The sequence below is a fragment of the Mirounga leonina genome, unplaced genomic scaffold, assembly GCF_011800145.1.
Source record: "Mirounga leonina isolate KUSES-001 unplaced genomic scaffold, KU_Mleo_1.0 Mir_94, whole genome shotgun sequence".
Lineage (NCBI taxonomy): Eukaryota > Metazoa > Chordata > Mammalia > Carnivora > Phocidae > Mirounga > Mirounga leonina.
This window is the reverse complement of record NW_023270855.1, coordinates 38,758,738-38,886,486: the sequence shown is the minus strand read 5'-3', so window position 1 is coordinate 38,886,486 and position 127,749 is coordinate 38,758,738. Positions and strand designations below refer to the sequence as shown.

The 127,749-nt window shown below is 51.1% G+C and overlaps 5 protein-coding genes and 1 pseudogene across 23 annotated transcripts; 4 read left to right on the top strand and 2 right to left on the bottom strand.

The window, feature by feature from the left end:
• Positions 1 to 19,328: 19,328 nt before the first annotated feature.
• ALAS1 (5'-aminolevulinate synthase 1) lies at positions 19,329 to 33,617 on the top strand. The gene is made up of 11 exons (XM_034996633.1): positions 19,329 to 19,461; positions 20,415 to 20,634; positions 23,373 to 23,600; positions 24,398 to 24,547; positions 24,969 to 25,191; positions 26,823 to 27,007; positions 27,775 to 27,954; positions 28,330 to 28,494; positions 30,545 to 30,813; positions 31,481 to 31,643; positions 33,309 to 33,617. The coding sequence occupies exons 2-11, from the start codon at positions 20,436 to 20,438 to the stop codon at positions 33,467 to 33,469; spliced, it is 1,923 nt and encodes a 640-aa protein (XP_034852524.1). The 5' UTR covers positions 19,329 to 19,461; positions 20,415 to 20,435; the 3' UTR covers positions 33,470 to 33,617.
• A 3,242-nt stretch (positions 33,618 to 36,859) lies between these two features.
• On the bottom strand, positions 36,860 to 57,223 carry LOC118004942 (twinfilin-2). Of its 3 annotated transcripts, none has more exons than XM_034996501.1 (9): positions 57,036 to 57,223; positions 53,486 to 53,563; positions 51,055 to 51,233; positions 50,578 to 50,673; positions 50,264 to 50,368; positions 50,008 to 50,133; positions 48,727 to 48,877; positions 48,477 to 48,598; positions 38,563 to 43,164 (listed from the first exon to the last, which is right to left on the bottom strand). In XM_034996501.1, the coding sequence occupies exons 1-9, from the start codon at positions 57,058 to 57,060 to the stop codon at positions 40,051 to 40,053; spliced, it is 3,996 nt and encodes a 1,331-aa protein (XP_034852392.1). In that variant the 5' UTR covers positions 57,061 to 57,223; the 3' UTR covers positions 38,563 to 40,050. The 3 variants fall into 3 exon arrangements, with proteins under 3 accessions (XP_034852390.1, XP_034852392.1, XP_034852391.1); XM_034996500.1 differs by lacking the exon at positions 38,563 to 43,164 and adding an exon at positions 47,473 to 48,081 and having other exon boundaries at positions 57,036 to 57,185; XM_034996499.1 differs by lacking the exons at positions 48,477 to 48,598; positions 48,727 to 48,877; positions 50,008 to 50,133; ... (3 more) ...; positions 53,486 to 53,563; positions 57,036 to 57,223 and adding an exon at positions 44,248 to 45,423 and having other exon boundaries at positions 36,860 to 43,164.
• An 8,096-nt stretch (positions 57,224 to 65,319) lies between these two features.
• Positions 65,320 to 70,040, top strand: PPM1M (protein phosphatase, Mg2+/Mn2+ dependent 1M). Of its 5 annotated transcripts, XM_034997803.1 has the most exons (10): positions 65,320 to 65,564; positions 66,214 to 66,337; positions 66,479 to 66,733; positions 67,180 to 67,292; positions 67,640 to 67,724; positions 67,831 to 67,949; positions 68,112 to 68,175; positions 68,406 to 68,513; positions 68,623 to 68,771; positions 69,136 to 70,040. In XM_034997803.1, exons 1-10 carry the CDS (start codon positions 65,341 to 65,343, stop codon positions 69,278 to 69,280), a joined length of 1,386 nt encoding a protein of 461 aa, XP_034853694.1. In that variant the 5' UTR covers positions 65,320 to 65,340; the 3' UTR covers positions 69,281 to 70,040. The 5 variants fall into 5 exon arrangements, with proteins under 5 accessions (XP_034853694.1, XP_034853696.1, XP_034853695.1 ...); XM_034997805.1 differs by lacking the exon at positions 68,112 to 68,175; XM_034997804.1 differs by lacking the exon at positions 68,112 to 68,175 and having other exon boundaries at positions 68,610 to 68,771.
• Positions 70,041 to 71,996: 1,956 nt separating this feature from the next.
• On the bottom strand, positions 71,997 to 91,516 carry WDR82 (WD repeat domain 82). Its single transcript, XM_034997820.1, has 9 exons — positions 91,076 to 91,516; positions 86,714 to 86,811; positions 83,718 to 83,784; positions 79,054 to 79,153; positions 78,275 to 78,391; positions 77,666 to 77,821; positions 77,173 to 77,242; positions 76,251 to 76,393; positions 71,997 to 74,852 (listed from the first exon to the last, which is right to left on the bottom strand). The coding sequence occupies exons 1-9, from the start codon at positions 91,234 to 91,236 to the stop codon at positions 74,823 to 74,825; spliced, it is 942 nt and encodes a 313-aa protein (XP_034853711.1). The 5' UTR covers positions 91,237 to 91,516; the 3' UTR covers positions 71,997 to 74,822.
• LOC118005423 lies at positions 80,461 to 80,934 on the top strand (annotated as a pseudogene).
• On the top strand, positions 90,622 to 123,952 carry GLYCTK (glycerate kinase). 13 transcript variants are annotated; one of them, XM_034997814.1, is made up of 8 exons: positions 90,656 to 90,674; positions 110,674 to 110,710; positions 114,058 to 114,324; positions 118,408 to 118,639; positions 120,765 to 121,180; positions 121,422 to 121,573; positions 122,192 to 122,367; positions 122,709 to 123,952. In XM_034997814.1, exons 5-8 carry the CDS (start codon positions 120,804 to 120,806, stop codon positions 123,573 to 123,575), a joined length of 1,572 nt encoding a protein of 523 aa, XP_034853705.1. In that variant the 5' UTR covers positions 90,656 to 90,674; positions 110,674 to 110,710; positions 114,058 to 114,324; positions 118,408 to 118,639; positions 120,765 to 120,803; the 3' UTR covers positions 123,576 to 123,952. The 13 variants fall into 13 exon arrangements, with proteins under 13 accessions (XP_034853706.1, XP_034853705.1, XP_034853704.1 ...); XM_034997813.1 differs by lacking the exon at positions 90,656 to 90,674 and adding an exon at positions 91,660 to 91,825; XM_034997812.1 differs by lacking the exon at positions 90,656 to 90,674 and adding an exon at positions 91,660 to 91,868.
• The last annotated feature ends 3,797 nt before the right edge of the window (positions 123,953 to 127,749 follow it).

Here is a 127,749-nt window from a genome sequence, read left to right as displayed (position 1 = left end):
GGACTCGATCCAGGGACTCCAGGATCATGACCTGAGCCGAAGGCAGTCGCTTAACCAACTGAGCCACCCAGGCGCCCAAGAACTGAATTTTAAATTGCATTTAATTTTCATTAATTTAAACGTAAAAGCCATATGTGCCTAGTGGCCATCGTATTGAACAGCACAGCCCTAGACTATAAATTGGCTCTGTGGTCTTAGGCAAGTCACTGGGACTCTTGGACTTCAGTCTTCTGGTGAGGCCGTGAGGAATATAGGCCCAGTCCACAGTAGCCAAGGTAACTCTCTGTCCCTATGCCCCATTGCCCAGCTGCGGGGGAGAAGGAGGAGAAGCCGGCAGGGTGGTTGGAGACACCAGCCCAACCCCAGGGACAAGGAGCAAGGCGGTAAGATGCAGGCCATAGCCCCTCGGGCCCCACAGCAGGACTTTGCTGGCTGGCCCCAGAGCATTTGGAGTGAGAAGACGGGGCCAGGGGCCTGAGAATCAGAGGATAATTGGATTTCCCTCCTCCAGGGAATCCTGAATTGTGGTGCAGTGAACCGGCCTAGAAGGGGGTCAGCAACAAAGTAACTGACAACTTTAGTTTACCACAGAGTCACTCTACACCAAATGTCACATGAAGTCTTAGCCCCGAACCCAGGAGCGATGCAGCATTTTGCCCATTTTATTGATGGAAAAACTGAGGCACAGAGTTAGTAAGTGGGGAGCCGGGATTAGAACCCAAGAACTAAGAACCCTTAAATAGTTCAGGCCCCAGTAGAACTAAAAAGGGCCTCAAGACTTTCACCCCCAGGGCGCCTGGGTGGCTCAATCGGATGTGTCTGACTTGATTTCGGCTCAGGTCAGAATGTCAGGGTTGTGAGACCGAACCCCGCGTCAGGCTCCGTGCTGGGCATGAGTCGGCTTGAGAGTCTCTCCATCTCCCTCTGCCCTTCCTTCTCTCCCTCTCTGGGGGAAAAAAAAAAAGACTTTTACTCCCAACAGCAGAGATGGGACCCAGAGTAGCCCAAAGTGGCCAACCCCACACTAGAAAGTCCTTTGTTGTCTTATGTTTCATCTTAAATAGGCAAGTAAGTTTAGCATCTACTTCTCTTTTAATAACTTTTTAATATAAAATTAATGTTTTGATGACGGACCAGTTAACTCCAAGTCGTGCTGGTACTCAGGACCACGCCCCAGTGTGCCCTGCGGTTTCATGTCCCCCCTCCACCACACATCAGGGTGAGAAGCAGGCTGTAGAAGAGTCTCTCAGCTGGTCGTCCAATGAGGTAAGCCTGCTCCTAGGGCCTAGGGCTCAGGGCTTCCAGAATCCAGGGTGCAGCTGGTTTAAATGCCTATTTCTAGGTCAGCTATAGACCCTGACTCCATGGGTCTGGGTGACTCTTATGTGATGGTCCTCATACCTCGCCAAGAAGCCCCGGGCACAGTGGGGGCCTGGACAGCCCTGCCCTGCCCTCAGTGGGAGCTCTTACCCATCTCTGATGCTCTGGCCAGGGACCCAAGACTAGACAAGTCTCAACTCTGACCCTAACTTGCTCTGTGGTCCCATCTTGGGCCTCAGTTTTCCCATTGTCCAAGAAGGACATCCATAGGGGAGTTCAAAAGCCCTTTTGGTCTCAATGGGTGTATGTGGTTCGGCAGACTTCCTGAGGCAAGGGGCTGGAGGCACACCTAGTGAGGCCTCCTTTGTTTCCTCTTCCTCATTGTGCCACTCTGGCCTCCCACACTCCAAGCTCAGGCCCTCCTGGGCCTTTGCACTGGCTGTTTCCTCCGCCTGACCTGCCCTTTCCTGAGATCATGGCTTGCCCCAGGCCTGGACCTTCAGGCCTCAGCCTGAACATTACCTCCTCAGAGACACCTCTACAGGCTTTCGCCTGCCTCCATCCTCCTCATGGTTATATGCCATTGCTTTCTCATGCACCTTCCCTGGACTATGAGCTCCAGGAGAGCAGGAAACCACGCCCCCCTTCTGGTCACATTGGGGGGTGCTGGGCACTCATCCCTGGCCTGACACAGGGAAACGTCACCCAGACTTTGACAGTTCAGTCCCGGGAGTCACAGGACCTGAGGAACACGAGGAACTCCCTTCAAGGGCCCCAGTGATGCTCGGACTCAGGGAGGGGCTTTCTATCAGGTTGGGAAGCAGGCAATTCAATCCTACAAGCATCTGCAAAGTCCCTGCTATGTGCCTAGCCCTATTCTGGCACCTCCGCCTTACGGAGAGTCAGAGGTATAGCAGCCCCCGTGCCTGGCTCCTCCGGGGAGGAGGAGCTCCATGAGTGTCCTCCTAGGGGTTCCAGCTCAGCACTGGGGTGTCCCTCTGTTGACAAGATGGGGGGGCTTCCAGGAGGAGGCAAGTGGGGAAGGGGACTTGAAGAACAAGCAGGTCTTCCACAGAGAAATGGCATCCCAGGCCCCAGAAGGGGAAGGTATGGGTTGGAAGAAATACACCGCTCCTCCAGGCCAAGGTGGGCAGTGACAGGTCTGCGTGTTGTGGACTCACCTCCACCGCCTAGCTGACCACCGACTGCTCCCGTGCTCCTTGAGGAGCTCCCATCCCAGCTGCCAGGAGCCAAGAGGTTCATCCAGGTGACAAAGATCTCCTGTGGTGAGTCATCCTTGGGTCCCAGGTAGGTTCACCGCCCCCCCCCCCCCCCCCCCCCCCCAGATTACTCACATGCTCAGGGCCAGAACAGCCACCCTGTGCAGGGGAGACACTGAGTTCCAGAGAGGATAGGGCTTGTCTTCTGTTCCTGGTGGCGGGGGAGAAGGGGTTTGGCGTAGATGTGGGACCATTGCACTTGTCAGTCAGTATTCCCTGGGGCTTGCCTTGTGGTCCCTCACTTAAAACCCTTCCATGGCTCCCCACTCTCAGAAGAAGGCCAGGTTCCCCATAGCCCCTCTGCCGTCCCCTCCTCCAGGCTTGCCTCACACCCCACCCCACCCCATAGGCCAGACCTTCCCACCCTTGTGCCTGGTCTACACTGTTCCCTCTGCCTGGGAGGCCCCTGCATTCGGCCCCTCAAGGAAATCCTATCCTCTACCCTTGGTTCAAATGCCCCCAACCGCCATGAGCAGAATGAACGGCTGCCTCTCCTCAGGCCTCCGCAGGGCTCAGGCTGCTGAGACTCCCTTAGGCCAGACCCTCCACTTCTTTGGCTCCTGGAAGGAGGGTCTTGTCAGTTGATGCTGGCCCCCTCTTTGGCACACCTGGAAACAGGTGTGTGCGTGGCTGTGTGTGCACGTGTCTGCATTGTGGTTGAGGATGCATGCGTGTGTCTGTGTGTGTGAGCGCGTCTGCGTATGGCTGACCCTGTGTGCCTGGCTGTGTCACCGGGCCTGACGGAGTGTGGTGGCACGTGTCTGTTGCTTGTGTGTGTGCCTGCGTATCTTAGTGTAGGTTCTTCCAGAAACTGACCCTGAGAACAGATTCAGGGCTAACTCATTTATTTGGGAGGTGATTCTGGAAAACAGCCGTAGGGAGAAGGAAAGAGAGACAGAGAAGGGAGGGCAGCCAGTGAAGGGTGTGTTATGAAGCATGTGACCACTGTGGGTGACTGGGGCCCAGTCACACTGGAGCACTTGGGGACACAACACAGAACAGGCCTCGGGGCCGTCCCTCCTGAGGATCAGGGAGAGGGGGTTTATCCACACGTTTCTGACAGCCATGGTGGAGGCCTGGTGCTTCCAGGCTCTCCTAGGCCAGGCCTAGGGCCTTCTGGGGGGAAAAAGCCCTCAGCACGGGGTCTTGGGTGCCAGCAAGGAAGTCAGGCTTGTGTGCGTGACAGGGGTCAGTGTGGGGGGACCAGGGAACGCGCCCACACAAACTGCTACACCATGTTTGTGCTGGTGGCCTGTTATGCCACATAGAGGGACTCCAATCACCTCTCTGTGCAAACTTCTGCGGGTTCAGGAGAGGTCAGCACATTGGGCAACAACTGGCCTTTCCCTCCTTCCCTCTCCCAGCTGGTCGGCTCAGAATTTGCCAGATCATGCCAGGGCTGTGCCTAATGTGGCCAAACAGACCCGCACTTGCTTTGGGCAGTGGCAATTTCTACCCTTGGGCCATGGTGGGGAAGGGAAGTTGGTGCCCACGGGAGCCTGGACAGTAGCGGGAAAGGCCACGAAGGCCACACAGGGGAACTTGGCCTCCATCCTATAGGCAGTGGGGAGTACTAGAGCCTTGGTGCGCCAGCAAGAGATACAGTCGGTGTTCCCCTTCAGGAGGATCACTCTGTGAGCCTGGAAGCCCGAGCACTCAGAGGAGGTGCTTAACTGGGCAGATTGGACAAAGCCCCAAGTATGACAGGTGACTGGGCCAGGGCTCAAGGGAATGTGGATGGGGTGATACTGGCCAGCAGGCTGCTCCTCTTTGGGGAGGGCTGGTATCCAGTTACTGTCTCAGCAAAGACAGTTACTGTCTCAGCAAAGTTTAGGAATTCAGGGGCTGCAGGACAGAGCTGGGGTTAGGGGGCCATGGGAATGGGGAAAGGGGAACTACCCAGTCTCATCGGCTTGGTCTGATGGCCATCGGTGAGGACCTGTGGGGTAAGACAGGAGTCTGAGTGACCCAGGGGAATGGTCCTTGGCAAAGAGAGAGCATGGAGGTCCCAGCAGGAACAGGCCCAAAGAAGCCCCTTCAGAAAAGGGAGCGATCGGGGAACAGAGAAGCCTGGGTCATTCAGACCTAGGGAGCAGCAGGAGTAAGGGGTCCAGCTGCAGGGAGATGGGGACAGCACAGGGGTGCAGCAGGAAGAGCAGTGGGGTGCTGGGCTGTGGGGCAACCAGAATTCCCACATGGGCTGAGGCCATTGTGGGGCCCAGGGGATAGGGAGGTATGCCCCTGAGGCCTGCTGGGGAAGAGAAGGAGAGAGATAGGGCTGGAGCTTGGGGAAGCCAGGACACTGGAACAGTCTAGGAGCTAGCGAGGAAGATGGGAGGCCACCAGCAGGGAGGGCATGGGACCTCCCCGGGGGCTGGGGGGTGGTGTGCTTTAGTGGGTCAGGGGATGGAGGCAAGGCAGAAGGTGACAGTTCTGGGGTCCATAAGGGAAAGGCTGGAGCTGTGCAGATCTGGGTTCTAATCCCAGGTATAACACTGACTTGCTGTGTAACTGTGAGTAAGAGCTTAACCGCTCTGAGCCTTGTTTCCTCATGTAATGGAGATCCCGTGGAGATCATAACAGAAACTAGGTGAACCAGGTTCCTAGGGCTTCCATAACAAAGTACTACAAATTGGGTGGTTTAAAACAACAAAAATTGATTCTGTCATAGTTCAGGAGGCCTGAAGTCAGAAGCTGAGGCACTGACATGGTCATTCTCCTTCTGAAGACTCTAGCAGAAGACATTCTCTGGCCCCGTCTCGCTTCTGGTAGCCCCTGAGTTCCTCAGTGTAGGGCGACATGACTCCACTCTCTGTCTCCTTCTTCAAATGGCTGTCTTCTCTTTGTGTCCAAATTTCCCTCTCCTTGTAAGGACACCAGTCATGGGATTAGGGCCCATCCTCATCCGGTATGATCTCATTTCAACGTGATTATATTTGCAAAGACCCTATTTCCAAATAAAGTCACATTCACAGGTACAAGGGGGGAGGGGATGGTTAGGACTTCAACATATCCCTTTGGGGGGGCGCCTGGGTGGATCAGTTGGCTAAGCGACTGCCTTCGGCTCAGGTCATGATCCTGGAGTCCCTGGATCGAGTCCCACATCGGGCTCCCTGCTCAGCGGGGAGTCTGCTTCTCTCTCTGACCCTCCCCCCTCTCATGCTCTCTCTCTCTATCTCATTCTCTCTCTCAAATAAATAAATAAAATCTTTAAAAAAAAAAAATATCCCTTTGGGGAACACAACCCTAGGGCATAGGTTTGCCGTAAGGGTTAAACTACAGACCTGGCACACAGTAGGCTCTCAATAAATGGTGGTTTTAAAAAAGCAGGGTGGGGCGGGAGGATTATGGGAGCTCAGACTGGCAGACTTTCCCCGCGGGTACCTATGTACTCACACATGAACACTTGTGGGTGCCTGAGCAGATACGAGTGCACAGGAAGCAAAACACTGCTCGGGGAGTGACACCCAGCCAGGAAGGCCAGGACAGGTGGCCCTGGGACCTCAGCCCTCAGTCTACCCACCCCGCAGAGCCATTCAGGGCAAGGCTCGGGGCCTAATGTCATCTCACTGGGCAGGAGGCCCAAAGCCAAAGCCTTGTTTGTCAGAAAATTCCTTGGGAATCCTGAACAAGGCCACCACTGACATCATGTACAAGTTCACACTGTCCCTGTGGGGGGCTACTCAAGGCTACCCAAACACAGCCTTGGCATGATGGCGGTGGGCCATAGGGGTAGTGCCAGCAGAGCTTTTTGTGGGGGGGACACAGAATCAGACCGGCCCCAGGGACCCCAGTGAAAATGCTGGGCAGCCACCCCCCACCCTACACCCTACACCCCCCATCCAAGAGGAGGTGAGAGGAGAGTCTACCGCTCCCCCACCCCCTCCCCACAACTCCTCTGCACCTGTCAGACAGGCCTGGCTAACCCTCCTTCCCCCAGCTGGGGTCGCCAGAGCTAGTGGAGGGTGCAGTGGGGAGAGCACCTGGCCCCAGTTCCTCAGAACCTTCTGGTCTCTGCCATCGGACACCCTCTGAGCTCATCAGGATCACTGCGGGCAACACAGTTCATCAGCACTGCCATGACCTCTGGGGAGAAGCACCAGGAACACCGAGTACTCCAAGGATAGGCATTGATAAGGCTCATTGAGCCAGGGACAGAGCCTGGCTGCCACAGGGCCACTCCCCACCGCCTCAGCCTGGACACCTCTGTCTTCCTCCCTAGCCCCTCCCAGGGCACCAGACCTGACCTCAGACCAGAGAGCCCCATGCAAAGTCCACCTGTGAGAGAGTTCCCAGCTGCTCAGGCCTGCCTGGCCTGGGAGGCCCAAGCTTTAGCCCTGCTGGGGCTCTGGGCTGCTCTGGCTCCATTCACTTAACAGTCCTCCCCCTCCCCCACGCCTCCCGCCCCCAACCTTTGCTGAGCACTGTGCTTGGTGCTGGGACCAGTCATGAGACAGCACGGCCTGGCTTCATGGAGCCAACACGCAGGGCTATGGAAACTGCCGTGGTCCCCAGGGGGCCTCTTGGAAGGCCAGGGGTACAAGGCTGGGTCGGGGGGTGAGAATGAAGGGGTGGGGGGAGGGTTGCCCCCAGCAAGATCTGGGGAAGGAGCATCACAGGGCACAAGGAACAACCACGGCAAAGGCCGCATGCAGGGACTTGTTGGGTAGGGTTAAGGGACAGAGAAACAAGTAGAGGGAGGGTGTCAGTGAGGTGGGTGGGCCTTATAGACGCCATGAGGACTTGGCTTCTCCTGAGCGAGAGGGAGCCACAGGAGAGCTTTGAGCAGAGGAGGTCCTCTGGGGTTTTGCTTTAAAAAGATCCCTCTGGCTGCTCTGAGAGAAGATCAGTGGTTTTCCCGGTGATGTCCTGACAGAACTTGCAGAAATGCAGATTCCCTGGCGCCCTGCTGAATCTGGAATCCTCGTGCCCCTCAAGCAGCATTGCTCAAGGTCTCCCACCCCACCAGAGGCTTGGAGAAGAGCGCAGGGCGGGAAAGGAGACCCATGCCATCTCCCCACCCACTCCCTGAAAACCCTGTGTGGCACACAGCCTGACAGAGGCTCTGCCAAAACCCACAAGCACGAAACCAGTTTGCCTTTGTTCAGCCCAGCTGAATTATATAATAGGCTTTTCTAACTTACTTGACCACAGAATTTTTTTTTCCCCCCAGAGAACACTGTTAAACGTCCTGCACCAATGCTCCGGATGCACTTTGATTTATTTTCTCTGGGTTCCTGCACTGTACCTGGTACACGGTGCCCACTCAACAACTGCCCTTTGGAAAGTACGCAAATCTCTCCATGGTGACCCTGACTAGACTTGGGTGATTTACAAACCCACTGACCTTTCCCGAGCTCCGGGGAGACATACTGACTTCTGTGTTGCCCTGGAATCCCGGGGATCTGAGAAGATCAGGAACAAGAAGGGGAAGAGGGAGGGGTTGCCACCTGGCCCTTCCAGAACAATGACCCGTCTCTGGTGCTGAGACACCCTGCCTGAGCTCGTGGCTGAGTTACACGGCAGCTTTTCTAGAAGGTTCTTTTTGCCAACGTGTTGCTCGTAGAAGGCTTGCGTGAGTCCCCACAGGTCAGTCTTGCTGGCCCCCTAGCTCCAAGCTGGGCGCCTCCTCCTCAGGCCCTGGCAGACAGCCAGGTGTCAGGCTTGCGTGAGGGGCCCCTTTGAGTCCTCAAGCATAGCCGGCCTCTCCTTTGTTTCCAAGGAAACTTCACTAGGGGCCCATTCATTAGTGAGAGGCATCTGCCTTAAAGTTCGAGTAGAGACTCGGGAGCCAGATGGTTCCAAGGAGTGCACGGCGAAATGCCAGAGGGGCCATAGGATCATAGCTGTCCCTAGCACGAGTGCCGGAAAAGACCTGGAGCCTCCAGGTCCATGCCCCTGTTAAACAGGTGAAGAAATTGAGGCCCCAAAAGAAGAAACCATTATTGTCACCCAGCTTGACTGTGATGCCCCAGGGAGCTCCCTGAGGCCCCACAGGTTAGTTGGGGACTTCTCAGAGTTGTGCAGGGCCATCTGGGCATCCATGAGTAGGAGGGCCACCGAAAAGGCAGGCTGAGGGAGGGACAGTCAGGGCTCATGATAGCTTTGAGCTCATCAGGGATGTGGGTGGGGGAAGGGATGGTGATGCCCCATCCCAGGGAACTAGTGAGCACTTGTGGGGGTTGGATAGAGGCAGGAGGAAGGGGTGAAGCAGTGTGCACCACCCCGTGACTCTGCACGACCCCATGCATGACAATGTCACAGCAGTGGTGTATTGTGGCTGCCTGGGTATTTGCCTGTAACAGTGTGACTTCGCAGCTGCGGATGGCTGTGAGCACCGGTCTGCCATCCCTCTAATCAGAGTGGCTGGGCCTGTGGCCAGGCAGAGGGGTGTTGGTGACTCTGGCGCCTGTGGGCCTGGGACCACTGGAGAGATATCCAGTATGTGCACCTCTGAATGTGACTAGCGGGTTGCTCCGGCAGAACCTTGGCCCTAAGAACTCACAAACCTGATTTGTCACTTCAGAGCTATCAGCAAAGACACGGGCCGACTGTGGAAAGCCTATTTTGTAAATGTAGCTCCCCGGGGGTAAAGGGAGAGCCTTCCTGCTGCACGGCCAGGGCCATCCTCTGACGTGCTGGCCACAGAAGGCAGCGGGAGAAAGACCAAGAGAAGGGGTGAAGGCCTGGGATGGGGAAGACTGGCCACCTGCCCTGTGGTCTGTCCTGCAATCCCCACCCCAGCTCTGCTCCATGGGGCTCAGGGGGCTCCTGGCCACACACACAGTCCACAGACCGGGCCCAGGATCAGAGATGACCTGACCCAGGACGAGCACCGAGAGAGGCGTGGAGGAGGACTGCGTGGACACCTGCGAGGGCCCATGTGTGCTTGTATCTGGATGAGAGGAGGTGTGGTGGCAGGATGTTCAGGACGTGGACACTCACAGATCTCCCCAGGGCAGGCTCCTGCAAATGCCCAAGCAAGCAGGTGCCTGGCCAATGACCTTGCAAATTCCCCTGCCCATCTCTGGGCTATCTCCTGACCAGCCATCTGCTTCTTGCTTTCCACACTTGCCTCTTTGCTGACACAACCTGCCCACAAACTGCCCCATCTCTGGGTCCTGAGAACCCACCCACACACATGCATTCACACACAGTCCACAGGGAATCCTCGTTTATTTACCCATTCGATTTATTCATTCATGCATGCATTTGTTCGTCCATCCATCCATCCATTCAACAAATGCTCATTGAGGAGCTCTTGTGAGCCACCAGCACTGCTGACCACCTCAAGTTCCCTCCCCCCCCCCCCCGCCCAAGTCACAGCAGTGAAGGCAAAATCCCAACGAACTTCAGTGTGAGTAGCTCAGAAAAGAGGAACCTCGGGGCTAGATACCATGGCGGCCGTTAGCTGGAGGGAAGCACTGAGCTGGTGTCAAAACCCAGCGGCTACATCAAGCCGGATGGGCTCTGGAGGTTGGGCAAATGTCATGGGGTGGCCTCCTCCCATGCCAGGCCCCCCTAGCTGGGTCCTGCCACTCTGCCTGAAGCCCAGGGTCTGTCTCAGCTGAGATTGAGCCCCAAGGCTTCAGAGCTGTCCCTCAATCCCAAACCCCACACAAGGCTCATCTCTAGGCTGGCTCTCAGGGCCCCTCCATTGGGCCCAGGCGGCCTTGGCTGCCCTTCAGGCCCCTTCCCACCAGCTGCACCAGCCTCCGCGCCTTCAGGGAGGGTTCAGAGGACGTGGAGGCCTCCCAGCTTCTCCCTACTCTCCCTCCTCAGGGTCCTCAAAGGTCTAGAGAGCCCATCTGAGTGCTACCCACCTCCCCCAGACTTCTCGCCCATGCCTCCTTGCTCACATCTTTGACATAACAGTAGTAATATAATGAAACATACCCCCACCTCCTTGGTCCAGGGCATGATGGCTGGTGTTCCCAACTTCCCATGTTATAAAGCGCACTGGCCAGAGCTGGAGGTGCCAAGAGCATGGATTCCCCAGCCTGGCCTGCTCCACCCCTAGTCATCACCAGGTTGGCTCCTTCCCATCCATTAGGACTCACTTTGAACATCCCCTTCTCAGAGAGGCCTCTTCAAGCCCCCAAATAAAGCAGACTCTGTCCTTGTCACTCAGACCACCCATGGGAACACTCACTCTGTGATCACGTTTGCATGGGCTCATATTTAATACACACACACACACACACACACACACAGTCTCCCCCACTAGACCATCCATCACATGAGAATAGGACTACATCTGCCTTGTTCTGTCTTAAAACCTAGGGGGTGCACAGTAAATATTTGCTGAATAAATAAACCTATTTATCCATTTCGTGAAAGCTACCTCACTTCATCAAGGGTCTGAGGCTGCTTATTACAAGAACACATACAATTCAATAGGAGAGGAAAAAACAATGTTGGAATCAAAGATTTTGACCTGTGACCTAGTGATTTCCTTTCTAAATAGCCCACATCCCAGTGGAAGGAAGCATGTGATTTCCTTTCTAAATAGCCCACATCCCCATAAGGAAGCATGTTCAAGAATTTGTAGGGGAAACCTACTGGAAACCACCAAAGGACTGGTGAGGAGCTAGGCCAGTGAACTAGGAACTTCAGTGCCGTGGAGTACTATGTAGCCATAAAAAGGCTCTCTGCTCACAATGGGGCCCTCTCCAAGCTATAGTGTTAAAAACAAAAAGCATGGAACAAAGAGGAATATGTTTTATACATGGAGTTCATTTATAATAGGCAATCAACTGATAAATGTTGAATGAATGAGCAGGATCTTTCTGGAAGGACCCACGAGAACTTGGGAACAGTAGCTGTGTCTGGGGACAGACCTGGATGAGGGAAATTTCTTTGTTTACCATGTCATGCTATTTGCATTTTAGCCATACGCAAATATTATCTACCCAAATAAGGGTGAGCATTGTGAATTGTGTAAGACTGTTGAATCACAGACCTATACCTCTGAAACAAATAATATATCATATGTTAAAAAAAAAAAAGAAGATAGCAGGAGGGGAAGAATGAAGGGGGGGAGATCAGAGGGTGAGATGAACCATGAGAGACTATGGAGACTATGGACTCTGAGAAACAAACAGGGTTTTAGAGGGGAGGAGGGTGGGGGGATGGGTTAGCCCGGTGATGGGTGTTAAAGAGGGCACGTTCTGCATGGAGCACTGGGTGTTATACACAAACAATGAATCATGGAACACTTCATCTAAAATTAATGATGTAATGTATGGGGATTCACATAACATAATAATAAAAAATATGTATATAAGAATTCCAGGGGCGCCTGGGTGGCTCAGTTGGTTAAGCGACTGCCTTCGGCTCAGGTCATGATCCTGGAGTCCTGGGATCGAGCCCCGCGTCGGGCTCCCTGCTCAGCGGGGAGTCTGCTTCTCCCTCTCCCTCTGCCTGCCTCTCTGCCTACTTGTGCTCTCTATCTGTCAAATAAATGAATAAAATCTTAAAAAAAAAAAAAAAAAAGAATTCCAAGTGCTCACATAAAAGTCTGGATGTGAGGTTTTTCTTGAGAAAGGGGAAGAAGGCCTGGCCACACCAGGCTGTGTTCCCCGGGGATGACAGTGAGCAAGGCTGAGATGTAGGAGGGCCCAGGGTGCCCACTGCCCTCTCCCAGCCCCTGTGGGCCCCTGTGTGCAAACCCCAGGTGCATATATGCAAAGGAACTAGCTTGCTAGGTCTGCAGGGTGGAAGCAGGGCTGAGAAGACTTCCGCAAAGCAAAGGGGTGGTTATTTGGCCATCACTCCTGGGCTGATCTCATTCCAACACTCCAAAGGCCACCGCAGGGCCACCGCAGTTCAGGGGCTGGTGAATGTCAGCCTGTCACAAGCCTGCTAGTCTGGCACAAGAACCTGTTAACTCAGTCCCAGCCAGGCCCCAACAGTGCCTCTGGTCTTACCTCCCCCACCAGGGCCTGAGGGCTTTCGTTCAACCCCAAGGGAACCCCTGGAGAGAGGGAGCCACAAGTGGCCCCTTGGGCACCTCCCCCCGAGGTTTTTGGCAAGGAGGAGGGTGACAGGGCAAAGACACAATGAGAGAGGTGGGAAGGCAGGACTGGCTCGAATACTGACTCCAGCTCTGACACTTGGGACAAGTCGCTTTTCCAAGCCTCAGTTCCCTCATCTGTAGCCAGCAGTTAATACGAACTGCGTGCTGTTGCAGGGGCTGATCCCTGCCCCCCAGCGCAGAGGCCCCTGCCCCCCAGCGCAGAGGCCGTGTCCCAGTGAACCCCTGTGTCAACCTTGCATGCAGGAGCTGTATCAGTCAGGCTTCTCCAGAGAGACAGAGCCCGTAGATAGATAGAGCTACATGAAGAGAGAAATTTATTTCATTTTAAGGAATTGGCTCACATGACGCGGAGGCTTGCAAATCTGAAATATGCAGGGCAGGCCGGCAAGCCAGAAACTCAGGTAGGCTTCTTATGTCATAGCCCGCAGCAAAGGCCCTTCTCCAGGAAACCTCGGTTGTTGTTCTTTAAGACCTTCAGCTGATTCTATGAGGCCTACCTACGTTATCATGGCCTGGTGAAGGGGACACATAATATTCAACCATCACAGAAAGTACCACTGGAACAGAAGCTCAGAGAGGCTGTGCCATCTGCTGAGGGCCAGGGAGAACACAGAGAACGGAGCTGGGAGCCGAACACCAGCAGGAGCCTGCCTCCACTCCCTAAGAATGGGGCTGCTCATTGCCTCTTCGAGGGCACGTGTGGGAATCAGATGCCAAGACACGCACAGGGGCCAGGCAGAGAGGCAGAACTCAACAAGGCAGGAGCTGTTCTTAGGGATTGCTGTTAGCACTGAAGAAGGTTGGAGGGGCTGAGGGAGGTCTGGGGGAGGAGGCAGAAAGGAGGTGAGTTCTGGAGTATGGGACAGAAAACCTGTAGGCAGGGCCCCCTTTCCTGCTTCCAGGCACCCCAAGGAGAGAGGAGGGCAGGAGGAGGCCTCTGCCAGGCTGTGAGCCCCGGTGCAATGCTCTGGGCCCAGAGCCACTCACCCAGGTGCAGGGTATAGAGAGTGAATGCAGTGTCCACGAGGGTGTGGGTTCTGGAAGGACCCTGAGGCCGTGGCTGGCTGCCCAGAGGCCCCTGAAAATAGGTGACTCCCACGAAGAGTCAGGCTGGCTGGCTCCCTGGCGGGGCACTCCCATCTGCCTACCCAAACTAGACCTATGTCCTGGAAGTAGAGAAGAGCTTCCACTCAGACCTTGACCCTTGACACAGCCCCAGTCTCCTCCCAGCCTCCTCATCCTCCTCGGGGTGGAGCACTAGATCAGAAAGCACAAGGCCAACAGGTGAGCCATGCTCTCCACTTGCTGCCTGTGTGAACTTGGGCAGGCTACTTAACCATTCTAGGCTTCTGCCCCGTGTATGGGGCTCATCATTCCACTGACCTATAGGGTTCTCCAAGGGGACCTGAGGTTGTGCATATCATCATGGCACCAGGCCAAAACGTTGAATAGAGCTGTCCTTGCTGCCATACTTGTTCACCGTATTGTTATCTTCCCTGGCCTTCTCCCAGTTACCCTTGCCCACCCAGTACCACTTCTCTGGGCCTCACTCACTCTTTCCCATTCCTCCTCTGTTCCAGCTCCTCAACATCTGGACAGAAGTGGTGCGGGGCAGGCCTTTAAATGCCTCCAGGGCCAGTGAGAAATTAAGGGCCTTGCCTGGGTTGATCGTCGCATTGTTGATAACAGGGGGATCCTGGTAGTAGTTGGTTGGGACTCCATTCTCCCCCCAACCTCCACCACACACCTCCTCCTTCTCCTGCTGAGCCCCGGCCTCCCTGGCCTCCTGATGTCCCTCCTCCATACTAGCCTCCTTGAGCCTTCACTGGGCACCGCTCAGCCTAGCTGCCTGTCCGAGGAGGCATCTCTTTGACACCAGTCTCCAGCTTTGAGGTGGGTCCTCCCTCCCTGCCATTCTCTGTCCCAGCACCCTTGCTCACACTGGTCATGGCCTTGAAAATAGCACTTTCTTAGCATCTGTCTCTGCAGCAGCCCAGGAGGGCAGGGAAGGAGGCTCCTCCATGCTGCGCATCCAACATGGGCCAGAGGGGCGGGGGCTCAGTCTGCTCTATTCAACACCAGCCCATCACCTCACGGGGCCTGCCCTGGCCTGATCCACATGCAGGAGCTGAGGGTGGGGCATGAAGGAGGACAAGCACCAGGGAACCCACCTCTTGGTCAGTCCCTTCCAGAAAGCCCCTTACAGCCAGCTTGATCTTTCCTCTAAGCCCCTGCCTCAGACCGTCCCCTAGAGGCTGTGAGGGCAGAAGAGCCTAGCGTGTGGCCTAGAAAGCAGGACACCTGTGTCCCCTCACAGCCCAAACCTCACTTGCTACGTGATCTTGAGTCTTCTCCCCTCTCCAGGTCTTAATCACCCTAGCTCTAAAATGGGTTAGGGCTGCAGACACACACTCAGGTGCCTAGAGAGCAAACATATGTCATTGCTTAGACATCACAAATCCTTAGGGTTGGGGACCCACTGACGGGAGGGCTGGTAGAGAACTGGAGAGAACACATCCTGCCTGGGCCGGCTCAGGGGCTCCAGGCCTGCTGATCCCTCAAGAGAAGTTGGAAATCTTTCAATTTAACAATCTCCTGACTGTTGAATGTTGACAACTAATTCACATTTTTAAAAAGTCATGTGTGGGTCAAAGAGAACATGTCTGGACCACAGTCTGTGGGTTCTATCTTGGAGGACTAGGTTCAGGGGTCCTCTGGGGCTTTCTGGGAGAACAGTGTTTGCTCTTTGCGGGGTGATGTTATTTCCTGTGTACAATACGCCCACCCCTGACACACACACCTGGAGCATTTGATGGCTTTGCCCCAACCCAGCCCCTCTCTTCCCTAGCTGGTCAGAACCTACCCCTTGCTCCAAAGCTGGCTTTACAAACCCAGGCACAGGCCTGTCCCTGGTGGGCTAGAGCCTAAGGAAGGGCCAGCACAAGGCAGGTGTTGGGGACTTCAGGACCCTCCTATCCTGCCCAACCCTTAAATTCCATTTCCTATGGTAATTCTTGGACCCTATTACTGTAAATCCTGGAGCTCACATTTCCAACCCTCCAGGGCAGAACTGAGCTGTTTCCAGAATCTCTAGCCATTTTGCAAGGCTGGTCTCCCGCTCATTGCCAGCAGCCCCAAGGAGAACAGCTGACTCACAGCCAGGGCTATACGGAGCGAAGCAGCACCAGGCTGGAGGTTTTGCCCATCTTCCAAACTGTCCAGGGGAGGCTGGGTGGCTCAGTCAGTTAAGCCGTTAAGCGTCTGCCCTGGGCTCTGCTCAGGTCATGGTCTCATGATCTCGGGGTCCTGGGATCCAGCCCCACCCAGCACCCAGAGGGACAGGCTCCCTGCTCAGCGGGGAGCCCGCTTCTCCCTCTGCCTCTGCGCCACCCCCCTCCCCGCCCCGCTCGCTGGTGCACGCTTTCTCTCTCTCAAATGGATAAATAAAATCTTTAAAAAATATTTTTAAAATTAAAAACAAAAAAAACCCTGTCCCATGTCCATGTGGATCTCCTTGGGGTGGGGGGCCAGAGGGATTTTTTGCCTGACAGATGGAGGTTGAAACCGAGGCCCAGGGGAAAGCAGTAAGCTTGTCTAAGGCCCCTCATCGGCTCCTTGACCTTCACAGAGGGGCACTACTACAGGTAGCTTCTGGGGCCCAGAGTGGAGAAGGCTGAGTTCTGGGGCTGGGGTTGACATTCTCCTTCCGCCTTGGCTGCTGGATGAATGCTGTGTGTAGCAGCCCCTGACCGTGACTGTGACAACAATGATGATGACGCACACTGGGGTGGAGGGAAGAAATGGGGGAGGCCAGGCCCCAGCACGGGGTCTGACCTTGCCTGAACTCCAGCAGCCTGGGCTCCGCTGCCCAGAAGCAGGGCGATGAGGTGAATCTGTACTGCAGCTCTGAGGGAGGCAAGCCAGCAGTGAGGAAGAAAAGGGAGGGAGGAGCGGAGGGAAGAAAGGAAAAAGAAGGGGGGAGGGAGAGGAGAGGAAGAAGGCTGAACCCAGGAGAGGGGTCACAACTCTGCCAGAATGGGGCCCACCCAGACTCCTCAGGGAGGCAGGTGGGCTACTTTCACTTCCCAGATGCAAAACCTGAGGTTGAGGGCAGAGCCAGGATTAGAAATCGTGGCTTTAGCACTTGCCCTTCAAAGTCTCAAACTGGAAACCACTCGGCAAGCATTTCCCAAAACGTGGCCCTAAGATATGCCACCCCCCACATTACCAAGAGAGAGGCCTGGTGAAAATGTAGATTCCTGGGCCAGGATCAAAGGGGCATTGCCTGGGAATCTGCACTTTGACCAGTGCCCTGGGCGGAGGTTCTTGAGCCCTGACACCAGAATCTCTGTGGCGCTTTTGTGGCCTCTGTCTGACCTCCTGACCTCACATTCTGGCTGCATCCCTGAAGCCCAGCTATTCGGGCTGACTCATATTACCCACCCCAGGACAGGCCTGGGACCTTCTCACTCAAGGCTTCACTTATCAGTCTCCCGGTCCCATGTAGACCCACCCTTCCGGCTGGCACCTCTTTTCCGGAAGCCTTCCTGGTGGTTGGGATCCCCCCTCCTTCAGCGTCTGGGGAGTAATAGCCTGCTCCATCTGGAATTGTTTACAACATTCTATTTCACTTTCCATGTGAGTTTCTTTGTTTCTTAAGCTTTCCCTCTACTAAACAGGAAACTCCCAGAGAGCTGGAGACTTGCTGGTTTAAACAATAAGCCTCTGAAATCCATGACTTCACCTGACCCTCCTGCCAACCACAAGTGGCAGGGCTGACAGAGCTTTACAATGAGGACAACGAGCCTCAGAGAGATTGTGACCTGCCCAAAGCCAAGTAAGATTCAGAGCCAGGGTTGGAACCCATAATTAGTTCCAACATCCAGTTCTTTCTGCTTCTGTTTTGCCTCTGGCCACTCAAACAGATCTGTGAGGCAGGTAGAACAGAGATTATGATCCCATTGCCCAGATAAGGAAAGTGAGGCTCGAGATGGGCAAACCACCCAACACCATCTTTACTATGCTTTCACTTCTAGCTGCACTTGGGTCTGAGTCCAAGTGCTGACCTTTCCTCATGCCTCCTCTTGGGCTAATGGGCACTTCCCAGGGCCCCTCAGCAGGATGCGGCAGAGCTGGGCCCCAGGCTCCCAGGCCAGAGCCCTCTTCCCGGGCCCTGGACTGGTCCCAGTGCCAATCTGGACCCAGCTGCCTCCTCAGCATGTGGAGACTCACCTTACTTCCCTCTCAGCTGGCTGGAGAATCGAAGGGAATTGAGAAGTAACTGTCCCTTTTATTAATGCCCAGCTGGGGAAGAAGCAACCTGGATGGCCCCTTCTTCAAGAGTGGAGGAGGGTAGCTCTGAGCCTAGCACAGGCCCAGGCCAACCCAGCTTAGGTTAAGGTGGGAAGGGTGTGGAGCAAGGAGGCCAGACAGGCATTCCTGAGAGGGGTTTGCCTAACCCTACCATGCAGGTGTGGACTGGGGGAGACCCAAAGGAGGCATGGCCCAACTCTGAACTTTGGGTTGGAGTCCCGAGCCACCCAGTTGGTGCCCAGGGTGGCCAGCAAGGGATCTTGGACAGCCAGCAATGGAAAATAAAAATAATAGTGGTGTGGTTTTGGAATATAGGTGAGGTTCAGGGGGGTGGAGTCCAGAGCCGACAACCAAGAAAGAATTCTTGAGATGTCTTTGGTGCAAAATGGTGGTTTTATTAAAGCACGGGGACAGGACCTGTGGGCAGAAAGAGCTGCTGCACCCGGGTCTTGTGGAGTGGTGTTTGTATACTCGGGGAGTTGGGGGGAAGTAATGAAAAGGGAGGTTTCAAAAGAACGTTCATATGCTAAAGAGGACCGACCTACAAGATACAGGAGGCCTTGCCATCCTCAAGTTAAGGTTGTTGTCCCCTCTAGCAAGTTATTAACATTAAGATACTTAGGAGATTCCTGGAAGAATGTCACACTCGTCCCACCCAGGAGCGGGGGAGTGGAGGGAGGTTGCCGGGTGTCAGCTTATGCTTTGTCTTCAGCTAACCTTCTGCTCCCTCTTCAATAGTATGTGTCAAACCCTAACCCTGTGTCAGGTTCTCAGAGCTGTGTGGTCCACAGGTTCCATCCTGCCCCTTCTCTGCCTCAGGTTAAGTCCCTTCATCTCAGACCAAAAGCGCCACAGGTGGGTTTCCTTCCGCTTCTGCGCCTCCTCACTCCAAGAACTCCCCCTTCGGCTGCCCCCCAGCCCCACCACTCCCAGAACCACTCCATCCTTGGGTAACTACACATCCGGGAAGCCCTTAGTCACAGACGGGGCGAATCCTGCTTTAGACCATGGCCCAGAACCCCCTTCTTTACTCTCCTTCGTCTATATCCGAGGGACCTGTTTCTACAGCCCCGTAACCCTCGAGTTGTCTCCAGTGGCACTTGCCCTCTGACTCTGCCCTTTTATGCCCTACACGGAGGCATACGTAGGGCTCTAAAGCATAGGGCAGTTAGTAGGGAGGCGAGAAGGGCGGGGTGGGTGGGATGAAGTCGTTGATCAACCGCCGTTCCCCCACTCCCCCCGGCAGGCGCTCGGGAAAGCCCTGGTCCCACACTCCCCGCCCTGCCCTTCCTTCTCTGGGAGCGCGACGCAGGGCGCCTGCGTGAAGGAAGCCCGCGCCCACCGCGCATGCGCAGCGCTCCCTCCGGCTGTATATTAGGAAGACGGCGCTCGCGGCCTGAGGCTCCTCGCCGAAAAGGGCAAGGGGTTGGTTCGAGTTGTCTTGGGTGCCTGTCGCCGCCGCCGCCGCCGCCGCCGCCGCCGCCGCCTCCTCCGCAGTCCCCCGCGCAGGTGAGGGCCCGCGCTCTGGGTGCGGCGCCGGCCAGGGAAGCCCCCGCGTGTCCTGCCAGCGCGCGCCCCGCTTGCCCCGCTTGCCCCCCATCCCCCACTGCTCCCGTCACTCGCCTCTTTGGGGTCAGCGTTCATCTCCAGACCCTGAGCCCACTGGGTTGCCTCAGTTTCCCCCATTCGGCCCTCTTCCTACATTCCCTTTTAACTGGCCGCTTCTTTAGAATTCCTTTTTCCCCGTTATTCTTGAGCCCTCGACCCCGGATGACCTCTGACCTTCCCCTGTCCAGGGCCACCACCTAACTGCAGACCTAACGCCCTCGATTTTATAGCTCCTGCCTCTCCCCAGTTAGCCCCAGCCGCGTCCCCTCCTACCCCTGCCTTTATGTCTCCTCCTCTCTCAGTTATGTCCTGTTGGAGCTGTGGGGGATGACCTCAGGGAAATCCTTGCCTCAGGGACCCAGAGCCCAGCTGGGTGCCTTCCTCAGGTTTGGGGATGTGAGGACCAGGAGAAGTTCAGGATCCCTGGGAGTCCTCTCTGCTTGGATGGATGACAGTGGCTTCTTCCCTAGCCTCACTTCACTCGGGTGTATGCCAAGGTGTCTTATCTGCACTGTGCATTTCCCTGTCCTCCCAAACCTGTTCCCGACTTGTCTGTCCTTCGTTGCTCCAGCCCCTTGGTTGTTAATCATCGGCATTTACTTCACTTGGTAAAGTTGCTTTGCAGGTGCTTTTGTGTAGAGCTGGGGAATGAAAGAAGTTGGTGACGTGGGTCGAGTATGGTTACCACTCCTTAGTTGAGTCCCACTTGAGTGCGGTCCTTAGACATTTTTGAGTGAGACTTGTTATAAGGGTACCCTTGCTATAAACTGCAGGTGACACCTGAACCCAGTGACCTTGCGTGGTATTTGCCTGATTATTAACAAGTGTTGATGTCACTCATTGTCTTTCTATAGGATCAGTGTACCCTCTCGGACATGGAGACTGTTGTTCGCCGCTGCCCATTCTTATCCCGAGTGCCTCAGGCCTTTCTGCAGAAGGCAGGAAAATCTCTGTTGTTCTATGCCCAAAACTGCCCTAAGATGATGGAAGTTGGGGGCAAGCCAGCCCCTCGGGCCCTGTCCACTTCCGCAGTACACTGTCAGCAGGTCAAAGAAACCCCTCCAGCTAATGAGAGTAAGTGTCATTGGCAATAACGTAGGAGGTGGCAGTGTTTGCATTTATCACTAGACTAGAAGCATTTCTAGTCCACAGCGGTGACGAGGGGCACAGTAACTGAGGGCGTTACTCTGTGCCAGGCTTGGTTCTTTGCATGGAGTATCTCATACTTGTCATCCTAACCCCGCAAGTGGGCACTTTTAGTTTTCCCATCCTTAAAAGTGAGATGGTGGCCAGTGTGTACCTTATAGGTTTCTGGATTGCATGTTGGTGTCTTTTGGAGTTTTAGTGTTCATCAGTACCTCATTTGTGTAAATATAAAGTTGGAATGTTCTGAGGCGCCTGGGTGGCTCAGTCGGTGAAGCGTCCGACTCTTGATTTCAGCTCAGGTCTTGATCTCAGGGTCATGAGTTCAAGCCCCACATCGGGCTCCACACTACTTAAAAAAAAAAGTTGGAATGTTCTGTTTCAACCTCTCCTTCATTAAATATTTGGCCCTTTGGCTTTTTTTTTTTTTAATAGACTTTACCTTCTGGAGCAGTCTTAGGTTTGCAGCAAAATTGAGTGGAAGCTTTTGGCTTTTAAAGCTCTGACTTAAAAAAAAGTTGTGACTTTTTTCTCCTTAAAATTATTTTTTTTATTGTGGTAAAATGCACCTAACATAAAACTTACCATCTCTTACCAATTGTACAGTTCAGTGGTATTAAGTACATTCATATTATTGCGCAACTGTCACCACCATCCAATTTCCAGAGCCCAACATCCCAAAGTGAAACTCTGCTCCTTCAACTCTAACTTCCCCTCCCCCGCCCCCTGGCAAGCACCATTCTACTTTCTGTCTCTGAATTTGACTGCTGTAGGAACCTCAATAAATGGAATCATACAGAATTTGTTAGTGATTTTTTTTTAACACATGTATCTTTATTTTATATGTGAATTTTTAAATTTTGTTTTTAATAAAGAGATCAGAGTTGGCTTTTGTTTTGGTCTGGCTCTACCAGGAGAGAATGAGGCTTTTCAGGTTTCACTTAATCCTAGAGAATAATTTACCTTACAGGCTCTTTTAGGTATATTCTCTGGATGTGTTCCTTGTAAGAAAGGAGTGTTTTGTTTTGTTTTGTTTTGTTTTTTTCTGTAAGCAGAAGGGATTTAATCCTTTATAGGATTTCTTTTCCTCTTTTAGGAGTTATGTTTTTTTTACTCAACAATCAAAATACTCTTTTACAATTCTGTCCCTGCTATAGAGGATGTTGAGTAGAACATGATTTGTTCACTTTGTAGACTCTCAGGAAACCATTGCAAATGATATTAACAAACTATTTACTAGCTTAGGCAGATCTTTATAATGGAAAGGGAAAAATAAGCAAGCACATGCAGAATAAGTAAAACTTTTTTTAAACTTGTACATAGGGAAAAAAAGATAATTTACCAAGATGCCTGTAATGGTTATTTTTTGAGAGACGGAACACTATTATTCTAGGTTTCTCACAGTGAATGTATATTACTTTTATAATGAATGAAATGAACTTCAAAGCAGTTTTTTTTGACTTCATAGAAGATTTTAATAAAAACTGTATTGAGACATCTTACCCAAGTTGTAGGCAAGGTTAGCCTGTGACTCACAGTATTCCAGGATGATGCAGAGTAAGACTTTACTAGAAGAAAGGTGAATGAATTTGCTCCAGGGGAGAGGAAAGTCATTGTGACTAAAAGCATAATTACCAACCAGCTTTGTTAAGTCAGTGCATTTCTTTGATGCATTTAGATGAGCAAGTAGACGAAGTGTGTGAATGTGATATTTCTGGGGTTTTTTCTCAGCATACTAGTAATTTGAACTCTATTAGACAACAATCGAAAGACCTCCATTTTAGCCCAATTTCTTTTTTTTTAAAGATTTTATTTATTTGAGAGAGAGCAAGGGAGCATGAGCAGGGGGAGGGGCAGGACAGAGGGAGAAGCAGGCTCCCCACTGAACAGGGAGCCCGATGTGGGACTTGATCCCAGGACCCTGGGATCATGACCTGAGCCGAAGGCAGACGCTCAACAACTGAGCCACCCAGGCGTCCCGCCAATTTCTTTTGTTAAGAAGAAAATCAGTAATTTATATGTTAAGCAACAGCAAGCTTCTTTGTCAAGAATCTGTTTCAAAAATATTAGCAGAGAAAAAATTGTTTAAACGCGTCTATTTATCTTTAAGAGTGTGTCCTCTCATGAAATATGCTATGTGTCCTTCGGGTAGATTTACTGGAAATCCTCCAACTCAAGAATTCTAGGCTATCTGAAACTAGAAAATACTACTTTTTGGTGGATTTATAAGGGAGAAATATGGGTTTAAGAGAGAGCTGGATTGTGCCAGTTAACTCCTCACAGAAACATTGTTTCCATTGAGGCAGATGAGAAAACAGTTCAATTAGCAGAACCTAATAAAAATAAATTTGTGCCTGAAATGTGGGGGTAGAGTAAGTATAAGACCAAGCTGGGGTTGGAACCCAGGTCTCTTGCCAAAACCCAGACATGCCTTCCTAACCATCAGTTTGTCCTGTTTTTTGTTTGGTTTTTAGCAGTTTTCACTTTTCAATATGATCGTTTCTTTGAGAAGAAAATTGATGAGGAAAAAAATGACCATACCTATCGAGTTTTTAAAACCGTGAACCGGAGGGCTCCTATTGTCTTTGAGGCAATAGGAGAAACAAGGGGCTTTCTTGTGTATTGTGCAACTAGATCTGATGCTTCGGTTTTTCCATTTCACCCCACAGAGGACAAAACTGCCAAAGCTGAGGTTGAGCAAGCTGCTGATGGATCCCAGCAGACTCCAGATGGCACGCAGCTTTCGTCTGGACATCCCTCCCTTGCCACGAGCCAGGGCACTGCAAGCAAATGCCCTTTCCTGGCAGCCCAGATGAGCCAGAAGGGCAGCAGTGTCTTCTGCAAAGCCAGTCTCGAGCTTCAGGAGGATGTGCAGGAAATGCATGCCGTGAGGAAAGGTAAACACATGACTGGAACCGTTAGGAAGAACCAAGAGGCCCCTTTGGTTCTTTTGATCCTTCAGATTTATGTATGAGCTATTATTAGGGTAGCATTTGTAAAAAAAACTTCCTCTTTTAGGGCCAAGGAGGAAGGTCATCAAGATAGTCGGTCAGAGGACTGCTTGAGAAAATGTGGGACTTTCTTTCTGGGGTGTGTGGGTAGGATGTGACCACTTTTTATAGTAATTGCTTCATTTCTGAAAATACCCTGCTGGCGTAAGCTGTTATCAACTGCCCTTTGTTTCTTTCCTGCCATCAGTGGGATAAAAGGTAAAATATAGTGTTCCTGCAGTAATTGATGGTCTTAGGACTCCCAAGCTGTGTGTCTTACTGATGGTCATTAAGAGGCAACTTTAATTCCAGTTGTGGCTATAGCCACAGAGCACCAAAAGTCCCCAGAAAACTGCACCAGCAGAAATGATGCATATGGCTGGAATTGTCTTCCATGAAGAAAATTGAGATTAGGGTTGGGTGGAGTGGGAAGGTGGGGAAGACCTGCCAACCAGCTAGAAAGCTTTGGACTCTAATATTCATTAAAGCTGTCTGGTAGCTCTGAAAACAAAACAACACCGGGCATTGGCCAGTAAAATAGAAGGGGAGAAGAAAAGCCTCATACACTCGGTTACTACTAACTTTGGTTATGATCAGCTTTTTTTGGTGAACTAGGCAGTAATTCATTTTTGACAATATTTCTGGAAAGTATTGTGAACTCAGAATAGAATGTTTGTCCTCTTTTCTTGTTACTTTTGTTACAGAGGTTGCCCAAACTTCAGTGAAACCCAGTGTGATTAGTGTGAAGGCCAATGAAGGGGAGACAAGTGGATTGCTGAAGAACTTCCAGGATATCATGCGAAAGCAAAGACCAGAAAGAGTGTCCCATCTTCTTCAAGATAACTTGCCAAAATGTAGGTCTCATTGTTACTTGCCTGATGCATGAGAGGGTTTTTAACTTAAACGTATATTAGATTAAACACAAAATTGCTTGGTGAGTTGAGGATTAAAAGCCATGTCTCTTGCTTGATGCAGGTAGGTGTCCTCGGCCATAGTAAATACAAACCCTGTTGGTAACCTGCCTTCTCTCCCTTAATACCTACCTTTTATGCCCTGGCCCTGTGCTAAACAATTGACATACACAGTCTCATTTGAGACCTTCACGGTCTCAAAATGAGGATGTCCTATAACTGGCTCACATGAGTACTTCATTAATTTGTCCAGAATCACCCTGCTGTTGGATGACCAAGCTGGGGTTGGAACCCAGGTCTCTTGCCAAAACCCAGACATGCCTTCCTAACCATCAGTTTGTCCTGTTTTTTGTTTGGTTTTTAGCTGTTTCCACTTTTCAGTATGATCGTTTCTTTGAGAAGAAAATTGATGAGAAAAAAAATGACCATACCTATCGAGTTTTTAAAACTGTGAACCGGAGGGCTCACATCTTCCCCATGGCAGATGACTATTCCGACTCTTTGATCACCAAAAAGCAGGTGTCAGTCTGGTGTAGCAATGACTACCTAGGAATGAGTCGACACCCACGAGTGTGTGGGGCAGTCATGTAAGTAGCCCTCAGCTTTCAGATACCACTGACTTTATTTGGCAAGACATTGATGATTTAGAGGGATTGGATCTTTTATGGGGGCAATATTCAGCCGCTGAAAGTGTGCCATAACAAATACTATCTTAGCCTTCAAAAATATCTACAGATGGGGCGCCTGGGTGGCTCAGTCGTTGAGCGTCTGCCTTCGGCTCAGGTCATGATCCCGGGGTCCTGGGATCGAGCCCCACATCGGGCTCTCTGCTTGGCGGGAAGCGTGCTTCTCCCTTTCCCACTCCCCCTGCTTGTGTTCCCTCTCTCGCTCTCTCTCTCTGTGTCAAGTAAGTAAATAAAATCTATTTTTTTTTAAGATTTTATTTATTTATTTGACACAGAGAGAGAGACCTCAAGAGAGGAAACACAGCAGGGGGAATGGGAGCGGGAGAAGCAGGCTCCCCACGGAGCAGGGAGCCCGATGCGGGGCTCGATCCCAGGACCCCAGGATCATGACCAAGCCGAAGGCAGACGCTTAACCAACTGAGCCACCCAGGCGCCCAAAGATTTTATTTATTCATTTGATGGAGATAGATACAGCGATAGAGGGACCACAAGGAGGGGGAGTGGGAGAGGGAGAAGCAGGCTTCCGGCCGAGCAGGGAGCCCGATGCGGGACTCGATCCCAGGACCCCAGGATCATGACCAAGCCGAAGGCAGACGCTTAACGACTGAGCCACCCAGGCACCCCAGTAAATAAAATCTTAAAAAGAAAATACCGGGGCGCCTGGGTGGCTCAGTTGGTTAAGCGACTGCCTTCGGCTCAGGCCGTGATCCTGGAGTCCCGGGATCGAGTCCCGCGTCGGGCTCCCTGCTCGGCGGGGGGTCTGCTTCTCCTTCTGACCCTCTTCCCTCTCGTGCTCTCTGTCTCTCATTCTCTCTCTCAAATAAATAAATAAAATGAAAATCTTTAAAAAAAGAAAATACCGACAGGTGACTTTTGGATTGGACTTGACGAGCAGATGTGGAGCCCCTTTGTGCACGAGGGTTCAAGTGTATGGGCTCATTGACCACTCGTGCCCGTTCACCTCCCACCGCTCCCAGTGGTAGGCCACTTTGCACAGGCAGATGGAGAGATACCAATGTAGCAGCACTGGAGGAAGGACATTAACAAGGGTGGTAGATCCCCTCATTCATGTGCTTCAGGAGGCTGGCCATGGCTAGAGACACTTGAGAGAGTTGCTTGCCAAAACCTGTAGGGAGGCTTGCTAAAGAGAGTCCAGTCTGAGGTGTAGTAGTAGATCTCTCCTAACATTATGTGACTGGTAGAGACTGAGGTTGTGTTTGGAGAGAAGGATGTTTGTCAGAGAAAAGACGCCTTAGTAAGTTAACTCAGCTAATACTAAGTACCTAGTGACAGACACTTGTTTTTGATGATCCCTAGAGGTCTTCAGGATACCCTCACCCTGCTGTTGACACCTGCCACCTAGTCTAAAGATGAAGGCAGTTGAAACTTCTGGCCCCTGGTTTCACCGTGAGAGACTTGCTAGATGAACATAAGATTCAGTGTCCCAGCTCCTGGGGAGAGGAATGATTCACAGAGTATCTGGAACCATGAGATTTATTTTCTGTCTGCCTTCTTTTTTTTTTTAATAAAAGGGACACTTTGAAACAGCATGGTGCTGGAGCTGGTGGTACCAGAAATATTTCTGGAACTAGTAAATTCCATGTGGACCTGGAGCAGGAGCTGGCTGATTTACATGGGAAGGATGCAGCACTCTTGTTTTCCTCGTGCTTTGTGGCCAACGACTCAACCCTCTTCACTCTGGCTAGGATGATGCCGGGTAGGTTAAGGAAGCCTGTCCTGGTGCCTTAGAGTTTTTTGGGTTTCTTAGGAATAGCAGGGATAGTGACAACACAGAGGGCTTACCAGAAACAGTTATGAGCAATGAAAGTATCTGGGAGCATTTTTTCTTCCTTTTTTTGTTTTGTTTTGCTTTTAAAGATTTTATTTATTTTTTGACAGAGAGACGGCGAGAGAGGGAACACAAGCAGGGGGAGTGGGAGAGGGAGAAGCAAGCTTCCCGCCGAGCAGGGAGCCCGATGCGGGACTCGATCCCAGGACCCTGGGATCATGACCTGAGCCGAAGGCAGACGCCTAACGACTGAGCCACCCAGGCGTCCCGGGAGCATTTTTTTCTTGAATTGAAACATGAAGTGCTCACTGCACATGAGAAGATGCAGTAGCAAAAGATACTAATTAAGGGCTTGTCCTTAAACTAATTGCTTCAAACGTGCTTTGTATTCGAGGCAAATCCTTCGGAGAATTCTCTTAATCATTCGTAGTTATCTTTTGATGGAGCTTGGAATGAGGTGGCCGGATGCAAAAGCAGATTGGTTGTCTCCCATTGGGTTATTCTACACCTATGGGCCTTCTCAAAGGAGAAGCACTAGCTCGCGATTTTCCCAGGAAGAAACTGGCCAGGAGTGTCTTTCCTACTGGGCAAAGCAGCACTTTCAGGGCAAAGTCTGTTGTCCCTGTCTAGGAAATAATTTGTCTTTGGTGCAGATGGCAGTAAGTAGTGTTTTGTTTTTGTTTTTATCATGTTAGGCTGTGAGATTTACTCCGATTCTGGGAACCATGCCTCCATGATCCAGGGGATTCGGAACAGCCGCGTGCCAAAGTACATCTTCCGCCACAATGACGTCAGCCACCTCAGAGAACTGCTGCAAAGATCTGACCCTTCGGTCCCCAAGATTGTCGCGTTTGAAACCGTCCACTCAATGGATGGTAAGTCTGAGTAGAGGCCAGTCTGAAACCTTAGATGAAAAACTAGCAGGTTTGAAAAGTGTGGTGTTTATTTTGTTTCTGCAATTTCTTCTTTGAAAAAGTGTGGTGTTTATTTTGTTTCTGCAATTTCTTCTTACTCTGCTAGCATTTTGTATTTGGTGGACATTGTGGAGGTTTGGGTGAATGTAGATTTTCTATTCTGGCTCTTACTAGGCTCTGAGACCCCAAGATGACCTAGAAACTGGGGGAAGTTCATTATTTTTCCCAATATTAAAATAATACCTTTAGAACAGAAGTTATTTTGTTCTGACTCTTACCAAAACAGAAATTTGTGAAGTAGCAAGCTCTTCAGAGGAGTCTGTGCTCTTTCTTCAGGAGCAGTGTGCCCACTGGAAGAGCTGTGTGATGTGGCGCATGAGTTTGGAGCAATCACCTTCGTGGATGAGGTCCACGCAGTGGGACTGTACGGGGCTCAAGGTGGAGGGATTGGTGATCGGGATGGAGTTATGCCTAAAATGGACATCATTTCTGGAACGCTTGGTACGTATACTCCTGCACATTCTGCAATCTGCACTAAAATTCTATTCTAACAAGGCCAAGGACTAGCTGGGATCGGGTGAGGAGACAGGGTGGTGGCCTATAAAGCCTGGGCCACTTTCTGGATGAGTTTGTATCTGCTCAGTGGTGGTACAGCTTAGCAGAATCCCTTCAATCAGAGAGGCATGGCTCCCAGAACCAAAGGAAATCTCACAGCCTCACGTGACAGAAATACTCTTTGTTGCCATTCGGGCTCATTGCAAGTGTAGTTGTGGTTCTAGCTACACGCCATGGTGACAGCCTTTACTCTCTCTACTTCAGATTGTTCTGTTATATTAAAAAAAAAAAAAAAAGATGGAGTGCTGTTCTCCCAGAGCATTCGTGAGGACCTGTGGGTTCAGGTGGCGTGAAGCACTGAGCTCTACTTTGTATTTGCTGCTCCTGGGTGAGAAGCATCGTGTCACGGAGCTGGGCGCTGTCGCCATGCTGCCTGCTGGCTGTGAATCCTGGCTGCCTGACTCCTGCCTCTGTGACCTTGGGCTGGTAGTTCATCTCTCTGCCCCTCCGCTTCCTCACCAATATAGGTTTCCCCACGACCCAGAAGCGGAGTGTTCCTTTGAAACCTCTCGTCAGCCAAAATGGCGTAAAGCAGAGACACAGGTGCTCACAGACCGAGGTCAAAGCTGTGGCGGCCTGCTGCTGGGGTGCCGAGTGGTTCCCGGAGCCGGGGCTCAGTGGGGCCACTCTGGCTGCTTGGGGCGCACGCTGCCTCTCTCATGGCTCGCTGCCACACACCAAAGGCTATTTTCGCTTTTCACCTTTCATCGTAAAAGTGAAAGTCCTCTTCAGATTTCTTCCGGTTAGCGAAAACAAGTGTAATGTAGGTCTCTCGTAAAAGTGAGGGGGCATAACAACTTTCGGAAAGTAGGGACGCTTATGTGATGGAGATAACAGACCCTACCTCAGTTTTTGTGGAGAAGATAAATGAATTGTGTGCAGACAGTTACCGTAGACATTCTCTTTGCCTGTGAGGACTCCAGAGAGATGAAAACATGAATTAAACAAATGTGAGGATTTCAAAGTTAGTAAGGCAGTTGGAGACCCAGGTAGCACTTAGCTAAAATGCCAGTTCACAGCCTGCACTTGGTAAAGGAAGGGCAGGCCAAAAAGCGTGCCCTTCGGCACTGTCGGGGCTGAGGACCTTGGGGAGACCAGGAGAGCGCAGGGTTCGCAGGGCAGAGCCTTGTCAGGAGGAAAGCCCTCGTTCGCGTGTCTTCCTTCCAGCAACACTTTTCTTTCAGCGGGAAAGGTGTAGTCGCTGCACCCTGGGGCGGGCTGCAGAGAGAGACTGGCCGCTGTAAGAGCTCATGCCAGCCCAGCCCCACATGGGGTTCAAGCAGGGGTGTTCGTTACAGAACACAGTGTTGACATCTAGAAGGACCCTTCTGCAGTCCTTAACCCTGAAACTTGAGCTACAGATTATACAAAGGGATTTAAGGAGAATTGAGAAAGGAGGTTGGCCCTAAATCAGCCCTAATAGGTTCTGAGTTTTCATGTTTCTCTGGGCAATGCTGCTCGTCAGAGTTCTGTGTTTACTTTGGAAGGAAATAATACTGGTCACAGCAAAACAGCTCATGTCTTAGCTGGGTTACCTTCTGGCCCCAGGGGGATGCTCATGGTGAGAGGACGCACGCACCAGGCCCGCCGTGGGAGGTGGCACCTTACCTGCTGGCGGAGCAGCGAGTCCGGGTGGGAAAGGCAGGGGGGACGAGAGGCTGCTGCTCGCTGTTGGGGCACACGGGGACAGGTCCCTCAGCGTCAGGACTGGTGTGGAGACCTGTTCTTTGGTCCTCGTCAGACACCAGCTTAGTCCTGTGATTTAGGGGAGGACCCTAACCTCCACTTTCTCCCTTTCAGAAATGGGTGGACATCCCTTGACTTGAGTCTTAGGGCACATAGAGAGGATAAAGACAGAAGGGCTCCGAGGCTCTGTGGCACCCTGCTGGGCACATACAGGGGCCGTTACGGAATAAATGAAGCTTTCTCCTCGCAGGCAAAGCCTTTGGCTGTGTCGGAGGGTACATCGCCAGCACGAGTTCTCTGATCGACACTGTGCGGTCCTATGCGGCCGGCTTCATCTTCACCACCTCCCTGCCGCCCATGCTGCTGGCCGGAGCCCTGGAGTCTGTGCGGATTCTGAAGAGCGCCGAGGGGCAGGCGCTTCGCCGTCAGCACCAGCGCAACGTCAAGCTCATGAGGCAGATGCTCATGGACGCAGGCCTCCCGGTCGTCCACTGCCCCAGTCACATCATCCCTGTCCGGGTAATGACCTGTCCGGGACTGGACTTGCTGGGGCCTGTGCCTCCGCACGTGACCTGGGATGTTCTGGTTCACGCCTTCCTGAAGTTGGGCTGGGACAGGGTGACTGCTGGGGCAGGGGGCTGTAGTCAGTGGCCCTCTGCTCTGTCCCTGCCTTGGGCTGACTTCACAGTGAGAATGAAGCCTTTGAACCCAGCAGGCTAGAGCAGAGGTTCCTTCTCCAGAGCACTAGCCTTAAAAGAGCTTATGTGTAAAAAGTTCTGGAAGCCTCCACATGGCTAGCTTTGAAGTCTAGCTTTTTATTCAGTTAATATCGAAATAGGTCTTGCCCTTTCCACTATAAATGGTAGCCCTGTTGGTGTCACAGTTGAATTAGTAGAATTAATATAGCTAGTATAATCAAAGCTGCTTCATTTCCACGGTTACACACATCCCTGGGTAGGAGGATCAGCTGGAGGCACCTGGAGTTGAAGCCTGGGAGGGAGATCAGTGTGTGACCTTCTAATGTGCTTTCAGTTCTCTGGTCCGTACTAAGCACTCCTGGGCCCTTTAAGTGGCAGCTTGCGTGGCTGCTCGAGCCTGAGCCTCCCTCCTGAGTGCCGTGTTCATTAGAATCACTGCTAAGGGGTGGTCTGTCCTGCGGTGACCTTACCTTCTGTTACAAACTCAGGTTGCAGATGCTGCTAAAAACACCGAAGTCTGTGATGAACTAATGAGCAGGCATAACATCTACGTCCAAGCCATCAACTACCCCACCGTGCCCCGGGGGGAGGAGCTTCTGCGGATCGCCCCCACCCCTCACCACACACCACAGATGATGAACTATTTCCTCGGTGAGTACTGCAGAGCTGCGGTACCTCGCTAGAAATTTGCACCAAGCTGTCCTTGCAGTGTGTGTGATTGGAGCCTTTCGAAGGCATTCAGATCCATTTCTTCTCTCCAAGAAATTAAGAATGCTCTCAGATTCTTTAAAACTGTAAAAGACATTTAGTTGTTGGATTCGCTTTAGGGGGTGCAGACACGACTTAGAAGCTCTGAGGGCTCGTCCCTGCTCATCCATCCACTGTTTCCAGTGTCCCCTTGTCGGGATGACTCAAAGATGCACAGGAATGGCTAGTGCAGGGGAGGAGAGAGAGGCCTCTGAAGGCCTGAGTCATCCCTGGTCCTCTGGAGGTCAGCTCTGTGCTTCTCTCCGGTGTATGGTCCCTGAGGCAACCCCCCACCTAACCTCTTCTCATAAGAGTAATTGTTCAGTGTTTTATAAGGCTTGCAGCTCTGTTCAACCGTCCCAGCACCCTCTGTGTCCAACCTAAAGGCAAAGATGGAGGGACTGCTTTCAGCCACAGGTCGCCTTTGCCTCCTGAGGCCCCCAAGATGGTCTTGCTGCCTTGCGGGCTTTGGGGCCGTTCTGCCAGGAATGTTCAGTTTCAGTGTAGTGGAATGATGTTGGAGCAACTTCTTCCCTGAAGCTGTGTGAAACAAAGCCAGACTTGGGTTTTGTTCCTCGATTTTTGCTTATTTTTATAATAGCTTTATTGACATATAATTCACATATCACAAAATTTCACCCTTTTGGTTTTTCTAGTCATTTAGAGAGCAAGAGAGAGTATGTGAGTGCGGAGAGGGGAAGGGGAACGGGCAGAGGGGGAGAGAGGGAGAGAATCCCAAGCAGACTCCCCACTGAGCACAGAGCCCGATGACATGGGGCTCGATCTTATGACTCTAAGATCACAACCTGAGCTAAAATCAAGAAGAGTCAGCCGCTTACCCAGCTGAGCCACCCAGGCACCCCTAATTTCACCTTTTTTTTTTTTTTAAAGATTTTATTTATTTATTTGACAGCGATACAGCGAGAGAGAGAGAGCACAAGCAGGGGGAGTGGGAGAGGGAGAAGCAGGCTCCCCGCCGGCGGGGAGTGGCCTGCCTGCCGCTCCCCCTGCTTGTGCTCTCTCACGCGCCCTCTCTGTCACGCGCGTGCATGCAAATTAATAAAATCTTTAAAAATTATACATAAAGTATACAGTTCCATGGGTTCTAAGTATGTCGTGATGTTGGGCAACCGTCACCACTATCTGATTCCAGAACGTTTTCATCAGCCCAGAGAGAAACCGCATACTCACGAGCAGCCACTGCGTGTTTCCCCAGCCCCAGCCCCTATCAGCTGCTGATCCCCTTCCTGCCTGTGCCCAGGCTTTACTTTCCATGTAACACTGCATGGGTCCTGTGTGCCTGGCTTCTTGGACAGCACAGTGTTTTCAGGGCCCATCCGCGTTGTAGCACAAATCCTCCCTTTCTTTCTAGTACCAACTAATCTTCTTTGGTGTGGATATACCACACGGTGTTTGTCCATCAGTCTGTGGACATTTAGGTTGTTTCTGCTTTTTGACTGTTAGGAAGATAATAGTGCTGCCAATGTTTGTGTTCGACTTTTTGTGTGGGCCGATGTTTGCATTTCTCTTGGATACATACTCCCTTCAATTTTTAAAAACTCCTCACAGAGAATCTGCTGGCCACATGGAAGCGAGTGGGGCTGGAACTCAAGCCACATTCTTCAGCCGAGTGCAACTTCTGCAGGAGGCCACTGCATTTCGAAGTGATGAGTGAAAGAGAGAAATCCTACTTCTCCGGCATGAGCAAGTTGGTATCTGCCCAGGCCTGAGTGTGTCATGACCTCAGTTACTCACTTAACCCCAGACCATGTCGTATCCAGATAGTCTCCAGAGCTGTCTTTATATGTGAATTAAATTATATTAAATTTTAATCTATAGTAAAAGCACAGTCCTGGAAATAAATTCTTGTGTAAGTGATGGGTCCTCCTGTTATTGGCCACTGAATCAGAGAAATCATTTTCTCCCTCCCTTTCAATGCGGTCTGTGTGGTGGCGCTCTGTGAAGTGATGAGGAACATACACTGGGCCCTCTGCCCCTGCTGCAGCGGCCGGGCTTCCTCCTCGGCTTGAACCCAGCTACCTCTCGGCTGCCCGCCATGCCAGCCACCTGGCGGCGGCCCCGTCACCCGCCTCTGATCGCTGTCGCCCTCCCTGCTGTCCCTCCCCTGCCACCACCTTGGCCTCAGGCTTCCCTCTGCAGGTAGGACAGCAGGAGGGAATGCTTGTCTGTCGCCACCGAGTCCTCCAGGCCATCTGCCCCTGCCACCTGTGATGGTGTCCCTTACAGGGACGGTGCAGGTGTTCGTGCTCCTCTCCGACTCCTTCCGCGTGTATTCTGCGTCCCCTGGTTCCTAGGGCCTTCCTACAACCCTCTCTAACCCTAACCCTAACCCTGCAGCAGGCTTTGTTGTCCACCTTAAAAAGAAACAAGCGCTCCCTCCGCCTAGACCCCCTGCTGGCTGCTACCGCACCCCTCTCTTCTGCCTGTTTTCTGCTTTGCTGCCCCGCTCGCTCCTCATCCTGTTCCCTGTGGAGGCGGCCCTTTTCTTACCACGTCTTGCCTCTACCGCGCCAAATCCAGTGGTTCTGTTTTCCTCTCACTGACCCCCCCAGGGGTCTTTGAGGTGGCTGGCTGTCCTTGGCCTTCATAGCTTCCATGTCACTAACCTCTCCTGAACACGGCCCTCCTACTTCATGAGCTGGTCCTCCTTTGAAGGCCGAGCTCCCCCAGTTTCACAGTACCTGCCCTCGGCGCTCCCCCTCACGCCACACGACCTCCCCCAGCCCTGGGTTCCCGGTGCCAGCTGTTGGCCGCTGACGGCTGGCAGACAGGCCTCTCGAGCCACACAGGCCCGGGGCAGCCGGTCTGCCCGCCTCCCCGGCCTCTACCAGCTTGTGCTGGCCGCCTACGGACAAGTCTGCTCTCTCGCGTCACTTGAGACTCACTTGAGTCCTCTTAGGTTCTACCTGTGAGCTCCATCTCGGGCCAGGCCAATTCTTGTCAGCCCTGCTGCTGTGACCCCGGGGGTGCCACCTTCATCCTGGCATCTGCCCCAGCCTCGACCCCACATGGCAGCCCGAGAGAGCTTTTAAAATTATAAAGCGGATTATGTTCCTCCCCTGCAGAAAACTTTCCTGGGCCTTCCAGGGGCACTCAGGTTAAGTTCTAGCTTCCTCACACAGGCTGACCGCGTTCTCTGAGGTCGGAGCCCATCCCACCTCCCATCTGCTCCCTCTGCTTCATGTGTTGGCGCCCACTCCCGGGCCTCAGCTCCCCCAGGTGCTCCCCGGCTTCCAGGCTTGGTGTTAGCCATTGTTTCTTCCCTGGACTTTGCTACTCTGGATCCTGGCACGGCTGCCTGTCTTTACCCAGGGCAAGGGTCCTGAGGAGACCTTCCCTGAGCCCCCAGGATGAGGCAGCCCAGCCCCTCTGTTCTTCCCATCACTTGACCTCCTCCTGTGCCGCTCTTCAGAGCACTGGTCGCCACCCGCAATGACTTTGCCCCTATTGGTCATCTGCCCCGACTTACCCCTTCTGTATCCCCGGCGGCCAGCACAGCACCTGACACACAGCACGCACTGAGCAAATGTGCGTTGAATGAAGGAGAGGGGGCTTCCTTCACTCGGCTGCCCTAACAAACCACTGCAGACACCAGACACCAGGAGACCTCCATCTCTCACAGTTACGGAGGCCGGGAACGCCAACACCAGGGTGCTGGCAGATTCAGTTCCTGGGGAGAGCCCTCTTCCTGGCTTGCGGACCATTCTCTCCTCGCTATAAATTCACATGACCTTTCCTGAGAACATGGGTGGAGAGAGATCACCGCCTTTTTCTTTCTCCTAAGGCCACTAATCCCATCACAAGGGCCATACCTCCAAACGTCACCACATTGGGGTTAGGGCTTTAATACATGAATTGGGGACGTACGCATTCAGCCCATAACAGGGACCAAGGGAGACATCCAAGTCTACTTCACCGGAAAGCAGAAGTGAGCTGAGGAAACAACAAGCAGCTGGAGGACAGAGAATGCGTGGCCTTGCCCCCCTGCTCTTATCTCTAGAGGGGCGGCTGTGCTCTCTCCTCCCTGGACACCGTTGTCCTGGCACGGCTTCCTGGGGCGCCCCCTTCTCTGGACTGGGTCTGGAGAGAGCGGCCGAGGCCTGGTCCCATCAAAGCCACCCATGTAGGCAGGCCCCTGGGCATGATGCAAGTCCTGTCACCTTGCAACTGCACACGGTTCCTTTCTGCTCGGGAAACACGCCTCACTTGCTTTCCCAGCCCCGGTCCCTCCAGAGCGCTGGCCGGGCTTTCCCATCGTCCCCCGCACTCCTACACCGGGCAGGAACTCCCTCCGCCCCCTTCCTCCCAGGGTGACTTGTTCCCTCTAGTGCAGGTCCTGTTTCTCTCTGAACACTTAGCAAGACCCACCCCCCCTCCTTCTCAAAAGACCCAGAATCTGCTGGGTCAAGGGGGTTGGTCACACTCCTTTTCTCACTGCTACTCATGGTTATGAGAAGACAGGATGATGGACCCGTCTGCAGGAAATGGACAGGATTTGTGAACTGCTTCACAATAAGGAGCTGGGCTTCTAATTGATGTGGTTTTAGAATATAGGTGAGGTTCGGTGGGGTGAAGTCCAGAGCCAATGACCAAGAAAGTATTCTTGAGACATCTTTGGTGCAAAAAGGTGGTTTTATTATTTTTTTTTTAAAGATTTTATTTATTCATTTGAGACACAGAGATACACACAGAGAGAGAGCATGAGCAGGGAGAGAGGCAGAGGGAGAGGGAGAAGCAGGCTCCCCGCCGAGCCAGGAGCCCGATGTGGGGCTCAATCCCAAGACCCTGGGATCATGACCCGAGCCGAAGGCAGACGCTTAACCATCTGAGCCACCCAGGCGCCCCAAAAAGGTGGTTTTATTAAAGCATGGGGACAGAACCGTGGGTGGAAACAGCTGTTCCCCCAGGGGTCTTGAGAAGTGGCTGATTATATCCTCAGCAGTTGGGGGAAGTAAGGAAAAGGGAGGTTTCTTTCTTTTTTTTTTTTTAAGATTTTATTTATTCATTTGACAGAGAGACACAGCGAGAGAGGGAACACAAGCAGGGGGAGCGGGAGAGGGAGAAGCGGGCTTTCCCGCTGAGCGGGGAGCCCGATGCGGGGCTCGATCCCAGGACCCCTTGAGCCCAAGGCAGACAGACGCCCAATGACTGAGCCACCCAGGTGCCCCGGAAAAGGGAAGTTTCAAAAGGATTTTCATATGTTAAAGAAGACCCTCAGGATACTAGAGGCCTGGCTATCATCAAGCTAAGGTTGTTTTTCCCTCTGGCAAGGCATTCAGATAGTTGGGAGATTCCTGGAAGAGTGTCACACCTGTCCTGCCCGGGAGTGGGGGCTGCAGGGAGGTTGCAGGGTGTCAGCTTGTGCTTTGTCTTCAGCTAGCCTTCTGCTCCCTCATCATAATAAGGACTTGAGTATGGAAATGTATGATGTCATCGAAGTTTGCCAAGACTATATAGATGCCCGGGGCATGAAAGTATCCTTGAGGGAAAAGAGAGAGTCGTCGTTTCTAATCTTAGCAGGGAGAATTTTCTTACATTTACGTTTTCCTCCTATCAGGTTTTCCTAAGTCTGTGCCCAGACGTCTGTCTAGTACTGACTGCCCCCACGGCGGCAAAAAGCACAGGAGGCAACCCCAGGGGCCCGCTCGGAGCTTCATGTGCCTCTAATTCAACCACATCTGCCTCTGAGCCCCATTCAGTGCTCTGGGTGAAGGATCAGTCTCTGGGTTACAGAGAGAAAATACTGAAGCCGCATCAGCTAGCTGTCCTCCGCAGAAGCCCCTTAGCTAATAATGATGGCTGAGGGCTGCTAGTTTCTCAGACCTTCACATGCATTAGCACCAAGCCTTCTTAATCGCCGGCAGAGTAACCCTGGCCACCCCCATTTACAGATGAGCAAACTGAGGCTCCAAACAGGAGGTCGCCTGCCCGAGATAATCCAAATGGCAGAGCCAATAGTTAGCCCAGGTAGCCCGACCTGAGTCCCACTCTTCCCCAGCCTTGCGGGGCAAGGTCGCCGCTAGTCTCATGGTCAAGGATGTCCAGCGGCGTGGAGGAGAGGGCCTGGAGTCAACCATGAGCACCCTTCCTGAGCACAGTGCAGCGGCAGCCGCCTCTCCCCCAGCCCCACCTGAGCCTAACACCCCGGATAACGGAGCTCTGCCCCTTCTGATCCTGTAGACAGCAGATCTTTTTTTCTGCAGGTTGAACCAAGGGCCATGAACCCTCAGACTCACTTAAGCCAAGCCAACCGTCCTACCATAACCCCGTGCTTAATTTCGGAAAATGCTCTTCTGAATCTAAAGCCTCAAAAGAACCAGGACTGTGAGCATGAGTGGGTGGGTGGGTACATGAGGATTCTATCTGAGAACTGCCTGAGGGCCGACTGAGAGAGACAGGCAGATGGTGCTCCCCACATGCAAACTGTGGGGCCCTGGATAAGGCCCTGCTTCCTGCTCCTAGACGTGGCCAGATCAGCCCACGAGCCGTGAGGCAGGGGCTTCCCCCCGACTCCAGCCTGGCCGAAAGACAGTTCTTGTTTTCTTTTCTCCCCAGGCACAGGCCAAGGAAGTATGCGGGGCCAGGCCGTGCCTCGGTCCGCTCCTCCAGAAGCTAACAGGCCTTCTCAAGACAGGACAGAGCCCATGTGGGACTTCCAACTGGTGCATCAGACCTTTCTGTCTTTCTTCCTTTTTTTTTAAAGATTCTATTTATTTATTTGTCAGAGAGAGAGAGAGAGTACAAGCAGGGGGAGTGGCAGAGGGAGAAGCAGGCTTCCCGCTGAGCAAGGAGCCTGACGCGGGACTTGATCCCAGGACCCTGGGATCATGACCCGAGTCGAAGGCAGACGCTTAACCGACTGAGCCACCCAGGCGCCCCTCTTTCTGTCAGGCAAGCAGATAACAGGGGCCACCAGCCTACCACAGGAGCCCCTGTGCCCAAGTCAGAAAGAGGAAGTTGGCCTACATTTCTCTCCCAACTATGCTCCCCCTCAAACCCCAGGGCTGCCCACAGTCAGGCTGTGTAAGGTTATAGCCAAGTCTTCGGCCAGCACCCACCTTCCACCGCAGAGACCTGGAGTGGCTGGGCCAGCCCCCAACTGTCCTGAGCCAGCCAAGCTGGTTCCACTCTCCCGCTACCCCAGGCCCCAGCGTCAGCTGTCCGGCTGCACACGTCTCTTCTGCTCCTCAGAGGGCAAGTTCAGTTGTGGGGACAGTGAGGCAGTAGTCCAGGACAAAGCAACCTCCAAGGCTCCAGGCCTGACGTGACCCACAACTCCCTACACACTCGGCTGTCTCCAAACACCGGTCATTGGTGTTCCAAGCAGTGTCTGGAACCCTACACTGGATATGAGAACCAGAAATGTACACACGTACTCCACCCTCATCAGATGTGGCTGTCTCCCACCTAAGGGCAATCCGCGGTGAAACGCAGGGGCCGGGAAAGCAGGCCCCACCTTTGTAGCCAGGTGGGGGCTCACCCAGGTGTCCCTTTGATGTCAGAACAGAGACACCCAGTATCCATTCTAAGTGAAAACAGAAACGGACGGATTGTGAGCCCACTCTAGCATCTTCTGTGGCTCCCAGCTCCCTGCCGCGGGGAGCTACTCAGAGGCTTCTCCCCAGCCCCGGGCCAGTCTCCAGGGCACAGCACAGGCATGACCACCAGAGGGCGCCAACGCCCCCCTGAACTCAGCACAAAGCCTCCCCGCCGCCGGAATGAACACTCCGCAGGGCCGCTGCCTCTCAGGATTTTGCTGGGGGCCAGAAATGAAGCAGGCCTGCCAGTTCTCTGCCCTCAAGGCATTTTCAGGCGTGCGGGTGTGGGAGGCAGATCCTGAGGCCAGTATACGACCCAGCCTGCACTGGGCTGCCTGGAGCGGCCTGGGATGGGGAGGGGAGGGCGTGTGAGGAGGGGCCTGGATGGGACCGGAGACCCCGCCTGCTCTCTGCGACGGACCGAGACCACATTCAGGGACCTTCCCCAGGCTCCCCTGAGAAGATGCTCGTCAACACAACAGCCCTCAGCAGCTTCCCTGCCCTGCAGACCTGCGGTGTCTGGGCCCCCCGTTTTCCTGCTCGGCAATTTCTGCCGAATCACCTCTCGTCCCTCCTCACTGCAGGCAGGAAAGGCCGGCGCAGTCCCCCTTCTGGCCTCCCGCTCACGCCTCCGGTGAGCTCAGGCTTAGCCGCTGGGCCTCCGAGGGGCGCTTGCTCAGCGAGCGCCTGCGGCATGCCGGCTGGGAGCAGGGGAGGCCCGGCGGCGGCGGGGCGGGGCGGGCAGGCCCGGGCTACTCGGCCGTCGTGGGGCCGCGGCAGAAGTTCTGGTTGTAGAAGTGGCGGTTGTCCCTGGTCAGGGCGGTGCCCAGCTGGGCCCAGAAGGCGCGCTGGCCGCGGGGCTGCCGGGGCCACAGGAGGACGCTCTGGCGGCACAGGCGCTGACGCAGGCGCACGTAGCGGGAGCGGTGCGCATCCGCGCGCAGGATCACCAGCACCACCACGTCCTTGCGGTCCTCCAGCAGGCGCTGCTGGGCCAGCAGGAAGCTGGCGCGCAGGAGGCCGCCCAGGCGGTCCGTGTGGGCGAGCACGAACAGCGTCTTGCGGCTGCTGTAGACCGAGGCCCACAGGTTCTCGAAGAGCGTTCTGCCGGGCAGCCAGTCGCGTTCCTCCAGGCACAGGCGCAGCGCCCGGCGCCCGCGGCGCTCCTCCAGCTGCACCCGCAGCTCGTTGTACACCCAGTCGGCCACCGAGCTCTGCGCCTTGTCGAAGACCACGAAGGCGTCGTAGGGCAGGGCGGCGGCGTCCCGCCGTCGGCCGCGCCGCGGCAGCCAGGCCAGGCACAGGTGGAAGCAGTACCAGAGGTCCCAGCCACACAGGCGGTGCAGCGTGGGCACGGCCAGGCTCAGGGCCACGGCCAGCAGCGAGAGGCCGAAGCAGTCCCAGGAGAGGGCCTCGTCCAGGCAGAGGCGCAGGTCCTGCTCGAAGATGCTGCGGCCCTGGAGCTGGCCGGGGCTGCCACAGCGGACGTGGCTGGGCAGCCCGGGCACCGCGGCCTGCACCTCCAGCAAGAAGTCCACGAAGGCCGCCCCACAGGCGCAGTGCAGCGGGTTGGCGGTCACGTCGAGGACTTTCAGGGCGCCTGCCACGGGGCCAAACCAGGAGGGCTCCACCGTCTTGAGGGCGTTGGCGCTGAGGTTGAGCTCTCGCAGCCTCGTGGCCAGGGCGAAAAAGCCGGGGACCACGAAGCCGATGCTGTTGCTGCTGAGGTCCAGCCTCTGGAGCCGGGTGCCGTTCGGCAAGCTGCCGTTGCTCAGGGCCTTCAGCTGGTTCCCCGCCAGGTCCAGGGCCTCCAGCATGGGGAGGAGGGTCAGGCTGGTCCAGTTGAAGAAAGCCAGGTAGTTGTCACGGAGACGCAGCAGCCGCAGGCCCTTGGGGAGCTTGTCCAGGTTGCGGGGCAGGAGGGTGTGCAGGCGATTCTGGGACAGGTCCAGCCGGACCAGGCTCCTCAGGCCTTGGAAGAAGCGCAGGTAGAGGTCCCCCTCGGCCCACATCTGGCTCAGGGCATTGCCGCTGAAGTCCAGGGCCCAGAGCGAGGCGCTGCGGAGCTGCTGGGACACACGGCTGTGGATGGCGTTGTGCGCCAGGCTGAGGAAGCGCAGGGCCGGCAGCTGCGCCACAAAGCTGAGGTTGTGGCCCACGCCGCGCATGCCGAAGGGCTGGCTGTTGTAGCTGAGGTCCAGGGCCTCCAGCCGCGGCAGCTCGGTGAAGGAGCGCCCGTGGTACAGGTCCAGCTTGTTGTGGGACAGGTCCAGCACGCGCAGGCTGCTCAGCGGCGCGAACTGTGAGCCGTTGACCGCCTGAGAGATGCTGTTGTGGCTCAGGCACAGGCACTGTAGGTGCGAGAGCCGGGCGAACATCTCCGGCTGGATCGTCACTACGTTGTTCCGCGACAGGTCCAAGGTGAAGTTGAGAGCCCCGCAGCTTGGCATGAAGTCCTCAGAGCTCGGGGTGCCTGGTGGGCCCGCAGCCAGGTCCCTGGACGGCCGCCAGACTTCCTCCGCCCCGACCGCCTCCCCCGTGGCCCCCGTGGCCCCTGTGGCCCCCGCCACCCGCTCCGCAGCTCCGCTAATGCGGTTGTCCGACAGGTCCACGTAGCGCAGGCCCGGGAAGGCCCCGAAGATGCCGAGCTGGGCCTGGTTGATGAAGTTCAGCTGCAGATGCAGACGCTGGAGCATGGGCAGGTGGGCCAGCGGCCGGAGCGTGGTCTCGCTGAGCGAGCGGAAGAAGATGCCATGCATGTCCAGCTCCCGCAGGGACAGCAGGCTCCCGAAGGAGGGCGCCAGACGCAGGTGGGCGAAGGACACCTTCTTGTGGTAATTGAAGGACAGGTTGAGTCTGCGCAGCCGGACCAGGCCGTGGAAGGCTGTGGTTTTGGTGATGCAGCCGTACAGGAAGTTCTCGCTCAGGTCCAGCACCAGGAGGTTGCCCAGGCCATGGAACCACCTGGGGTCCAGGCTGTGGAGAGAGCTGTCCTTCAACACCAGGCCTTCGAGGCGGCTCAGGTGGCTGAAGGTGTCAGGGTGCAGCTTGGGAAAGCCGTGGGGGCACTCCCTGCAGGGGTTGCGGGCGTGGTCACAGCGGCGACAGTTCCCGCCCACGTCAAGCACGCGCAGGGCGGTCAGATTGGCCAGGTCATCGGGGGCCAGGGTGATGATGTGGTTGTAGGACAAAAGCAGGTACTCCAGGCTGGGGGGCAGGCGGCGGGGCACCACGGTCAGGTTGTTGTACTTGAGCGACAAGTGTGTGAGGTTGCCCAGGCCCAGGAGGGCGCCCGGGGCCACCTGCAGGGCCCGTTGGCAGGGGTTCTTGTAGTAGCAGTTGCCATCCAGGAAGAGGAAGCGCAGGGCGTGCAGGCCTGCGAGGTGGGCAGGGTCCAGCACCAGGATGTTGGTGCGGCTCAGGGACAGGGACACGAGGGAACTGGGCAGGGCGGGCACGGTGGTGATGCTGTTGTAGCTCAGGTTCAGGTCCTCCAGGGTGGGCACGGCCAGGAAGGTATTGGGCTCGATGGTCATGTGGCAGGGGAAGTGCATGGGGCTGAGGCCGGCGGGGGGGCAGTTCCACTTGAGGTTGAGACGCCGCAGGCTGGACAGGTGGACAAAGTCAGAGTTGCGGAGGTGGTGGATGCGGTTGGAGTAGAGGGAGAGGCTGGTGATGTTCCCGCGGGGCGCTGCCGCCGAGAAGCGGGGCACAGACTTGAGGAACAGCCAGTTGCAGTCCACCAGGCCGTTGGGCTGGAGCTCACAGGGCAGGAAGGGAGGCAGGGCGCCCGGGGCCAGGACCACGGCCAGCACGGCGGCCTGCACCAGGAGAGACAGGGGGTGCAGGGCACCATAGCAGGGGCCCTGCGGGCCTGTGAGAGAACAGCCCCAGCCCCGCCCCCACCTGCCCCCACTTCCTGGGGGCTCCCAGCAGGGCTCCCACACCCCTCTCTCCAAGCCCTCCCCGGGGAGGCTCCTGCCTCTGCTCAGCGCCCACCCCCGTCTAAGGCTCACGGAGAACGTAGACTCGGGTCTCAGACCCAGCCTTCAAGTCAGAGCTGCGCCTGAGACCTGGAATCCAGACTCACGATCTAGAACTTTCACTCAAAACCAAACCCCAGGGCGCCTGGGTGGCTCGGTTGGTTAAGCGACTGCCTTCGGCTCAGGTCATGATCCTGGAGTCCCAGGATCGAGTCCCGCATCGGGCTCCCTGCTCGGCAGGGAGTCTGCTTCTCCCTCTTACCCTCCTCCCTCTCATGCTCTCTGTCTCTCATTCTCTCTCTCTCAAATAAATAAATAAAATCTTAAAAAAAAAAAAAAAACCCAGCCAGACAGGAGAGCCAGGTTCTCCCCCACCTTCCCTTTTCCTGCCTCAGGGGCCACTTCTCTTTCCTCCCAAGCCAGGGGACACTTGGCTCCCTTCCACCCAGCTGCCCTGAAAAGCCCTCCATGTCCTCCACCAGCCTCCCCCAACGCCTCCCTCTGCCTCTGGCCAAGTCCCAGGCAGGCACAAGGGTCTTCTGCTGGGGTCTGGGCTGAGTACCACCCAGGGCCCCGGCTGGAGTGGGGTGGGGGGGAGGGGGCACTGCCCAGCTCTCCCAACTCCTCTACCTCTACCAGACCAAGCACCCAAGCCACTGTAGGTCAGAACGGATCAGACAGGGAGGGCAGCACAGGGCCAGACAGCACCTAGTCCCGGGCGTCCACCTGGCTTGTCGCCCCAGCACCACCACTGAGCAAAGCCCCAGGCCTCAGCCTCCCCAGCCACACAATGGGTCTCATTGCTCAGAGAAAGGCTTCTGCTTTGATGTCTTCCGGGTTCAGTGAGTGTCCTTAGGGCCATGTCAGGGACAGCCCTTTCACTGTTGTCTGCAGCCACCAACCGCCCCCCACCACCACTTCCCACTGCCCCCTTCCCTGGGTGGCTGAGGGCAGCTGCTGTCTTACCATGACAGGGAGCGGGGGCTTCTCCAGAGGGTCTGGCTGGCAGACTGGGCAGCGGCTACAGGAAAGGATGCTTAGAGCTCACAGCCCCTTCCCTCATCGGCTCAGAGAACAGAGGAAATGAGAATTAAGAAAAAACCTAGTAGTCCCCTCCCTCGCTCCCTCCAGGCCCGAGCGAAGGTTGGGAGGTGCACTGAGTCAGAAGCCATTTGCATAGGCAGTTGGCAGACAGCCCCTTCAATCCTTCCTCTTTCCATTCCCCCCGCCACCCCCACCCCAGCCTAAAGTGTGCCACTGCCCCAGAGCGCCTCACACCTGTCGTCAGGGACAGTCTGGGGAGGAACAGGCCCAGAGCCCAGGCTCAGGTCAGTGAGGGACTGGGATTGGGGGCAGTACCGGATGTGGGCTGGGCATGCTGACACCCCTGCCAGGGCGCTCCCTGTCCCAAGAGGACTGGCACCCTCACACCTCAGCCCCGTGGCCCCTGCCCCAAAGGGAGCTCTCTGGGGCCAGTGGCTCCCACACCTGCTTGTTCCTGCCCCCTTGGTCCTGTCCCCAGGGCTCCGGGGGGGCCTGGCACACCTGGGGGTAGAGCAGCATGGGCCTCACCTTGGCTGCACCTGCCTCCACCGCAGCCTGCCACTTCCTCCAGGGGCAGGGCCTCCTCTTCCGCGCACCCAGTGTGCCGGGGGGCCCCCGTCAGAGCACCTGCCCCATGGCTGGGCCAGCTGGGACGGCTCTTGCCACGCTCCCTCTGACTGAGCTGATCCTAACAGGTGACTCAGGCCCAAAGCCTCAGGGTGACCTGGGCCCACGGCAAGTCCTGTTGGCTCCAGCTTCAGAATCTGCCCGTTGCCTACCATCTCCACATTCACCAGGCTGGCCTGAGCCGTCCTCATCTCTCGCCTGGATCAGTGCAGTCACCGCCGCCCCACGGATTGCCCTGCTTCTGCGCTCACGCTCCACAGCCTATTCATATTCCGCCCCTAAGTCACACTAGGCCCTTCCTTGGCTCAGACTCCTTCCTGGCCCTTTCTGGAATCCAAGGCACAGTCCACATCATGGCCAACAAGGTCCTATGAGATCTGCCCTCCCATGGCCTCCCTGACCAATCTCCAGCCACACTGGCCTCCTTGGTTGGGGCTTGAATACTTCCAAGCAGTCTCCTGCCCCAGGGCCTTTGGACTTACTGTTTGCTCTGCCTGGAAACTCTTTTCCTATTCACTTGGCCCCCTCCATTGCCTCCTTTATATCTTGGCTCACACATGACCCTCTGGAGGCCTTCCCTGACCTTTTAAACCTCTCACCCTAGATCTGACACTACTCAGCCCCTTTACCTGCTGCTTTTCATTGTCGTAACTTTTTACCTGCTAACATATCATTGACTTTCCATGGTCTATCATATATTGTCCTATTCCCCTGCTGGAATGTCTGCTTCTTTTCTTAAGACTTTTATTTATTCATTTGAGACAGAGAGATACAGAGAGAGAGCACAAGCAGGGAGAGGGGCAGAGGGAGAGGGAGAAGCAGACTCCTCACTGAGCAGGGAGCCTGATGTGGGGCTCGATCCCAGGACTCTGAGATCATGACCTGAGCCGAAGGCAGACACTTAACCGACTGAGCCACCCAGGCGCCCTGCAATTTCTGCTTCTCAATGGCAAGAGTTTTTTGTCTGTATACACACGGTCCAGCACAGTGCCCAGAACATCATAGGTGCTCAATATTTACTGAGTCCATGAGTCTCCAGCACTCAGCTTTGGGCAAAGAGAATGTCTCTGAATGATGGCTGGATGAATGAATGAATGAACAAATAGAGCTTCTGCTGGGAGGAGGCAGGGCTGGACACCTGCTCACCCCTGCTTCTCCATGCCCACTTCTGGGTGGCTGTCATGGCAGGCAGGCTCCAGGCTGCCAGGCATCCAGCTGGTACATAGGCCCAGGGCTTCAGCAGTGTGAGGGGGGCAATGCCACTGTCTTCCTGCCCATCTGGGAACCAGCGTTTGGGGTGGGCAAGGATAGGCCTCCTTCTCTGGGTCCTAGCTAGGGTTCCAGCTCTCCTTTCTATAATTCTAGGGTCTTGAGTAGGGAGTGCGAAAGGCCCCGGGGATGGGACACTCCCCGGAGCCCCAGCCCAAGACATGCTCCCGAGAGAAAGACCGTGCCCACTCAGCAGCTGAATCCCAGCCAATGACCCTTCATGCCCCCACCCCTGCACACCTCCCACCTGGGATAGGAGGGGCCTCTCACCCCCTTCCCAGAGGCATGGGCTGAAGTTCTGGCTCCTGCCGAATCCCTGAGCCTAAAGGAGACTCTCCTAGAGTCCCAGGGACCAGGGAGCCAGACCCTCGGGGGCAGGAACAAAAGTAGCAGAGAGGACCAACGAACTGACAGAGCTCAGGTCTGCACACATACACGCAGATTAGAGGTCCAAGGTCTACACCTCAGCCCCAAAGGGTCCAGGAACCCCAGCGGGCAGAGCAGACCCAGTGTGGCAGGCTAAAGAATGCCCCAAGGAGATCCACGGCCTAATCCCCAAACCTGTGGATACGTTCCTATACAGGACAAAAGGGGCCTTGCAGGTGGGATTAAGTGAAGGATCCTGAGGTGGGGAGAGTATGTGGAAAGTGGGGAAGTGAATATAATCACAAGCATCCTTAGAAGACAGAGGCAGAGGAGGATCTGACTACAGAGGGAGGCCATGTGACCGGGAAGCAGAAGGAAGCAGAAGCACAGAGAAGATGCTACCTCTCCGGCTTTGAAGAGGGAGTCGGGGCCATGAGCAAAGGAATGTGGGCAGCCTTTCAAGCTGGAGAAGGTAAGATAACAGACTCGCCCCTGAGGCCTCCAGAAGGAACAAGTCCTGCCAACAGCTGGATGTCAGCCCTGTCAGACTTTAGCCTTAGATTTACAAGAACTACTAAGACAGTAAATTAGTGTGGGTTTAAGCCGCTATGTTTGGTACTTTGTTACAGCGGCCGTAGGAAATGAATACGCCCAGATGCCCCCTATCATGGCGAAGGTGTGCCTGCCTCTCGGGCTGAGCTCCCATCAACAAGGAGACCCGTGTGAGGCTTGTGTGTACACACTCTCTCTCTCTCTCTCTCCCACATTCCTGTAGCCAGCCACCTAGCAGGCTGACGGGCCCCTTCCGAGTTGAGGGGGGCACTTATATACACAGTTTCCCAATTCCCAGTGCCAGAGGTGATTCCTCAGGGCCAGACTCAGGTGTTGATTTAAAAATATTTTATTCTTTAAAAAATACAGCATTCAACCATCTTATCCTTCAGTGACCCCCTATCCCAGCCCTGACTGAACCCACCCCTGTGGCCAAAGGCTTTGGGGCTGTGCTAGGACCCTAGTCTCAGTTTCCCTGGGGGCCAAGCTCATTCTTTCCGGCTCCCTACCCAGCCCCCTTGAGCCAGCCAGGCGGGGTCCCCAGACCCCTTGGGCACATAGGTGAGAGGCAAGGACAGCAACAGGGGGAAGGTCACAAAATGCGAGCCCGGTGGCCCTTGGAAGCTGCAAGAATGTTCTGTCACCAGCCCTCCTGCCCCATAGGAAGAAACCCCCCCACCCCCGGAGCCCAGGCTGGGAAGGAGGCAGGTGGCCAGGAGTAGTCAGGCGCAGAGCCCCACGGTCCACGTGCCGGCACAGCTCAGGTCCGGCCACCTAGCTGTCATCCCCATTCTCGCTGGGGCCACGGATGAGGCGTTTGTGGCCCCGCTTGCCCCCTGGGCCCTTGGGCTTGGCGAAGGCCTGCTTGAAGGCATGTTGTTTGGGGTGCACCTCGTCGTAGAGGAACTCGGCTGTCAGCTCCGCCCCATCGCCAATCTCAATCTGCATGGGGCAAGGCAGTGGTCTGGTGGGGGACCCCGACACAAACCACCCTGGGTCATCCCCACTCCCGGGGCACCCCCTCGACCTCTCACACTCTAGCCCTGGGGTCTTCTCCCAGATCCCCACCTGGAATGCCACCCCCAGGAACCCAGAGTTGGGTCTGCTGCCCTGCACGCTTTGGTGACCCCCTCCCTGCCTTCAGACCCAGGGAGAGGAGGATCATGGGTGGCCAAGGCTGGGGCTTGTTTACGCCACCAGTCAGCTGGCCCCATGCTCATCCATGTGACACAGAACCAATAACCCCTGCCTCGCCACTGCCTCGGACTCCAGTGCCCCAGCTGGAGGCTGGTGGTACTGGCCCCTGGGCGCTGAGGCTCTGGGGAATGGGCACCCACCTTCTTGGAGATCTCCAGCTGGAAGTCCTGCTCCACAGAGTCGAGGAGGCGACTCTTGCAGCTGGAATAGAGCATGCGCTCCCTGATGCCGCACTTGTATCCCGGCATCGAGTAGATGAACACTGCGGGCGGGGGGGTGGGGGCGGTGAGCTGCGGCTGGGAGACCTGCTGACCCACCCACGCCCCCGGCAGCAAGGCTACCCAGCTCCTGTCCAGACCCAGGCGTGGGAGCCCTGCTGTGGCCACTCACCCACGGACTCGAGGGCGTCACCCTCATGGGTATGCTTGTAGAGGAAGAAGTGGTAGCGGGCAGCATCTCGGGGAACCCTTGAAGGCAACTGGGCCACCTCTGTGGGCTCCGTGTGCACCAGCTCGATCGTCTCCCGCTCCAGGTCCAGCTTCTGCCCAGGGCAAGGGGAGACGAGAACATGAGCGGGGGGAGGGCCTGGGCCACCCTGGCGAACAAGAAGTCCCCGAGGGGACAGGCAGGAGCCGGGGTGGAGGCTGTTTGTGGTCTCCCTCTCTCAGGACTCCCCACCCCAGTGGCCATCCCACCACAGGGGTCCCTATGAAGAGGTCACACGTGGGCTCCGACCTCTGCCCCTTTGAAGCTCCATTAGAGGAGGAAGCCCCACCAAGGGCAGTGGACAGGACAGCGGGGAGAGCCTCGACCTGAGGCAGGCCCCACTGCCAGGCTGGCCCATCCTCAAGGATGAGGCTTCTGGGGGGGGACCCGCCTCAGAAGGAAGGAGCCATTCTGCTTGGCAGGGGGATGCACGGGGCGCCCGGCTGGCTCAGTCAGTGGAGCATGTGACTCTTGATCTGAGGGTCTTGAGTTCAAGCCCCACGTTGGGTGTAGAGCTTACTTTAAAAAAAAAAAAGGAAGAACAAAAGAAAGGGCAGGGGTGCGTTAAGCATCCAACTTCTGATTTCAGCTCAGGTCATGATCTCAGGGTCGTGGGACCGAGCCCCGGGTCAGGCTTCACACTCAGTGGGGAGTCTGCTTGAGATTCTCTCTCTCTCTCTTCCTCTGCCCCTCCCCACCAGCTCATGCTCTCTCTCTAATAAATAAATAAATCTTAAAAAAAAAAAAAGAAAGAAACAAAGAAAGGGGGAAGCCTGGCCACCGGGCCGAGAGGCCCTGCCCAAGGAGAGGGGGCAGCCAGGGGGGCTGCAGAGGGCGTCTCGGACGGACAGGGGCTCAGGTCTGAGGGGTCAGCATGAACTCCAGGGTGAGTGTGTGTGTGCAGTGAGGAGGGCATGGTGAGGGACAGGATCTCACAGATGTCCCTGCATGTGAGCAAGGACTGGGCAAGGCAGGGGAACCCTGTGCGTCCCCTGCACACGGCAAACAGGACCCGGTAAGGATGGGGAGGGGGAGGGGGCGGGGGCCAGTGCGATCCGCGAGTACACGGGGGAGCTGAAGGGCACAGACCGGGGGCCGGGCGCACACCCGTCCCCGGGCCTGAGCAGGAGCAGGGCAGTGGCACAGTGCGCTGGGGCGGGGCGGGGGGGGGACACGGCCACTCACCAGTTGGATGTAGTTGATGGTCTTCTGTCTGAGCTGCTGTAGTGCCCTCTGAGCTGCAGGCTGCAGTGGGAAGGTGAGACCCTGCAGGGTCTGGTGCTTGCTCTCCACACTGATCTCTGTCTTCACCTGGGGGCGGGTGAAGAGTGAGGGAGGCCCTGACCTGCCTGACCAGAGCCCTGGGAGCACAGACCTGGGCCTCATGGGACCCGGAGGGCCTCAGGCCGGGACTTCCGCCCACCCGGTCTGGCGCACCTACCTCATTAATACGGATCTGCTGAAGCTCTCTCTCGGCCGAGGTCAGCGGGGCGGGCGCCGCACAGGACGACAGGTGCTTCTGGTACCCAGCAAAGGAGAGGTCGTCCTGGCCGGTAGATGCAGAAGCATAAATGGGCACCGTGGGGTGGGCTGGCAGAAGCCCACTGAGCACCCCAGCTGGAAGCCCCTGGACTCTCCCAGCCCTCCCCACGCCTCCCCACTCCTGGCACCCACTTCCTGTGGGACCCTGCATAACATCCCACCCTCTGTGGGCCTGTGATTCCGGCCTGGTGGAGTCTGGCCTAGGGGGCCTACCTTCATGGTCCCAAAGAGCTCATCCTTGATGTGGCCGCCCCCAAACTCCTTCTTCACTGTGGCCCGTGTGGCTGCATACAGCATCTTCCGCCGCACCTGGAGGGGAGGAGCTGAGCCGTGAGACCCCTCCAGGCAGGGCTGGCTCTCCAGGAGGAGGCAGGAGGCTCTGGGTGGGGACCGGGCTGTGGCTTTGTGCCCATATACCCAGCAGAGGGCGCAGCACAGGGCCAGGATGCGATGGGGTGGAGCCCTCTCCACCCCGACCTCTCTGCCTCCCAGAACCAGGCTGAGGAGGCTGGCAGGGCCTCTGGGAGAAGCCAGGCTCCAAGCACAGGGCCTTGCCCTCTCTCAGACTCTGGGGCGGGACCTGGTGTCTCTCCCCTCAGAATCCCCAGGGCAGGGCCTTGGTCCCCTGCTCAGACCCAGCTTCCCCTCTCCCCTGATCTGGGGGGCTGGGCAGGGGTCCCCAGGACTCACGGGAGAATTGTCAGGCGACCAGGCGAGGAAGAGCCACTCAAAGCCCTGGGCGTTCTGCGAGTCCAGGCGGTAGAGCAGATAGCAAGGCTCCTGGGCGTCCAGCAGAGGCAGCACGGCCCTGTCGTAGTCCTGGTCCCAGCGGCCCATCAGCTCCCGCGAGGCACCCAGCACGAGCTGCTCTGGGGGCAGAGGCCGGGTGAGCCGAGGAGTAGCCATCTCCTGTCCCCACCTTGGACTGCGGACCTCCTCGGCGGGGGCTCAGATCTGCGGGCCACTCCACCACCTTCCCCGGGAGCTCGCAAGTCCCTGAAGGAGGAGGCGACGTGACTGAATCCATGAGTGAGCCAATGAATGAACGAGGCCACAGCGCCGCCATCTATACGAATGCACGCACACGCACACACGGAAGGGTCCCGAGAAAGCACCCGCAGATGACCGAACACCGGCAAGCACGAGCAGACACGCGGCCGTGTTGCCCACGGCCACCAACAACGTGGTCCCCTCACAAACACCCGCACGCTCAGACCCATCCCGCCAGCTCCTCGGCGCACGGTACCACCTCCTGCGCCTCGTCCCTTAGCCTGAGGCTCCCGCACAAGCCCCAGCCCACCCTTCTCAGAACAACTGTGCTGAGGGAGGTGGGGGGTCCAGCCTCAGGCTACAGGGAGCTGCGGGAGCAAAGAGGGAGAACGGGGGCTCCTCCCAGACACCGTACAAACCGTACCCTGCTGCCACCAGCCAGTTGTAGTCCCCTCCCCAAAAAGTCACAAACCTCTTAGTGCCTGGGGCCGATAGGCTGGCCACCTCCCTGGCTGGTGCGCATTGGCCGAATGGGCCATTGAGGCTGGACATACATTTGACCTATCCACCCACAGGGCCTTAGCGGGGCACCAAACACCAGCCCAGGCGTGCACAGGCATGGGCTGATCACCGCCTGGCCAGGGGGTACCTGACCACCAGGCCCTCCTCATGAGGGCAAGGGGCCCAGCTGTCTGGAGCCCAAGCACATCAGGCCCACCAGCCCAGAAGCTTCTTTGCAGGTCTTGGCCTCCTCACCGATCCTCCCAGAATTCAGATGGGATCAAGGGTGAAAACCAGCAGGCACAGTCGGCCCAACAGCACTACCAACACTGTTTAATTTGTTGCCAACATTTTCAAAATGGGAAGTTTACATAAGAAGTGGGATGGACAGATTCTCTAGAAGGTGCTCAAGCTGCACTCGGTAGGAGGTGGGCAGTGGCCGCCTATCAGGGGGCCTGAACCTTCCTGGGGACACTCAGGTGCCCCAACAACCACAATGCATAACGGAGCTAAGAGCCCACCCCGAGATCCCTCCTGCTAAACACCTGCACGTACGTCCTGTCTGGGAGGCAACAGGGAGGCTGAGGACTAGGGCCAATGAGTCTATCCCTTTGGGGAGCAGGGGGCTTGTGGCCTGTCACCCCAGGAAGCCTCTCCTCTTGACCTACCATAGTGACCCTAACCCAGCCTCTGAAGGCATCTGAACTTGGGGACCCCAGACAAAACCCAGCACAGCTCTGGCACTGAAGCCTGGGGTGAATTCTGGGTCTGGGCAGACCCTGCTTTGCACCAATTCAATGAATCAAAAGTGGGAACCAAGCCCATTTAGGGGGCCCTCCAAAGGGCCCACAACCGCTGGCTACCGAGGACTGGAAGGATTCGTGGGGGGCCCAGCCCACTCCCAGTGTCTCTTCCCCTCACCTCCAGGGACAACGCCTCAGCATGAAGGGAAGGCAGAGGTATTGCCACCAAGCCTCAGTCTAGTCCACTACCTCCTCAAACTCTTCCCCCACTTCAGGCCTCAGCTCAAGCTCACCCACCCGCAACCCCTATATGCTGAGCACCCACCCTCTGCAAGCCTCGGGTTCCCAGCGTCCAGGCCAAGGCCTGGCCAAGCCTGGAATCCCCCAGTCATGCTCTCAAAGCAAGCTGGGCACGAGGCCCCTTGCCCTGTTGCAGGGGCACTTCCCAAGGGCAGGGCCCCGGGCTTCTCCTTGGGACTCCCCCCGGCCAGCAGCCAAGTCAGGCCAGCCTACTGATCACAGAGGGAGGTGAGTGGCACTCACCACATGGGGCAGTGCCTGGCCTCACTGGTCCCCTGCCCCCACGCCCAGCCCAGCATCCCGACTGGGCCTCTGACCCCTACATAGCCTCTAGGGAGCTGGACAGGACCCCCAGGCAGGGCTCTCCTTGCTGTCTCCCCAGCTTGTGACTCCTGTTCTGTGTAACAGGGCCAATGATCATGCCCACCTCCGCTGCTCTCCTACAACGCCCCTCCCGTCCCCAGATGGAGAAAGTGAGGTCCTGAAGGGGCTGGAGGCCAAGGTCCAAGCAGCTCCCAGAGAAACAGCAGGGTCCAGCTGCCGGCCTATGCCCTAGCTCGTCAAAGGGGGTAGTAGGGGGCACTCACCATCCTCAATGACGACTTTGATGAGCCGGACAGAGCCGGCCCGAGCCTTGGCGAAGAATTCCTTCAGCTCCTCGGTGGCTACGAGAACAAGAAACATGGTGAGGGATGAGCGGGAAGCGTGAGCAGGGTGGACTGGGACACGTTCAGGGCCCGCTCCGTCCTGTGGGGTCTGCTGGTGGAGCTGGGAGCCGGGTTAAATAGGGCCCCCCATGTGACTGGGAACCTGACACGGCCCATGAACAGAAGCTCCCAAATTTAGCCAGCAGTGTGGCCTGCTGGCTGAGACAGCTCTGGTGACAGGGGAGGCGGGGATGGGCCAGCCCACTTAAGGAAGGGGGGGCCTCTGGACAGGCCAGGCCCACCAGAGCGAATGGCCCCCACCTGTCCCTTGCCCCCTAGGAAGGCCCAGCACTGAACTGGCCCGTGACACTCTCTGTCATATCCACAAACACAGAAATAGGTGAGCAAATGCCCCCATTGTGCACTGACCACTATGTCCATGAACACACACACACACATGGACACACGTGCATCATCTGTTGTGTATGCCATCGGATACCTACTCAGTCCAGCATGTGTGAATGTAACAAATAAACCTGTATGTGACAGAGTGGAGTAGAAATGCAAATACCCTCACACGTGAAAACCCACTCATTTGGTCAAACATAGTGGACACACACATTTAGATACTCCAACACACACAGACACGGTCCCGGAGTAACAAACACACAGGCCTGTACACCCGGCCCCAGCCCGTCAACCAGGTGCCTCACCCTGAGAGGCCAGGAGCCCAGCCCAAGCCCAGCCCACGCCCAGCCCTGCCAGGGGCAACAAGGCCCCAGCCCTAAGGCCATCCAGAAGGCTTCCAGACGAGGAGTGGCAATCAGGAACTCTTCAGAACAGACCGTCTTGGTCCTCGTGTCACAGAGCTGGAAGGTGACATCCAATGACCCAGGATCCCACGGGCAGAGGTGAGGACCAGGGACGTCACAGATCTAAACCACAGCAGTGGTTCAGACGCAGAAACCAAAGTCCAATTGGGGAAGGGCCCGACTTGGGTCTCTGGGTGTGCAGGGCCAGGCCAGCATGACCTTGAGGCTACCCAGGGGTCAGGAGAATTCTGCAGGAACACAGCTAGAGGACTGAGGTCAGAGAATATTTATAGGGCCCAGACTGGGCAGCTTGGGGGGGTGTGGGGGGGGGATTAGGAAAACAAACTCAGGTCATGTCCTCAGGGGCCCATCAGGCAGGGTGACTCTGAGCCTGAGACCTCAGGCTGTATACCACCCTCCATGGCTGCTGGGCGAGCGGGGTCCCAACCAAGTGACCATGGTATGGAGACAAACCCCACTGGGCCAGGACAGAGCTGCCTATCAGCAGACCCCACAAGCAGGTCGCCGAGGTAAAGCCTGGCCTCTGGGTCTCCATCTTTCCCACAGCTGTGTGTGACCTCTGACCTTGCTGAGCCTCAAACTCATCCATACTGTGGAGCTAATACTCCCAAGCTGTAGAGAGCCATGCTGAGGAGTAAATGGAAAAAAATGCTCAGTAATGGGGCCTCCACGAATAACAATTGTTAAATTTTATTACTTTAATGATGGCACCTTTCCACCTGCTCAGACCTTCTGGGAGGTAAAGCCAAGAAGCTCCCCTAAGGGAGGCTGCCACGCCCCTTCTAGAGTTACTAGGACAGAGTGACACCCCAGTAGTGGAAGAGACATCCCCCTCCATGACTCCTCAGCCACCATCAATAATCCAGAGGCCAGGCCTGGGACACCTGAGCCTCTATCATCAAAGATTCATGCTCTCCCACCTCCCTGCCCCCGCCTCTGCTGCCCTGCCCCCCCCCCCCCCTGGTAAGCCTCAAGTTACAAGTCCCCCCCCCCCCACCCCTTCCCTGCTCTGAGGTCAACAGATCCACACTCATGGCCACCACTGGGCTGGCATCTGGGCATCCAGGGCATTCGATCTCACCTGCCACCTCCCCAGGCCAGAAATGGGAAGGAGTGGGCTGCTCATAGGCAGGAGGGCTGGGGATGGTCCAGTCCCCAGTGATCCCCTAGGCAGGCCTGTCTCACCACATGGGAAATGAAGGTGTGAGGCAGGGCCTTGGCCACAGGACCTGTCAGTCCTGAGCAGGGAGGAGGGGCCCTGACTTCCGATCTACTCTCAGATGGAGGCAGCAGCAGTGACCAGACAAAGGGGAAGGAAGGGGCAGGTCCAGGGGGCATCTGTTCCCTTCTGTGGGGCTGAGTCACGAAGCCGCCCTCCAGCCCCTCCAGCAGAGGCTGGCCCACTGGCAGGAGGCTGGCCCTGACCCAGACCCCTGCCTTCTCTGGTCCTGTGGGGTGGGGCCAGGGAAACCCTCTAGCTGGTCTGGCCACCAAGCAGCCACTACGACCACAAGCCAAGCTGAGATCCAGGCAGTCGGGCTGGTCGATGGTGGTGGTGTCTCCGGGCTGGGGATCCTGGTGTGGTGGGAGGAGTGGCTGATGGCCAAACCACCAGGCTGTCGGCTGTCTGGGCAAGCAGCCTGGGCCTTTCCCACAGGCTAGGCAGTCTTCCCAAGCCAGTGACAGAGGGGGGACACTCAGACCGGGGTAGGGTTAGGACACCTGGCTCCTGGGGAGGGGGTGATGCTCTAGGCTGGAGAAGCTTAGGGTAGGGGGTATTGGCCTGGAGTCTCTAAAGCCAGGACCCTCCCTCACAAACCCCATATGTGGACCCTCTTTTCTTCCTCTATCCTGGAGCTGGGACCTTCCAACCCTGGCTGGAGCAGACTCAGAAGATCAGAGTGGAAAATGGTAGGGAGGTCAGAGGTCAAGGTCAGATTGGCAACTCTCCCGATCTCGCTTTGAGGGCCCTGGCCCCGGTTTTCCCTAGTCTAGCTTGCTCAAATGTGTGAGGGTCCTGGGAGGAGCCAAAGGTCAGGGACCACTCCTCACACGCCCACAAACCCACAGAAGCCAAACACAGACACATCTGACACATGCATCCGTGGTAACAAATGCACACTGAGATGTACCCAAACTGTGCACACACACACAGACACCCACAGACATGTGCACATAGTCACAAAACACTTATGCCTGAAGATGGTTCCATGCGACAGTGGTCATTCAATCAGCTATTAGAGCATGTGCATGAATGACCCTAGACATACACAAGCAGTCACATCCACATGTGCAAACACAGGACTGTACACACAAGTGCACATGCGTGCACACTCCCCCAGATGTGCACATCCAGTACCCCCACCCCCAGAAAGGAACAAAAATATATAGATGGGTACACGCAGGCACATCCACCCCCAGATGGGCACACAGATATTTCCACTCCAGCTGTGTACCTATATGTACACCCACTCCTAACCATGCACAGTAAGTCGCACGCCCCCAGATGTGCCCACCCCAGTCGACCCGCGACTGCAAAAGAGAACAGGAAGCTTCCCCAGGCTGGTGCCAGGGAGGAGAGGGGCTGAGCGCCAGGGAGGGGGCGCAGCCGCGAGCGGAGACCCTCGGTCCCCTGCCCGCCCACCATCCGCTCTCACCGTGGATGCCCGTCTGGTGCGCCATGGCTCCGTGCCCCGCTCCGCCCGCGCCCTTGGAGCCCTCGGCTCAGCCCTGGACCCGCTCCGCTCGCCCGGCCGGGGAGGAGGAGGAGGAGGAGGATGTGGCGGCGACCGCCCAGCCTCGCGCAGCTTCCCGGGCGGTGCCGCAGGACCCGGCCCAGCGCGCCCCGCCCCCGACGGGCGAGGCCGGGAGGGGGCGGGATCTCGGGGCCGCGCGTGCGCGCACCGTGCGCCTTGTTCCGGGTGGGCCTATCGCCGGGAGTTGATCGGTGTGTCCGCGCGCTTGCGCGCGCCTGTTTGTGGCGGAGAACAGGGCCTGCGTGTGGTCGAGCGTGCGTGGGCGCACGCGGGCGTGTGTGTCTGGGCGCCCTGAGCCGAAGGGTCTGTGGCTGGGGTGCGTCCGGGAGTGCGCGCGCGAGTCTGTGCGCCCCAGGATAGGCGGGTTTCCAAGTGGGGTGGGATCCGCGCCCCATTTATGGCCATTTATGGCCGGGAAGAGGGTTCGTGTGCGGATGTGCGCGTGTGTGTTTGTGCCGCATCCCTTTTCCCAGAGGCGTTTCCTGAGCGCCTCCTGCGAAACACTGGCCCCTCGAGGCTGGCCTGGCTGCAGGCCCTATCCTGAGAGTAGGAGTCAGACTCACAGACCAGGTGGTTAGCAGATGAACCTGTGGCAGTGAGGGCCCAGCCCCGAGAGCAGCGGCCACCGAGAGGTGAAGTTTGGGTGGAGACCTGGAGGTCAGCCTAGTAGAACAGAGGGAAAAGTTTTCTGAGAAGAGGAAACTACATGTGCAAAGGCCCGGAGGTTGATGGAGGGCCAGAGCTTGGCGAGTGAGGAACTTCCCAACTCCTAATCAACTTCTGGCTCCATACCCATTGGCTTTGCCTTCTCTGACATCAGCCCTGCTGTGACTGGCCCATCAACAGAACGTATCTTCCAGGCCCCGGTGAGTCTGGCGTGAACACGTGACCCAGTCAGTCCAATCAGAGCCTGTCCCAGACTTTGGCTGGGAAGATGGGGAGGGAGGCCACGTTTTGGGGCTGGGGTTGCTGAGAATTAATGATGGAGTGGGGGCCTGCCTGCCGTCTGGCCCTAGCTTGAGCTCCCTGCTCACTGTCCTACTGGGCAGTGGTCCTCGCGCCCTCCATCAGTATCTCATACCTCAGTGATGAGGGTTTGACCAGGGAAGGAAACTCCTTGGGAGGTGGGTTCGAGCCCAGTCGTGCTCAGCTTCACAGCCTGGGATGCAGGCAAGGAGCCCAAGGGCCAGCAGAGTGCCCAGACCCCACGCTGAGCAAGGAGCATTGCGCCCTCCTCTGTGTGCCCCAAGCCCTGGGTCTCTCATTTCCTGAGAGTCCAGCAGACACAAAACTGAAGGATTTTCTTTTCTCTTCTCTTCTTCTTTTTTTTTTTTAAGAGAGAGAGGGAGCGTGGGGTGGGGGGATGGGAAGAGAGGGAGAGAGAGAATCTTAAGCAGTATCACCGCCCAGTGCAGAGCCCAACGCCAGGCTTGATTCCACAACCCTGAGATCATGACCTGCTCGGAAATCAGGACTTGGTTGCTTAACCCACTGAGCCACCCAGGCGGCCTGAAGAATTTTCTTTTTCTTTTTCTTTTTTTTTTTTTAAGATTTTCTTTATTTGAGAGGGAGAAGCAGACTTGCTGCTGAGCGGAGAGTCGGATGTGGGGCGGGATCCCAGAACCCCGAGATCACCACCTGAGCCACCCAGGCTACCCCTGAAGGATTTTCTTCTTTATCTTCCTGTGCACACCCTGAGGACTGAACCTGTGTCGTGTGCTCACTTTGGCCACCTCAGAACTCACAATGGAAGATAAAGACTGAGGCCTCATGGCCTGCCCTTGAAAGAATAGTTCATAGGCAAGTCCCCAACTGAGCCCTGCCACATCGCAGATGGGACGAGCCACACAGAGCGAACAGTTACATCAGCTCTCAGACCTGGCCACCTCCATGGGAGCACTTGGCACCAAGAGCCTCAAGTTCTTGGAAATGGGAATTAGCCAAGAAAACAGGTTCATGAAATAATAATGTATGTTCTCTGTAGAAATGTCCATCACTGGATGAACTGTGAGTACCTTAACTGCATGGTCTTCCCTGTTGCCTGACTAACCCCTGCCTGCATCACTCTGTTTTTATTGCTGCCTGATACCTATATTTACCTGCTTACTTATTTTCCCTCTACCGGTAGTTAAGTTTTTGCCCCTGCCGCATCCCCAACACCTAGGACAGTGCCCAGCATTGGTAAGTGTTCAGTAATATTTGCCAAATAAACAAATGAATGAACAATTAGAGTCTTGGGGCACTTGGCTGGCTCAGTCAGTAGAGCACGAGACTCTGGATCTCAGGGTCTTGAGTTTGAGCCCCATGTTGGGTGTAGTGTTTACTTAAGAAAACAAAACAAAATCAAATTAGAGTCTTTCTGTTGCATGCTTACTATGTACTGGGCACATTTATTTAATCCTCATGACAACCCTATGAGGGAGGTGATACTGTATTTTACAGTTGAAGAATCTGAGGTTTGGAGAGATGAAGTGATTTGATGCAGGTTATGAGGTAGTGAGTGTCCCCAGGAACTTAGTTCCTTCACTCAAGACAATGGAACAATCAAAGGATGAGAAATCCTACTGGGCAGTGGTCCTCGTGCCCTCCATCAGTATCTCACACTGGGAGGTGGGTTCGAGCCCAGTCGTGCTCAGCTTCACAGCCTGGGATGCAGGCAAGGAGCCCAAGGGCCAGCAGAGTGCCCAGACTCCATCCCTGGCTGAGATCTGGTTTCAGGTGGAAAGATGAGAAAGCTGCACACAGCTCCTCACATGAGTCCAGGATGAACACAGTATCCAGGAACAGGTTGATTGCTCCTTTCTGATGTTTCTCAGTACAGACTCAGCCATTGAAATTATTAGAACATACTGTTTTTTTCAGGTGGATCCAAAGTTTAATTAAATGTTTCAGAAAAAAAAAATGAGCTATAAAAATACTGAAGAAACAAAGGGAAAATTTTGTAGAATCTTGGAATGAAGGAGGCCTTCTGAGTATGTCACCAAACTCAGCAACCATAAAAGAAAAAAAAATCGATAAATTCATTTACATTAAAAATTGAAAGCCTGTGTGGAAAAAGCCACCATCAAAGCCAAAACACAAACAACAAACTGTAATTGGCTACAAACAACATACTTGTAACTCACTTCAAAATAAAGAGCTCTAGGGCACCTGAGTGGCTCAGTCAGTTTAGGTGTCCAACTCTTGATTTTGGCTCAGGTCATGGTCTCGGGGTCAGGGGTCAAGTCCCGAGGTGGGCTCCCTGCTCAGTGGGGAGTCTGCTGGAGATTCTCTCTCTCCCTCTCTCTTTCTCTCTCTCTCAATAAATAAATAAATCTTAATAAATAAATAAAGAGCTCTCAAATCAATAAGAAAAAGCCCAATGGCTCACTAAGAAACTGGGCAGATACAGACTATCCACAGAAAAAGAAATACAAATAGGTCTCTCAGAACTATAGAAAATTGATTATCCTTTCTTACTAAGTTAAATGGAAATCAAACTAGACTTGCATATCTTTATAGGGAAGATTAAAAACTTTAATGAAAAACTATGATGGGAAAATAGGCTGATGGGAGAGTAAATCAGTGCAACCTTCATGTAGGACAATATCTACAAATTGTAAATGTGTATGCTCCCCTCCTTTTATGAATTAAGGTGAAATTCACATTACATAAAATTAACCGGGGCGCCTGTGCGGCCCAGTCAGTTGAGCATCTGCTCAGGTCATGATCCCAGGATCCTGGGATGGAGCCCCATGTCCAGCTCCCTGCTCAATGGGGAGCCTGCTTCTCCCTCTCCCTTTCCCTCTCCCCCTGCTTGTGCGCTCTCTGTCAAATAAATAAATAAAATCTTAAAAAAAAAATTAACCATCTTAAGGTGATCAAGTGAGTGTATTCACTATGTTGTGCAACCACCATCTCTAGTTCTAAAACATTTTCATCACTCCGAAAGAAAACTGTACTCGTTAAGCAGTTATTCCCCATTCGTCCCTCCTCCAGCCCCTGGCCACCTGCAGTCTGCTTTCCGTTTCCATGGATTGACCTATTCTGGATATTTCATATGAATGGAAGCATAAAACGTGTGACCTTTTATATCTGACTTTTTTCACTTAGCAAAATGCTTTGGAGGCTCATCCACATTGTGGCATGTGACAGTACTTCTCTTTTTATGGCTGAAGAATATTCCATTGCACATGTATACTACAATTTGTTTATCCATTCATCCAGATGATGGACATTTGTGTCATTTCCACCTTTGGGCTATGGTGAATAGGGCTGCTATGAGAACAATAAGTGCCTTTGCCCCAAAAGTTCCATTACTAGGAACTGATCCTACCAATACGCCTCCACAAAAAACTGTAAAGCCGATAACTGAAAACAAGCTAAATGTCCATCACTGAGAGGCTAGCTACATAAAATCTGCATTTTTGCGGAAACTACTCTGTAGCCTTAACAATAAGGCAGCTCTTCAAGGACTAATACTAAAAGATAGAGGTATCTTCTATGAAAACGTCAGGTGTAGGCTATGGCATAGAGTATGCTATCGTTCGTGTAAAGAAAAGGAGGAGAGGAGGAAAGATTTTACATATATTTTTTAAATTATTTAAACTGAGATATAGACACATCACATTGTATCAATTTTAGGTGTACAACATGGTTTATTATTTGTATATTTTGTGAAACGACCATGATAAGTTAACATCCATCACCACATAGCTACAATGATTTTTCTTGTGATGAGAACTTTTAAGTTCTACTCTCTTAGCAACTTTCAAATGTGCAATACATCAGGTTAATATAGTTACCATGTTAGAGATTACATCCCAGAACTTACTTACCTTATAACTGGGAGTTCATACCTTTTGACCAACTTCCCCTCATTTTGCCCAACCCTACCCCCCACCTCTGACAACCAGCAATCTGTTCTCTGTGTCTACGAATTTGAGATTTGTTTGTTTAGATTCCACATATAAGTGAGATCATACAGTGTTTAATCTTTCTCTTATTTCATTTAGCTTAATGCACTCAAGGTCTATTTGAGTTGTTGCAAATGGCAGAATTTCCTTCTTTTTTATGGCCGAGTAATATTCGTGTGTGTGTGTGTGTGTGTGTGTGTGTACCACGCTGTCTTCATCCATTCATCTGTCAGTGGACACTTTGGTTGTTTCCATGTCTTAGCTATTGTAAATAATGCTGCAGTGAACATGAGGGTGCACATGCTTTCGAGATGTTGATTTCACTTTCTTCAGATAGATACGCAGAAGTGGAATTGCTGGATCATATGGTGGTTCTATTTTTAATTTTTGAGGAACCTCCATACTGTTTTCCACAGCAGCTGCAACCCATTTACAGTCCTACCAACAGTGCACAAGAGTTTCCTTTTCCCCACATCCTTGCCAACACTCATTATTTCTTGTCTTATAGGTAATTTTTTTTTTTTTTTTTTTTTTTTTTTGCTTGAATTTGCACAGAATACCTGGCATCTCTGGAAGGATCTGCAAGAAAGTAGTAATATTGGATATCTCCAGGGAGAGGAACTGCGTGGCCAGGGAGGGGATGGAGTTGGTGGGTGGAGACTTGTTACTAAATATACTTTTACACCTTTTGAATTTGGGGTTTTTTAAAAGGCTTCTTTTTGTTTTTTTGTTTTTTTTTAAGTAATCTCTCTGCCCAACGTGGGGCTTGAACTCATGACCCCGAGATCAAGTTTTGCATGTTCTACTGACTGAGCCAGTCAGGCACCCCACCTTTGAAATTTTGAGCCATGGGACTCAACAATAGCTATTCTCATTGTGAGTGAAAAAAATGTAGCATAAAAATCTTTTTTTTTTTTTTTAAACTGCTCCTCCCCACCCCCATCCCTCACACGCTGGCTGAGTTAGCTGAGGAGAGGTGTCTGGCCAGGAGGGGGGCAAGCTTGGGTTCATTTGAACAGCCGGGAGAAGGGTGTCACTGGAGGGTGGGGAGTGCATGGCCCCCAGGGAGGGCTCAGCCCAGAAATGAAAAGAGACCAACCCCAAGGAAACTCACCTACAATTTCAGACAACAGAGACGGAAGTGCCTGGAAACTTCTGGAGAAAGAAAAAGGCAAATGGCCAATCCAAAGGTCTGGGAATGAAAGGGGCACTGGATTGCAGAAGCAGCAATAGTCAAAAGACAATGAACAGAGAAGGCAGAATTCTGAACCAAAATATCAGGCAAAAGCAAAGGCTTTTGCCCCATGTTGGGTGTAGAGCTTACTTTGGTGGGGGCAGGGGGGCGGGTGGCTTTTGAGAAAAACCCTTTCAGACTTGCAAGGACCCAGGGAATTACCTTCCAGTCATCCTTCCTTGAAGAGTTGTTAGAGGATGTGTTTCAGCAAAATGAGATAGAAAACTAAGAGAGTCGGGCTTGGGATCCAAATAAGAGTGGAGGCTCCCAGGAATCTAGAGGCCAGAGGAGCCTCTGTGGCATTGAAGGAACACTCAGGCTGCCTTGGGACAGGGAGGATGGGGCTGCCATAGGGCTCCACAGCTACGCTGAGCAACAGACCACCCGTGACACCTCAGGAGCTTCTCTGAATAGACTTTATAGGACAGGAGTCATCCCACCCAGGGGAGTGCAAGACAGTGGGTTGGAGGAATAGACTGTGTGTTGTTTCCTCTCATTTTAGACTTTAAAACCCTCTGAGCCATTGGCTGGTAGGGATGAGGAGGTGACCCCACAGACTGAATTGGGTCTGCCTCACCCTGGGTCCCTGGTCCATTTCTGTCCCAATGACAGGGCACAGCTCAGGGAGGGGTCCTTTAGGAAGCTTTTTCTGACTTAGCCCCCACCCCCTTGCCAGCTGGATCCAGCACCGTCCACCAGGACTTCACCCATCCCCATTAGAGAAGCGAAGCGGCTCGCCCGCTGTGCTCCTGTCCCCAGTGTGGGGCCTGGCGCACACAGTGGGGTCAGTAAGTTAGCCCCCAGGCTGCTCCGGACTGGAGTCATCTGAGGGAGCGGACCTGGGGCACACCTTCCCATCTCAAGAACAATCCTCCCGGGGCAGGGGGACCTCCCAATGGGGCAGGGCTGGCAGCCCAGAGGAAGTCGGGTCTTGTGAGCACGTGCTAGGCTTGGGCAGTGGAGGCAAACTCCTCCTGCATCTCTCCCCGGGGACCCTGGGCTAAGGGCCTTTGAGTTGGCAAGCCTGCATTTTTGGAGGCGGAAAAGGGAAGAGAAATCCCCGGGGGGGGGCGGTCTGAGTCAGCTGAACTGTCATAATGGAAACAGCTCACCCTGGGCAGCAGGACACTTCCCCTCTGTGGGCCTCGGAGACCCCCTTAGGGGGCAGAAAGAACACTCCTGCACCAGGAGTTGGGCTTAAGTGACAGAAGGGTGACAAAGCAGATACGAGGGGAGACACTGTGGCGGACCCCACTGCGACAGCTGGTCGGGGTGAAGACACTGCAACACCCCGCTTCCAGCGAAGATCAAAGTCTTTCACTTCCCTTAGTTCCAGGTCTGAACTCTGGTTGGAGCCTTTTGGGGACCATGAATTCCTCTTGTCCACCAGGCACAAACACTCTAGTGAAGATCCTGCGGTCTATCCAGAGAGGCCATCAAGGGGTCGTTTGGGAGGTTGTCCCCGAAATGGGGAGCGGCCTCCCACGATGAGGACGACCGGGGTGACCACCAAGCCCCGTCTGGGGGCGGAGGGTGACAGACTGCGGGGGTGGGGAATGAAGGCCACCTGGGGGAACCCCCTGCCCTGAGACTCTTACTCAACGCGTCAGCCTGACACCTCCAAGCACATCCTGTTCTCATCTTCGCCTTGCGCAAGGCTGGGGCCCAGCAGGAGGAGGCCGGGGGCTCTGCGGCGGACGGGGGGTGCCCAGCCTCCGAACGACCCCGTCACCTCGCTGGGGGGCCGGGGGGGCCTTTTCCCTCGCCCAGGCCGGAGCTCCCCCCCCCCCCCCCCCGCGTGTGCAGGAGCACCCGGCCTGCTCGGGCGGCTGCGTGACGCGGGCGAGCCGCTTCGCTTCTCGAGGCCTCAGTTTTCTTGCCTGCGAAGTGGGCTCGACAACAGCCTCGGCCTCTCGCGGTCGTGACGAGGCTCGGCAGGCCCGAGGGCGCCCAGCCGCGGGCGCACTCCTCGCGGGAGGCCGGGTTTGGGGCCGTCGCCGCCCCGCCCCGGCCCCGCCCCCCGGCCCGCTTCCTCCTCCCGCCCGGCGCCCCGCGGGCAGCCCCCTGCCGCCGCGCCATGTCCGCCGGCTGGTTCCGGCGCCGCTTCCTGCCGGGGGGTCCGCTCCCCGCGCCGCGGCCCCCCCGGCCGCGCGCCAGCCCCGTGCCCTACCGGCGGCCCCGCTTCCTGCGCGGCTCGGGCTCGGGCCCCGGCACCGCCGACGCCCCGCGCCGCCCGGACGCCCGGCCCGTGCGCAGCCCGGCGCGGGGCCGCGCGCTGCCCTGGAACGCAGGCTACGCCGAGTGAGTGCCCCCCTCCCCGGGTTCCCCCGCTCCCGGCCCTGCTGGGCCGGCCCCGGCGCCGGGACCAACCTGGAAAACAGCCCAAGCTGAGCGAGTGCCCCCGCCCCCCAGCCTTGTGGATATGCCTCCCTCCGGTCCTCAGCTGGGACTCTGACAGCCTCCCCGCGACTCCCAGTCCCACCGCGGCCTTTTCTTGGGGACTCCAGCCTCCCTCAGAGAGGCTTGCGAGTTGGGAAGGACCTGCACCTCTGGGGCTTCCAAGATGGGGCAGGGACACTGGGTAGAGTTCCCGCGTCGCGGGCCTTGGGGCCACCCTCCATCCCCGCACGCGCGCATCTCACCCTGGGTTGTGGCCTGTGCTGTATGGGACAGGAAATCTGGCTGAGATGGGATGGCGGATAGGCAAAGGAGCCCAGATCTCCCCAGGCAGCCCCACCCTCCCCTCCCAGCCTAGGTCAGCGGGTAGGCTCCGGGGGGGCTGCCCCCCGAGTTTTGCCTTAGCCTGAGGTTTGTCCAGATGTGTGTCAGGGGCAGCATGGGGGCTGCTGCCTCAGAGGTAGGGCTCCTCCTTCTGTGTGCCAGCTCTGGTCTCTGCCCGTGGGGACATGGGTGTGTCCCTGAAGGGTCACTGACCACTTACCGGTTTCAGGATCATCAATGCAGAGAAGTCTGAGTTCAATGAGGATCAGGCGGCCTGTGGGCAGCTGTGCATACGGAGATGTGAGTTTGGGGCTGAAGAGGACCAGGAGTGGCTGACCTTGTGCCCAGAGGAGGTGAGCACAGCTGGGTCCGAGCCCGGCTTTCAGGCTGGGAGCAGGACTGCAGGTTGAGGTTCTTGCTCTAGTGTCCCACTTCGGGCCAGGGGACAGCTGGGGGAGCCAGGCAGAGCCTGACGCCAAGCCCTTCCTGCACAGTTCCTGACAGGTCATTACTGGGCCCTGTTCGATGGGCACGGCGGTCCGGCTGCAGCCATTCTGGCCGCCAACACCCTGCACTCCTGCCTGCGCCGGCAGTTGGAGGCCGTGGTAGAGGGCATGGTGGCCACTCGGCCCCCCATGCACCTCAGCGGCCATTGCGTCTGCCCCAGTGATCCCCAGTTTGTGGAAGAAAAGGGCATTAGGGCAGAAGACTTGGTGATCGGGGCTCTGGAGAGTGCCTTCCAGGAATGTGTGAGTGTGGCCTTTGGTTGGGGAAGGGACCAGGGACTTGAGTGGCACCCCTGCCCACAGCGGTGGAGTCTCCTTGGATCTTTGCATGGGGAGGACAGGATGGGGTTGGCTTGTTAGTGACGGTCATCGTTGTCATCATAAGCCCTCCTGTTTACCGGGTGCCTGGTACACCCCAGGTGCTTTTCCAAGCCGCCGCGTACCTCGTGCGCCCTGCTGGTCCCCGGGGCGGGGGCTGCTTTCCCTTCCTCAGTTCTGGTTAGGACTTCCCTCCCTCCCAGGGGATACGCCTAGATCCTCTGACCACAGGGATCCTGGAGTCAGAACTAGACTCTGGGTGGGGACCGCCAGGCTGGCTGGTGGGGAAGTGAACGGTGGGCTGGGGACGGGGGACAGAGTGGCGTGGTCGTGCTACCGGCAGCAGCTCAGGTGGCTTCGGTTTACCCCAGGATGAGGTGATCGGGCGGGAGCTGGAGGCCTCAGGCCAGGTGGGCGGCTGCACAGCCCTGGTGGCTGTGTCCCTGCAGGGCAAGCTGTATGTGGCCAATGCTGGGGACAGCAGGTAAGAGCTGGAGGGTAGGTGTGGTGGTGCGGGCCGGCGGGCACCAGGGGCAGGGGGACAGTGAAAGGGGGCTGGAAGTGGAGGGATGGAAATGGGGATTGACTGGCTGGGTGGAGCTGGCGTGTCAGGTGTGAGTGGGCAGCAGATGCCAGGGAGGGCAGACACCTCGAGCGCCAGGCCCAAGGGCTGAGCCTTTACTCTGCAGGCTGTAGGTAGTCACGGGGGTGGGGTGGGGGGGGCAGAGCTGGTCCCCTGGTGGCTGGAGGAGGGGCCGACAGGAGGGAGGCCATGAACGAGGGCGGAATCTGCCCCACAGACCTCTCCCTCTCTTCGGCAACCCCGTCCAGGGCCATATTGGTTCGGAAAGATGAGGTTCGGCCCCTGAGCTCCGAGTTCACCCCGGAGACTGAGCGGCAGCGGATCCAGCAGCTGGTAGGTGCCTTTGGCAGAGGGAGGCTGTGGAGCCCCAACTTGTGAGTCCAGAGTCACCAGAGGCCACCAGAGAGAGCCTGATCTGTGCCTGTCCTCCCTACCCCAGGCCTTCGTCTACCCCGAGCTTCTGGCAGGTGAGTTCACCCGACTGGAGTTCCCTCGGCGACTGAAGGGGGATGACTTGGGGCAGAAGGTTTTGTTCCGGGATCACCACATGAGAGGCTGGTGAGTGAGGTGGGGTTGGAGACAGTGGGGAGAGCCCTGGTGTCCAGGCCCAGTGTGTGGCCTTGGGGCCGTCCTCCTCCACCTGGGCGGGGTGGGCTCCCTGGTGCGGGGAGGTGAGGGGCTGGGTGGGGCCTGGGTTGATGCTGGGTCTGCTCCTGGTAGGAGCTACAAGTGCGTGGAGAAGTCGGATCTCAAGTACCCACTGATCCATGGGCAGGGTAGGCAGGTCAGTGAATGGCCCCCTCGAAGAGCCCCTCTTAAATCGCCCCCTGCAGAGGTGGGAGCTCCTTTCTTCCTTGTTGGGGGCTGTGGCCTGGGTCTCGGGGTTTCCTCCAAGGCTACAGGATGTTTGTCCCTCAACCCAGGGCCCCTGAGGGCCACAGTACGCTTCTGTGTGCTTTATTTGCACATTGGCTGGGGCTGTTTGCTGTCACCTCACGTCTCCCTTGTCCCCAGGCTCGGTTACTGGGAACACTGGCTGTCTCCCGGGGCCTGGGAGACCATCAGCTCAGAGTCCTGGACACAAACATTCAGCTCAAGCCCTTCTTGCTCTCTGTCCCACAGGTGAGCGGGCAACAGCCCACACCAGCTTCCATCTGCCCAGAAAAGCAGATGATGAGGCTGGCGGGAGCCGGGAAGGGAGTGCTGAGGGATCCTCAGGCTTAACTTGCAGGTCACTGTACTGGATGTGGACCAGCTGGAGCTGCAGGAGGAGGATGTGGTTGTCATGGCAACTGATGGTCTCTGGGATGTCCTGTCCAATGAGCAGGTGGCACGGCTAGTACGGAGCTTCCTCCCTGGCAACCGAGAGGACCCACACAGGTACTGTAGCTTCTGGGGACCTGCCTGGTACCAGCAGCGACACCAGGATGTGGTTGTGGCTAAGCGGACAGTGCTGATGATGAGCCCGGCTCGGGGCATGTGGTCAGGAGTGGAGCTGTCTCACGCTTCTGGGGGGGGGGGTGACTGTGGGTCCCCAAAATCTCTGGGTTCCAAAATCCCCAGGACCAAAAATCTCCGTGGTCCAGCCTGTGGCCCTCCCATGCTTGTGGCTTGCCTGGCTCCACAGCTGGACTGCATTGTTTGGGTTCCCACGTGTCCAGCCCTCCGCAGCAAGTTCTCCCTGAGGGGGGCCCTTGCCTCTTTGCTGTGGCTCCGAAGTGCATCTGTAGGATGACCCCCACAGGTTCTCGGAGCTGGCCCAAAGGCTGATACACAGCACGCAGGGAAAGGATGACGGTCCCACAGGGGACGGGCAGGTGTCCTACGACGACATCTCAGTGTTCGTGATTCCGTTGCACAGCCAGGGCCAGAGGAGCGGCGGCCACTGAGGAATTCAGACACTACATCCCAGAACCACTCTGGGGCCAGGTGTAGTCTGGGCATCCCTCCATCATGGTCAACAGCAGGCCTACCTGCCCTGCCCCAGACACAATGGGGTGATCCCCCACCCCAGCCTATTTCAAGGAGAGCGTTTATACCAGGTAGCCAAGGCAGGAAGAGTATGGAGAGCCCAGCTCCCCAGGTCCGCCCTTTGGCAGGCAGGGCAAGAGCGCAGTATCAATAACCTCCCTTTACAATGTAGGAAACCCGGGGCGGGGGGGGTGGGGGGGGGCTCCTCTGACAGGGTCTTAGCAGCCCAACGTTATTCCCAGATGGGGACAGCTGGACTAAGGGCATTGGCCACGAATGCCAGGAGGGGCAGAAGAGCCTCTTTGGATCCAGGTCTCCAACCCATGAATGTCAGGATAGTTACTCAATAACCCCCAAAGCCCATGCAAGGTGCCTTATGGGAAGCTGTGGGTAGCCTCCTATCTGCTCAACAGACATCTTGAATCAGCCCCTTGGGAGAGACCAGCCCAGGTCCTGCCATCCCCCCTTCTGCCACTGGAGGGGAGGCAGAGGCTCAGGGGGCTAAAGTTGGGGCAGAACAGAAAGAGGCAAGAGGAGCCCCAGAGTTTGCTGAGCCGGGAATGTCCCCTGATCACTTCCTCCTGGCCCCAGCCCTGCCATAGGCTGATGTGCCAGCAATGCGTTTGCTTTTGTTGCTCCCCATCACCTCCCTATTATTAAATGTTTGTGTGCTGAAGAGCCCTTGTGGATCATGGATTGCTGTAAAGCTTGGCATTATAGTACACTTTTTGCTCTTTCTTATTACTTTCCAAAGAATTGGTCTCCGCTCCCCCTTGCAAGTTTGCCTATAGTCAGGTGCATTTTCTCTGAGGGCCTCCCTAGTCCCCAGCATGGGGTGAGCCCCAGTGAGAACTGTGGTCTAGGACACAAAAAAGTCTCTACCACCATCCGTGAGCTCTGGGCTTGGTGTACCAGGAGTGCCTTTAACTTGGTTTTGCACGCCTACTTCGATAAACCAAGAATTAGCTGGAGACAAATCACGGTGTTCCAGGGCTTACTGTCTGATGAACAGCTTAGTTCTCCACCTTCCCCACAAGACTGTCATCACCTAGCACTTGCCAAGGCCCGGGTGCTCGGAAGCATTTGTTGAATTACAAGGTGACCACCTTTATGATCTCAGCCTCACCCTCCTACTTTAGTTTACAACTGGGATAAATTCTATTCAGGCAACTCACAACCCTAGATGGGGGCCAGGAGGGACATGGGCTAAGAGGCACCAGAACTGATGGTAAAACTTACATGTTTCGATTACTGGGGAGGCTCTCAGGCCCCCTTTCCTGCCCATTAGCTCATTTTATTTTTATTTTTTAATTGGCTCATTTATTTTTTTTTAAAGAAAGCTCCATGCCCAGTGTGGAGCTTGAATTCACAACCCTGAGATCAAGAGTCACATGTGCTACTGAGCCAGCCAGGCGCCCCTCATTAACTCATTTTAGACTCCCATTTCCTATACATTCTCCAGGGAAGGGATAGGGAAAACTACCAAATTTCTCAGCACTTCTGGGCCTCGGTCTGGCCACAGCTAGGCCCTGACGCCCTGGGGACCCCCGAAGTGCTGGCAGCCTCTCCAGGACTGCTCTAGTTAGGTGGCTAGTCAACGCAGGAGTGCGCCTTAGCAGCCTGCACTTTGACTTCCTCTCTTCAGCAACCACCCCTGCCCCCCAGCAGTGTGGGCAGCATCCTGTGCCTGCCTCTCACCCCCATCAACTGCGGAGGCAGCTCGCCCTGGCGGCCCGCTGTCTCTGCTCTTGCTCCTCACACAAGGCCAAAGCCCCTGGTCTCTCAACTGCAAGCACGTCAAACTGGCGGGAGTGACCACTGCAGGGTCAGCCACACTGACCTGTGTTCATGCGTCTCAGCAGAGCCAAAGGCTGCAGCAGGCCTCCCACCAGGCCTCTTTCTCCTTGAGCCGTCTGCCAGAAGAACCTGGGCGTGGCCTATCATCACTCACATGCTGGCATGTTCCCTCTGCTGCTCTTCATAATCCTTGGCCAACCTCCAACGACCATGGGCAAAGCGGCAGGCCCAAGGGTGTCTTCTCTGGTTCAGAGGCGGCCAAGAAGAGGCAGGCAGCTCTGAGGACACTGAGTTAGTGCATGGGCTCTAGGAGTTGCCAACTCACCAGCTAGGCAATGGGTTATCAAGCTATTGGCCAGGCCCTCTGCCAGAACTAGTGCAGGAGCCAAAGAAGAGGCCCCATTCTCCCTGCCCCACAGAAGCCAGGGCCTAGCGGACCAAACTTTATTCCAGCTAGAGGCTGCCAATCTGATCAAGCGTTGAGGTAACAATGGGGGATGAAAGGCAGCCTAAGGTACATGCCAGGGAGTCCGAAATGCTACTTCAGTGCTGGCTCAGGTTGGCTCTTCCCACTCATTTCTGGTCCTGTGGCTGCTTATTAGCACCTGTGGTTGAGACCCAGGCTGCGAGGCATTGAGGTCTGGGTCTAGGAGGTCTTCCCACCAGCCCCCAGGCCTTGGTCACCAGGGACAGGCAAGGGACAGTCCCAGGGAGCCCAACAATCCATCCACACAGCATTATCATGAGTCCCAGGGTGAGTCAGGAGGACTGACAGGAGATGACCCACCCCTCCCTCCAACTCTGGGAACCAGGCAAACAAGGCTATGGAAACTCAACAACAGAGAGGCTACAGCCATAAAATTCTGTTTTAAGACTGTTAACATGGAAAAAATGTTTATATGTTAAGTACAAAAGGGACATAAAATTGTATATACAGTAGAATAACAACTATGTAAACACACCAAAAACCTATGCACAGAAATATCTAGAGGAACATTTAACACCAAAAGATTAACAGTGGTAGCATTTGGGTGGCAAACGGATTCATTTTAAAATTCCCCAAATTTCCTCAATAAGCATTAATTATGATTGCAACAGGAAGTTTTTTTTTTTTTCTTAAAAAAAAAAAATAAAAATAAAAAAAAACAACACCCCACTGGCTGGTGGTTGAGCAGTGCAGTGTCACATACAAATCGGTGGCTTTGGCCTGGACTCTCAAGAGCATGGTTTGTGCCCCCTCCCACCCCGAGAGCTAGGGTACCCCTGGCTCCACGGAGAGCATCCCTGCAGCCCCAGCCCCTCTGCTCCCTTTGTTCTGCCTTATTCCCACACATCGTCCCCAGTCACTTCCAGCCCTTTCCTCTCCTTGCACACTCAGGAGAGCCAGCTCTGTAGCCATGGGTCCCTAGAAGGACAGGCAGTGCCGTGCATATTTCAAAGGACATGGTACCTTAGCTTTGGACACCAGTAACTCAATAGAAATCATCTTCCTTGCTGACAGGCAAGTGGCTGCCGTGGTTGCAGGTATGTTCATTACGCAGCTCTTCTTGTAAACCCACAGTCTCAAGCACTCTGAACAGTTATTCCTACCATGAATTCTCTACCCTGGAGAGCCAGAAGTGGGCAGTAATAGCTCAGATCACCTGGTTTCTAAAAATCCCTCCACTCTTGAGAAGGCAGAGCTATAGACAGTGGGTGGCACTGGAGAAAAGCTGCAGATTCCAGTCTACGTTTTGGAAAGATGTATGCCCCTTGCCCTTTAAGTTTGAGGAACAAGTCAAAAGTAACTGCTAACAAAACAAAACTGTAATTGCTAGCAACTCACAGCGTATTCCTGCTGCTGAATGAAGGCAGTTAATGGCTTGCTTCCCCTTAGCAGCTATGTACTCTTGGGCAAGTCATAACCTCGTTGAGCCTGTTTCTGTATCTGCAGGGAACATGTGACCTGCTTACATGTTTGGGAACTTAGTGAAATAATATGCCACTGGTCCTGCTCTAAGAAGGCCATGCAGGGGAAGGAAAGGCCACGAGCCAGCCTTAGCTCATTGCAACCCTGATCAAGACCTCTCCCCCCTTCCAAGAGAAGGCAAGGAAAAGCAGCAGACATACCAGGTAAACAGGAATGACCTGTAATTGGAAAAGAAGCTTCAGACAAACTGAAAATGCTCTGGTTCCAGCATTGTGTCCCCAGACGCCAGAAGCCAGGCACAAAAGGCATGCAAGAGTGACTGTCAACATGTACAGGCGCAGACAGAGCATCACCGAGCAAAACGGGGCTAATACTGCAGAAAGGGCCCCAAAGTGCGGCTTGAGGAACACAAGGGAAGTTATCCCAAGACCCTCGTTTAGCTGCCATGGAAACAGCAAACACTTGAAGCTTTGCTTCGTTCTGTCTCCCAAAGAAATAAGGGTAATAAAGAAGACTCACTAACACTTGTGGCAAACACTATTAGCAAGGATTCAGTCTTTCTCCTGGGCTGCCGGACTCCACCGCCTTCTGAACTGTGAGAAATGACATATTCTATATACATATATATATATGCATACATACATATGTATATGTATGTATGCACACACGGATATATTTAAATGAAGGTGTACACACTGTGCTAAAATACAAACAACAAAAACCCCATGTCATATATAAAAAGGCTAAATAGAACATATAACACAGGCCTAGAGCCAGCTCTTGCTTGGGAGCTGGGAAGGGGTGCTATCATCTGGAGACTCTGTACACAATTTGTGGTGGGCAGGGAAGGCATCAGTGTAAACAACTCAGACTCACTCCACAATACTGGCCCACAGGAAAGCGTGATGTAACTCATGTACAAAAATAGACTCCCACCTTGCTTTTGTACAAAACCAAGCTTGGCAGGCACCCAGAAAGACCGCAGGTTTGTCTTGATGACGGGGGATCACACTAGGCTACTGCTAAACCTCCCAGCCATAGAAACTACCTGCAACCCCTACTTCCTCCCTTTCAGGCTCTTGGGCCATTTCCCACCCAACACTCAGAGCCCTAAGGCATGCCCAGATCACCCACCCTCACATGACTAACTCACAAGGCTTCCTGGCAAGCAAGGTCCTTCTTTCTGTATCTATCCCTTTCTTACCCCAAGATATATGAAGAATTATTTCTGTAAATGTTTGGCACCTAAGTAACATGATGGTTGTGGAATAATGCCACAATGACAGAGGGAGACCCAGTAACAAGACATGCAGGGTGAGGGCAAGGGGTGCTGAGCTGCCCTTAGCATCTCAAAACCAGAACTGTGGCTTCCCATGCATTTATGGGGGTGGGAGAAGGGATGTGCAGAATTAACAACTTCACCGGCTCCTCAGCAGCAAATACATTCAAAATTGCAGGCGTCTTGAGGACCCCAGTATACCCTAATCATGAATCTGGTCACTCCTCTGGAGGAGCTCAGTGCAGTGACAGCTGTAAAATCTAAGTCCTGATAGAATCTGCCACACCAAGAGTCTTTTTGAAGAAGCTCGGCAAAGTACTTTTTTTCTTTTGAGCAGATGTACAGCACATCCATGGGAAGGCCATGTGGAAGGATGCTCTCCAGCCCAAATGATCCAATCCATTATCTCAGTCCCCTCTGAGTTCTTTCCTGCTGGCCACCCTCACTGTACACAAACAGCCGAGCAGCACCAAGGTCAGTCATCAATGGTGGGCAACCAGAAGGCCTGGAAGGAGAAACAGAAGTCAATTTTTAAAAGCCAAGCCTCTCTCCTCACTGCTGAGGGTTCTTAACCCTCCCCATAGCATCAAGGTGCCCAACCCCAACGGTGGAAGAGTTTTGGCTGGTGGCCTTCCCTCATGACCAATCAATTCTGGCAATCTAGGGAGAAACACCCCCTCCATGCGAAAGTAAGCTGGTCTTGTCTTCAACACTGTCTACCTTCCATGCCAGTGGCCCAGTGGTAAGGAAAAACAGGAAAGCTGTCTGGAAGGTGGGTGTCTGGGTAACCTGGACTCATTGCTAATCTGCCAGGTGACCTCCAACAGGCCCTCTCCTTCCTGAGCTGTAAAAAAGTGAGAAGAATTGAACTAGATGGTTTTGCTGCATTTCCTTCTGACACGTTTTCCTTAGTTGGAAAAAAAGGGAAAAAAAAAGAGCCAAGGGGGCAATGTGTTCTGGATAGGCTAGAAGCGAAATCCCTCATCCTCAAATACCCAGGAAGATTTAAGAGATGCCAAAAAGAAACTTGAGACTGAGACACACTTCGCTTTGTTCTGCTAGCGTTGCCTAGGAAGAGACAGGGGCCTAGAGGAAATTCTAAGTAGTGAGTTATGATCAACTGTATGATTTTCTGAGGAACTCAGCATAAACTGAAAGAAACGGCACACTGAGAGTTTGCAGCCACAAAAGGCTGGTTCAAAGTATTTTTTTAAAAGGCCAAAAAACGGGATGCCTGGGTGGCTTAGTCGGTTAGTTAAGCGTCTGCCTTCGGCTCAGGTCATGATCCCGGGGTCCTGGGATTGAGTCCCACATCAGGCTCCCTGCTCAGCGGGGAGTCGGCTTCTCCTTCTCCCTCTGCCCCTCCCCCTCACTCATGCGAACGCGCTCTCTCTCAAATAAATAAAATCTTAAAAGGAAAAGAAAAGGCCAAAAAACTATGAGGTGTAGTCCCAAGTAGTTTGGGCATAAAACCAGGGGCCACAGCAAAAACTGGCCTGAGATCTCCCAGCAGAACAGAGGTGATCTCAGATCAAGAAAAGAAGAGGAAAAGTAAAAGTGAAAGATCAGTCCGTAAGCATCTGACTCTTGATTTCGGCTCAGGTCGTGATCTCAGGGTCCTGGGATCAAGCCCTGAGCCGGGCTCCCTGCTCAGCGGGGAGTCTGCTTCTCCCTCTCCCCTCCCCCCGGAAATAAATAAATAAATCTTAAAAAAGGAGGGGGGAAGACTAGTCCAACCAGAGATCAGATAATAGGTGGACCAGAGAAGCCACCAGTTGAGGAGTAAGAACCTGGAGGCTCGTCACATACCTATATAGAACACAGCTTGCTGTGCTCACTGAAGCACCCACCACCCCAACTAGAAAGGGTCCCTAAATGGAAGACATCTCCCATGCTCACATACCATGTTGGAACATGCACTGGCAAAGGTCATGAACTTGGGGTTGAACTGCAAACAGGTAATGGGGCCTGTGTGTTTGCCATCCAACACAGCTACTTTTATACCACTCTCTCCATTCCAGACATGGATCTTGCCATCCTCTGAACCTAAAGGGAATGATAAAGGAAAATACAACAGCTCAAGGTGCAATGCAAAGACAAATGGGAAAGACACAAATTGACATGTGGAGAAAAGCCAAGCTTCAGGACCTGGCCCCTCATCAGAAATTGAGGGAGGAGGGCGCCTGGGTGGCTCAGTTGGTTAAGCGACTGCTTTCGGCTCAGGTCATGATCCTGGAGTCCCTGGATCGAGTCCCGCATCGGGCTCCCTGCTCGGCAGGGAGCCTGCTTCTCCCTCTGACCCTCCCCCCTCTCATGTGCTCTCTCTCTCTCATTCTCTGTCTCAAATAAATAAAATCTTAAAAAAAAAAAGAAAAGAAAAGAAATTGAGGGAGGAGAGGCAGTGGGAAGAAAGGAAACTGATCTTAACTCTCAGTTATTTGTTCCTGAGCATGTCATTTCTCCTCTAAACTTCAGTTTTCTCAACGGGGCTGAATACCATCACATTCTACCAACATCGGGCCACTGACAACCGAATGCAGGGTTAAATCAGGAAGTGAGTATTACTAATAAGACCGTGCTTGTAGAGTTTAACTCATGCTGGTCTAGGGAAGACCAACATTATTAATGCCAGTTCCCGGTAAGGAACTGCAAAATCAGGATAAAGACACTACACCTTTGGCATAACGTGCTGTTATACAGAAATCTGATAATGTCTATCAAAAGGATAATAGATAGTATCTTAATTAGTTAAAACTAATAAAAATAACACAAATAAATGCACAGTACCAGAGAAATAACCCCTAAGGGGGATAAAGCAAGCTTACCGATCATAATAAACTGGGAGTCTGGAGTAAACGAGGCCTCCAGAGTGACAGCTTTGCTGTTGGCATAACCCTAAAAACAAGAACAGTTCTCTTATCACAGCCCTGTTAACATAATTACCTGCAAACACTGAGCCAGCACACACATCACCTTCCTTTCCATGAAACCCTCTCCTCTTCATGCATAGCATCACCAATGTTCCACACAAGGCTGCCACCCTTTACAATTCAACCCCATCTCCAACTCTGTATTCAATGCGGCAAGAAAATTATTTTGGTCAAGAATTATTTTGTATCTAAACTCCAAACTTGGGTCACTATGTGAGAAGTGAATGTCTCAGAGTCCAAGAGAAGTTCATGTTCAGAATGAAAACGCAAGCCGTGCCTCCACTGGTGAGTCCAGGATAACTGCTGGTCTCCATCAACCAGCTAACATAAATCTCAGCCCAGGAGGTAGAAGCATGGAAATAGCCATGCTCAAAGGTTGTCAGCTCACCCCAAAGGTGTGCATCACCACTCCCTTGAATGCATCGATGAGACGGATGAAGCTGCCATTGGTGGAGATGAGGATGAGTTTACCATCATTGCTGAACTTAAGTCCTGTCCACTCACAAGTCCGATCGTACTGCATCTTAAAAGTCGCAAATGGCCCCTGCAATGATAAAGACAGTAGCCCCAGCCCAAGGCCCATCAGTGTTCCTCCTGGCAGAGCCAACTCTCACTCTATCCCTTTAGATTCCTTTTTGACAGGGCGCCTGGGTGGCTCAGTTGTTGAGCGTCTGCCTTCAGCTCAGGTCATGATCCCAGGGTCCTGGGATCGAGCCCCGCATCGGGTTCCCTGCTCAGCGGGAAGCCTGCTTCTCCCTTTCCCACTCCCCGTGCTTGTGTTCCCTCTCTCACTATCTGTCTCTCTGTCAAATAAATAAATAAAATCTTAAAAAAAAAAAAAAAAGATTCCTTTTTGACTAGGAAAAGGAGAGAAAGAACTATTGCTCTGACATTCTCTAATGTCTACCACATACCTCCTCTACCAAGGAAAAGGCTCTCATCTTACCCTTCAACACTTCCATAATACCAAGATAGCTCAAAGACTCAAAGATTTTACCTTATCAAAAGAGCGAAGGTCATAAAGTTTGACCATTTCAGAATTGACACCTGCAGCAAAAATTAACCCTTCTGGATCAAAGGAACAAACTGGCTTGCCTTGTAGATGCATGAGGCCCTAAGAAAAAATAAGAAAAAAAAGTTAATGAACCCAGGATCCTACCACTATATAATTTACTTTTTCCAATGAAAACTTAAGAAAGGGACACAAATAGACACCTGCCTACCTAGGGAACAGAAAAAGCAAACAAAACTAAGTAAAATGAGACTTTTTACAAACAGGTCTCCATACAACTGGCTTCATCAACCCTAACTGTACAATTCTATAGACACTGAATTCAAATAAAAACAAATTCCTTGAGGATAAAAGCTATAAGCTCACAGGTTTCAGGAAAATGGTTTTGAAAGCAAAAAGCCACAAAAAATCCTCATGGTTCCGTAACTACAGTTTTGTGGACTACACTAAGTCTCAAACCCGAGTACCATCAGCATCACCCAAGGGTGGATTGAAATGCAGACTACTGGGATCCCCTCCCAGAACTTCTAATCCAGTCAGTCTGTGGTGAAGACTGAGAACCTACACTTCTAAGCAATATGCACTGGATTAGGGTATTTGCTTAATTACCAGCTACCTACCAGGAAGATAGATTTTCTCCAAAGTTTAGAAAGACTCTGGGATCTCAGAATGGAACCATTACTTTCTCCCTTGTTTGAGAGGAAGAGCTGATGACATTGCCTACCATAGGAAACACTCAAAGTGTAACTGTGAGGTACCATTACCTGGCAGTTAGGAGACCGGAGATCCCAGAGTCGAATGGTCTTATCAAGAGACCCAGAAATGAAAGTGTCATCCACAGGTGACATGGACAAGGCCACCACCCTGCAATGCATCAAGATAAAGAGGAGTTGAAGCAAAATATTTGCAAAAATTGGATGTGAACTCTAAACCACAGGTACTTTCCTACCTACACACACCTGTTCTCCCAAAACTGCCATTTTAAGAAACATCCATATACAAGCAATCTGGAATAACCAAAGGCAACTAATATAATGAAAAGCCCTATGAATGAAACTAATAGCAATGAAAAGAGAAACTTAAAACTACAGCATAAAAATACAAGATTCCAGTGTAAATCAAACCACAAGGAGATCCCACCTCACAAGAGAGAACAAGTGCTGGTGACGATATGGAGAAATTAGAACCCTCCTGCATTATTGACTGGAATGTAAAATGGTGCAGCTGCTTTTTAGGCTTTACAGTTCTTCAAAAAGTTAAAGACAGATAATTACTATATGACCCAGAAATTGCGCTTCTAGGTATATACCCAAGAAAAATGAAAATGTCTACACAAAAAGGTACACATTATGTCCACAGCAGCATTATTCATATTAGCCAAAAAGTGGAAACAACCCAAATACCCATCATCTAATGAACGGATAAGCAAAATGTTATTATCTGCTAATGAAAAGAAATGAAAGCACTGATTCATGCTACAACATGTATGCACCTTGGAAACATGGTAAGTGAAAAGAACTGGACATAAAAGGCCACACACTGCCTCATTTCATTTACACAAAATGTCCAGAATAAGCAAAGCTATAGAGAGAGAAAGTAGATTAGTGGTTACTGGGATCGTGGAGGAAGGGGGATAGGGAGTGACTGCTGAGGGGTGCAGGGTTTCTATTTGGAAGTGATGAAAATGTTCTGGATTAGGGGTGATGGTTTGCCCAACTCTGTGAATATACTAAAAACCTAAATTGCGTACTTTAAGAGGGTGAATTTATGGTACTAAGCTATATCTCAATCAAAAAACAAAACAAAAAATCCTCATGATTCCTTAACTACAGTTTTATGGACTACACTAAGTCTCAAACCCGAGTACCATCAGCATCACCCGAGGGTGGATTGGAACGCAGACTACTGGGATCCCCTCCCAGAACTTCTAATCCAGTCGGTCTGTGGTGAAGACTGAGAACCTGCACTTCTAACAAGCTCCTAGGTGATGGTGAGACTGTTGGTTTGGGCACCATACTTACTAAGCCACAGGCCTGTGCTAACAGCAACTGTATTTCTGATATGGGTCCGCTCCTATGGTTATAGCATTAAGAGTCGCTCACTCAAAGACATTTCTTCCAAAGGCTCACTCCAAGCTCTCCTGTCCCCTCTGCTCATGTTCTCACTTTGCCATGCCCTGCTCTGAAGACACCTGCCGCCTCCCAAGCATTTGGGCCTGGCCTGCAAGGAAGGACCACACGTGGCTCTACTTCACTCGCCTCTCAGAGCACATCACAGGCCCAACTGAGGGCAGCTATGACCTGTACAATGCCTACGATTCTAGTCAGTACCACCTATAGAGAAAGCCCTTGTGGAAACAGACATTTGGGTAACTCTTCTTCTGGATTATGGAAGAGTAGTTCCACATTCGGGTTCGGCTGTAAAACACTTCATAGATATAGGAGCTGATGTAATAGATGAAGATTATAAAGGAAATGTTATTGTGTTATTTCATTTGGACAAAAGTCTGAAGTCAAAAAGATGACCAAATTGCACAGCTCATTTATGAATGGATTTTTTTTTTTAATCTAGAAATAGAGGAAGTTCAAGTTTTAGATGACACTGAAAGGGGTTCAGGAAGTTTTGGTCCCACTGGAAAGAATTAAAATTTATGCCATGAATAGAAAATAAGAAAATGTACTTTTTTCTTAAAGCTTTTACCTAAAGAAAAATTTCTTGCACTATAACTCAACTAACATTCATACTAGTTCCTCAACCTAAACATTTAAAGATACTGTAAGCCAAAATTTCCTGGGAATGCGGGGGTGGTAATAAAACAGAGTGAGCAGAATGCATATGGACATGTAATTTTAATGCTGCGGTATTCAGGTGAAAAGCTCAGAGGAAGTCTATCTTGGCACAAGGCTCTATGCTGAGAGGTAAAGGGAATGCAATGAGGAGCAAAATCTTGACTCTAAGGAAGCTTGTCTAGCTCAGAGAACTCCAAGAGAGGGTCAGAGAAGGCTTTCTCAAAGAAGCAGCACATGTAGTGGACAGGATTTCAATGGGAGATGCCTTTATGAAAAAGGTGCCACATAGGAAAGCATGAGGCCCACATTCAGGAAGCAGTGCAGAGTTCACCTCAACTCAAGTGGCAGAAGATAATGCTGGGAAAATGAGTCAGAGCTGGATGGAGGTGAGCCTGACTCCAAGGGGAAGGAGCAGACAGATGTAGAGAGAACCATTAAAGCTTCTGGACACAGACTGTGAAGCGGTCAGAGCTGTAATACAGGATGCTAAAGCAGGATGATGAGGGATGGGGAGATTAATTAGGATTTGCCAATAATTCACTTGACAGGGCATGAGCCGGGGCAGACAAAAAGGAGAGAGTACAGAGCTGAGTGACACATGAGGTTAAACCTAGGCAGAATCAACAGGATTAACAGCTCACTAGATGTGAAAGCAGGGGAAAGAAAACAAACAGGTACAGAGGCTTTGAGTCAGGATAATCAGAAGGGACAGTGATGAAGAAATATGAGGCAAACAGAGAGGAGCTGGCCCAAGGCATATAACAACGAGGGATGGTGTGCTGGACCTGTCAGGTGGGGCATGAAAGAAACACCTACGGAGATGAATATAAAACCTGGAGGTGGAAACTGAGTCTGGAAATCAGGATAGACATGAGCTAAAAATACTGATTTGGGAAGCCATTCACCACTGAATGAACTTAGTGATGGAGATATCTGAAAAAAATATCAAGAGAGGAAGAAAAACGAGGGTAGAATCTTGTTTATTTTAAAGTCAAAAGGAGGGCACCTGGGTGGCTCAGTTCATGATCCTGGAGTCCCAGGATCGAGTCCCGCATCGGGGTCCCTGCTCGGCAGGGAGTCTGCTTCTCCCTCTGACCCTCCCCCCTCTCATGCTCTCTGTCTCTCATTCTCTCTGTCTCAAATAAATAAATAAAATCTTTAAAAAAAAAAAAAAAAAGTCAAAAGGAGAAAGAGAGACCAAGAATAGCAAGAGTAAGCACCAAGATGGGAAAAGTTAAGATGCCAAAGGAAAAAAAAAAAGTTACCAAAAAAACCCAAAAACAAACAAACCAAACCCCAAGGCAGTAGATTTTAACTGGAGGCAGCAGGGAAAGGGAAATAAAACAGCGTGGAAAAACCTCCATAAATGATTCTAGGACTAGACCGAGTGATTTAAACAGTGAATGAGTGTAAGCAGGTGGAGATGGGAGTATGCAGATTATTCTGTCACGTTGGACAGTTAAAAGCAGTGGGAGAATTAAAATAAGGAAGACCAAGTAAGTCTGTAGGCAGCAAGGAAAGGTCTAATTAAGAAGACGGAAGCAAGCAGAAAAAGGGAGGTTGGTTTTGTCAAGGAAGAAAGGCTATTTCTTTTTAAGGAAAGGGTTCCAAGAAAGAGACAGAAGAGATAGAAGTTGAAAAGAACTCATTTGGGATGGCCTTGATTTTCTCAAAACAACAAAAGAGGCACAAAGTCATCTAAGAATCAGAACATCAGGAGGATGGATAATCAGGAAGATTGGAAAGAATTTTAAACAACTGCAATCAACTTATAATTACAGACAGTACATTTGTGAACATTAATTTGACTAACAAGCAAAAACATCTACTTGTCACAAGCCATTCTTTGTTTGGAACTACACAGTAACCAACAGTTGCCACCTTTCATCTTCAGCAACACAGATTTGCCCTGCCCAATCAGAAGCACAGCCGAAAACAGGGTGTTCTTCGTCCACCTCCTGTCAGGGTTCTGTACCACTCCAAGTTGTACTAGGCTAATGTATATTTGCAAACAAAAGGACAAGGAAATACCCTCAATGATGGAAAATGTTCAACATTCAATCCAAACTTGAAAAATTGGGAGGAAAAAACACTGGGGGAACTGGGGTAGGAAACAGAGAAACAAAATGCATTACAAAGAATAGGAAACAAGCTTTTGGACTTTCAAAAGTAACAAAGGACAATTTTATTAATATTTTTTCATCCTCGTTAAGATCTTCACATGGAACATATTTATGTAAAGCAAAGGCCTGCTGAAATGGGGCTGCCAATACTGGAAGAGGCCTCAAACACGTAAATGGTCCTTTCATGAAGGGACATCTGCTTGTTTGGGGTTTCTAAATGATGAACATAATCTGTATTACCTAGGTTTCCACTGAGTATCTTTAATCCTCTTTTTTCCTAGTTATGTTTTAACTGAGATCTTGGTTTATTCTACAAAATCCCACCCCTGCTTCCACAACCTCAGTTAATCAAGTGTTGACTATTTTAGGGAGGTTTAACAAGAGAAGACTAAGAAGGATGCCAAACAGCAGTGAGGAACTAGCTTCAGTTCACTAATAAAATCTCTCTACTCTCCTGGTCTCTGGATAACCTCAGGGATAAAAGAACTATCTACTTCTGTAACACTTGGTTCTTACCTTTTGCTATGTCCAGGAAAGTATCTGATGTATTTGTTGTCATGCAAGGACAGGTAACGAATAGTATCTGTAAGAAGACAAATAAGGCATGATGATATCCTATTATTTTTAAAGGAATTGCTTTGTATTTTCATCTTGAAAACAAGGCCAAAGAATTCATTGTTTTTCATAACTCAAGCAAGGTGTGAATAAATAAGGTTAAGTAATTCCTCTCCACAGCTGAAGAATGGGCACTACAGATTTCACATAATTCAAAAGCAGAGTTCTCAAGTTGACGTCATATAGAGCAATGTTTAAAATCATTGTTACCACCATCTTTGGCTTCTGCACAGTTACAGTGCAACCTGTCCTGCAAAATTACCCTGCCCGCACCACCCCCCAAAACACAATAGCTTCAGTACCCACAGAACGGCAAGCCTTAAAGAAGAACATTTAGCTGCTCAGAAACAGGCTCAAAGAATTAAGAAGCCATGCTAAACTGAGGATCAGGCTGGACTCTGGCATAATATTTTTGTCCAGGGTTCTTCAACAGTGTGTCGACCCAACCCTGACCTAAATGTTAACTGGATATACAATTTACATCAAAACTAAACAGATGGAAAGAGAAGTAATGTCCTACTACTTTTTAAATTAACCAACTATCCACTGGTCCTTTGTGCATCAAAGAAGTCAGTTAAAATAATAATAACCAAAAGAATGAGAATATTTGGGTTAAAAAGATCTTAAAACATTTAAAAATCAAACTCATGAATATATCAACAAGTCACAGCAGTGAGATTCTGTCAATACCAAAGAAAGGAATAATTCATAGAGGCTTGTACTTGGGGAGAAAAAGACAAACACTCTTAAAAACCAAGGGATTTTATCTGAAAAAGTAAGCAAACAAAAAGGATGGTGGTGGGAAAGGAATGAAGTGCCATAAAGAATAGAACTGGAAAGTGCTGTGGCCCCAAAAAGACTAGGAATAAGAAGCAATTGTTGATAAAGAGGCAGTAAGAAACGGTGCCAAAACACAAACAGGAAAGCACAAAAGAACATTCTAGAGGCAAACAGAACACAGAAACAAAGAGGCTGAAAGCACCAAGTCATTTCAGTGGTTCACAGGGGTACTTTCTAGTAACAGGGCATTTGACCTGGGAGAGGGAAAATCACACTCTGTACGTTCCAAAACGGAACTCTAACATAGTTTTCTTTGAAACTCTTCAAAGTTCTAGAATGACAACTACAAAGTCTTCCTGGCTGTTCTACTTCTGAAAACGACTCACCTGCCCTAAGCAGAAAAAGACTTCCTCCCATTACCTGTGCTCCCCGGGATGAGCAGGGCGTCGCCATCCTCTCTGCCCCACTCAGTAGCTGGTGCGCTGTTCCTGGCAAGGCAGTGGCCTGTACAGTTATCTCCTGTACCGGGTGGTATCACAGACCCTCAAACTGTACAAACTACTACCTCAGCCTGGAATCAGGCAAAAGGAAACGGAGCGTTGGAGGAACTCTTCAGGATGCACTCGAGACAGGAAAGGCAACAACATCCTCACAGCAGAGGCCTGGCAGCAAGGCTGCAAGTGCCACACATTTGCCTCATTTTGCACCATATTTGGAGAATCCTCACATTTATTCACCCAGAAAAATACCCCAACAGAAGAAGTATACCAGTCATTCAGATGATCACATAGATATGTTTCCTCAGGATCCTAATGATTTATATTCTTGTCCAAAAGCATCAACTGCACTGCTTACTTAGAAAACCACTTCTGAAATAGAGGCATGAAAAGTAGAAATGATATACTTACTAAAAATCAAGTACAGGCAGAAAAGTCCCATTAAAAAAATAAAAAGACTTCTGCCCATCTGCCCTGAGATAGGCACAGCCAAAATAGCAGTCTAAGTGATCTTTGTTGGATGACATTAGAAAAATCTTATTGTAGGGGCACCTGAGAGGCTCAGTCAGTAAAGTGTCCAACTCCTTATTTCAGCTCAGATCATGATCTCAGGGTTGTGAGATCGAGCCCCAAGTTGGGTCTGCAATGGGCTCCGTGCTGGGTGTGGAGCCTGCTTAAGATTTTCTCTCTCTCCCTCCCCCCACCCTCATCACGCTTTCTATAAATAAATAAATAAATAAATAAATATCTTACTGCAAAAAGTGAAACAATCAATAAATCCAGTGAGATAAAAAAAAAAAGAAAAAAAAAGAGTCCTAACACAAAAGCGTTACATAGCTCAATTACCAAGATGAACTGTCAACTGAGAATGACTTATTCCAGGGGAAATACAGGTAAAAACAACAATCACTTATTAGAGAAAAAAATTCACAAGTTTAATTTCTAAAAATAACTCTTTACTCTTTAAAGACATTAGTTTTATTTAAAAATTAAAAAGGGAGGGCATGCCTGATCGGCTCAGTCAGTAGAGCATGCAACTCTTGATCTCAGGTTATGAGTTCGAGCCCCACGTTAGTTGTAGAGATTACTTAAAATCTTTAAAAATAAATAAATTAAAGTAAAAAGAGAAAAGGGACAAATTCAGATTTCAAAAGAAGTCCCTGAAATCAAAGATAATTAAGGTCAATACACTATCCTTTATGACACAGACCATAAAAGGTAGGCATACACCAGAAACTCTTCTAAAGTCCTTAAATTACCATAGTTCAAGCATTTGTGGTTATTTACCAAATACTTGCTGTATGTGAAGTATTCTTTCCTTTTATTTATTCTAAAAGTATTCTTTCAAGTTTAAAGAAGTACAAACTATAAATATAATTCATTGCTTCCTATACCATTCTAATCTGGAGACCTTTCATAGTCCATTTCAAGTCCTTCAAAAATACTAGTGGATTGCTTCCAGCATCCCCTGAGTCGTAACAATGTTGGCATTGCTAACATCATAGGAAAATATTTAAATTAAAGTAACTCTAACCAAAGTAGAAGTAGTCACAAAGATTCCAAGAACTATTTAACAAAAGAAACCATGACCATAACTTCCTAAAAAGAAGGCTTGCTTACCGTCTATTTTGTTAGAGCTGTACACGACTGTGTTTGCTGCATGGGTGTATCTGATGAGGTCCACGCCATATTTCTTACTGTACAGGGTTCTCTTTGGTCTGACGAGGAAATGGGACAGAGAAAGAAAACCATCAAAATCCTCCATCACCAAAATCTGGGATCTTCATATAAAGAGAAGCACTTGAATGATGTGGCAAGGATGAGCATTCTTGGGAAACTCTAACACTGGAGAGAAACAGAAATTCTTCCAAAAGGGAGGAAACAAATGGAATCAATCAAGTACAACAGACTTTCACCTCTGAACACCAAATGCTGAGGTTAAGAAGTGGAAGTAAATCTGAGGGCTCAAATGAGTCTTTACTACAATGTTCAGAAGTAAGTTTTGAGAAAAAGTACATCTATTTGGGAAGAAAGGCACATAAAACACAAGTCACAACTTATAACAAAGACAGATATGGGAATACATCATACCAATGAGGCCATAACTTTTCTTAAGCCATCACTTAAGAAATAAGGTCCTTTTTTCAAGAAGAAATGATTTATCAAAACTGAAACTAGATGCAAAATTGCTTGCCTTTCCTAACATAACCTGCTGTTGCAGAAGCTATCCATCCTCCCTATCCTACAAGTCTGAAGTACTTACTGAGCCTTATAGAAGGCAAGACTAACTCTCCCTAGGAATAAAAAACTAGTCATTACTTCTTTTCTTTTTTAAAGCAAAATCACGTATTTCCAAGATAGAGGTTACCAATCCATTTGAAGTTCCTTCAATGTTTCCCTCTATAGAACCTTGAAAATCAAAGATCAAGCTAAAACGGATCTCAGCAAAATCTTTAACCAAAAACTTCACCATGTTCTACATTTAGGTATAGGAGGATTTCATAAATCCTATACCAATGTTTACAAAGAGTTCCAATTTTGAAAAAGAAAGAAGTTCACCCTCTTAATGGAACCTAGATGCTAAATAATCAGATTACTCAAGCAGCTTTAAGAAGTCAAATATTTGCATTTTCAATTTTTGTTAATGTTAAGGAGGGTCAAGAGTTTCCATAGATAAAACCTATTTCCAAACAAGACTTCTCACTCCATATGCACTGAATTTTCCACTTTCTCACCTTTAACTGAGAGCTCAGCTAAAAAGATCAGCCCAAAGGCTACCCTGCTGAGTCCACCATCCTGAGTTCTGCTGTGGGGTTACTGTGTGGTAAACAGTGAGTGAGCACATGCATGCACAGGCACATGTTCTTGCTCTCAAAAAAGTTGACTTTGTTTCTGCAAGTGGAAAAAGAAGCTTACTTATCCCAATAATTCGGTCTGTCTAAAATAGTGAAGACAGGGGAGCTTGGGTGGCTCAGTCGTTAAGCGTCTGCCTTCGGCTCAGGTCATGATCCCAGGATCCTGGGATCGAGCCCCACATCGGGCTCCCTGCTCTGCAAGGAGCCTGCTTCTCCCTCTCCCTTTGCCTGCTGCTCTGCCTCCTTGTGCTCTCTCTCTGTCAAATAAATAAATAAAAATCTTTAAAAAAAAAATAAAATAGTGAAGACATATCCTGAAGACCCAATGTTAAAGGGTGTGGTATAAGGAAAATTTTCAGTTCCACTTATATATGGTCTATTTGTCTCAAATTTATCAAGTACACTAATTGAAGATTTGTCCTTAATAACAGAAAATTTTACTTCTTATCACTTCCTAGTTTGAAAGAGCCTAATTTTTACATCCATTTCACAGGATCTTTACGAAGCCCATGCACTACATTTTTCCATGAGTATTTTGGGAAGTTTCTTTCCACAAACTACGATTCTTGTGATCAGGTATGAGTAAGTAATATTAAAGCCTTCTCTATGAATAATTTGCATCACCTAGCAGATATCTTTCATATTCTTTCAAGATGAAAAATCATTCAGTGGATGTTAACAAAACACAGACAAAATGAACAAAAAACTGGAAAATGTTAAGCATAAGGAACCCTGTTTTAGCCATTTTCAAGCTCCCAAATTCTAACATTAATACCATCTAGTAGAGATACTATGCCTTCCAAAAAAACACTACTCTTCTACCAATGTTCATTTGACTTACACTAGTGGCAAATTTCTTCTTCACATTACCACTTAGGATCATGGACTCTTAAAGGTGAAAGATGTCATCTAAAGTGATCTGACCACTGTCACATACCTGGTCACAAGGCCAAACTAGAACCCAGGTCTCCTAACTACGAGGCCACTCTCTTGCCACAGACCACAATGTCACAATTCACTGATAAGAGAAAATTTTAAAAAGTGTGCCCTATACTATTATATCAATGTTAAATTTTCTAATTTGGATAACTGTGCTCTGGTTATGTAAAAGAATGTCCCTGTGCTTAGGAAATCCATGTTGAAGTGTTTAGAGATAAGGGGCTTGATACCTCCAATTCATTCCCTAATGGTTCAGAGAAAATTGCGTACCTAAATACTTACATACAGAGTGATAAAGCAAAAGGGGTAAAATGTAACCGATTACTGGATGATATGGGATATATGAAATACTGTTGTAACTTTTCTGCAAGTTTGTAATTATGTAAAACTGCTACATGAGTGAATAAACTGCATTAGGTCATGAAATTAACATTTTACTTTTAACAAGACAGGACTTCCAAGTCATTGCTCCCAACAAGTAGAAATTATGCCACATTTGGAGACAAACTGCTAAGGAATGCTGTCACATGTCACAACCTTCATTTCCTTTGAATGAGAATATACATCTCTATCCTCAGGTTACAGGAAGAAGTTCTAATCTGTGCACAAGCACTAAACATTTGAAGACAGCCAGCTTCAAATTACTTCTAGCTCCAGGACCCAGCAACCCTGATGCCCACTCCAGCTCTATGTCACTTTCTCTTCCAATCTGATTCAAATGGCCAGACCTGGACAGAAATCCACCTACTAAATGAATAATGGTCCAGCTAACAATTCTCTCCTCACCCAGGACCACCATTATAGGCCTCTCTTCCGCATACTGCAGGCGGAATCAGAGCCAGTTACATAATATTTTTTCATAGCCCCCGTGGGAAAAAATTGGGGAGAAGATACAGCTTAGACCAAAACAGAATTACTTTGGATAACCAAATTCACAAATGAAGAGACAAGTTCCAAAAGAAAGTTTATAGAAGACATCAGTTTTAAAACAAAAGGCAAAAGGAACAGTTGGAGAAAATAGAGAAAACTCCGAGAATTCAAAAAATATTATCTGGAGCTAGGTAACAAAATGAAATCTGACAAAACCAGTAGCCACCGAATTAAACCAAACATCCGCAAGCCTACGTGGGGAAAGTGGCTGAGGAAAATCAAATCTAGCCTAAACCAGTTTCTCCTTCAAAGGAGCTCACAATTTGGCAAGGAGAAAGCAAAGCAGGTCTACAAAGGGTGAGGTGAAGCTGACAAGGGCCCAAAGAAAAAGGCAAAATGTGCTTTTAAGACTTTACAGAATGAGATGCGATGCAGAGCAGTGGGTCTCCAGAGGACTTAGGGCAACAGAGAAATTTCAGGATCAGGCCCTGAATTCTGATAATTCCAAGTGGACCATGTAATAATAATAAAAAAAAGTATAAGAGGAAACACGAAATTGTTATAGGATGCCTTTTTGTTTTCATAGCAGGTTCCCATTCAGGTCAGGATGGGACAGCCAAGTTCGTTTTCTTCTGGCAAAAAGGAAAAGTTTCTGATGTTGTTCAAAAGTTAACTACAAATGCGGGCATCGGGTCTCAGGCAGTAGGGAGTAAGAGAATGATTTAGAACAGAAAGGAAAAGACAGGGGACCCAAAGAGGCAAAACAAATAAATCCTGACAGCTAAGAACTGCAACCCACGCGGCCTTCCGGCAGAAGGCCGCGGGAAGCTGAGGGGCAGGGGATGGGCGGGGTGCCAGGGCTGAATCGAGGTCACCGAGGAGGGCACAGAGAGCGAGCTGTGACGCTGCTGACTGAGGTAGGAGAGCTGCCTTTGCGGTTCTGCGCGGGGGCTAGAGCTGACGGGCACCTCCGACAGAGTCGGAGGAGCGGAAAAGCTACCTGCCGGGGCTGAAGTGGGCGGACCGGGCGTTTAAAGGTCAAGGTCAAGGTGGGGTTTGGCAAGCAATGCAGAAGCGCTTTTCCAGGAGGCCGAAGGCATACAAAATAATAACGCTGTTATTATCACTCTCATTATTTTTAAAAAGAAAATTAAAGGTCTCCTGGGCGGCTCAGGAGTGGAAGCGGCCCTGGCAGCAGCGAATGCAAAACGGGCCGGGGGAGGACGGCGGGGGCGAGCGCTGGGCCACGGGAGGGAAGGAGGGTGGGACGGACCGACGACGGACTCGGGCCCGGGCCCAGGGCCACCGCCGCACTCACTTGCCCTCCTGGCAGTCATAGAGCACGATGGAGTCGTCGTCGCTGCTTGAGATGACCGTCTCGCCGTTGGGGCTGAAGTCGAAGCAGTTAATCTTGTCCGAGTTCTCGCGGAACACCTTGGCGACGCGGAAACTCCGCAGCACGCTGTCGGTCAGCTTCATGGCGGCGGCTGCTGGAGGCGGCGGCGGCGGCGCAGGGCTGGGGCGGGGCCCGGCGCCGAGCGAGCGGGCGGGAGGGCTGGCTGCCGAGGGGCCGACGCGGGCGGGGCGGGCGCCGCGCCGGCGGCGAGCGCAAAGGCGGCCGACAGTCGGGCCACCTCCTCCCCTTCTTCCTCCTGCACGTGCGACGCTCTTCTGCCCGGACTGCGAGGGCTCGCGGACCGTTCCTCCTCACAGTCGCCTCAGAGCCAACCGGCGCGGCGCCGGCTCATTGTGTCCGCCATCTTGGGACGACAGGCAGAAGCCGAGGGCGAGGAGCTTCACCGCGGCGCACGCCGGGAAAAGGGGCGGGGTGGAACGGCGGCGCGAGGCGGGGCGGCGAGGCGGTGACGTCAGTGCGGCCGCCCAAGAGTGGAGTGGCGGGGTGGCCGGAGGCAGCGATTCCCTGACCAGCCGTGGGGCGCGAGGGGCGGGGATGTCCACGGCCTTCTCGGGTGGGCCCGAAGGCCGCTGGTGCTGGGGAGCCGTGGGTAATTGTGCGGGGTCGCAGCCTCCCGAGAGGCTCCCCCCTACCGCAGGCCACGGGGAGCAGGTACTGCGGGGGTCGGCTGCGCCACTGGAGGCTTGTTCTGGGGGTGAGTCAGTGCACGGATCGCTGGCGGGCTTTGACTGCTCGAGCACCACAGCGCCTGCATAGTTTCCATTTCGGGGGGGGGGGGTGTTTGTTTTTTATTTTTTTTGAGGTAGAATATACGGTAGACTGCGCACATTTTAAAATGTTTTTTTTTTTTCCATTTGGATAGATACCCTTGTGACTGCTACCCAGAAGTTTTCTTTAAGCCTTCTTTAAAAACTTTTTAATTGACACGTAACATGAAGTGCATAAAGTGAATTTTAAGTGTACAGCTCGACACATTTTTGTAAAAACTTATCTTTAAGTTTTTCTAAAAAAAGATTTTATTTATTTATTTGACAGAGAGAGAGAGAGACGCAGCGAGAGAGGGAACACAAGCAGGGGGAGTGGGAGAGGGAGAAGCAGGCTCCCCGCTGAGCAGAGAGCCCAATGCGGGGCTCTATCCCAGGACCCTGGGATCATGACCTGAGCCAAAGGCAGATGCTTAACGACCGAGGCACCCAGGCGCCCTCTAAATATTTTTTTAAGATTTTATTTATTCATTTGAGACAGAGATACAGAGAGAGAGAGCCTGAGCAGGGAGAGCGGCAAAAGGAGAGGGAGAGCCGGGAGCCCGATGCAGGGCTCGATCCCAGGACCCTGGGATCATGACCTGAGCCGAAGGCAGACGCTTAACGACTGAGCCACCCAGGCGCCCCTTATCTTTAAGTTTTAAGACGTATTTATAGCCTCGAAACTCAAATCACCGATTACAAAGAAAATTTTAGAAGGGAAAATTATCTCCTTATTCAACAAAATATAGTTTTAAGTTCTCCGGATTTCCTCCTCCTTTTTCACATATCAACGTAAACTTTATAAATGCTACCATCTTTTTTCCTAGGTCAGTATTATATGTTACACATTTTTCCATGTTAGTAAACCGAATTGGCGGTCGTGTTTTTAATAGAGATATAATTTATGTACAGTAAAAACTGGCCTTTTAAATTGACAGTTTTGTAAGTTTTGACACCCATATTCAGTCGTGTAACCACCACCACGTTTAAAATATAAAACAGTTACCTTAACCTCTTTGTAGTCAGTGGGATTGTCTCAGTGGTTTGTTTAAGGATTCTTTGCCTTAAAAGGAAGGAAAGTTGATCTCTAACAAAGGGAAGCGACATCTGATCACAAAATAGGTACCGGGCACCTTGACTTTAACTTTCTGTGCAAGGGGTCAGACTCAGTTCATAGATCGCTAACTTGTGGGCAACTCCTCAAAGATTAATCGCCTGGGGTCTCTAACAATGGAAACAGGCCTGTTTATTTTGCTTCACTAAACTGCAGTGGCTAAAGAGAAAGAAAAACAGAGAAGAAAGCCTTAAACATTAAAATCACTGATATTAGGAAGACGTGATATCCAGAGATCCAGATAAAACCCGGACAATGGTAAAAACAAAACAGAAACCCTGGGACAGTCGAGTCTTTCTAGAAAGAAAGGATGTCCCTGAGTAAAAGGAGAGCCAGGATCCCCACACAGAAAGGGAAGTTGTTCTTTGAAGGGAGAGGGCAAGATCCTGGCTAAGTCTGGACTGCAATTGCCTCCTGACAAAGAGCAGAACTTCTGGCTACAATTTGTTCTGGGATCTGGCAAAAGTCTGAGTGAAACCCGAATGGATGGCAACTTTCCCAAACTGCGAAGCAATGGAAGAAAAGTCCTCTGTGCCCTGAAGCACTCACTTCCCTGCAATTCCTTCTTTATTAGAGTCGGCTTTGAATGGTTAGTTAAATGGCAATAAGAACAGATCTGGTGCCATGTCCTGGAACTTTCGGGAAGTGAATATACCCAATGAAATACCATATTTTGGATCCCTCTTACGAAACAACTAAATGTTGTCAGCTGAAAGAAATCTCTGTAGGGTATCTTTTGAGTTTTGTACTTCCTGTACCTTTCCCAGATTTAACTGTTAAGACTGAAATTCCCTCCCAAGACTTGACTCCCCGAATTACTTTTGGGATGGAAAAAGTCATTTTTTCATATTTTAAGAGTGTCCTGAAATGGCTCAGCTTGTTTCCCATTCCTCGTCTGGCTCCCTGCCCTATTAGAGTGGGGCTCTCCTAGCTTCCAGTCCAACAGTGCCTTAAAGGCTGGACTTTAAAAGGTAACCCAGAAAGGCTGGCTCCATTGGGGGATGGGTAGAGGGGAAAGCTGCAGTCAGAAATGCATCAGCTTCTTGAAAGGCATCAGACTTATTTTTTTTTCCTTTTCTTTTAAACCATTATTTCATTTATTTACTTAGTTTTCATACAAATAATACACACCCATTGCAAAAAAACTAAAAAAAATACAAATCAGTAGTAAAAAAACATAGCATCCAGAAGTAACTACTGTCACATTTGTTTTTATTAGGGTACAATATACATAACATAAATTTTACCATTTTGATGTAGAGCTTTTCAGACTTTTCCCCTGAAATATATTTTTAATGGGCTCATAATATATTTATAACCTACCCTTTTCATGTAATGCTATGAACATCTTCTAGGTCAATAAGTAGAGAACTACAGAACCATTTTGAATGGCTACATACTATTCCATCATGTGTTTGTAATTTTCTCATTTTATCTAGGGTCCAGCCAAGATCTGGCTCAATTTGTATTTTTTTTTTTTTTTTTAAGATTTTATTTAGGGGCGCCTGGGTGGCTCAGTTGATTAAGCGACTGCCTTCGGCCCAGGTCATGATCCTGGAGTCCCGGGATCGAGTCCCGCATCGGGCTCCCTGCTCAGCGGGGAGTCTGCTTCTCCCTCTGACCCTCCTCCCTCTCATGCTCTCTGTCTCATTCTCTCAAATAAATAAAAATAAAATCTTTAAAAAAAAAAAAAGATTTTATTTATTTGTCAGAGACAGAGAGCGGCAGGCAGAGGGAGAAGTAGGCTCCCTACTGAACAGGCAGCCCGATGTGGGGCTTGATCCCAGGACCCTGAGATTATGACCTGAGCTGAAGGCAGACGAGACGCTTAACCGACTGAGCCGCCCAGGCACCCCTCAATTTGTATTTTTAATTGAAAAAGTGAATTTAGCCAAAGGATTTCAGATATTCGATTGGCCTGTTTATCTTTTTTCCATTTTCTCTCTTTCTTTTTTTTTTAAGATTTTATTTATTTATTTGACAGAGAGAGACACAGAGAGGGAACACAAGCAGGGGGAGTGGGAGAGGGAGAAGCAGGCTTCCCGCTGAGCGGGGAGCCCGATGCGGGGCTCGATCCCAGGACCCTGGGATCATGACCTGAGCGGAAGGCAGACGCTTAATGACTGAGCCACCCAGGCGCCCCTCTCTTTCTTCTAAGACTTAAATTTTTTTTAGATTGATTGATTGATTTTAGGGAGAAGGAGAGAGACCAATAGAGAGAGAGAGACTGAGAGCAGGCGGAGGGGCAAAGGGAGAGGGAGAGAGAGAATCTCAAGCCGACTCCATGCTGCAGCATGGAGCCCACCATGGGGCTCGACCTCACCATCCTGAGGCCATGACCTGAGCTGAAATCAAGGGTCGGATGCTTAACCGACTGAGCCACCCAGGTGCCCCAAGACTTAATTTTTTTTAGAACCTACCGTTGTAGGTTCATGTCAAAATTAAGAGTAAGATACAGAAATGTCCTGTATACTCCCTGCCCCCACACATTTTATGGACCCCTGTGCATACCCCATATTCTGTAACATCTGGTCCACGGGAGCCTGCATAAAAGGAGGAATTTATCAGATGTTCACCCAATGGAAAAGTCATTTCAAAGGAACTGAAATGCCCACTTGCATTATGTGCTCAGATTATGTTCAGAGCAGTAATACCACCATTAAATAAGAATTGTTTCTAATTGTGCCTCATTATTTTGAATCTGCAACAAAATATAATGGACCAGAAATCCGCACATGTGTGTATCTGATTCTGTCTGGAAATTGAGATATTGGCCATGACTATGTGACAAAAGTAACTGAAAAAGGAAATGTCTGCTACTTTAATAATTGAATTAATTTTGCCCAATTGATTTCAAAACTCATTTCAAAAGAGGCTCACATAGAAGTACATTCCAGAGCCAAAGTAAAAAGAAAACAAAGCAAACAAAAAAGGGAGGGGGAGAACAAGCAAAAATGTCAAAGAGAAATGTATAATACCAAGTTCAATTCACCAGAAAATAATGTCATGTCATGCAAGACAAAGGTAAACTGATTGTTTCAGGTTGATTACAACAAAAGTTTGATTGGTTTGGCTTTTAAGGAAAGAGGACAGGACCATCAGAAGTTTTGGCCATGAGAGGATTTATGTACTTTAAACAATTAAACTGAATTTGTGAAATAATCATGATGAAACGAAAATGAATTTTAATAATAATTCCAGCTAGAAAATTATATTAGGATTTAAAAGTTAACCTTTTTTTTGTTTTTCGTTTTTTTTTTTTTTTTGACACAGAGAAAGAGACAGCAAGAGAGGGAACACAAGCAGGGGGAGTGGGCGAGGGAGAAGCAGGTTTCCCGCGGAGCAGGGAGCCCAGTGTGGGGCTCGATCCCAGGACCCTGGGATCATGACCTGAGCCGAAGGCAGACGCTTAACAACTGAGCCACCCAGGCACCCCAAAAAGTTAACCTTTTTTTTTTTTTTAACTCACAGTGTTTTATTTTTTAAAAGTTTTGTTCACATTCTAGTCAACATACAATGTAATATTAGTTTCAAGTGTACAATATAGTGATTCAACACTTCATTACAACAGCTGGTGGTCATCATAAGTGCCCTTCTTAATCCCCATCACCTATTTAATCCATCCCCCCACCCACCTCCCCTCTGGTAACCATCAGTCTGTTCTCTACAGTTAAGAGTTTGTTTCTTGGTTTGCCTCTCTCTTTTTTTCCCCTAGGATCATTCGTTTTGTTTCTTAAATTCCACCTATGAGTGAAATCAGATGGTATTTGTCTTGCTCTGACTGACATGTCACTTATGATATACTCTCTAGTTTCATCCATGTCCTTGCAAAAGGCAAGATTTCATTCTTTTTATGGCTGAGTATTATTTCATTTTTATTGTCTATATATACTTCCTTATCCATTCATCAGTTGGAATGAATGGAATATCCATTCCATATTTTCGCTATTGTAGATAATGCTGCTACAAACATGGAGGTGCATGTAGCCTTTTGAATTAGTATTTTTGTATCCTTTGAGGCACTACCTAGTAGTACAATTGCTGGAACATTCGGTAGTTCTATTTTTAACTTTTTGAAGAACTTCCATACTGTTTTTCAGAGTGGCTACACCACTTTGCATTCCCACCAACAGTGCAAGGGAGTTAATTTCTGTATTTCCTATAACTCTTCCTGTGGTGTCTTCAAAATAAAACTGCTTTTGCTAAGATCAACAAAGATCTTCTAGTGGTTCAATCCACTGGTCACTTTTTTTTTTTTTTAAGATTTTATTTATTTATCTGACAGAGAGACAGCGAGAGAGGGAACACAAGCAGGGGGTGTGGGAGAGGGAGAAGCAGGCTTCCCGCTGAGCAGGGAGCCCGACGTGGGGCTCGATCCCAGGACCCTGGGATCATGACCTGAGCCAAAGGCAGATGCTTAACGACTGAGCCACCCAGGCGCCCCGCCACTGGTCACTTTTCAGTGCTTACACTCCTGTTCCTGTCTGTGACATTAAAGGGGTTGACCATTCCCCAGTCACTTCTCCATGGCTCCCTTGACATCATTCTGACTCTCTTCTCACCTGTCTGGACACACTCCTGGTCTCTTCCTAGCTGCTCTTTGGCCACTGTATGGCAGACACTACTGGATACCTACCCAAAAGTTTCCTCCTCTTGGCTCTTTTCTGATGGAATCCTGATTCTTTGGGGGGGGGGGGGCGGTATTCCTCCCTCCTCTGGATAGCAGTGTATTTTCCAAGAGTTGACCCCAGTCCTCTGAGATAAATTCTGATTAGTTTAAACCACTGGTTCTCAAAGTGTTCTCAAAGCAGCATCAGCCTCGCCTGAGAACTCGTCAAAAAGTCAAATCCTCAGAACTCACAGCAGACCTACTGAACCAGAACCTCAGGGGTTGGGGGGTGGGGGGATGGAGCCCAGCAATCTGTTTCAACAACCCTTCCAGATGATCATGATACTTTTTCAAATTTGAGAAGCTCTGGTCTAAGCCAATCATGATGAGTGGTCTTGTTTCCCTTCCCAGTGATAGGATTAGGCTTACATGTGTGATGATATTTTTGCCAATGAGAAATGAGAGGAAGTCTCCTGGGGAAGGGGTCTCTGAAGGTTTCTTTGCTTCTAAAAGAGATACAAGGAAGGGACGATCCCTCTCCATCTGGTGGATACTGCTGTGCTGAATGTGATGCCTGGGACTGCTGTAGCCAAGTTGGACCATGAGGAAGGCAGCCAGCAGGATGAGAATGGCAGAGCAGAAAGATGGGAAAGGTCTGTTATGGGTTGAATTGTGTCCCTCCAAAAGGCATACTGAAGTCCTCACCCCCAGTACACCAGAATGTGACCAAATTTGGAAACAGATTCATAGTAGATGTAATTAGTAAAGATACAGTCATACTGGAGTAGGGTGGACCCTAAACCCAATATGACTGGTGTCCTTATAAGAAGAGACAGAAAGAAGATAGCAATGTGACATTAGAGGTAGAAGTGGGAGTCTCTCCTGTAGGTTTCAGAGGGAACATGACTCTGCTAACGCTTGATTTTGGACTACTGGCCTCTAGAACTGAGACAATAAAATCCTATTGTTTTAAGCCACCCACCTTGTGTGACTGTTAGGGCAGCTCTAGGACACTGACCCACAGTCTTTGTGACCCACACACCAACCCTACAGCCATCCTACCTTGAGATCACTTGTTACGTGAAATAACAATTATTCCTTATTGTTTAGACTAGGTGGAAAGGTTTATTCCCCCAGCTGTATTGAGATGTCATTGACATGTAACTATATAAGGTGTACAAGGTGATGATGATTTAATATACTTATATATTGTGAAATTAGTACCACAGTTGGGTTAGGATTGGCCCATTTATTAAATTTTTAAATTTCATGTTACACAATTTAAAGTGGAACCTCTCCTAAACAATATAGCTTCTAAAACTGAGGGTTCCTTATGAATTCCAATTCTTTGAGATAAATTTCTGAGCTAGAATGCCTTTTGGGGCTTCCCTGGAGCTTGATTAAGATGGTTTTGGAGGAAAAATTTTCCCTTCTTTCCTTCTAGGTTTGCTGGCTGGTCTAATAATTAAACTGAAATAAGACAGGGGCATCTGGGTGGCTCAGTCGGTTAAGCTTGGTTTTGGCTCAGGTCATGATCTAAGGGTCGTGAATTTGAACCCTCTCAAGTGTGGAGTCGGCTTGGGATTCTCTCCCTTTCCGTCTCCCTCCCCCTCTGCTCCTCCCCTCTGTGCCTCCCCTTGCTTGCTCCCAAGCCTGTGCTCTCTTTGTCTCTCAAATAAGTGAATAAATAATATCTTTGAAATAAGGCAGGTCAACAGGAGAAAAACAAATTTAATTACGTATGTAGGTTTGGGAACCCCACAAAGACAGATTCAAAGGCATGAAGGGAAGGAAAATTTCTTCTCTACTCTCAAGATCTTCCAGATAGACTAAGAATTAAGTTGACATGAGACAGATTAACAGGAGAAAAAAATGAAGTTTTATTATATGTGCCCAGAAGCCCAGTTATGAAATTGAGACCAAGAAATGACCAAGGTGAGCAGTTTTTATACGTTATACAAAGAGAATAAATCTGCGAGTAATTGACAGACCAAAAGGAAACTTCACTTTGGGAGCTTCAGTTAGTAAAGAATTCTAAACAGAATTTGGGCTGGGGTCATAAATTAGTAAAAGGTAAGTGTTGTTTATACAGCCTTCTCTGCTCTAAATGTCCCATCTCTGGGAATGTCTCTTTAAAAGAGCTCCTGGTACAGGGAGGTACTTTTCACCTGGGAGATTTATTTCCAGCTTTCAGGGGGGGAGAGAAGGGGTCTGAGTGTCCTTCCTGCATAGGTTGTCTCTTCAGTAACTTTTATTTAAAATAAGCAATATGTCAAAGTGGCATATTTTGGGGCAGCCTGCCCTCAGCCTCTATAGTTCCCTCCTTTGAAACTTCCCTGGAAATTTCACACATTCCAAGTTGAGCTGGTAGATTGTTCCATCTTGTTGAGTCGGTCTGTTAGTCTTGACAATAGGTTAGTTCAGCTAAACTCATTTCAGGAGGCAATGATGCAGGTGTGTTTTTAAAATTAGGCCTATGATTTAGATAAGGTATTAAATAAGAGGCATTCCTATAAAACAAAAAAAATAATGGTTAATGATGAGATCGAACTGTAAACCAGTTTTTGAGTTTTTAGGCCAGCCAGTCAAGATTTCTAGATGTCAGGCTCAAAGCATCTTCAGATAGAAAACAGTGGCAGTCTGACGAATTTTCCTGGTTAGTAATTCCAATGTCTCTGACTGTCTTTGAGTGGCCCACAGAGCAAGAGGCAGAAAGATTGTCTACATTTGAGCTGTTGTGGTGATTTCTCTGAAGTTTACATCAAGTTGTTCATATTTAGTTTTCAGGGCTTCAGGAAAATGGGCGGTGTTAATTATCAAATGATCCCAAGTCAAAAGGATGGGAAAAAATAAAAAACATTCGTTTGGAGAGTTGGAGCCAGGCATTGGAAGAAACTAGAAGAAATCAGGATCTAGTCCAGTTTATAATAAGCTGTATTAGAATCTAATATTTACACAGGTGTATTATTGGAACATAATTTTGCTCTCTACAATCACCCTCATTTTTTTTTTTACAAAAGACCCATCAAATTAAGACTAATTTGTTTGCAAAATAAGTCTAGTTTCAAAAAACCTGGCTTGATTCTTTGTAAGTGCAGCGAGAATAGTGATTGGTCATACAGGATTTTAAACTTGCTTTGCTGGAATTTTTTTCTTTTAAGATTTTATTTATTAGAGAGAGAGCGTGCACGCATGCTCACGAGGGGGAGAGAGAGAGAGTGCACAAACGGGGAGGAACAGAGGGAGGAGTAGCAGACTCCCCACTGATGCTCAAGACCATGACCTGAGCCGAAGGCAGATGCTTAACCGACTGAGCCACCCAGGTGCCCCTGGAAATTTTTAATAAAGAATCTCTAGGTTGAACTTTTTTTTTTTAAGATTTTTATTTATTTATTTGAGACAGAGAGAATTAGAGAGAGAGAGAGCACATGAGAGGGGGGAGGGTCAGAGGGAGAAGTGGGCTCCCTGCCGAGCAGAGAGCCCGATGCGGGACTCGATCCAGGGACTTCAGGATCATGACCTGAGCCGAAGGCAGTCACTCAACCAACTGAGCCACCCAGGTGCCCTAGGTTGAACTTTTTTTAAATGCATCTTTGAACTTTATTATTTTTAAGCTTTATGCCCAACATAGGGCTTGAACTCACGACCCTGAAAGATCAAGAGTCAAATGCTCTACCGACTGAACCAGCCAGGCACCCCTCGAGGTTGAACTTTTAACCTCTTGAGGCCAGAAGCCAAGCCAAATACTTGCCATCAGACTTTACCTGCAATACTTACAGATCTGGGTTAATTCCTCTCTTTCTGAGGTCCCCAAAATATCCTGAGTTCCTGCACCTGCCAGGAAGTGACCTTCTTTATTCACCTGGTAAAGGCTACTAGGAACCCCAGAAGTAAGGTGTACCGGGCTGTTTTTCTAAGGGGCTTTGTTGGCTCCATATAGTCAACCTTAGTTCCTTAAAGCTCTCTGGTCATATCTGAGTCTATGCATGTCTCTCAAATACAACATTCCAAAGCCTTGGTAATATAACTGATGCTTCCAGTTGTGTCCCGTTACAAGGAGAACAGATTCTCACTGAACTTATTCTTTTTTCTTTTTTCTTTTTTTTTTTTTTGCAAATAAACACATTGCCAGGGGCATCTGGATGGCTCAGTCATTACGCATCTGCCTTCGGCTCAGGTCATGATCCCAGGGTTCTGGGATCGAGCCCCGCGTCGGGTTCCCTGCTCAGTGGGAAGCCTGCTTCTCCCTCTCCCACACCCCCTGCTTGTGTTCCCTCTCTCACTGTGTCTCTCTCTGTCAAAAAAATAAATAAATAATCTTTAAAAAAAAAAAAAAGAAACACATTGGCATGAAAATAAAAGAATTCTCATTGAGAGTTCTGAATTCTGGAGGGATCCAGTAGGGAGAAAATAAAATGTTTCAATTTGGTCACAAAGGTCTATTTTATCAAATTGCTGTAATCAGGTAGCTAAGAGAAAGTTTCCTTAAACCTGGAAAAATAAAACGTTAAAAAAAATCAGCAATGTGGGGCACCTGGGTGGTTCAGTCAGTTGGGCATCCAACTCTTGGTTTCAGCTCAAGTGGTCATCTCAGAGCCATGGGATCAAGCCCCATTTGGGGCTCTGCTCTGAGCTTGGAGTCTGCTTGGAATTCTCTCTCTCCCTCTCCCTCTGCCCCTACCCACCCTCCCCCGCCCCCTCCCCCCGCACTTGAGCGTGTGCACGCTCTCTCTCAAATAAATAAATACATAAAATCTTTAAAAAATTAGCAATGTTTTAAACAAAAAATTTCATAAAAATACAATCATCCTCCTCAGTTCCTTTAGTCCCATGTTACTAATTCTTATTCTGCTTGAATCCAGTTATTCCACTAGTTCTGGAAATTCTTACCCAGTTCAGTTTTATGATCTTAAGGTTATCAGAAACCTATATTTGTCAAAAAGTCTTTTCCATGAATCTCTCTGAAGATCAAACACATTTGTAGGAACCTTTTGTAAAAGCATCTGAGTAAAAGTATAACTCTTTAAATGATAAAAGACTTAAAAATGGCCATGGTTAAAGATCTGATTAAAGTTCGTTACAGTGCGATTGACAAGGAAATTCAGTTACGTCTGTGACATACAACACTTCAAGATAATAACATACCACAACATATCAAATTTCTAGGAGTTTCATAAAATTTTAGAACACTTACTTGACAATGCTTCCCAGGTAATTCAACATATAAAATAAACCTAATTAGTTTAATCTCTCACAGAATCTTTCAAATCCTCCAGAAGCTCTCTGGAACACCTGTTAGATTAATGTCAAAAGATTTCATTTTAGAATTTGATTTTGGGAAGTTTGTCAAAAAAATACCACAAGGTTTGAATATTTGGCTAAACCAGATCACAGATCATTATGAAACAATATTTATCTATTTAACCAAAGTGGCAATAGAAGATTTTAAAAGCAAATAAAGAAGGTTACATAGTTCTGAATAAAACTTAGCTCTTTATTTATTTATTTATTTATTATTATTTTTTAAAGATTTTATTTATTTATTTGACAGAGGGAATACAAGTAGGGGGAATGGGAGAGGGAGAAGCAGGCTTCCCGCCGAGCAGGGAGCCCGATGTGGGGCTTGATCCCAGGACCCTGGGATCATGATCTGAGCCGAAGGCAGACGCTTAACGACTGAGCCACCCAGGTGCCCCTTAGCTCTTTTCTTAAAAAAAGATTTTATTTATTTATTTGACAGGGAGAGAGAGAGAGAGTAAAAGCAAGGGGAGTGGCAGACAGAGGGAGAAGCAGGACCCTTCTGAGCAGAGAACCCGATGCAGGACTCCATCCCAGAACCCTGGGATCATGGCCTGAGCCGAAGGCAGACACTTAACTGACTGAGCCACCCAGGCGCCCCAAACTTAGCTCTTTTAATACTAAGATTCAGGGTTTTTTTGAATAATCAAAGATCTGATAAAGATAAAATACAGAATCTTTGTTTTTCAGGCAGATTACATTAGAGGTAAAGAAAAACTTTGTTTACCATTTCTTATAAAAAGCAAACCAATAGGGGCACCTGGCTGGTTCAGTTGGAATAGCATAAGGCTCTTGATCTCAGGTTTGTGAGTTCAAGCCCCATGTAGAGATTAGTTAAACTTAAAAAAAAATCTAAGAAAAAAAATTTTAAGGACAAAAGCCAAATTCTAATTTTACATCAATGTACTTTTGATATTAAAACTCATTTTATTTTTATTTATTTTTTTCTAAAAGATTTTTATTTTGGGGATGCCTGGGTGGCTCAATTGGTTAAGTGTCTGCCTTCGGCTCAGGTCATGATCTCAGGGTTCTGGGATCGAGTTCTGCATGGAGTTCCTTGCTCGGCAGGGAGCCTGCTTGTCCCTCTGCCTGCTGCTTCTCCTGCTTTACTCTCTCTCTCTCTCTGACAAATAAATAAATAAAATCTTTAAAAAATAAAATAAAAGATTTTTATTTTTAAGTAATGTCTATACCCAACATGGGACTGGAACTTACAACCCTGAGATCAGGAGTCGCACATTCCACCAACTGAGCCAGGCTGCCACCCCTAAAACTCATTTTAAATAAATTTATTCTAAGTGTCCATTACTGACCACATAAATTTCTTTCCAAAGATTCTTTTTTTTTCCATAAATATTTTACAGCTTTCTTTTTTCTTTCTAAAGATTTTATTTATTTACTTGAGAGAGAGAGTGAGCACAGAGGGAGAAGGAGAAGCAGACCCCTGCTGAGCAAGGAGCCTGATGTGGGACTCGATCCCAGGACCCTGGGATCATGATCTCAGCCGAAGGCAGATACTTAACTGACTGAGCAATCCAGATGCCTGTATAATTTTCTTTTTACATTCAGATTTTGTCCTAAGTTTTTCCTCTTTTATAACCAGCCTCACTTTAGGACAAAATTATTTTCTTTTCCCTCAATGAAAATGTGTTCCCATTCTTCATATATTTTTCTTACGAAAAGCACATACCTTATTTTCCTTGTATACAGAGTTGTTTCCCTTATTATTTCCAGTCGTCTTAATTACTACATTTATTAGAATGCTTAACTCTTAGAAACCTTAATTTCTAGTGAAAACTAAGAAGTAAGCAATTGTGAACTGTTACACTAGAGTTCTTTAGATTGGTAAATTTATGAATACCTTTCATAATTCTGGGATGCCTGGGTGGCTCAGTCGGTTGAGCGTTGGACTCTTGGTTTCAGCTCAGGTCATGATCTCCGGGTCATGAGATTGAGCCATGTGGGACTCCGTGCTCAGCAGGGTGTCTGCTTGACATCTCTCCCTTTCCCTCTGCCCCTCCCCCTGCTTGCATGCTCTCTCTTTCTCAAGTATAATAGATAAATAAAATCTTTAAAAAAAATACATTTCAGGGGCGCCTGGGTGGCTCAGTTGTTAAGTGCCTTCGGCTCAGGTCATGATCCCAGGGTCCTGGGATCAAGCCCCACATCGGGCTCCCTGCTCCGTGGGAGCCTGCTTCTCCCTCTCCCACTCCCCCTTCTGGTGGTTCCTGCTCTCTCTCTTTCAAATAAATAAATAAAATCTTAAAAAAAATACATTTCATAATTTAGAAACGTGTTTCTTTATAGTACAATCTTTTATTAATGGGCTCAAAACCTATTTTCTAACAGACACAAGTTTATCTTTAGTTTCTTTGTACTAAAACAAAAGTAGATAAACCTATGTCCAATACTCAATTTTTATAATTTTATCATATTTGGCAGTGAGATATTAAATTTAATTTAAAATTAAATGATTTAAATTAAATTAATTAAATGAGTTATTAGAATTAAATGAATTATTTAACTTAGCAAAACTTTAAACTTTCAGGTTACAAAAAGATTTGGAGAAACTATTTAAAAAGTTTACCTGAAACTTTTTATCTTATTTACATCTATTTAATTTACTTGTTCTTGACAATTATGCTTAGACTACCCATAAAAACTTTGAGACTTCAAAGTTAGTCATCCTTTCAAACTATCACTATTATTTTAAACAATTTGTAACAGATAACATCAGCTTACTTGACTTTAAGTAAACACAGGCAGAATAAGAGTTTTAATTTTCATGCTGATAACTTTAAAGACATGTCTACCTTGATTAAACCAACCTTAGGGGCGCCTGGGTGGCTCAATCGTTTGGGCATCTGCCTTTGGCTCAGGTCATGATCTCGGGGTCCTGGGATTGAGCCCCACATGGGGCTGCCTGCTCGGCGGGGAGCCTGCTTCCTCCTCTCCTTCTGCCTCTCCTCTCTGCTTGTGCTCTCTCTCAAGTAAATAAAATCTTTTATTTATTTTTAAATATTTTTATTTATTTATTTGGGAGAGAGAGCGTGAGAGCCAGCATGAGCAAAGAGGAGGACGGAGGGAGAAGCAGACTCCCTGCTGAGCAGGGAGCCCAATGCCAGACTCGATCCCAGAACCCTGGGATCATGACCTGAGCCGAAGGCAGCTGCTCAAACGACTGAGCCACCCAGGCGCCCTAAATAAAATCTTTTTAAAAAAATGTATTAAACCAACTTTAAATTAGCTTTAGTACCAAATATCTTCCCAGATCACATGACCTTGAAAAACATTTGGGTTAGTGTCTAGATTTCTGAGTTTTAGAATGCCCAATCTTTACAAGCACTTGCCTTCAAACCAACTAAATAGAGCTCTTTTACAAATCAATTTTAGCAAGACCATCCAGAAGTGAACAAAATGTCCCACATTTGGAGCAAATCTGCCTGTTATCAGAGGTGCTGTCTTAAAGAGCCCTTTTAGCAACTTGTATTTTATTTTATTTTTAAAAGATTTTATTTATTTATTTGACAGAGACACAGCGAGAGAAGGAACACAGGCAGGGGGAGTAGGAGAGGGAGAAGCAGGCCTCCCGCGAGCAAGGGAGCCTGATGAGCCACCCAGGGGCCCAGCAATCTGTATTTTAAAAAGGCCTACTCCCCTCCCCGCTTTTTTTCCCCTTTATTCTCAGGCAGTTGTGGGCTATGTCATTAAAAGACATAAGATTTATAACTTTAAGGGGCAGAGAAAGAATGTAAGTGGTTTTTTCTAAGTATAGGACAATTTTGTTCCAGTATCTTGTTCTTTTACAATATCCATAAACAGAGGCACCTGGCTGGCTCAGGCAGTAGAGCATGTGACTCTTGATCTCTGGGTGGGTTCAAGCCCCACACTGGGCAAGGAGCCTACTTAAAAAAAAAAAGTATAATATCCATAAACATTATTAGAGAAATAGGTGAGGTTTGTAAAGCAAGTTTGGCTGTGACTTGTTTCTAGGATTGAGTACCTGGTTTTATAGATATTTGTAAGACAAAGATGTTAATTCCCTAAAGAACTGGATTACAGCCTGAATATCAAGGGATTTGTCCAACCTTTAACTAAATTTGTTTCTTTATATCATGGAGATTTTTAAATCTAAAATGGGAATCAAAAGATTTATGCCTTTGTACAGTCTGCATAAAACATTTTAACAAAAGCCTTCTTTCTGAGTACTAACAGTTTAACCTAGGCTTTTATTCGTTTCTGAATATTGCCCTTTTGCAGATCATTTGTAGGAGGGCCTCGGAGAAATTTTGGTCACCTGTTTCTTCTGTGAAGGGGGATTTCTTCAGGGGGCAGAGTGGCCTGTCTAATAACCATAGTATAATCTTGGGCCAGAAGAACTCCCCTTAGCAGCTAGTCAAGGTCTCTGTGAGTGGGGTTGTGAATAGCAATTAATCTTTCTAATTCCTCTCTAAATTTGGTAGGATCTTCTGAAAGTGGAGGGAAAAGGGCTTTATAATTTAAAAGATCTGCTGCTGTTCAAGGGATATGAACTCTTTGAAATGGGGAATGTGGGGAGGGGGGCGGGTAGGGGAATGGTGTCCAATACATCTGTGAAGGTTATTGCATAGAAATGCCTGAAGCTGGCGGACTGGATTACAGCAAAGTGAGCCCTACTGCGTGTCCCAAGTGCTTCTGCTAAATTCGCTTTCTGGCTTTCAGCATTTACAAGAATAGCCTGTATATTTTGAACCTAGAGATTAGGCTGGAATGCTCTCTGCAAGTCTTTTAGGGAAAGAGAAGTTAAAATAGGCAGGTAGGACTGTATTTTAAGAAAGGAAATTTACCTTAGTTGTCATTTGTCTTATTTATTTATTTATTAAAAAAATTTTTTTTGTTAATGTTTTATTTATTTATTCACGAGAGTCAGAGAGAGAGAGAGAGAGGCAGAGGCAGAGGGAGAAGCAGGTTTCCCGCCCAGCAGGGAGCCCGATGCGGGACTCGATCTGGGCACCATGGGATCATGACCCGAGCCGAAGGCAGACGCTTAACCATCTGAGCCACCCAGAGGCCCCAAGTCTAATTTTTTAAAAAGATTTTATTTATTTGAAAGAGTGATGAGAGAGAGAGCATGAACAGGGGGAGGGAAAGGAGAAGCGGACTCCCCTGCTCAGCAGGGAGCCCGATGTGGGGCTCGATCCTAGGACCCTGGGATCATGACCTGAGCCAAAGGCAGACGCATAACAACTGAGCCACCGAGGCCCCTCTTGTCAAGGGAATCCTAAGGCTAGCCATTATCTTTTTTTTTAAGATTTTATTTATTTATTTGAGAGATTGAGCAAGTGAGAAAGAGCATGAGCAGAGAGAGAGGCAGACTTCCTGCTGAGCAAGGAGCCGATGGCGCCAACGTCCACGTCGGGAGATCAAGACCTGAGCCTAAGGCAGATGCTTACCCAATGGAGCCACTCAGGCACAGCTGCCCCCACCCCTTTTTTAAAGAGAGAGTTGTTTTTTTTTTTTTTTAAAGTAGGTTCCATACCTGGCATGGAGCCCAACATGGGGCTTGAACTCATGACCCTGGGATCAAGATCTGAGCTGAGATCAAGAGTTGGAAGATTTTTTTTTTCCTTTGGTAAAGATTTTATTTATTTATTTGACAGACACAGTGAGAAAGGGAACACAAGCAGGAGGAGTAGCAGAGGGAGAAGCAGGTTTCCCGCGGAGCAGGGAACCCGAAGCAGGGCTCGATCCCAAGACCCTGGGATCATGACCTAAGCCAAAGGCAGACGCTTAACGACTGAGCCATCCAGGCATCTCAAGAGTTCTCTTTGTAAAGGATTTTTTTTTTTTCAAATATAGCCAATTTAAAGGATTTATCGTCTCACCATTGATGAATAGGACCCATTAATAGCGACTCACACCAATAAGCCTTTTAATTCCTTACCCAAAGATGCAAGAGGCGTCCAGAGAGGGCATAGATGATGCAGGATCCATGGTCCAAGAGTTCATTCCCAAAATTAGTGTAAGAACAAAGATCTTCATTGCACAGGAGGTAAGGATGTCTCCGGTCTCCCTTGAAATTGTGAGATGCCTCCAGTCATAGACCCGCTAAACTGACACTGGGCGGGTGCTACGGGAATGGGACTTTTCCAGCACTGACAAGCAATGAAGGTTAGACAACAAAGGCCCCTTATGCTCTGGGACCTTTTATGACAAATTCCCCTGCAAGCTGTCATGGGCAGAGGGCGACTTGTAACTGCGTGTCTCTGTTGTGCTGGCCACCAAAGTGCACTCCGGTATGTATACCCTCCCGAAGGCAGAGACCAGAGAGAATGTTCTCACTGGTCACAGCCAAGCTCTTAGGACACAGAACAAAACAAAAGGAAAAACCTCATCCTGTCTTTACATAGAGGATCCACAGCAAAGTTTGTCTCAAGAGATGCCATTTTCTGAGGCCAGCTGGAACAGTAAGCTTATGGGGCCTATGTCTGTGTTCTGCCCTATGGTAATTCCTTTTTATGACAATACAAAAGACACAGAGAAAGGAAAACAAAGACAATCGCTGGGAGAAAATGAATCAATAACCAAAGACTACTCTATCAAATTTTTACCAAGAGTTGCTAAACCCAAGGATTTTGTTCCATGGTTTCTTCTGCTAGTCTGAATTTAGAGAAAGAAAAGATTCTCCTTACTCTAGATCCACTGGATTCCACACACACAGATTCCAGGAAGCTGACATGGTACGAAATCTTACCTTTGGCCAGTTGTATGTCAGATGTCCCAGGATCTCTCAGGGGCTGCAGTATCTGGAGCAAGTGATGTCCAGTGAGTTAAAGTACCCTGGCAACTACGCCAACAGAAGGGAAGGAAAAATTCTTCTTTACTTGCAAGCTCTTCCAGCTGGACTAAGAATTAAACTGACATGAGACAGATTAACAGGAGAAAAAAAAATAAAGTTTCATTACATGTGCATGGAGGCCCAGTTATGGAATTGAGACCTCAAGAAATAACCAAGGTGAGCAGTTTTTATACTTTTTACACAAAGAGACAATAAATCTGTGAGGAATTGACAGACCAAAGAAAACTTCATACTTTGGGAGGTTCAATTAGTAAGGAATTCTAAACAGAATTTGTCCTGGGGTCATAAATTAGTAAAAAGTAACAAGAGCTGTTCATATAGCCTTCTGGGCTCTAAATTTCCCATCCCTGGTGATAAGGATGTCTCTTTAGGTCCTGGTACAGGGAGGGTGTCTTTCACCCGGGAGATTTATTTCCTGCTTTCAGGGGGACAGAGGAAGGTCTGAGTGTCTTTCCTGCATAGGTTGTCTCTTCAGTAACTTTTGTTTAAAATAAGCAATATGTCAAAGTGGCACATTTTGGGCAGTCTGCCCTCGGCCCCTACAGGCAGTCAGGCAATTGAGGGTTTTGGGAGGGGTTTGTTTTTGTTTTTTAGTTTTTATTTATTCACTTAAAGTAATCTCTACACCCAACGTGGGGCTCAAACTCACAACCGCGAGAACAGGAGTTGCTTGCTCTTCCGACTGACCCAGCCAGGTGCTCCGGCACTTGAGGTTTCTATACCATCCTGAGCTAAGGAGAAAAGCGTAGGGGGCTGGGGCTTCAAGGGGGAGGAAGACAATTCATAAGAAGAGGATAAAAGCAAATGGTTGGTAAACAAATGTTTGCCATGCCCTGCAGGTAAGTCTTTCTGATGTAAACATTTGTCTCTGGTAACAGCTCTCTTCCTTTACAGGCCCCGTATCTGAATTCCTCAGGCAGTTTAGGGAGAGGTAAGAAGCTTTTCCTGAGTCGGCTAGGTCTTAATTGCCTTCAGCTCAAAACAATCTACATGTCAAAGCGACATACTTTGGGGGAGGGTTTCTTTTTAAAAGATTTTATTTGACAGAAGAACACAAGCAGGGGGAGTGGGAGAGGGAGAAGCAGGCTTCCCACCGAGCAGGGAGCCCGATGCGGGGCCCGATCCCAGGACCCCGGGATCATGACCTGAGCCGAAGGCAGACACTTAATGACTAAGCCACCCAGGCACCCCTAGGTTGTTTTCTAAACTCCCCCTCCACTTCTTAAAACCAGCCCTCACAATACCTAGAGTTGGGTGGCTCTTCTCTGGGAAGGGTGTGTGTGTGTGAACATAATTGCCACAGAGGAAGAGCAGAATGCTGGGACACAATTGCATCCCACGGTGACTGTACAGCATGCTTCAGCTGTCACACTCAGTTTGCATAGAACCACTTCGTACCTGACAAATTGCCTGATTGACTAAATGAGTGCTTCATTTCACTTACCACCAAGAGGAAATAATGATGGCCATGAGTGGAGGTAACATTTTACACCAAATGGAAGTTACAAATCTCTTCTGCGGCATTAAAGGCACCTCAGCAGTGCTTTCATTCAGTGAAACATATTTTCTACTGGTTTTTTGTTTTTGTTTTTTCCTTCTGTTAATCAAATTAATATATACTTAAAAGCATTTTAGGGATGCCTGTGTGGCTCAGTTGGTTGAGCGGCTGCCTTCGGCCCGGGTCATGATCTCAGGGTCCTGGGATCGAGTCCCGCATCGGGCTCCCCCTGCTCTGTGGGGAGCCTGCTTCTCCCTCTCCCTCTGCTTATGCTCTCTCTGTCAAATAAATAAAATCTTAAAAAAAAAAAAAAGCATTTTAGACGATTAGAACATTTGATTTTTTTTCCCCAAGGAACCCCGGGCTGATTTCATCTAATTCATGTGGCTTGTACCCCGCCTGAATTACCTGCAGCGTTCCGTTCCCCAAGCGATCAGCCTGGCCCTCAGCTACTGAATGAGCCCAGCCGAGGGTTTCTAGGTCTCTTGCTTAAAGAGCTCTCCTGGGGGAGCGCCTGGGTGGCTCAGTTGGTTAAGCGACTGCCTTCGGCTCAGGTCGTGATCCTGGAGTCCCGGGGTCAAGTCCCTCATCGGGCTCCCTGCTCAAGCAGGGAGTCTGCTTCTCCCTCTGACCCTCCCCCCTCTCATGCTATCTCTATGTCATTCTCTCTCTCAAATAAATAAATAAAATCTTAAAAAAAAAAAAAAAAAAAGAGCTCTCCTGGGCCAAGTGGTCAGGATGTGCCTGTCCTAGCAGGGGGCTCAGACTTTCTCAGGACAGCCTCAGCATTGCTCACTCAGGAAGCGCAGTGCCGCCTCTGCTTCCCCTAGTCTCCCCAGCATGGAGCTCGGGCACTCCTAACATGTGGCCACTTGCTGGAATTCTTCAGAGAGGTCCTGACCTCCAGGACCAGGGGGATCTGAAAGGAGGGCATCTTCCCACTGGTAGCATGATCGACTACATAATTTTCACAGCCCAGGACAAAATACAAATATGGACACCCCCTCAAAAAATTTAAGAAATGCAAGACAGAAACAGTAGAATATTCGACAATATTCAATATTCAAGTGCGGAACCCTTCTGACCTTGGTTCCCTGTGTGAATTGCACAGGCCACATACCCACAAAGCTGGCCCAGCCACAAGTTGGAGCCTTTCTACATACACTTTTTTTTTTTTTAATATTTTTTTAAAGATTTCATTTATTTATTTGAGAGACACAGAGAGCTAGAGAGCACAAGTGGGGGAGAAGGAGAAGCAGGCTCCCCGCAAGGCAGGGAGCCCAACATGGGGCTTGATCCCAGGACCTTGGGATCATGACCTGAGCCGAAGGCAGAGCCCCCAAGCCCAACGTGGGGCTTGAACTTGGAACCCCTGAGATCAAGACCTGAGCTGAGATCAAGAGTTGGATGCTTAACCGACTGCTGTCTCTCTCTGTCAAATAAATAAATATTTTTTTAAAAATCCACTGTGAAAATAAAGTAGTGATTTAAAGTGCCCTGCAGGGTACTTTAAACACTTGTTTATTTAATGCTCAACCCCATTTTAGTGATGAAGGCTGAGGTTCTGAGAGGTTAAGTAACTTTCCCAGAGTCACACAGCCAATAAGCCTAGAGTCTGGATTTCTAACTGGAAACTTCCAGCCCTGTTTCTAGGGCAAAGGGTAGGTAATCATTCACATTTTAAAAAGTCCATTGTTGGTAGACAATGCCTTTTTGTTCTGGAAGGAAGGGATGGGTTCTTCCCAGATAAGCCTAGACTGCCCAGATCCAGGAAGGACTGTGTAGAGCCCCAGGGCCTCTGCCTCTAAGCCTACAGAACTGTTTGAAAAGGCTTAAAAACCCTTTCTGATAATTCAGCCTCTCGTGCTTCAGCAGCCCCTCATCAGTCACAGATGAGCTTCTTCTGGGTGCATTATTTGGATCCCCCACACCTCCTTCCAAGAAAAATAGCTGTGAAGGGTTTCACAGCCTTCACAGCTCCTCCCTACCTCCTGACCCTCTCCCTCCCACTGAGTGGCCCTTCACTCCGCCATCCCCACATCAGAGCTCTGCATCTCCCAGAGCACCCCACCTTGGGCCTGCCCCAGAGAAGTGTCCAGCACTGCAGAGACAAGGGCAGGGGTGGAGGGTGGAAGGTCACTGCAGAGCTGGCCCTGGAAACCCTGAAAAGGGTGCTCTTCTACCCCTCGGTGCCAACTCTGTGAGGCATTAGGGGCTGAATGCTAAGGAAAAGGCCCAGGATGTCAAGGACAAGTGGGAAGGGAGGCCAAGACACCAGGAGTGCCTCCCTGAGGAGGCAGCTACCTCGAGTTGAGGACGGAGAGCCTCTGACTTATCTCAGGTTTTGCATAAATAAATTTTAAAAATCACTACTTTATTTTCACAGTGGATTTTTAAAAAAATATTTATTTATTTGACAGAGAGAGACAGCAAGAAAGGGAACACAAGCAGGGGGAGTGGGAGAGGGAGAAGTAGGCTTCCTGCTGATGCCGGGCTCTATCCCAGGACCCTGGGATCATGACCTGAGCTCAAGTCAGACATTTAACGACTGAGCCACCCAGGTGCCCCTTCACAGTGGATTTTAAGGTGGCAGAACATTTTACAGGTTCTCTTATGGATGCAGTATAATAATTCACAATACTTTCTTGATTGAATCCCCAAACTGAGTGCATCTTACTGGAGAAAAGACTGAAAACGTTCCTATTCACTATTTTTGGTTCTACATCAATCTTACATTTCTTGCTGGTCCTGAATTCTTGCTATCATTTATCTTTGTCTAGTCACAATTAAAATGCAATAAAGGAGGAAGACTCCAGAAACCACATGAACTGATGGACTAAAAATCTGCCGTGCCACAGAAACCCAAGACGGATGCAAAGAATTTCTCTTCATGGAAGCTGCTTTCTGCTTTGTGCTCCTGCCTTGTGGTATTGATTAGTGCACAAGACTCTCCTGAATTTATGAATGCACAGCAAGATGTTCTTCAGCTCTTGGTGCATCTAGCAAGATGAATGCCAGTGAGAACCAACATTTTCCAGATGATAAAGGTATCAAGAGTAGATCAAGATTCTGAGATGCAGGTCCTGATTTCTGAAACCAAGTTGCAACAGGATAAAGTGTGCATATCAACCAGCATAGGCTGAGTTATGGTGCAATAACACAAACCCTCACATCTTTGTGGCTTTTTTTTTTCTCTCCCACATCTTAGTGGCTTTAAACATCAAAGGTTTATTTTCCACTTTCAATACCTGTCCTTTCTAGGTTGGCAGGGTGGCTCTTCCCATCAGTCACTCAGGTCTTAGGTTGGCAAAGAAGCCACCATCTTGAATGTTGTCGGTTGGCCAAGTCCAAAGGGAAAATGCTCAGGAAGGCCTCACTTGGGCAGTTAACTGCCCAGAAATGAATCACACCACTTCCACTTGCTACTCATTGGCCAGAATTAGTTGAATGACACTTCTCAATGACAAGGGGGCCAGGAAGTGCTGGAGGGGGAGAGAACTGGACTTAGGTGGTAACGAGCTAGTAACCACCACCGTGGTTTGAGGTTGGAGGATAGCAGGGTGAATGTCGATAGAGGAGCAGGTAATTTAGGGAGATGGCTGCTGGCTCTGCTGGACTGACAGCTTGCAGTAACACTCCAGACCTCCTCAGGCATCTGAAACCTCAGATGGCTGCAGTCATGTGTAATCAGCTTCTTCGACAAGCAGGACTTATTTATAGCAAAGTTCCAAGTCAGAAAGCCCAAGACTGAGCACTGTTCTCACGAATTTGTACCATTCACTACCCCAATGACCCTCTTGAGCTTGTATGCCGGAGTGGGAGGGTGATTTCAGAGTTATAGGGACCAAGTACTTTATCCATGTTGAACTCCTGAGATTCAGCACTGTTAGTGGAGAATGGGCACCATTACTGCCACCTTCCCCTGGTCACTGATGACCTAACATCACCCAGAAATGACTTTCTCCTTTCCTCTAAATGGGAACATTTAAATTAAAGCTTAATCTGAATCAATAAATTCAGTAAACCCTCCCTCAATAAGGTATGAGTAATGTTACCCTAGTACATTGCCTTCTCTCCTTCGGCTTGCTTGAATAATGGGGAAGGCTTATATTTAACTTAAATAGTCTTTTTTTTTTTTTTTTTAAAGTAAGCTCTACACCCAATGGGGGGCTTGAATTCACAATCCTGAGATCATAAGTCATGTGCTCTACCGACTGAGCCAGCCAGGCGCCCCTTAAATGGTCTTTTCAATAGTTTTTTTATTTTTATTTTTAAAGATTTTATTTATTTATTTGACAGAGACAGAGATAGCGAGAGCAAGAACACAAGGAGCGGGAGAGGGAGAGGGAAAAGCAGGCTTCCCGCCGAGCAAGGAGCCTGATGTGGGACTCTATCCCAAGACCCTGGGATCATGACCTGAGCCAAAGGCAGATGCTTAACAACTGAGCCACTCAGGTGCCCTTCAATAGTTTTTTTAAAAACATAAAATAGCATTGCAAAAAGTAACATGTATGTAAGCCTTAGTAACATTAGAATACCATTTTTAATGTCTGTTTAGAAGTACTATAACTTACTTGTATAAATTCTCTTATCAATGAGTTTTTAGATTGCTTTATACTCCTAACAACTCTGGGCTGAATATCTCATGTCCATTTGAAGGGGATCAGAATATGCCACCCCAAAATATGTCACTTTGGTATAAGGATTATTTTGAGTTGAAGGCATTTGAGAATAGATGCAGAAAAGGCTCCCTGTCCTCCTCCTTCCTACCTAAAAGCAGAACATAAATTTCCCATGAGAAAGGAGTCCTGCCTGTACCAGGAGATGGAGAGCCAAGGCCAAGATGAATCTGTACAAACAAATCTTACTACAGTAATCCTTATCTTCCATTAGTTTCCCCCATATATTTACTTTCCCACAATTTACTGCCCCGAGAAGTTCGAACTCCTTTTGTCTTATCACATCTCTCAAATTTATCGCTCTTTGTTAAAAATGGTATATAAGCTCTCAGGCCTAATGGCTTCTTTGGGGTTTTTACTTCATTTCTGTGAGCCCCCTCCCCCCATATACTTTTAAATAAACTTTTTTCTCCTTTAATCTGTCTTCCGTCAGTTTAGTTTGTCCCAGGGCCTCAGCCACTGAACCTAAGAGAATAGAGGGAAAAGGTTTTTTCCTCCCCTACCTCATCTTTTTTTTTTTTTTAAGATTTATTTATTTACTTTTAGAGAGAAAGAGCGTGTACGCGCCTTATGTGGAGCTCGATCTCACAACCCACGAGATCATGACCTGAGCCGAAATCAAGAGTCAGATGGATGCTCAACCAATTGAGCCACCCAGGCACCCCACCCGTACATTATCTTTGTCTATACATCCAGTTATTTCCCTGGACTGAAGTCGCCTGTCACATTTTTGACGTTGATACTTATTGCCCAAGTGCACTTAAAAAGACTATAGACAGGGGTGCCTGGGTGGCTCGATCAGTTAAGCATCTGGCTTCCCCTCTGGGTTTGATCTCAGGGTCCTGGGATGAAGCCCTGGGATGGAGTGTTTTGGGCTCCACACTCAGCAGAGTCTGCTATCTGCCCCTCCCTCTGCTCATGCTCTCTTTTTCTCTCTCTCAAGTAAATAAATAAATAAAATCTTAGAAAAAATAAAATAGCTAACATTGTAAAAAAAAGATGATAGACATATTCACACCTACTCTCAAGGTATGTGTATACAGTCTAATGAGCCTAATTGTTTTCTTAGACTTAAATCCCACTGCTTCATGAAGGCTTCACCTTCTATTCACCACCATCTCTTTTCCTTTTGTGAAATTCTTTCCACCTTGGGTCTGCAGCACTTTGCAGCTGAGTACTTCACTGTTCTCTTGTTAATTCATTAAAAAAAGAAAGAAAGAAAGGTGGGGGGAATTAGAAATCCCAGCTTTTATTAGTGCCTGGTCCTATGTAAGGCAGTAGAGATGCAAATACGAATTAGACCAAGTCATCACCTTCTAAGAACTCACAGTCCAGTGGGCATCTAAACCTTGATGTTAAATACATCTTGTGAGTAGCTGTGGGGTGGGATGGGGGATTTCACAAATGGGTATATTCCTGCTTACAGTCTGACAGAAGAACAGCGCTGGCATAGTAAATGGTGTCTGTTCATGAGTCTCTGGCAGTAAATAATGAAAGAGGTCCTCAAATACACATTCCTTCCGGCAGTGTGGGACTGTCATTATAAAAGCAGAGTAAAATTCCCAACTAAAAGTACCACTTCTTATTCATCCCAGTAGCTATACCATTTGACCCATATAGGTCAGGAAATGTCCCTTGAATGATGCAGGAATGAATAAATTCACAATTGATAAAGACGTCTTACTATAAGCAAAGAAAAGCCAAACTTTTAAGTATTTACAATCTCCCTACATCTAAAGAAGTGCCTTTGTTTTGACGATGGAGTGGGGAAGTTTGGGAGAGAATGATAGGAAAAAAAGGTCCTCTATTATAAAGGGAAAGAAAAATCCAGGCAAACAGCTAGGAAGGAGGTAGGAGCTCGGGAGAGCAGAGCACGATATGGAGAGATGTGGCAATTGCAAAAGCGAGGGGGGGGGATATGTTTTAAGATTTTTAGAAAGTCTGCTGTGTGATTTGTGATGTAACTCCCTTCCCTCTCTCCCCAAGAAAACATCAGTTAAAAAAAAAAAAGTGCACTCTTTTGTGTCTTTAGAGTCTGGTCAGAACTTGTCTTTTGAACGTGGGAAGGCATCAAGTCGAGCTCAAGGGTGGACACAGTCTGAGAGCGGAGAGTCAGGGAGGCCCAGGGTCATTCGTTGTTCACACAGCTTGTGTGTTAAAGGATCACGGAGTAGAACTTTCCGAGTCCGAGCTGTTACTAGGTTGGCCAAGGGGGAGAGAGGCGAACACAAAGTTGTTGGGGGATTACAGCGTTGGGGAAGAGCCAGGATGATTTAATCTGGCTCCAGAAGGGGTGGGTTGTGGGGAAGTAGTAATTCTCAGCCCGTTTGCTCAGTCCAGTGCCGGGCGCCTAATAGGAGCAAGGAATGTATGTGCTGACTGATGGGATCCTAGGGGATAGAGGGGACGGTTACGGCAATCGGTGAGTCAGGATTCGTTGCCCCATTGCAGAGATGAAGGCAGTGAGGCCCGAAGGTGATTCCATCCAAGACTCCCAGAGCTCAGGGCGGAGCCAATCCCTCAGGCTCTACCCCTCTGCTCCCCCCGCACCGGAGTCCCACCGCAGTTCGCGCCGGCACCCCGACTCCGCCCCTCCCACCCTACACTTCCGGGTTCCGCTCCGCCCACCCGTGAGTACTTCCGGTCTCCGGCACCGGAAGCCGCGTCCCTGAGCCGTGGAGCGGTGAGTCCACGGCGCGGGGGCCCACGGAAGCAGTCCTTGGGCGAGGCAGTGGCGGTCCAGGTGGCGGCGGGCACTTATTCCTCGGGTCACCACCGGACATCACGCGGCAGCCACTTCCCTGGCAAAGGCCTGTGGCTGACGTTACTTCCGGGGCATGTGCAGGCAGGAGAAGGCCGGAAGTGGCTCCAGTCCCACTTGGTGGCGGGGCGGAGTCAAGGAGGGTCTTCTCGGTGTTTCCGCGTTTCGTTCTGAAGCACCTGGGCGTTTAGGAGGGTGCCCGGGGTAGAGAGTGGCTGGTTAGCAAATACAAATACAGGACGTCTAGTTAAATTTTAATTTCAGATAAGCAACAAATAGTTATTTAGTGTAGGTATGTTCAAATATTGTATGGAACATACTTATATTTTAAATTCCTCGTTTATCTGAAGTTCAAATTTAACTGGACGTCCTATATTTTAACTGGCAACCTTAGCCTTGAAGACACCCCATTCTCACCCCCCCCTTCCCTGGGCCCTGGTATACCGTGGCAAGGCTGGGATCCTCTAGGCTAGTGTCCATCTGGGAAACAGGTACAGAGTTCACCCAGGCTGTCAAGCTGTTGCTAGATTCTAAGCTGCTTTTGGTTCCTAGTCCAATGGGGCCAGTCCCAGGGGCTTCCTGGCAAAAGCGGAGCCCATTTTCCGAGTTCCCATGGCGGCACCCTCTGTGTTCCCTTTCAGGGCTGGAGTCAGGCAGTATTGGTCTTATGGGAAAGCTGAGAACCATGCTGGCTAAGTGACTGAGGGCTACACGTTGTTAGGTTTTTTGAGTGTGGGATAAAGTGTTTGGGGTTCAAGTTTTCTGTGTTAACAGTGGGCAGCATCAGAGAGGCCAAGGATGTCAGGGGGAGAGCACTAGTCTTACTTTCATCCCACCTCTCATTTTTGACATGAGGTCCAGTGAAAGAAAAGGAGCTGTCTTTGTGGTAGAGCTGGAGCCTGTTTCCCAGCCTCCTTCCCCTGCTCTGTCCACGCTTGCTGCTGCAGTCAGCCAGTGGTATTTATGGTGGGCATCACTAAAGTGGATGCCTTTTTTAGAGATGATCTCTTTGGGGCTTCATTGTCCCTGAACTCCTTTACAGCCTCCTGACTTTCACCCCCAGTCTTCTTTAGCCTTTACCTTGCCCAGTGGGGAAAATGACTATTTGGCCTCAGCTGTGGGAGGCTGGCCTTTCCTGCTCTAGACACTCGGCTCTCACTCCTGCGGGTGGTGTGACCCAAGACTTGTCTTGTTATGTGGGAGCGAAAGGCGTTTTCTTGGCAGGGCTGGGTCTGGCCAGCCAAGCAGGTGGAAGGGTGTCCTTTTCTGTCCAGCTTGGGCCCCATGATACGTGGCCTCAATGTGGTGTTTAGTGACTTCTCTAAGGTCCCAGCATGAGCCAGTCTTTGCTGCCACTTCTCATTTGAACCTGAGCGTTTTGCTGAACTGGCCTTGAGTGCTGGGATTCCGCAGGCTATGTGTCCTGAGGATGTGCTCTGAGCCTGTCTATCAGTGCTCCTGTGAGCCTGCAGCCTCCCCACACAAACCTAGCCTTCCCAGGCTCCCCAGCCCAGATCCGCGAGCTAATGACGTAGAGCAGGCTGCAGGTCATCAGGCTCGGGGTCAGTCGGTGGGACAGCCAGCAGCCTCTTGGCAACAGAAGTGGTAAAGAGGCAAGGAAGGAGTGCCAGAAAGGGGTGTTGCCCCTGGAGGAACGCTCAGAAGTGCAGGGGGTGGAAAAGGGGTGGGGCAGGAGCCCACTGATAGGAATTGCTCCCTCTGTGAATGATTAACTCTCCGGCCAGAGCGGGTGGCTTAGGGGGAGGGCTCAGCTAACAGGACCTTTGGACTCAGGACAGAGTGTCCAGAGGGTTAGAGGATAGCCTGCAGAAGAGGAGGACATGGTAGATGGCAGGCTTGGGCTCTGACAACTGGAGTGAGATCAGGCAGCTGAGGGCCTCAGAAAGTCTTGGCCTGCCAGTTGGCCCACTGCAGCAGCCGCTGTGGGGTCCAGCGGCCCCAAGCCCTCAGAGAGGTGGCTGTGGGTGGGGGGGGGGCGTCTGTCTCTGGTCTTGCAGCAGCCTCACTAGTGCTTTCTTCCCCCTAGGCAGCCATGGGTGCCCGGTGGTGCTGAGAGCAGTGGGGCATGGCTGCAGTCCTGCAGGTTCTGCCCTGCGTGGCCCGAGCCCCCTTTCGCCCGCTCCTCTCGGGGGGCCCAGTGGTCCGGCAGGCCAGTGGCATGGCCCTGGCAGAGCAGGCTCAGCAGCTCTTCGAGAGCACTGTGGGTGCCATGCTCCCAGGCCCCATGCTGCACCGGGCACTGTCCTTGGATCCCGGCAGCGGGCTGCTGAAGGTGCGGGACCGGAGCTTTCAACTGCGGCAAAACCTCCACCTGGTGGGCTTTGGCAAGGCTGTGCTGGGCATGGCCGCTGCAGCTGAGGAGCTCCTGGGCCAGCATCTCGTGCAAGGTGTGATCAGCGTGCCCAAGGGGATCCGAGCTGCCATGGAGCATGCTGGCAAGCAGTAAGGAGCCTTGGGGGACTACTGCCCACTGTCCCCAGGTGGGGGGGAAGTGAAGCCCAAACTCGGCTCTGGATCAGGCAGGCCTCCCTCCCTCACCAGCATCCCTTTTCTTCTGGGTCTGGACTGGCTCCGGGATGGGTGTCAGTTGGCATTCTTCACCTATACAGCTGAGAAATCAGGTGGGAGGAGGGGAACCTGCCCCATCTCTTGCTGTCTGTTCTCTCTCTCTCTCTCTCTTCAGGGAGATGCTGCTGAAGCCACACAGCCGTGTCCAGGTGTTTGAGGGTGCAGAGGACAACCTGCCAGACCGTGATGCCCTTCGGGCTGCACTGGCCATCCGGCAGCTGGCTGAAGGTCTTACAGCTGACGATCTGCTGCTTGTACTCATCTCAGGTGTGGGTGCCAGATTGGCTCAGGACAGTTTAGGGGGCGGTGGTGGTGGTCCCAAATATCAGGTCTGCGAGAGATGGTTGGTCTGAGCCCCCAGGGTCACAGAGCAAGGGAGGCAGTAAAGAGCCTGGATGGCTGACCTCTGGGTGGCCCTGGGCAGGTTATCTGGCCTCCTTCGAGCTGGGGGTCCTCCCCAGAATGACCTTGTTTGGCGACCATAAGAGGGCATATAGGGAGCATATAACTCAGGGTGTCGCAGGGGTAAAACGTCCCTGCTGTTTCTGTTATCTGTGTCAGTGTGATCTGGGGCTAGAACCCAGGTCTCTAGCTCCCACGGAGCCCATCCTCGGTCTCGCTGTCTCCTCCTGGTCTACCCCCTATTCCAAGCTCTTAATGTGAATAGTTCTTCTAGTGCCTGCTGGGACCTGGGCTCCAAGGCAGGGCACAGCCCAGGGTGTGGTGACTGTACGCACGGTCCCTGCATGTCCACACGGGGGCACCCTAACCCCACCTTTCCAGCAGCCCCTTCCCTAATGTGGGTACTTCCTGCCTGCTTCCTTAAGTGGGGAGGTTCTTTTGCAGTCTTATCCCCTCTGCCCAACTTCTTCACTGTCTCTGCAGGTGGGGGCTCAGCCTTGCTGCCCGCGCCTATTCCCCCTGTGACACTGGAGGAAAAGCAGACACTCACCAAGCTGCTGGCAGCCCGCGGGGCCAACATCCAGGAGCTGAACACCATCCGGAAGGCGCTGTCCCAGCTCAAGGGTGGGGGGCTGGCGCAGGCCGCCTACCCTGCCCAGGTGCGTGGGTCCTTGCTACCCTAGGCAGCCCTGGGCTGCTGGAGCCAGACCACACGTGCCAGGGAGACAAAAGCCTGGAACGGCATACAAATTGGCAGGGGCCTGGCGTAGGAATCCACGGGGCTGGCTGGGAGGGGCCTCCGAGCGGATGGGGGTGGGGTGTCCAAATGGCACATGTTCTGCAGACCCCCTGGAGAGGGGTTAGGAAAGGGTGAGGAAACGCACCGGGGCCGTCTGAGGCTGTGCGGACACATGGCAGGGGATGGGTAGCTGCTTGTTCTCAATGGCTGTGGGGTGAGGACCCGGAGGGACTGAGCCTTGCTTCTGTGCCGCCTCCCCAGGTGGTGAGCCTGATTCTGTCAGATGTGGTGGGGGACCCGGTGGAGGTGATCGCCAGCGGCCCCACAGTGGCCAGCGTCCACAACGTGCAAGATTGCCTGCACATCCTCAATCGCTATGGCCTTCGTGCAGCCCTGCCACGTTCCGTGAAGACTGTGCTGGCTCGGGCTGACTCTGACCCTCACGGGCCGCACACCTGTGGCCATGTGCTCAACGTGATCATCGGCTCCAACGCACTGGCACTGGCTGAGGCCCAGCAGCGGGCCGAGGCGCTGGGGTACCGGGCCGTGGTGCTGAGCGCAGCCATACAGGGCGATGTGAAAAGCGTGGCCCAGTTCTACGGGCTGCTCGCCCGAGTGGCTGGAGCCCACCTCACCCCGCCTGGGACTGCAGCCTCCGTGGAGCAGGAGGAACAACTCCACCAGCTGGCAGCTGAGCTCCAGCTCCCGGACCTGCAGCTAAAGGAGGCTCTGGAGACCGTGGTGGGGGCTGGGGGCCCCATCTGCCTGCTGGCTGGTGGCGAGCCCACCGTGCAGTTGCAGGGCTCGGGAAAGGGTGGCCGGAACCAGGAACTGGCTCTGCGTGTTGGAGCAGAGCTGGGACGGTGGCCACCGGGACCCGTAGATGTGCTGTTTTTGAGTGGTGGCACCGATGGGCAGGATGGGCCCACGGAGGCAGCCGGGGCGTGGGTCATGCCTGAGCTTGCCAGCCAGGCTGCCGCTGAAGGCCTGGACGTGGCTTCCTTCCTGTCCCGCAATGACTCACATACGTTCTTCCGCTGCTTCCGCGGCGGGGTGCACCTGCTGCACACGGGGCTGACTGGCACCAACGTCATGGACGCTCACCTCCTATTGCTGCGGCCGCGGTGATGGCGTAGGTCATGTTGCAGGAGTACAGAGGAGACCTACGGGGTAGCAGCCTGGGGCAGACCAGGGTTGGTCCCCAAGGCCTCAGCAGGCCTGAGGGCCCCTTCTCTCCTTGGTGCTGGCTGCCTGGGTGACCCTGACACCTCATACTCAGGGCCTCTGCTCTGTGTTCGTTCCGCCAGCCAGACTGGCAGATGGGGGCTCTCTCCTCTCCCCCCTTTCTGCCATGACAGCAGCTAACCCTGAGGACTGGGATGAGCCCCTTGGCCCGTTTGCTATTCTTGGTCTTCCCCCACAGCGGGCAGCCCCTCTGCCAAGCTCTTGAGTGTCTTTTCTGTGGGGTGAAGCGAGAAGGACTGCAAATAAAAAGAACCACACTGTGGGTTCTCCGTGTGTTTTCCCTCAGAGCAAAGACTCAGCTGCCGGGAGAAGGAGTGGGGTCAGGCTGCAGCCCGAGCTCTAGGACTCCACAGGGGTTCCCCATACCCTTCTCTGCAGGACACACTCAGCACCTGTCTCACTGAAACAGGAGCTGAGGAAGGTTGAGCTTGGCTTTGTCACGCGCAGCGTGGGCCAGCAGAGACCCCCGGGAGGACAGGCCGAAGGACTGCGGTCTATGGGGTCTGAGCAGGGCGGGCCACCCGTCCCAGCTGTGACTCCCCTGTGGCATCCCTGTTGCAGTCTCCAGGCTCTGCTGCAAACCTTGCTGGGTACAAGCCCACTAGCCACTAAGGCTGTCCTCGCCTTCTGTATTTGGACAGCCCTTAGGGACAGACCACACCGTTGGTTGAGCTGCCCTTTGTGTATCCAGGGGCTATTCCGAGGCACACAGGATTCTGGACCTTGTTTGCTTGTGTCAGGCCCATTTTCTCAGGCTGAACGTCCCAGTTTCTTTAGCTGCTGCTTCAGGACACAGTGCAGTTCCTGGTGCCAGCCTTGCAGTGGGGGTCTCTAGTGCTGAGATGGTGGGTCAGAGTACTGAGGGGGTCCAGCAGCCCCCTGCGCACCCCCGTTACTGTTGGCTAGGGAGGAGGTCAGTGGGGAAGAGAGCAACAGAGGAAAGGTTCCCTCGGCTAGGCTAGCGGCCTGAGTGGCCTGAGCGGCCTGCGCTGGGAGACGGCGGGGCTGCTGTCCTACCTCTCTCCGGGCCCCCTCGCTCAGGATCCCAGCCCTCCGTTGGCCGCCCCCGCCGTACGCCACGGCTCCAATCCCTATATGAGTGAGCAGTAAAATCACATAGGAATAAAAAGCCATAGAGAACAGCGAGGCCTGGGGCTGCTCCTGCCGGCCCCTCCTCCAGCCCGGCTGTGCCCTCCTCTCTGACGGTGTGGGACCTGGGCTGGCACGCCCTCCCCCGGGGAAGAGTCTCCCTTACCCACTTGGGCTCTGGACAGCCCGGCTTGCAGATGGCTCATGACCTGAGGACAGGCGAGGTGAGTCACGTGAGCCAGGCTCTGGAGGTCAGGGAGGTTCAGGGAAGAGGGGAGTTGGCGCCCCTCTGATGCAGGGCACCGCTTCCTTCCCTTCTGTACCGGCACGGGGTTTCCGCTGACTGCGGGGTCACAGTCTAGGGGGTATGGTCCCTACGTGGAAGTAAGTACCTGTGCCCTGTTCCTCCTCTGACAACCTCCTGTTTCAGTCCTTGCCCTTGGGAGCACGAGCATTAGTGCGAGCATTAGTGCGGGGTGTCAAGTTACAGGCAAAAGCAGGACAGGAGGGCAGGGCCTGCGGCAGTACTTGTCTGTCCTGTCCACAGTGTGTGTGTGGGGGTGGCATGTAAGCACACACACGTGGGTGGCCAGGGGTAGGGCCGGGCTGCTGCTTGTGCACTAGGCTGCTTACATGCCTGCTGAGGAGGTTGGGTGTGGGTGGGCTTGCCAGAGGGTACCCCTGTGTCCCTTTGACCCTTGCCCTATGTCTGTGTTTGTGGGGGCTGGGAGGCCAGGGCCTGGATCGGGCCTAACCCATTAGCTTTGCTCATTTGATATCCCCAAGATGAGAACAGATATATTTGGCCTCAATCTAGACGAAAATATGAGATAAACGCTGCATGGTCAGTGTTCAATAGGACTTATTATTTGCTCCATAAATTTCAATTATGGGTCATAATAATTATTCCCATCCTGTGGCTCTTGGCTTCTGTCTCTCCTGGCTCAGGTTCCTCTTGCCCTTGCGCCCACCTCATTTCCATTCCCTGCAGCTTTCCCGGCCCACCTGGAGGCTTTTGCCATGCGGTGTGCCCAGCCCCCCCCTCACTGCTGCCACCTTTACAGGCCCTTCCGTTCTCTGTACTTGGCATGAACTAAAAAGAGCTGGGCAGTGGGCCTGGACAGCCCTTAGGTATCAGCTAATCCAAGTTCCCTTATTTTATGGCTGGAGAAATAGGGAAGGTGGCTTGCCTGGGGCTGCCCAGCAAGTCTGCCACAGAACCAGAAAGCCTGGTCGGGACCTGCTTGCCCACCCTGTGGGGCTCAGAGACCCTGGGGCCCAGAGAGAGCTCAGCCAGAGTCAGGGATCCCCTCTTGCATCCCCGCTGCCCTTCAAGGGCTTGGGGATGGTGATGTGACCATGCTTGGCCTCTCTGGGAACCATAAAACAGATTTGTTGGTCCCTTTTTGGTTTAGATTTCACAGTTCCATTGCATGTATGATTTGGTAGAAAACCACGTGCCCTTGGGTGATGGGCTTCTGCACAGAGGTCGTGTCTGCATCTGTCTGCATATCTGTATATGTGTGCGTGGGGATGCATGTGGGCATGTGTGTGTCCAGCTCCTGAGCAGGCATCTGAGCTGTGCTCCCCTCTACCCCCGGGTGAGGACACACAGTTTGGTATGGTCAATCTACTGGGGATACAGTGAAGCAAGTTGGACAAGGAGGCCATAAAGCCTGGCAGAGGCCAACATGAAGGGCTTTGTGTGCCTGGCTGAGGGGGTGAGACTTCCCATGGATGGTGGTGACAAGTCTCCTGGGATTTTGGCAAGGATCAGCCGGGAGGCTGTTTTAGGACTCAGGTGCTGGGACTTCTTTACTGCAAGGATGGGGGATGCCAGGGGGACATGCCAGGAGGTGGAAGAGGTGCCACAGATGAGAGAGAGGTGCATCACTAGGCTGGGGAGCCCCTCCCAGCTCCCCTCTGCCTGCCTTCTGCAGCCTCACCCCAGCAGTCTTCTGCCAGTCCAGGTAAACATTTAGGGGGCCACTTTGGAACCAAGGCTAGAAGCCCTGGCTCAGACACCCCTCTCAGTGCCTTCAGGGTCTTGAGGATCTGGAAGGTGGAGCAGCTGGGCAACCAGTGGATGCTTTGGTGAGCGTAGGCACCCTGCCCTTATGTAGGCTCTCACACGATGGCAGTTAAAAGACCTGGAAGGAGCCCTGCAGTGGGAGTCGGGCCCTAGGTCCTGGCCTTGCCACCTTCCTTTCTCTAGGTCTTGCTTTTCTCTTCTGTCTAATGGGGACAACATCCTGTCCCACTCACCGCTCTGGGGAGGTGTCAGCAGTAGATGGATCCGGGTAGGAAAGATCTGTGGAAGTGGGGGTGCTCCGGGAGGGAGGCAAAGAAGGGAGAGGTGCTAGCCTCTTCCAAGGAGAAGCTCAGGGAGCTCTCCACACAGGGAGGCCCCCTTCTTCCAGGCAGGGCCTGGGTTAGAGCCAGTAAAGCCTTGATCCTCACTGACTGAGGCCCTCCGGCACTGGACTAGCACTCGCAAGGGGTGGTCTTTGAGTTTTAAATGGCTGCTGGTGTGCACCGCGCCCTGAGAGGTCACAGAACCAAAGTGAGCTGACCCACCCTGGGGGAGAGCCCCCTCCTGTCTCAGAAAAAAAAAAAAGGACAGGACAGCCTGATCCCTCTGGATCTGGATCATGTGTGAGAGACATGATGAGGCCCAGACTGGGGTGGGGGAGAACCGGCTTGAATGCAGGCTAGGACTCCCTAGCCGAGTGAGAGAATTTGGGGTGTGCTGGGGAGGACAGGGGTCATGGAGGGCTGGGGCGATGCTGACATGCCACTCAGGGTGTAGCCAATGGCCCAGGCAGGGTGCTGCACGAGAGTGGGGTCACGGAGCTGTGCTGAGCTGAGTCCAAGCCAGGAGGGGTGGCCTTGTTCCCTGGGACAGGGGTGTCTGGAGGTCAACCACTCCTGGGGAATCACTGGGGCCAGTCCCGAGGCTTATCCTCTC

Excerpts from the sequence above, each read along its gene's own strand:
- WDR82 (XM_034997820.1), bottom strand. The coding sequence starts at position 91,236 with ATGAAGCTGACCGACAGCGTGCTGCGGAGTTTCCGCGTCGCCAAGGTG. Across the intron at positions 83,785-86,713 it reads CAGCTCTAACAAAATAGACG|ATACTATTCGTTACCTGTCC; the intron begins GTAAGCAAGCCT and ends GTCTTCTTACAG. Across the intron at positions 79,154-83,717 it reads TTTCCTGGACATAGCAAAAG|GGTGGTGGCCTTGTCCATGT; the intron begins GTAAGAACCAAG and ends GATGCATTGCAG.
- PPM1M (XM_034997801.1), top strand. The coding sequence starts at position 65,341 with ATGTCCGCCGGCTGGTTCCGGCGCCGCTTCCTGCCGGGGGGTCCGCTC. Across the intron at positions 66,734-67,179 it reads AGAGTGCCTTCCAGGAATGT|GATGAGGTGATCGGGCGGGA; the intron begins GTGAGTGTGGCC and ends GGTTTACCCCAG. Across the intron at positions 67,293-67,639 it reads GCCAATGCTGGGGACAGCAG|GGCCATATTGGTTCGGAAAG; the intron begins GTAAGAGCTGGA and ends AACCCCGTCCAG.
- LOC118004942 (XM_034996501.1), bottom strand. The coding sequence starts at position 57,060 with ATGGCGCACCAGACGGGCATCCACG. Across the intron at positions 50,674-51,054 it reads GGTCGCCTGACAATTCTCCC|GTGCGGCGGAAGATGCTGTA; the intron begins GTGAGTCCTGGG and ends CCTCCCCTCCAG. Across the intron at positions 50,369-50,577 it reads AGCTCTTTGGGACCATGAAG|GACGACCTCTCCTTTGCTGG; the intron begins GTAGGCCCCCTA and ends TCTACCGGCCAG.
- ALAS1 (XM_034996633.1), top strand. The coding sequence starts at position 20,436 with ATGGAGACTGTTGTTCGCCGCTGCCCATTCTTATCCCGAGTGCCTCAG. Across the intron at positions 28,495-30,544 it reads CATCATTTCTGGAACGCTTG|GCAAAGCCTTTGGCTGTGTC; the intron begins GTACGTATACTC and ends TTCTCCTCGCAG. Across the intron at positions 30,814-31,480 it reads GTCACATCATCCCTGTCCGG|GTTGCAGATGCTGCTAAAAA; the intron begins GTAATGACCTGT and ends TTACAAACTCAG.
- GLYCTK (XM_034997815.1), top strand. The coding sequence starts at position 120,804 with ATGGCTGCAGTCCTGCAGGTTCTGCCCTGCGTGGCCCGAGCCCCCTTT. Across the intron at positions 121,181-121,421 it reads ATGGAGCATGCTGGCAAGCA|GGAGATGCTGCTGAAGCCAC; the intron begins GTAAGGAGCCTT and ends CTCTCTCTTCAG. Across the intron at positions 122,368-122,708 it reads AGGCCGCCTACCCTGCCCAG|GTGGTGAGCCTGATTCTGTC; the intron begins GTGCGTGGGTCC and ends CCGCCTCCCCAG.